General features: G+C 44.5%; 2 protein-coding genes across 2 annotated transcripts; both read left to right on the top strand.

The window, feature by feature from the left end:
• Positions 1–19,801: 19,801 nt before the first annotated feature.
• Positions 19,802–69,416, top strand: LOC119166188 (neprilysin-1). The gene is made up of 22 exons (XM_075884336.1): positions 19,802–19,920; positions 20,929–21,056; positions 22,243–22,388; positions 23,369–23,416; positions 26,589–26,765; positions 29,727–29,819; positions 33,697–33,893; positions 35,016–35,195; positions 35,822–35,908; positions 39,231–39,361; positions 48,458–48,689; positions 49,527–49,637; positions 51,146–51,223; positions 51,293–51,402; positions 51,913–51,971; positions 57,592–57,643; positions 58,338–58,405; positions 61,189–61,319; positions 62,703–62,768; positions 66,039–66,146; positions 66,470–66,546; positions 69,231–69,416. Exons 1-22 carry the CDS (start codon positions 19,903–19,905, stop codon positions 69,352–69,354), a joined length of 2,421 nt encoding a protein of 806 aa, XP_075740451.1. The 5' UTR covers positions 19,802–19,902; the 3' UTR covers positions 69,355–69,416.
• Positions 69,417–88,820: 19,404 nt separating this feature from the next.
• Positions 88,821–102,479, top strand: LOC142786719 (uncharacterized). The gene is made up of 3 exons (XM_075884358.1): positions 88,821–88,869; positions 97,886–98,010; positions 98,704–102,479. The coding sequence occupies exons 2-3, from the start codon at positions 97,935–97,937 to the stop codon at positions 102,168–102,170; spliced, it is 3,543 nt and encodes a 1,180-aa protein (XP_075740473.1). The 5' UTR covers positions 88,821–88,869; positions 97,886–97,934; the 3' UTR covers positions 102,171–102,479.
• Positions 102,480–116,817: the final 14,338 nt, after the last annotated feature.

Here is a 116,817-nt window from a genome sequence, read left to right as displayed (position 1 = left end):
CCTCCTTGTCTCTTTGTTATCCTTCTGTTTTCGCGCTTTAACTATCATCATGTCATACTAACTAGCCCAAACTGTCACACCTCTCTCCCGAGCCTGCCAAGCATATGTTTTCCTTTACACCAACCGCTCATTTTCTCTCCTTTCAGCCGCGGCGTTATTCCTTTGGTTTTTTGTTGTTTTTCTGTGAGTTTTCCTTCTTTGCGAATCCTATCACGTTGCTTGTCAGCTGCCCCGTCGAGCCATGTGGCTGTGTTTCTGCGAAAAGCGCGGCCAGAGCAGTAGGCTGCATGTATGCGGTTGTTTGTGCAGCTGAAACAAAATTGTAGAAAAAAAAGTGGCTTGTGGAACACTAAAAGAAAATATTTGAAACGAATATATGGCTGTCAACATTTCTCATAAACATACCTTTCGCAACCATTCAACAGAAGGCAAAAGATGAACTGCCAACTGGCATAATAAGCTTCATCGTTAAACAATATTTTATCACAAACTCCTGTATCAGCTAATATGACGAAGCTTGAGAGTACGTTTTTCAGCAAATTGTTTATAAGGTATGTAAGCCTGCATTACTTCATGTTTAAAATGAACATCTCCAAACTAGCATTTTCTGCAGGAGAGTTCAAAAGTGTTAAATGAATGCAACAGAAAACGAAATATCATTTAAATGTAGAAGTTATGTGTTACACGCTTGTATACACATTTCAGCTATTTATTTCTCGCGTTCAGCGTGGCACAGTAATTTTTTTTTCACAAATCAAACAAGAGTTATGGGGGAACAGAAATTCAGTGAGTGCCAGTTACAAAGCTTAAGTCGCAGGGGAAGACGCACTGACCTTAACTTTAAAAGGAGACATTATGATTGCGTTACGAGTGGAAAAGCCGGTTGAAACAATTCATTATGCGATAACAGTTAAAAACGTGGTATACGTTATTTACGTGATTTTTTCTCAAATTTCTTCTTGAACAATTAATTATAAACTACTGATGCGTCAGAACTATAAAAGTAACCCTGCTTTTTAACTTCAGCCTTTAAAAATTGCTTTTGCTTGCTTCCATGCTTGCGTTCACCACGCGAGCAAGAACACTTTCCTGTTTTGCATTGAACGAATAGCAGTGTTCTTAAATATTATTTTGATAAGTAATCCCTTGTTCGGCACACACGCAATGCTTTGCTATATGTGTACTGTTCCTTGCGAGCAATGATTGCTTCTTTCTTGGTGATTGGTGTAAAACACTGCCATACCTCATGTCCTTCTCCTCTCCCCCCCACAATGTGATGACCGCTTTACCTTTGTGATTTCATGGAAGAAAATATTGGGTAAAGCCTTGCAATTTGTACTGCGACATTTTTTCACCTTCAGCGCGTTAATTTCAGTGAATATTTCAACAGGAATGCATCATTATATAAAAAAAGTGAACTTTCCAATCGTTTTACAAAGCACCAACATCTTAGTCCTCAAAAAAAGCACTGTCCACAAAAATCTAGAGAAATCTAGGGATTTTTTTTTTATTCCAGAGAGAGAAAAAGTGGCTCTGAAGGTTGGCAGCACTGCACAAAGAAGATCGTTACCGGGGATAAACAGACAAATGTACAGACAGACAGACATACAAACAGACAGACAGACAGACTAAACTTTCGGTGTCGAAGGTCCCCGAGAAAGACTATTGTCGTTAGAAAGGGAGCGAGAATGGAGAAACGGGCTCTGTTTCGCCTTTGGCACAACGACTTTCGCCTTTTCGTGTGCCTTACCAGTCGCGGTCTCTCGCGGCAAGGACCAAAATAGCAACGTTTCTCCTTCAGTGTTGAAATTTTTCCGCAACCATGGGGGTCTTGCACGCGCGCATGCGCACACCGAGGCTAGGCGACCGCGGGCAGTCGCGTGCTGTTACTTTTACCTACGATTGATGCAAGCAGTGCAGGAGTGACGTTTACATTTTTGTTTTGTTGGTATAGAATGAGAGCCTCCTTTTTTATCGCCAGGAACGCGCACGATGCTCCCCACACTTCTGTGGGTGTCTCGTGTTGTTTCGTACTACCAACACGAATACAAGGAGCTCTGCTACCCTAAACAGTCTTGCTTTATAGATTACCTTAGACTGTACATCAGTAATGATTTTTTATGTCAACATACTTGGTAAGCATACACGTTTTTAGTTTCGCACGGCACCAATAGCACTCATCAATTCAACGAAGCACGTAAAAAAGCATCACAGTTTCTTTCAACATTCTAGGAAACGTGATGCTACAGCATAGTTCATGCGTGAAAGCATGATCATGTACAATTGCTGAAGTGACACGTGCAGCTACCACCATATGATTATCAGGCGTGCCATCATGGGTTTCTGTGGATAAATTTCGACCCACTGAAGTTTTCTGCCCTGAATTCAAACATAAGCACAGGGGTGTTCTTTGCAGTTTTCCGCATAGAAATACGGCTGCCATGGTTGAGAGTCGAACCTGCGTCCTCCAGCATAGTCACACGGCACCGAATGAGGCTATGCTATTATTGCAGGTGAAAGCACATAGGGAAAAGGGCTGCGAAGTTTCACCGAGCGTTTATTTGCCAGACTGGGTTGCAATCATCAGAAACGTTTTAAACATCATCACACCTACACTTTTCTGAAAAGTAACCAATGGCTTCTGTCAATTAAACCAAATTCTCAATCGCATGTGTTTTGAATTGTTCATGCGAACACTGAGAGTTAGGACAAAATTATGCACGCGAGCAGTATGTCTCTCTCGTCCATATGATTCTCCTTTGTGCTGCGAAACTCAACACAAGATGCACTTCTAGTAACAGCTGTGCACAGCAGGTAAGTACTCACACTCTCACTCGCCTTTCTAAAAAGAGTATTTCAAATCCAGAGCAATATTAACCACCACAGCCACTCGCTAACAACACAATTGTGGCACGCACATTGACCGGAAGTTGACACGCAAGGCGAATTGCGAGATGCATCTGAAGCAGAGAAGTATGTAGGCACAGCATGCTATAATGTTATAGTATATTCGTGCACTGTAGCGGTCGTTCCTCCAATCAAGTAATCGAGCTGCCGTAACGCCAACAGCCACTTCCATCGCACACAAAAACACCGTCGGGTGCAAAGTCATCCCTTATTTTGCTCGCATGACCTGCATTGTAACGTACTGTAATGCATAAACAATGCTCACAGTATACACGAATGAGACGATCGTTACCGCATTCAAAACATTGTGATTGAAAAGCTACCGGTGTACTGCATCCATGGTTAATGGTCAGACTTGTGGTAAGCACGTAAATGGAATATAAGCAAACGTTAACACGAAACAACCAAACAAAGTGATTGAAGTCGAAGCGACGAAGGAGACCAAGTCTGGCTAAAGTCCCTGATTGAAAGAAGTTTCCAAGGTAGCGTCACTCATTGTTCTCGAGCCGTCCTCCTCACTCTCTCAATTTCTCCCCTTTATTGGGCGAAGCTTTTTATAGGGACACCCGTTGTCCCTTGTAGCCATTGTAGTGTGTAACAAGTATAAAATTTTGACCACCAAGGTGGTGCTGGCGAGAGACTTCTTCTGTGCGTTGTTGAACAATAGAAGATAGTGCTCAATGTACATGCCAATAGCTGCTAAGGGGGAATGAGAGACAGCAGCATTCGGCTTTTAGTTAACGTGCACGCTGCAATCCCCATTAGTAGCCATTCGCATTACATTGAGCACTATCTGACAAAAAAGGGTTGCTACGTTATACTCGCTGGGTGTAACCTCCTTAGTTTTACAAAAGCTTAGCGCGCGTTCAGCCGCAGTGCCATGAATACAATGAACTAGTATATACCATGAAATTGAGGTTGTTAAAAGTGGGAAGTAGATACGAAGCGCAAGCCGTAAGAAAGTAAAAGCCAAATTCTCCTGCCTCTCATTTCCCATAAGCAGCCATTGGCATGTACATTGAGCACTGTCTGACAAGAAAAGGTTGCTACGTTATACTCGCTGGGCGTAATCTCCTTAGTTTTATAAAGGTTTAGTGAGCGTTGAGCCGCAGTGCCATGAATACAATGAACTAGTATATACCATGAACTCGAGGTGGTTAAAGGTGGGAAGTAGACCCGAAGCGCAAGCCGTAAGAAGCGGTGCGTGTGCCACTTTTCATTTAGTTCTGAAATGTCCACTGGGTGGCGGTGCTTCTATATGGGGAACATATTATGAAAAGATGCGAGATGGTGGTACTTGGAGTGTTGAACAGATGGACGAACGGACACACAGACAGATGCATGGATGGACGCATGAACGGACACAGGGGTGGATGCGTGGGCGAACGCAGGGACGAACGGAAGCAAGAACGAATGGACGGACGAATGCTTCGCCCCACTCTCCATCATTCACTCCGTGGATATGCTACCATTTTTTCCCTATGCCATTCACGTCAGTAATTGGTGCATACTTTGCACGTGGTCTTGCAAATAGCTGATGGTGTTATATATTTTGCGAAAGGTTCAAATGAGTACGCATGCACAAATGACTCCAGCCGCATTCTTACGATGACCAAAGACGAAATCGTAGCTAGGACATAAACTGGAGAGGAGGAGTGTTTCAGTGTGTTCCAAGTCGACCGAAATTGTTTCTTCGTGCTCGTTAAATGCAATATCTGCGTTTATCAACAATGCTGCGCTGCCGTAAAACAACAGAAAGTGGTTTCGCTCTCTTCAACTTACCTTGTGTTATCCCAAGTGAAGCACGCCATAAAGTATAGCTATAAGACATTTCACGTGACGCTTTTGTGCAACTCCGTGAACGTACGTCTACGCGGATCTGCGAAGCGAGTTTTTTTTTTTTGTCGGTTCTTATTGAACGTCCAGCGCGTGTCTAATGCGTGTCTAATACACGCTTTTGATACAAATACTTGGGCGTATGTACGTCAAGGAGGATTAAAAAATTGCTGAAGTGGAAATGATTGCCCAGGAGTGAAGCCGTTCCTCTGACAAGATGAGGACTGTGGTGGCCATCTTACTAGGGGCATGATAAATTATCACCGTTTAGCGATTAAAACGAAGCGTTTCCCTACAATGCCCAACAAGCTTAATATGGGAGCTTTTTTGGGTCACATAGTGCTCCAAGTGCGTCTTAATGTTACCAGTTTTCCTTAGTGAGCCTCTAATTGGAGGCGCACTTCATTGAAGATTCAGTCTTCCATACTCGTTTCAGTGTGTTATTTCGTCAGGACCAACTATCTTTTAATATAAAACTAACGTAGCATTTACATAACATATCAAAGCCACTTGATTTTTAAGTTTGCACCACCAGCAGAGAGCATGTTTCCGCTATCTTGGCAGTGGAAAAAGGGGGCTTCACTTCTGCTGGCAAGGTATTGCGGGAGCTTCCACTCCAGCAGTTTTTCTTTAATCCTCCTTGATGCACGTATATACAGAGCAGCTGGAGGTTTTAATCAACACACCTTCAGAAACATTTCACGCTTGACCAGTTCACGCATGAGCCGAAACGCGCTGCTCCAAGACACCCCACCAGTAGAACTCTCACTTTTCAGGAAGTTCTGAGCATCGCATCAGAATTACCTGGCATCACGAGTGTCCATATTGGCACAATAAAGAAAACGTCATCGCAGGGCTGCTAGTCAAGCGTTCGTACCAGCGTGGCCGTAGTTTTTATTTTGCGTGTGCACAAGCCGGCTGTAGTCACTCATCGCAACATCACGTCCTGTAGTTGCTGACAGTTCCAGCAAACAGCGCGTGTACTCTGTCACAGCGCGGACAAAACACGTTCGGAGAACTGGATGACCTACGATGAACGATGCGAGGCGCCATGGCTAGTGATTTAAAATGTAGAACTGCAGAACGTTGTCACCTAAGTAACACACATCCCACTTGCTCCAGTGTTCTATCGTTTATGTTCATAAAGTTAACCATTTATTCTACGACTAGTTTTGTTCTATTTCGCTTAATTTACATCTATCGACCATAGCAACTGAACCCAAACGTTCGCTTTTTGATGAAAGTTTTGAAGCTTCTAGGGGCGCTCCAGAAACATAGGTGATGAGGAAAGGGAAAGTTGTCGCTACCTTGGAAACTTGTTTCATCTGGGGACTTTAATGGCGACTTCCACTCGTCGAGCAGGAGCAAGTTTTTTTGCTCCAAAGCTTAAAATCCGCGTTTTGCTGGTAGATTCGGAGCAAGTTCGCATTTTCCACTGGTAGATTCGGAGCAATCCACTCCGCGACGGAGCGTTCTGCGTGCTCCGTCTTGAAGATACGGATTTTGCTGGAACTCCGAGAATGCGTTGCCATCATTTCCGGTATAGTCGGGCAGCTGGGTTGCCCTAAGCGTTTTTAGAGGCGGTCTAGTAACCCTGTGTTTTTGTTTACATTCCTAAAACTGTAAAACGGTAGTCCTCCTTTCCGCGAGCGTGCGTGGTCGAAATGCGTGCTTTGCAGTGGCGACACAGTTGTTATTGAAACGTCGAGGGCAGAAAAGAAAATTATTTCCGGTACAGGTTCAGTGACGTATGCGTAAAAAACTTTCGGAGAGACCTCACGCAAGGAATTAACGTGTTCCACTCGCAGACCTCGTTTGGGACACTTCAAGTGCTCGCTCCAAGAATCCAGCAGTCACTCCGGATCTACCAGTGGAATTCGCCATAAGTCTGGCTTGCACGCTACGCCCTCTCCATGTAACAAGTAGAAGAACAAAAAAAAAAAAGACGCGACTTTTGAAGGGGGTATCGTGCGGCGAGCGTTTGCCATCAAGAAAAAAAAAAACAGTGTTGCTAATGGGAGCATATGTACATGAATAATCAGAAAAGTGGGTACATATATAACACTCCATGCATAAAAATACAAGAAATTAGCATAACTAAGTGCACACATATATTATGTAATCTAAAAAGTACATATTCGCCTTGGTTTCGAAAGAAAAAAAATCGAAAAAACACGTATTATAAGGATTAGAGTTTGGGGATTACTGTTTAGTAGATTAGGCATTTGCCATTTTAAAAGTTGTGACCATAGGTTGTTCTAGTTCATCGTTTTAAAAAAGTGGCACGTCTAAAGTTGTAGTTTTGTGCATTGTTGTTGTTTGTATTGAGAAATCGCTCAGAGCCATTTCTTTACTCTAAAAATATAAGCTCCGAGATACGCTGGTTATAGGTATCATGAATGCAGAGAATGTGTTCTGATGAAAAATACGAAGATACGTGTTTGTGGTATTATAAGTTACGAATGAACCGAAGAGCTCTTTCTTGCGTAATATACAAACCGTTCAGATTAGACCACGACGTGACTCCCCAAATAGGCACAAAATCGTGCAAGCGGGAATGAATTAAAGAAAAGTATATTTGGAGTTTTAAGAATTTATGGTAAGTCATAGTAAGCCACACCTTGAAGCGTGGTCATTCAAGTGCGCATTGTAATACAGCCGGCTGGCACATGGTGCAATTTTTATCGCAATCGAGCCCAATCAGGACCATATATTTTAGCACAATTCATACTTTTGTAGAAGCTGGAAACTGAGTCAATCATTGAACATTTACATTCCTATGTGGCTGCATGGCAATCGAAAGTTCATGGTGCGACAACTTTAAATAATTTACGCAATAAGGAGCAACATTTCAGTATATGGTTTTGCGCAGAAAAACTTGCGCTCGTTTGCAATGTTATCTAGCTGTACAACTATGAAAAGGGCGCGCGCGTGCGTGAGTGTTCCTTGCATTAGACTCCCATTATATCGGAAAAGTTGCGGCTACATAAAGTTCTAAGCATGCTGGGTTACTTTCCGCAAAGCGGAAATGTGCTAGCATCGTGCTCCAGAAAGATGTGCATGCCAAACAGGAATCTAAATCTGGGCATGGTTATCGTGTCATTCACTGCAAATTTGAGATATTCATTGAACCTACAATGAATAAAACTACACTGTTGGATGCAACTCTTGCAGTAAAAGTATGTTTCTATGCCGAAAGTACGCGCTAAATTCTATTAGATTGTTAAATTGTACGCGGAAGTGGATCGCTACTTTTTGCCAAAGCAGTGCGTTCGACCCCTATGTCTCCACACGAGCAGCCATATAGCTAGCGACGCTGGTAGTCGGATGGATGGTTGTGTGATGCAATGAAAGGAGCTTAAAGTTTATCTGGAGCAGCTATTGAACTTTCTGTACAGTCAGTGACGAAGCCTCAGCAGTATTTTATTCATTTATATGCGTGAAGTAAAGCACGTATAATAAAAAAACGAGACGCGAAAGGGACGGCTGGCTGTGCAGTAGAAGGTTGCCTGAGCGATCATACCTTTCCCGTCACTGGGAGGCCTTCATATGTCGGTGCCACAGTATGTCCTTAAGCCCAACAATCGAGCAATGCATCGGCTAGAGATTTTTTGAAGAAAGAGGTTGAATAATGAGGTTGAGCCATGGAGTAACTGTCTCTCACGTGAAGACACACCAAACGTGACATTTAGGGGGCAGGGGAAAGAAGATAAGTGAGGAATTAGATTGGAGTAGGTGGCTTGGGAGCATAAACACAGAACTGGAAGCACAAAATGATGAGTTATTAACCTACAGTTTCAGGCATAGTCGGCGTGGTTTAGAGGCGGCCAGCCAGTAGTAAAACTTCGATGAAGTTGAGGACTGTGCGCAGGGAAGTGCGCGCAATATTGGCCGACCCTACCGCGTGCAGAATGTCATCCAGTCAGGCACTCTCCCAGCTGCTTCGCTCCGCGGAGATCGGAGAGGGCTGTGATGAAGTGGAAGAGGTGCACGAATAATTGAGTTTTAAAAAAAATAGATGTAAATCTGGCAACACTGTCAATGCTGGCTTCTCTAGGAGCACTGGAAATGACGGTATACGTGTCTGCAAAGGTTATGTTGGCTGGTGGAGAGCGAGGCTTCGGCTCAGAAGCGGATACAAAAAATAAAGCTTCTCTAAAACAAAACTTTTATAAGCGGTTCTCTTTCACCTGTATTATATTCTTAAATAAAGGCCACTCACCTTCACGGCATATCTGGATGGCGAGAGCAAGAAACAGACGACGAACAATGGCAGAGAGAACGCCAACTTCGTCGTCCGCCTGTCAAGTTTAGTGGATGTTTGTTACGTTTTACACTCCATAAAATTGAGAATCAGTGAGGAAAACTTCAAAGTTATATAAAACTCGTTGTTGTTCAATGATAAAACTAAAAAATAGCTCACTACGCGCTGCTACACAAAGAAATAAACGAGTTTGACGAAAGCAGCGCGTTGAAGCCAGACGTGTCTTCGCGGTGCCCGGGCTCTACGTGAAAGGTGCAATTCCGAGTCAAGTTTGAAGCTCACGTAACCCGGCATTTTCATTTGTCCAAAAGCTCGCCGTACCACTTTTACCTCTACGCAAGTGTAGAAAACTCTAAATCACCCAGGTTTGTCTTTCACCACAGTGGCTGCAGGAGAGCGAGGGCGCACAGTGGAGGTGGTCGAGAACGCACCATGGATCATCAGGCCAGACAGAACCGGTCCGGATTGCGAGGAAAAAGATCTGAGTCCGCGCTGTCCACGAACCTTGACAATGCAACCATGGGGTCGTCTGTTGGCTTTTCAAGGACATCGGCAGCTTCATTCCCCGTAATAACAATGGGCGTGGTCTTTCTTGGCGAGCTTATAAAGGGCAGACCTCGAGTCCATGATACAAATTTTGCATATCCTACGCACCTTGGAAATCAGCTTTATCAGAAACATGTGGACATGAGCCTTGTGGAGATTTACCTATAAGGTCAGCAGCGAGATGGATGCCTTACCAGCTCTGTCGTGGTGGATGAGGTGGGAAGTGAGCTGCCATTGGAATTTCAATGCCAGCTAGGGTGCCGCGCAAAGAGTAACCACAGACTGGTCCTGTAGCACTGACCGGAGTCAGTGAAGAACTGTTAACCAGGGCGGAGCCCTGGTTAAGTTCTCCGCTTTTCTTCTCATTCTTTCTCTCTCTATGGCTCTACTTGTTCATCGATATTTTGTCATGCCATTCATAAACCCGAAGTTACATGACTCCATACGCTGCAGTGTGTGAATGACGGCATGTATATCAACGTAGAAAATTAAAGTGTATTAAACTTTTTCAATACTTTACCCTAAACCAAATAGAAAACTAAACACTGCTTGTCAGACTATTAAAAAGTAAAGTTCCGCCTGTATTACGAGTAAGTCCTTTTAGATCCTTCTGAACGAGTTCTTCTACAACATTTCAATTTTGTAATTACCAGGCAATGTGCCATGAATAACACTAGCACTACTATTTCAGGTTTCCTAACGAGCCTGGACTATCTCGACCACAAAATAATTGAACGCTACGCCCTTGCTATCCCAAGATTTATGCCCCAATGCATAATGCAACGCTTGTGTACGTGCATTGATCAATGGCATCACGAACATTTTCCCTAATCCATACGACTTCGAAGATAAGGCTGCGGAGTTTTCAATTATTGTTTTGTGATTGGTATATTATCATGAGGGAACAAGACTAATTGTAGCACGTACCCACTTAACTCAGTCTTGACGGCGAGTCAGACATTCATAGTACAGGCATATGAAAAACAGGCAAAAAATTATGAAGACGATGATGCGCCACCGTACATCACATATGCTGGTTTATTTGGACGAATATCAATAACACGTTTTGATCAAGAAATTCGTCAAGGGTGCTTTAGAATATCTTCGCGTGCAGATATCAGTTTGTGGTTGTAGCTTGCACGTAATACAAAGTTTATTATTCGTCCTGCTACCTGAATCTCAGTCTCTGCAGGTTAACCTTTTTTCTTACAGCCAGCAATGATAACATAGCTCGGCGAAAGATTGGGACCTCCAAGACTACAGCTATCGGACAATAAGGGCCCTATATGGAAGTGCAGAACGGGCAGTCGACTAGCCTACAATTCTGAACTGGGTATAACCTTGTAACAAGAGAAACATGTGTCTTTCACTACATCTTTCTCTTTGAATGCCAAGTGTGCTTCACCTCGGAAACGCATAAAAAAATAGCAGGTGCAGTTCTTGCCCTGCATCCTCCCTTCAAGACAGGAAACACATGTTGAACTGGGTGTTGAAATACTGAAACCCCATTCTGTTTCTTCACTAATGCCCCTGAAGCATTAGAATAAAATATAGGTAGTGTTGTAGAGCTATAAATTTATGCTGGTAAAAGCAACTTTCATTTTCACGCTTCAGTGCCGTGATGTCAAACGCGCCAAGTTAGTTACTCCTTTAGTCGGGGTGCTTATCTGATACAAAGTCACCATTTAACCGAAGTTGCAAAGGAGGACTTAGGTGGGCTAGTTGGTTCATCACCATTGTGGCAGAGGAGCGCGAAGAACGAAATAGTGAACACACATCACACACCACTATGTCCTTCGTGTTCCCTCTCGTGTTCTCTGCGCTTTTCTAACACTATAAATATTCACAGCATATGCACAGAGAGAATGATGATATCTGTCCGTCCGTTCCTTTGCCTGCCTGCCTGCCTGCCTGCCTGCCTGCCTGCCTGCCTGCCTACCTGTCCAGTCGTCCGTTTATCAACTATGATGAAAAACCCTTAACGCCATCTAGTGATAATATTTCCGAGGACTTACACACACTACGCCATCTTGTGAGCAATTCTTAAAGCTAACAATAAGTGGCTATATACTACTACTACTACTACTACTACTACTACTACTACTACTACTACTTCTATAGAAGAGAGAGCGACCCACACCCTAAATAGCTTCGTCCCTGAAAACTGGTAATCATGTTCATGTAGTGCCGGACTTTACGCGTGAAGCTTTCGGTTGTGGGTGAATTCTTTTAATCAAGGCGTGTCAGCGTGCTTCTCGGCTTTTTGTCGAGTTAGCGCGATCCGCGATGCACTGAATGGCTAAGAGGGCCCAGCTATGCAGCGAAATACTTGCAGCTAGGCACCTGCATAATAACTATCATGGCAATTTCCGATTCCTTAAAACGAACGTTGGTTCACTCAAGCCTTTATAAAATGCGCTACATCCGCCCAGTGTGTCATGGAAACCTAGTCACGCTAAATTAGTCCTGCTGTGCAGCGTGAGAAAGTTTTCGGCCAGCACTGGCTGCATGGTTATTTATAGTATTGGGCGCTTTTCCCTAAATGTGGCACTCGATGCAATAAAGTTTGTAATACAGCCCACTACATACACCTGGTCCAGTAAACGCTTTTGTAGCAATAGTAAGCGCCTATTCTGCAATATTGAGAAAACAGAGTTTCCCCACGTATTCTGTGAAGACATTGTGTTTTAACAAGGGGTTGAGCTGGTAGGTCGTTCTTCGGTCTGTCAGTTGGTTGTTGGTTGCTTGGTTCTGGCACACCAAATACTGGAGATTGGTCGTGGAACAGATGTTACCATATTTTGGTGATTACATTGTTATGCGAGCCGACTACGTACGTTTAGAAATGAATGGTTTAAAAATGAACATTGCAGCAAAATAACAAATAGAAATATAATAAATAAAAGAAAGGGAAAAAAAGGAAAGTACAAACAGCTAGTAGCGTATAAAATAAAGTTAATTTGTGCCTAAGCGCATCACTCTATTTGTTTTGCAGTGAAAGCTGTAAAATCACCACAAAACAAGAGTCACGTGCGCGTATTTCTTCGCCGCTGCCGGTGTTCGCAACAACTACCGTTCGAAATAACAAAAAAATCAAGAATATTAAAAACATCAAGCAGCACAATGTCATTCGAACATGGGTCCGGTGTGTGTCAGCCCAGTGATCTCCCACAGAGCCACACCAGTGTTTTAAGTGATGCGGCAAACTGGCCTTAGGCAGTATTGATGTAAGGTAAGGATTCGCCTAAACCATCTGATGCCTGCTGTTGCTCTGGGGCAACAACCCACCCAAATTTTTTTTCTGCAAATACACCCTGCTGTGCGACCCTTCTGGTGCTATATGCGGTAAGAGACAAACACAACCGAACATCTTCAGCTTTCAAAATACGTAAATATAAATATATAGCCTTCTTGTAGTGTCTGGTTTCCGATTCTGACAGGTGTTTCAGGAAGCTCCACACACACAGAAGAAAGTTTATTCAACTACAGCGGAACAGCAAACTATTGCCACGGCTGTTGTAATTACAACAGCTCACAAGGCGCTGTAGAACATCTATGGGCATGCTTATTAGTGTGGTCACACGTTACATCACAGATCTATTGATATCAAATCGGTTGTTGCTCACGAGCAACATTGGCCATATACGGTAGTACCAGCAGATATAGAAAGATGCGATTGTAGTGAATTTCAGTGTGCGGAGCTGTTATAATGAAATGGAATGAAAAAAAAAAACTTTATTTCACTCCTGCAGGACGCGCTTAGCGCGTAGCAGGCTTCTCCCGATGCTTTTATTGTGGCAGAGAAAAGAAACTATCATTTCAAGAACCGGTTCGCACTTTGTTTGTTTGTTTGTTTGTTTGTTTGTTTGTTTGTTTGTTTGTTTGTTTGTTTGTTTGTTTGTGTGTAGCCTAGTATCCATGGCTCATACCCACTCGGGGTGACTGGCCAAGAAGACATATAGTCTCATACGGACAATAACTGCACAATTGCTTACAATAAAAAGAAAAGTAGAAAAAAAAGTAGAAGGGAGACAGTATACTAAAAAAAACAAAATTGAGAGAGTGAGAATTAAAAATCGGCACTAATATAATAACTATACCTTTATTTTGGAAGCCGACCAGATAACAGAGTTTGCCAAACCTGGTGATTTCATATGTACGCCTCAAATATATTCACATTTCGAAAATTACTTCCCGACCCGCTTCTTTTTTTTTTGAGTATTTCTTAAAGTGGGCCTTATGTTGAAAAACTTTTAGAGTTTTGATTGAAGGTACACACCGCATCGAATACATCTCTGTGGCAATTTCCCAAAAAGGAGGCATCAAAATTCAGAACAGTTTCTGTGGTTGAATTTAAGCCTAGCTTCGCAAACGGAATAGTTAAAGTCTTCCTAATTGCTGCATAGTTACAACATGACACAAAATATTGCTCAATAGTTTCTGATTCTTCGCAGAACGGATAAAGAGGGGATGGTGTCAGGCGAGCTCTAGCCACTCACCATAGAATAGAACGTTGAACGTTTCCTCCTCATTCCACAAATCTGAACAAAGCAGAACCAATCACTTACATACAACTGCAGGCTCGTGCATACATCACAACAACTACACTAAGCAAGATCAATCCTGACTTCGCAACTGTATGTCCGCACTGTGGCAACGAATATAACGATTCCGACCACATGCTCTGGCTGTGCCCTGCCAACGTGGGCACAGACTTTTCTGACCAGTCCTCCTGGGACTCCGTTCTTCGAAGCACAGAGCTCACCGCTCAGCTCAAGGCTGTCCAGAAGGTCCGGGTCGCCACCGAAAGACTCTGTCTACTGGTCCCGACCTGGTTGGAGCTGCCGGATTGGTTGGTGGGGCTTTCAGCACCAGTTTCTTTCTTCTCTGGAGCTCAATAAAGTTCATACTCTTTCACTCACTCTGTGCAAATAAAAGTTTAAAGGGGGAACATGGCATCGGAATCTGGAGATAATAACTTCAAGTTTCTTTGACAGGCTCCACAGAGATTTCCATGAAAATTTAAGGTGCCGATAATCTGTGCATTTTGTGATATTTTCCCAACTATCTGTAAAAATAGCAAATTCTCTATATCTAACCCCTGCTAAGTATTCAAACTCGGGAAGTACCGAATTTATTGGTCTATTGAGTGATGCTCGCGCCAAGGCATCTGCCAATTAATTTAATTGTAATACGCAGTGACATGGGACGCACACTAATTTATGCAGTTTTAAATGCAGCGGTGCTAATGTGCGGAACGCTGCTAGGACACGAGATTGTTCTGAGGTTGTCAGAGCTGCACATAACGAAAGTGAATCAGTTAGGATGATTGCACTGGTTTCAGTCGTAGGAAGTTCTCCAAGTGCTAAAATAATAGCTACTAGCTCGGCTTCAACTATAGGAGTGAAACCTGGAAGCCTCACTGAGAAAGACCAGTCGAGGAAATCAGAGGAAATATCTACTCCTGCTTTTACATTGTTCTTTGAAGCATCTGTTCCTTTTACATTATTTGTTTCTGCATGTATCAAGCAATCTTTTAATGTATTGGTCAACAATCTCAGAGATTGTAACTGCGCCGCCGCGGTGGTCTAGTGGCTAAGGTACTCGGCTGCTGACCCGGAGGTCACGGAATCGAATCCCGGCTGCGGCGGTTGCATTTCCGATGGAGGCGGAAATGTTGTAGGCCCTAGTGCTCAGATTTGGGTGCACGTTAAAGAACCCCAGGTGGTCGAAATTTCCGGAGCCCTCCACTACGGCGCCTTCATAATCATATGATGGCTTTGGGACGTTAAACCCCACATATCAATCAAATCAATGAGATTGTAACTGGGCTTGTGGGAGGAAGATTTCATCATACTCTATCCTAGTTTTGAGGGTTGAAGAATTAGTTTCAATTACCGGGCTAATGTCTACGTTTATGTAATCTAGTTTCTTTTTAACAAAAATTATCTGAGGTGTATGAAATTGTGACCAATATGCAAGAAAGGAGTCAGGGTCGCTGATAAATGCGTACTCTGATCTTCGCGTCGGTAAACTGTAGAACTTTAAAAAGGTTTGAACCCTTAGGATGCGCGATCAACAGAGGAGTGTTGGCAATCTCGTTTCGTGGTACAATACAATATTCGCCACGAACCTGGGAAGTCCTAGGCATATTTGCAGGGCTTCTCGCTCTAACACAACTAAAGGTTTAATTTTATGAGCAGCGGCCCCCAAAAATAATACACATTCAAATTCCAATATTGGGCGCATGAACATTTTGTATATCATTACCATCGTGTCTCCACGCAGCCCGTATTTTCTGTGGCTTAGCCTGCGTAATAAACCTAACGCTCGTTGCGCTTTTGCTGTTATATATTCTTTGTGTCGGCTCAAATTAGGCTTTTCATTATAAATCATTCTTAAGTACTTGACTGAACCTACTCGTGGAATAGGTTACTGAATATATATTACACAAATTGAAATTTAATCTGCTGAGGGAGACACCAAGAGTACACTTTTACTGATGTTCAATGATAACGAAATGGATTGCAACCAAATTTCTAGAGTAATAATATGTCTTTGTAATTTTTGTGCAATGAGTAAATGTCGCTGTCTGTGGTGAAGAATGCATCATCTGCATAACTGTAGACATTGAAATCCTGATCAATTGGAATAGAGCTCATCAGTATATTATATTAGGTAATACTAGAAATAGGACGGCCCCTAGGAGAACTAAACCTTTCTGTTTGAATTTATGTGAACAACATCTATTTTCTACGCAATAAACTCTCTTGATATTGAGTATTCAGCTATACACTCAAAAATATAATGGGGAAAATTTAGGCTCTGCAGGGTGTTGAGTAGAAGAGAGTGCTCGACACAGTCACTCCCTAAACAAATGCGCCAATCTGCCTTGCATAGAAAAAGGAAAAAACTTTCTTTTTACAAAAATTGCCTGTATAGTTGGATGTCCTTATTATTTTCACATAAATAAATTCAAAAAAACATTGCGTTTATAAACCAGAAGATATGAGAAGTAGTACCATAGGTGCCCAATGTTGCTGAGAAATAGCAACTCATTACGTGTCTATAAGTATTCACAATTTTTTTTCTGAGAACATTATTGGCATATCTTATAATTTACTTATGTATACCACAGTTTTCTTGGTGTTGTTCATTGAAACAAAACCTTGGGTATCAAAGGGTGAATATGAGTAATAAATATATTTAAAAGAGCAAAAGAAGGACCAGAGGTCGCACAATGTGAATTGCGTCACTAATGCTTCTGGTATAACTTTTCAACGTCGTCAGCAACAGCCTCAAAAAATTGCAATAAATATATTGCAGGTGTGTAGTGGATACTACGCTTCTCCGAAAAATAAAGAAGGCTAGTATGGTCAATAGGTGTCAGCTAATAATGATAGTTTATGACGTAGTGGGTAACGTGCTTCAAGGGAAGAATATATAACAGCTGCGTACCACAGGTGAAATCTATTAAATATCTTGGGGTAATTTATAATGCATCTCTAAACTGGCGCCAACACATTGAATACATATCTGAAAAGGGTGCACGAGCCGTCGGCATGTTACGTAGGATAAGCAACCACAGAAGAGGCATTAGAAGATATACACTAGAAATAATATATCGAATGTATGTTAAGCCTATTCTGGAATTCGGGTGCGTGCTTCTCTCTGGTGCTCCAGCCTACAAAATCCGGCCTCTCATTCTTTTAGAAAGAGAGTCGTTACGCTTATGCCTTGGTATCCCTAAAACAGTTTCTAACTGGTTTTTATACCTAGAATCGAGAGTTCCTTCTTCTTCGGGTAGGTTTCGTACTTTGAGCGTTCAGACATTTTTAAGACTTTATGACTCACCACTCCAGCAGTCGCAGACAGTATTTATAGCCTCTCTGGAATTATTTTTTGGTGTTAGGTGGCCATGGTTTCAGAACCCACAAACTATATTTGTACAACGTTTACTGGACTCACTGAATACACGTATCCGTGAGATAAGGCCGACGAGTGATAACTCAGCCCACGTGCATGGATATTAAATTTCGCGCCATTTTTCCTAATAAAGCAAAGTTACTCCACCATTACACTCTAGATAATTTATTGCAAGAACACTTGAAGAGCATCAAAGCAAGTGGTATTATTGCTACAGATGTATCCCAGAATGATGAAAAGTCAGTAGTTGGCATACTCAGCCCGAACTTGGATTCGTCCTTTTCGCTCCGACCGCCTGATTTCATACCCGTTTTTGTGGCTGAGTTTCTGGCAGTAGTACTCGCCTTATAAAAGTTAAATGCGGAATTTCATCGGCTGTTATAATTACAGATTTTCTGTGTCTTTGCGCTGCACTTTCTGTTGGTGCTGAATCGCACATATTAAAGGCATTTCGTGCATTATTACGCCCCCCCCCCTTCATTTGAGAAAAGTTAGATTAGTTTGGGTGCTAGGCCATGTAGGGTTGCTCTTAAACGAAATGGCCAATTCTTTAGTGAAGTCAGCGATAAGTGGGCTAGTTTTACGGTGTTTTCTACCATCCGCTTATGTAATGGCTGCGCGATTTCACAGGTGTACCATTTTGGAAAAATCTTCAGGTAAATCACTCACAGATTCGACTGAATATCGGCTTTATATCCCCGGCACCGATCCTCTTTCACGCACGTAAACTAGAAGTAGCAATTACGTGGCTGCGCTGTAGGGTGCCCAAACTAAATTTCTATCAACACAAGTCTCGTCAGGCTCTTACTTCAATGTGCGCTTTCTGTGGCGAACCAGAAACAATGGATTTTTTTACATGTAGACGATTGAGTACAGCTCGTACATCCAAGTTAGAAAATCCTTTACGTGCTATTAGAATGAATTTATTCTTGCCCGTGATTCTGTCCTTCGGACCCTCTATTTCTGGGTTTACGAGTGCGAAAGTTTGCGCGGCAGTGCAGAATTATCTGAATGAAACGAAAAGACTAAGAAACTAATATTATTCTTCTGTGTCGACATACGCATAAATTCTCTCTTTTTTAAGTTAGGTTTTAATCTATGTTATTACCTATTACTAATAAAAAACTCTATAATACGTACAGATCATTGATCATCAAAATTTCATTGCAAAATTGGTAACGTTTTCAATTTGTAAGTTTCTTCACTTTAAAATCGAATAATATTTTATAAGACCACTAAATTATTGGCTGATCCCCCACAGTGGGTATTAGCCACAAGTGAAGGGCAACAAGAACAAGAAAAATATCTTCGCGGTGCTCACCTACGCATAAGAAACCTGGATATTTACAGAGGGGGTTGAGCTTAAACTGAGCACGATGCAGTGATCTATGGAAGAAAATGTTAGGAGTAACCCCAAAAGACAAAAAGAGAGCAGAATTGGTCAGGGAACGAACCCGGGTTAAGGATATCAGTTGTTATTAAGAAGAAATGAACCGGAACCGGGCACGTAGCACATAGGCAAGATAACCGCTGGTCATTAGGGTCCCTGACCGGATTCTGATAAAAGGCAAATGCACGAAGGGAAAACAAAGTTAGGTGGGCTGATGAGATTGAAAACGCCAGGCCTAAGTGGAAGGCGCAGCACAGTCACAGCGAAAGGTAGAAGAGCCGCCTATCAAATCATTTTCTAAACACTCTCTTGACAATGCGAATTTTTTTGACATTGCGAATTGAAGCCTGACCATCGTGCACGGTATCCTGATGTGACTACGAAACAAGCACATGTCGTGTGAGGCAAAATAAAACGCCTTGATTTCCAACATTCAGGCCAGAATGCTAGAACGCTTGATGCGTTTGAATAACGGTCATAAAGCTCCATCAGGTCGCCTTTGCTATCTCTCTTCTTTTTTCCTTTCTTGATTGATTGATTGATATGTGGGGTTTACGTCCCAAAACCACCATATGATTATGAGAGACGCCGTAGTGGAGGGCTCCGGAAATTTTGACCACCTGGGGTTCTTTAACGTGCACCCAAATCTGAGCACACGGTCCTCGACATTTCCGCCTCCATCGTTCCTTTCTTGAGCTTCCTTCACCTATTGCGTTACTGGCATTATATCTTTTAACTTGAACGTCACGGCTATACTTTACATGTGAAGCCACAACATTACTTTTTACGAAGCAGCGTAAGGGTTCCACTGAAGTACTGAGACAAACATAAGCTAATAACGATTGATCAGTCAGGTGAAGTGTACTTTTTAGCTTAAGTGTCATCATCACCCCTCCACGTGCTTGTCTTGAACGGGGATGGAAGAAAGTGACAACGAAGTGGGCGTGACGCACGCGGTCCGGGGCATGCGCGCGTGGTATCCAGAACCCGCCGAGTTGGAGTAGCTGGTCGGAAAAAAATACAATAAACAGCCATGAATCCCTACTCCGGGGTGAGTACCTTAGCCAAGAGCAGCTGCTTATACGCTGTCCCTCCTATCACGCTTGTCAGGCCCTCCTGAAGGTTTCTTTGGGAATGAACGCCAGTTTCGTGCTCGATTTCGCTACGGCACCGCAGCACTAGTCTTCCGACAACATGTTGGCGCCATGCTTCTTTATATGCGCGTTTGTGTGTAACGTATAGCGTTAGCTTCGCACCATGGTCGGACATATTTTTCGCGTTGATGTGCTATTATGATACGTTTTAGAGGCAGGGTGCACTGATCGCCTAAGCACGCATTCATGGGCCACATGTTTCTCTTATTATTGCTCCGTTCACTCAGCTTCAAATCGAAGCTAATAGTGCGAATGAATGTAAACTGACGTTGCGCACAGGAGGTTGCTTTAGGACGCCCAGATCACTGGTTCTAGTAAATGTCGTAGTTACATGCCCAAGATGTAAAGCACGCAGCTCTTCAGGCCATCATATGCTCCTTGGGCTTTTTAAATTGTTATAAATTGCCATACAGCACCTTTATTCGACGACACTTTCTCAGATTAGCACTGTTTCAAACATTACACCTTGCAGCTGTTTGTTAGATTAGTCTATTTAAAGCTTCAATCTGCATTTCTCTTTACCGAGTATGTAGCTTATAACGCTTAATTTTTTTCATGCAAAAGGCATTGACATTATTCTGAATAATAATACGTAATTATATTGATTCACTGATTGTGAGGCATAAATATGAACATTCTGTTCAACAACTTCTTTCATCACGTCTTTTCCCTTAACGTAGCGTCCAGTATAGTAGCGTGTATACGCTACCGGCCACCATGAGTAGTGATACAACAATGCGCAGTATACTGCTTGATGCGGCACACCAGCGTAGTCGTCCTTGTTAGTACCACCCTTTCCACACTGCTCACAGTAGCGGTGAGGCTTTCATTTATGTAGCCAACCTTGTACAAAAATAATAAATTCTTTTTGATCAAATGCCGCTTAAATCTTTTACCAAACACAGGACACCACGTCCCATGATACTACGCTGGACATGCGAGATACCACAGGGTCCACGACCTACTCCAAGGTAGTGTCCTCGTCCAAATACACCACCACCGCAAAGACTACGGGCCTGACCAGCTCGACTGCGTGAGTCTGGTTTCTTTTTGCTAGATGAATAGATTTGGTGTGCCTTCTTCTATTCTAAACAATCTTGAAGCACAGTTTCTCTTTGAAGAAGGCACAGTATAACTAAGCAGTTATTTCCTAAGTTGCCATTGCCACTGACAGTAGGCACCGCTGATATGTCCAAATTATGACTGGGTGAAAGTTTTCTACAAATAAATTTACCAAGAGAAAAATTCGTAAATCTCTTGCGAGTTTTTTTTTTCATTACATTACGCGCATGCACCCTTTATTTTGTTTCAAGAAATTTGAATAACACTGATTTTCGACATAGTCGGGACAACACGCTAAACAATTTACCAAGAACGAGTATTTTTTAGACGAGAAAAGAGAAATGATATTGACAGTCTTTAGCAATAACCTATTACGTTAGAATATTCCAGAGGTATGATTTCACTAGCACCAATTCATTGGAGATGTCAACAGTGTATAGATAAATCATGGTTATTATTACACTGTCCGTGCTTTCAAAAGCTTCCAGTGTAACCATATTGGTAATAAACATGCAGTATTGATGAATTGAATGCTTTTGTGAGGGTGATAATTGTGACCAACCTTTTTTTTTTTTTTTGAACTATCCAGCTCTATCCAAGAATAGTAAAAATAAGATAACGTAGAAAGACATACTCTTTATTCCTCGAATCTAACACATACAGCTGTGCCGCAGCATGAGATCTTGTAGTTGCAAAGTGATCCTCACTTATCTACACGTAGATCACATGCCAACAAGCCTTCATGTGCTTGTTTTGATTTTAAGTGATTACGCCCTGGTAAAGAGTATTTACAATCACAGCTTTATCTATATAAAACAGGGCAAAGAAAACGGCATCGGCAAAGCCGACTGCCCCCTCAGAATAACGAAATAAACTTAAAAACACAGCAAGGTAAATAATGTAAGACAAACCAACAAAGAAGCGTAAACTGCATCCATGCACCTCGTGCTCTGGCGATGCGTTTCAACGTGTACACAAATCCGCTCGCTCTGTCGAAGCATACTTTCTTCAAAAAAATATTTTCCGTTTCTTTGAATACGCATAGGATTTCACAGAAACATTTGGAGCTACATAAAGTGAAATCGAGGGCATAGATGTCTGATAGCACCTTTTACTTTGCCAATTTCGCTCTCAAACAATGCCCTTCTGCGTAGCAGGCGAGACAGCGGCAGCGGGGTCACGACCGACACTAAGGGCCACTCGAGCGGCACGTCGTACTGGTGGTTCGTGGTTGGCGCTGTGCCCGTGGCCACCTTCTTGCTCGTCACCATACCCATCGCTGCTTTCCTCAAAAGCTTCGTGGGTGAGTGCCAGAAGACGGCGTCTTATCATCGAGCGTTTCCTAATGGCACTCCCGTAGTGCCTTTATCATAACGATTTTTAAAAGTTCTTTATGTAGTAGTCAGATTTACAAGCAAACTTTCAGGCATGTGAATAGCTCTATGTCTATACTGTAAACATATAATATAGACACCATAAAGCTGTCTTCATCACGCTCCTCTTCGGCGTCGCAAAACAACACGTATAGGCCTTCTCTTGCCGTGAAAAGAAATAAAGAAATAAATACCTCTTCTAAGGCGCTGAGGAGTGCGTTCTGCACAAGACCCCCAAAATTTTCACATTGTAGAAGTGATGACGAGCTTTGGGCCATAAACAAATGTTAAATAATTGATTTTTGTATATAACTACATACTAAAATCATGTCATTGAGCAGCAGAGCGCGACAATATGGCCGGAAACTCTATATGTGGTTTTCAATGGGACATCCAAACACGTCTGTCTACGCCCATGACTAACACCTTTTCAGTTATGAACGTAGCCAGTGGAGGGGGGGGGGGGGCGGGTTCAATTATTTTTTCTCGAAAGTTTTGTTGCTTGTGCATACATACACACGTGCACGAACATACACATAAAGTATGGTTGAAACTCCTGCCGAAAAAAATTCTGCATATGCCACTGCTGTGTGCTTTTTATTGGTCATTGCATATAGCGACTGTTTTGCTGGATTATGATGACAACATCTCAGCAAGCTGCCTGTTTCAGCTATTTTTGAATTTGCTGTTAAAGTGTCTTTTGTCGCTTAATTGGTTGTGCTTGCTCTATCACTTCATGTTATCCTTCAGGCTGCCTCCTGTAGAATCTCGTAGCGTCTTACTATTGTTTAAGTGGGAAGAAAATTACCAATGGTGCACGGCCAACCGTAAACGATGGCTCTGTGCTTCTCACCATGATTGCTTGATTTTTCCATTAAATCGGTGATGCCTGTTATTTGCCTTGATTCAGGGTTCGACAGAGTACGAATATGTGAGAGCCGGGCTTGCAGGGAAGCCGGTGAGTAGTGGTTTTTGTTCAGTCACATGTTGAGCACTACTGTAGTGAGGGTCAAGAGCAGTCTATCACTTTGTGCATAGTAGTCTGAATACAGTCGACATTGTTGAAAGAGTGTCGTTCATGTGGCACTTTTACAACAATATAGCATACACAATATGATAAATACCTTATTTCGAAAAACCTTCCGAATCGTTGCAATCGCAATCATTGATTCCCCTTGATGTGATACAAATCATATTTATGTTCAATACTGCTAGTTGATGTGTATCCAATGCAGCCTTGTGCTAAAACTTTATTAGAATATGTTTTTAGCTAATAACAAAAACGTACACCGAGATGGCGTTGCATATTTCAAAAATTTAGCGCAAGCAACAGAGATAGAGGCAAGAAATGTATAGAACCAGCAAATAAACGCAGCTCCAGTTATCTTTATGTGAACGTAACATATTGATAAGAAGTATCACTGCCAGAAAAAACAAGGGAAGCGCGGGTAGGGAATAAAGACGACGTTGCCTCCACTGCGATCCCTCTGAGTGGGTACGAGCCATGGCGGTGGAAATCATCATCATTATACGGTGATCGCGGACTCAGGGCTCATTAAAAACCCCCATTAAGTTACCTTGCCTTGTTTAACAATATATACGATTTCAAAATCAGGTATGCTGAAAAATATCTCATGGTGTAACAGAATGGTCTAGAAGTGCCACAGATACGAAATATAGTCCTTCAAATAGCTGGTAAATTGATGAGCAGGATGGGTGGGTGAGTGAACGTGCTAATATTTAGTGAATGTTTGCAGATATTTTGATTTGAAAGAAAGTTTTTTTCTGTACACATCTCGTGCAGGGGCCATTTTTAGGGATATTCGGCATCTTGATTGCAGCAAAATCTTCCTAATGAGTAAATTCTGGACGCTAATCTTGAAGTGTACCGTTTTTAGTCCACAGTTACGTTTTAGTCCAAAGTGACTTTTTGGAGTGTCTCGCAACAAAAACGCCTATGACGAGTCTTGTTTGTGAAGCTCACCTTAACAAAACTTTATCAGTCACAATGAAGGGGACAATATTGCGAGCACCATATAACAATGCAACCGAGCAATTACACAGTAATTGAAAAAATGAGACAAAATATCTCATGAGCCATCCGCGATAAGGTGCCGAAAGCTCCGTGGGCCACGTGTTTAAGACCCCTGAACTATAACATCGCATAAGCAGGGCTGGAGTTTGGCGAAGAGTCCCGTTTTGTCGAACGTTACTAATGATTCCTTGCATTGGAGAACTGTGGAGGGCAACAACTATACTTATTGCGAAACAAATAACATATAAGTGAACGATACTGATGTAGCAGAACTGTGTATGTTCCACACATGTTTCAAATGCCTGGAAAAAGGGAAAGCACTGTATAGATTGCGGACATCAAGAAAAGACCTAAGTCAATGAGTGTATCGGCATGTCTTCCCATTGGTAGGCCATGATTGCTCGCTATATATTTATGGAAGCAGTTTATTCTGGGTCTTTCTGGGCAACTTTCTATTGTTTTCAAACAATGCGCGGGGCTGCTCTATTGTCCCTTATCTTTTACGATGGACATAACTAAGAGACATAACATGCCTCTGGGATGTCGTGTATTGTGCTTTTTTTCATTGCTGTCATCATTATGCCCATGATAATAACTTAGTGGTTATTTTATTCCTAACATTGGGACATGAAAGACAAGTTTACAACCATTAATGAATAAGCCGCATTTATCAAACCCCGCGATTGAATTGTTTTTTGTCAATCGTGCCCCATGATGCTTTTCTAGGGAAAATGTGAATGTTAGATTTTCGAAGGTGATTTTTAATAATTTATTTCACCACAGGTGTATACTAAAGAACATTATGCTAAATCATTCGATTATTTTGACTGTGGGCGTTTTCAGATACATCAAATTTAGGGTAAAATTTACCTAATGAAACATTCGAGAACCCTTCTGTAGCAGCCAATAAAACCGAGGTATATAAATGGCACGTGAAATTACACTTCACTGATTGCCACTAGCGACTGAGATCACCTGCCCGCATGCAGCCGACTTATTTCATTTAGAACTCAGCCTTTCGTTTTAAAGTACTAGCTTTAGTAACAAAAATAAAACTATAAATTTTAGGAACTACGAATTTTTTCCTGCGCACGCAATGAAAATTCCCTCGAGAATCTTCGTCTCTAATCTATAAGTGGACTTTTCTGAGAGTTTTGTCCAATTTGGAATTAGAAACCCGCCACGGTGGTTTAGTGGCTAAGGCACTTGGGTGCTGACGTGGGATGGCCGTGTGATGTGGGATGGTCGTAGGACGGTCGAGGTGGTTGCGTTTTCAATGAAGGCAAAAATGCTTGGGGCCATGTCCTTGGCTTTAGGTGCACGTTAAAGAAATCGAAGTGGTCGAAATTCCCAGAGCGTGCACTGCGGCGTCTTCCGTAAACATACGGTGATTATGACACATAAAACCCAACAAATTTTCATTATTAGAAGTTGGACTGCAGCTGCAGCGTTTACAGTGCTCGTCGAAACGTCTGCATTTGGTTTTCTCTCCAGTTGCAGTTTTGCACCTTGTCATTTAAACTTGGTTTGCGCTAGTTTGTTTCAAGTGTTCCTTTTTAAACCTCAATATTTTGCACAACACCATATCTTCCAGTTTGAAACATATCTCCTGTACAATCTCAGTCACAAAGTTGACCAAGCACTCTAGGTGGTAATATTTGATAATGAAATTTCTTGATGTTGCCTGCACTTTGGCTCTTATTTCTAGACAGTTTGACTTGCCCAGAGCATGGGTTTGCTTATGTCATGTCATGTCATCACCGACTGGTGGACGTGGCTGTCTTAAAGCATTATTTTCAAGCACATAGAAGTGATCAAACTATCTCAACTTCTTCGCAAGTATATACCTCCAGCAAACCTCTACCTTTGTAAAGTGTCATGCCTATTGCGTAGCCAGTGCCAAGTATGAGGAAAGTTTTCCTGAAACTTTGTTTTACAACATTACGCGCGAGCGCATCAGCTTGTGAAAGACGGTGCGCCGAGCTATCCGAGCCTCGATATTGCCGCACTCCTTTGTCAAGTTTCGATATCACCCGACAGTATATTGGCGGATCTCTATACCATCTCTCAATAAATACTGTTTTTTTAATTGCAGCCCAGTTCTATGAGGCGATCATTGAGCGCGGACGCACGGACCCGTGCGAAGACTTCTACTCGCATGTGTGCCGGAAGTGGTCGCACAACGCGCGCATTCCCCCGTACGCGAGAAAGTTCTCGTTCGACGACTGGATCGTCTCGGACATTGAGAAGACGCTCTTCGCGGAGATCGAAGGTAAGGGGCTCCTATTGTACAGACGGGTTCACTGGTAAAGGGAACACTTTCGTGTGCCTCATGCTCAGATTTCGCTCCCTTGTAAGAAACATAGTTGCTTAGATTTGCATTATACTCCTGCTGGTTGTTTTGCTTTTATCAATCATTTTATTAAACTAGTACCGTGCTCAAAATAATTTTGTCTGTCTACATGCAGTTATGAGGCCCACAATGTGACAGATGCTGATTGATGTGTCCTCTTTAACAGTGGATGGTACTTGTACATTCATAGTTAGGAAAACAATTCATGGTATAGGCGTGTACCAGGAGAGGAGAAAGGGTACATTTTAGAACAAAAAATATTTTTGTGTGCATCTTTCATGATGATCGTGCACCCTGCACCATTAGTTTTAATTTTTGAACTTAACGTCAAGCTCGGTGATCAATATTTCGAATTACGTGCAACATTTGCGATTTCTTAAAAGTATTTGCTTGCATAAATTGACACGCAATACGTCAATGTAGTATAGGAGTTACCCTCAAGTTCCGAGTCAACAAGGTAATAAAAAATTTTCGGTAATTTACTCGCAACACTGTCATGCTTACAGCGGCAAAGTATTTCTAAGTCGACATAGAGTGCGTGCTCGAAAACTAAAAAAAGCCTTGCTCTCACGGGATTACCGGAAAAAAAATACCCGGTATATGTCGTCACGTCTGCAGCAGCATTCGGAACTCACCTCTTTGTATTCCTCGAGTGTCGAGTGGACGTGCAACGGTCTTTTTCAGAAGTGCAGCACCAATGCTGAAGAATAAACCACAGAAAAAGTTCAACGCCAATTTTTGCAGTAAAGTTGTTGTCTATTCCTAAAAATAGGGGAAAAATAATTCACAATTTCCACGTGTCGATATACCTAATTAATTTGGGTATATTTGTTACTACTTTATGTAAAATAAGTCAGTTGCACTCCTTTTATAGCTTAAATGAGGCGCTGTTGATTGTAACTGCACCAAGTTTGTAACCATACATTCAGTGTGGGGCGTAGAAGCCTCACCTGCAAGTAATGCAATTAGGGAGCCTCAGCATAAAACTTTCTATGTTTTGGAGTTGTCCCTTATGACCTATATACAAGGTTGTTGGGGATTTGGGGATGTATTAACATGGTCATAATCGTGGCATAGTCAGCACACGCATTAGGAATATCCAAATTTCACAAATTTACCTAAACAATAACCATCGTCACCATTCCTGTGATTGCTGAATAATTCTGAAAAATATTTAGCAGATGCTCAGCTTACTTTATGGCGGTTTTCGAAGGTTAGAAATGTGTGTAGTCAAGAATAAATAAATGAAAATTTAGACACCTGATTTTTGTGTTATCTGTCAGACCTGCATATCGTTTAACAGTATTTTGGTGCGTGGCACTCCTTCGAACACGGGTCTGGGCACAGCGTCTTATGGAAGTCTGCACATATAAAACGCGTCACGCGCTGTGTTGGCGCACACGCAAGACATCTTTTCAGCATGCGGCTGCCTTGCGTTGAGTAAACTTAGTAATTAGGGATAATGAGAAGACCCCGTGAGTTTCGGTGACAAGCTAGGACCAGTGCGAATAAGGATGAAAATAATTTCCAGCACCCCTGCTAAGAAACGTCCATAACAGTAATAGGCATAGCTTCTCTCTCTCTCTCTCTCTCTCTTGTTCATAGGAATCTTCATAACACGAAAATGAAACACAGCTTCGCAGAAATAGCTGAACATTCTTTGTACCTTTTTTCGCCAAAAGGGCGAAAGAATGAGTACCTCAAACACTTTACACAACAAATACTGTTGTGAGGCACAGAACGGCAAGCAGCTACAAACATGCAATGTCCTGCTCAATCATCAGGGGCATGCGGGATAAACATACACAGCAGGAGCGTGAATGAACAGACCTCGCAGCTCGACACCTCAAGCGCGCTGCCCTACCGCAAACTATCCGCCTGAAACGAAGGCGCGGCTATAGAAAGGATGAGCATGGACTAGAAACTGTCACAGCCGTTACTTCTATGTCTGAGCGGCACGCTCTTTTCGTAAAAGCGTCCGCTAAAGCGAGCGAAGTGACTGCCGTACACTCTCGAACTTGCTGTGTGAGCACAAGACGTACAAACTGCTCTCATCGTGAGATAAGCGTGCGCCCAAGGCAACACACGGGGCAGTGTTCCTTAAAGCGCACCCTTCAAGCCCGTCCCGTCATCTCGCTAGTGATGAAAAAAAAACACGCTGAAGCCAACAAGCTTTGAGAACCGCCGACAGCAAATGGTGAAGTATAATGGCTTGCGGTTAGTATGCACACAAATGCTTACTTTGTGGTAGAGTCGTTTCACACCACGGGTTCTGAAGTGAGAGGTGATAGGTTCGACTGCTGGCGGCGAATTTTTTTAAGTATTTTCTCTGCCATTTGCTAGTGCATATGTTACAACGTCTTATACGTGACGAAAATACACCAGTAGAGCTGTGGTGGACTCCGGCATCATTGAAGATAAAGTATCGCGCACCACCGTTTTTATTACGCGGCGAAACTGAAACCACAAAATGGCGTTGACCATTGGCGTCACCGTCATTCACGCGATGAGCTGAAACTATAAATAAGTTCTGATTATCTCCACATAATGTTATTGTAATCATTTGTAACGCTTTTTGTTATTCCTGGGAAGAGGTATTGCGTCCCAATGACCATGCATCATTACGGCGGGATACTTCAAACGGAGGTTCGAAGATGTACCCGTGCAACAAAGGCACTGCTGAACGGAAAACTGCCGCCGTACATACACGACAAGAACACTCGAAGGGTTAACTACAAGCATTCGCACTGCGACATTTGATACTTGCAAGGTACATGTTTTCTGTTACGATATGTTATAACGCTTTCAAATGAAGATTGCGCCCACGATCAAATAGAAAGCAATTAGCATCACTTTTTGCATTTTTGTCATGTATTTCAGCTTCTATTACGGAGCAGGGCCAAATCATGAACCAAATGACTCACATTCCTGTCCGGAAGTTCGAAGCGATCTTCGCAGCATGCCAGAACGCAGGTAAGAAAAACACTGAAAAGCGATTTTTTCAAGTGTTGCTGTATTTTATTTAATATTATGAAACCTTACGGCCACAAAGTAAGTGGAGATCACAATTTTATCAAAATGAAGTGACCGTTTGGTGTGCACACGTACCTAATAACGTATATAGCAATGAAAAGTTGACACAAGGCAAGCGACAAATTGCGCCACTACTATCAGATTACATCTTTGTCATGTTCCACCAATGTGTACAAGAAAGCCGACAAAAGTACAGTAAAAGCTAAAGTAAGTAAAAGTAAAAGTAAGTAAAAGAAAACAAATGTGACGGACCGAGCTATTCACGCTTCTCATAAGTGCGTACATAGTACATTCTTCTTTGAATGTTTTATATTTGCGCACATGCTCCAAGGCTTTTTTTCTTGAACATCGGTATGGGACGTACCATAACGCTGTTAGCTATGAGCAGCACCCGATAGCATACTTTGAATCTCACAGTTCATGCCACATGGACGTGACTGAAGACAGAGAGAAGGAGCAAGGACAGAGCAGGAAAAAAAAAAGATTTTTTTTCAATACTGCGCTGAGAACCCTCCGTTCTCTGTGGTGTTTAATTAGAAAAAAAAATGGCAGGTCCCACGTACAGTGAGAATTGATGATATGCGAAGCACGGATTACAAATGTTGATATGTCATTTTAAAATCAGCACAACGTTACAAGGCGGAGGTAAATGATGCCGTACATGACTTCCATGTCATGATTATCATGTTTGAATATGTCGTTCACCTTCGTCATTTATTCACGTCACGTGATATCAATTTAGGGTATTGGGAGCTAGCTAAACGACTGCGAGCATGCTAGGAGCGTGGTATGTTGTCATGTTCTTAGATGACACGCATGTCAGGGTTATCATTTTTGCACCATACATATACTTGTCACTTAACACGAATTCCGTATATGTGGAGCTAGCAAAACAGCCGCGAGCGCATCATGATGGGACCAATACGCCCAATGTAGCATTGACGCGTGCGAACGCTGGGCATAGCCAAGCAACGTTAGCAAAACGTGAGCACTCTATTGTCTGACGCTAGGCGTGACCAGCGTCCGTCGGTGCGGCCCGACGGCAACCAGTGCGAAATACGACATGCTGCAGTTCGCACATGCGCGCTAGCGAGACAACACTGCGTCTGCCTCTTTTTGTGACGGAGGAACGCCGTACGCGCCGAAACGCGCATGCATCAAATCAACGCAGCGCGGCGAGCGCCTGTGAATATATGGCAGGGCCGGCGCCTGGCGTTGCAACGCCGGTGTGACGCGACAAAATGAACGCCGGTGAGCACGCGCACCGCGTCACGTCGAATTGTATTGGTGCCTTGACTGCGGCATGTAGTCATGTTTTCACATGACACGCATCTGAAGGTTATTATGTTTGCAATAGTGAAACATGACTACATGCCGCAGTCAAGGCGCAGTCAAGTCGCACGCAGTCAGGTCGTGGCTGCGCGCGCGCGCAGCAACGACTTGCTCGAGATCGGCAAGTCGTCATAGGTATGGATCCATCTTAGGCATCAACCTCGACTGCGATACCTTCAACAACGAGTTCAATGCAATCGAAGGCGAACGTTGCACGCATCGTTGAAGATGTCGCGCCGGTTGAAGACAAGGCAGTGCGGCGAAGGGCCCGTGATGCCGAGCGCAAGCTGGCGAAGCGGGCCAAGGACATAAACATCATTATAGTGCGAACTTACTCTCACATATACGCGTTAACTCGTCAAGATTTCCCGAGAGGGTCTAATGGTTCCTGGGAATCGCAATGTTATCACACGGGGAGTTTACGTTAACTCACTGGCGAATGCCAACGAATTTTAACTTCACTCCCCTCACAGCATCACCCCGTGCATTCGCACTTAACCATGTTCACCCTCGGGGAAATGCTTGGGAGTTTTTACTTGAAGGCTTATCTGCGTTTTGTAGCTGTGATTTGCATGGCGATTTTGTCGCATTTTCAGTAGGAAACACTATTTATGGCTCCATAATACTGAAGAAAGAGTTCTTGTTGTACGTGTGATAACATGCAAATGACAAAGAAATGACGCTGTCCTGGGGCTCTTATGTGTTATGTTATGAAGGAATGGCATGACACTGCCTAAACTTTTATGAGTAGTCCGCACAGTCCGAGCATCCACAACACCGTGGAGGACCCAGTCTTAGGTTGTGATTAGTCCACGGTAACAGATTTGATCATTCCTGTCAAAATAGTGGTGCCTGGTCTACCTGTGGAATATCGTTCCCGGGTCCGCTTTTACGACAAGAGAGAGAAGCACTTGGTTCTAAATGTGTTCGGGACAGTACGTAAGGAGGGCAGCAGAAATGCAAGCAAGAGCTTTCTCATTATGAGAACGGCTGTGTTCACCAACGTAAGCGAGCGTGTGCTGTACAAGTGAGTAGTGGAGCACGATAAGCATGGCGAGGCACGATAGGCACGGCGAGGCAGCGGGAATAGAGCCATAATTTCGTATCGAATGTGAGCGGCACTTAATGTTAGGGTCTGTCACTTTTGTTCGTGATGCAATCATGCCATACCATACCAGTTTTGCAACGTGCCATGTCAACGAACTCATCGCAAGAGCTGCAGGACCGTGAAATGTAATTCATGACATTCATGATATACATATCTTGATTTTCATGTTATGACTAGTCAAATGTGCTGCTCATACAGTCATGTTATGCCATACAAAGTTTCGTATCGATATCATGAACGAAACGGCCAGGAGAGCTAAATGTCGTAGGCAGATAGATAGATAGATAGATAGATAGATAGATAGATAGATAGATAGATAGATAGATAGATAGATAGATAGATAGATAGATAGATAGATAGATAGATAGATAGATAGATAGATAGATAGATAGATAGATAGATAGATAGATAGATAGATAGATAGATAGATAGATAGATAGATAGATAGATAGATAGATAGATAGATAGATAGATAGATAGATAGATAGATAGATAGATAGATAGATAGATAGATAGATAGATAGATAGATAGATAGATAGATAGATAGATAGATAGATACGCTCAAAGTCGCCGAAGTTCGCTAAGATGCTTCGCGTTTAAAAAAAACAAATCGTCAGTACCATTCATAGCATATGCCACGGGTCGGAGAGCATTCGTACTACAGTAGATATGCTAGTCATATAGGAGCCAAATAGTGAAGTCTTCCTTTATCTCCGGATCAAAAGCGTCTATCACTGTGATAATCTAGTTGGCCCACCAGCAAAAAGCACGCGAGGTTCTTTAGTTTGGAAAGAAATTAACTAAATAATTTACGCCCCCTTGCCGTGTCAGTTATATGGGGCGAGGAAAGCTTTGTGGGCTCGTGTCTGACAGTATTCGTTGTTGTTTTTCTATCTTTCATTTTTCTTACTTCTATTGTTTCTCCTGAACCACCATATGCTAGTTGGTCCACCAACTAGCATATGAATAGGTGTGCAGTTTCCCCACTCATTGATTCATAAGAGGATAGGGGAGCGGGGACTGCGAGGAGCCTACACATTCCCTGAAGGGGAACTCTGCGTTGGTCAAATTTGAGTCGATTGCCGAGGCAGTGTAGCACTACGTAAAGGTCATGAAGCCTCCTCGGGGCGGGACTGGGATTTGTTATGTTTTGAAACAAGTCTTGTCTATTGTAGTACAACCTAAGCCAGAGCAAAGTGTGTAGCAGGCTTTTACCTTCAAGTCATTCAGGTGTTACCAGTGGCAGAACCCCTTTTTAGTTCTACTCCGTTTGGCCACAGTGCAAACTGTACTTTTTTAGCCCACATGGTAAGCGACTTTTCATTGCACACTGTCACTTATGATGAAGTCTTGGTCACTCACAATCTACACCGCAGAACGTAACAGCAGCATGGACGACATCAAGAAGATGCCACGCATTCTCGGGCTGGAGCACTTCCCGTCACTAGACCCTGAGGGCGACCCAAAGATCTCCGTGATCGCTGCCAAGCTGGCCAAGAACTTCGGCCTTTTTCCTCTTGTCAAAGTCCAGATGAGAGTAGACCCTGACGATTACTCTAAAGTCATCATCTACGTGAGTACATAAAACGTGCGCTGCGAGGATTTGTCAGAAATATCAGTGAAGTACCACTTTCATTTTACGCACTGTATCATAACACGTAATTTATAGTTGCAGGAATAATATGACTCTAGGGGAAACCGAATTGTAGGAATTGTAGTTGTGACATCTTGATTATTGCGGAGCCGAACGTTCGGAGAGAAGTGATGTTTTAGAATTGTTTTCTGGTTGTGTTTGGAACATTATTTTGCGCTTCTTGCGACTAATATTCTGGAACAGCGGCACATTTCTTTTCGTTATTATTCAGTAAACTTTGTATGAATGTTAGCCACACTTTTTATTCACAGACTTTTAGCATGGTACTTACGAATGCTTATTTCGCTGCCAGCTGGCTTCAAGAATAATTCCCGAAAAGGCATCAGATATCATTAGGGGTAGTTGAATGACATGCATAGAAAGAGGCGAAATTGCTGATTCACCTGAGTGAATTTTAACTGATGATTCATTCAAGAAAATTACCCTTTCTTGGCAATCTTGGCAGACCTTTCATGGCAATCTTTGACGAGAAATGATTACCAGTTATGTGCCTGTACTGAATAAACCTCAGAAGTTAATACTTTGAACTGTAGCGAGTTACAGAAGACAATTAAAGATTACTTTGCCATCTGCGTTGAATAGCAGGTCAATAGCACCTTTCAGTGAACGTTTCTGTTAAAAATCAGAGTCATAAGGAAGTGTGCTGTTGTGTAGCATTGATGGAGCTCTGGCTTCAAGCTCACGTCTATTACTCTAAGGTTGAGGCATTGATATTTATGAAGTATGTTCTGGATTTCAGCAATCTTATTGCACTTGATACATGCTTTGGTATTTTTCCTTTATATAGACCAACGCACGTGTACATCTTTTTTCAGTTCCATCTCACTTGATATTTAGTGGACATTTAGGGTCTACCAGCATAGAAACGATGGGCACGCGGTCATTGTGGTGTTTTCCAAACACTGAAAAATCGCTCATTGTTTACTTCAGGAACCTCTGTAGGCTGTGTCCTTACATTACTAAACAGACCTATCTTTTTCTTCGTGCTAAGAGTAGACGCAGACTTGAACGAGTCACTGTTCATCGTTCGTTTGCTTTCAGTTAGACGAGCCTGAGACGACCGCGCTGCCCAAGTTCATTCTCTCAACCACGGAGTCATCAAATTGGCTTCGACAAAGTGTTTGCGACGCCATGCTGTCCGTGTATGGCATCGTACCGACGAATGACCAGTGGGACACACTGTGCGACAACATTCAAGCCTTCGACATTGAACTCATAAAAGTGCGTGCGCATTGCCGAAAAGTGTTGCTTGCCGACTCGCCCGTATTGTAGTTTATGCACATTTATTACGCAGTTATCGCATGCTATCTGCCGTAATGCAAGTTTAATTCCAAATATTTTGCCACAGTTGCTTGCCCTCATAAGTTGAGATGGTCATGGCATTGCAGCTGTTCAATTTAAGCTCTTCATTTAAAATTAGTAATGTGCATGCGACTGCAATTCAGTATTTATTAGTCAAAGTGGTGAAGTCCCCTATGGGGTTACAGATATTATGGGGCTCGGCTGCTGACCCAAAGGTCGCAGGTTTGACGCCCGTGCACAGCGTGATGCCAGTTCACATTACAAAATGCCTGATGGTAGAAACTGATGAAGCCCTCCAAAATAAGCCTAATTTTGATATCACTGTCTTTAGCTCATATATCCCCAGATAATTTTGTCAGGTTACAAACATGTTACAACGCTGCTCTACTCCAAGTCCATGCAACAAATGCTTAACATTACGGAAAGAATATGTCTTTTATTTCAACAGCGTGTACGCTTCTGAGAACTTGAAATAGCCCAGCCACCTGTGCACCGCTTGTCCGCATTCGTAGCTCATATGTATACATTGTTTTGCGTTTCTGCAGAGGCTGAGGTACGCTGAAGGTCATCGCACAGGCGTGTACTATGACAAAAAAGTGCTGAAGCTGAAGGACCTTGACAACTCGTTCTACGTGAGTGTATTTGCTGTCACCGCATTGCGTATTGTTCTCATTCTGATGCAATTCTTTTTACTATAGTCCATCGCAGTTCGCGTGGACAACGCACGTGCTTGTTATGTGTCATATGTGTTCATGCTATTGGATTAATAAATAATCATATGGGATAAACCGTGTTTATGTAAAATATTAGGCAAACAGGGTGCATGTGTTTCACAATGAAGTTACGCTCTGAACACATGAAATTTCATAGCTTCCGTGGATTACCAGCACACCGGTATGTACCGTTAACCACACTATGCGCCTGCAGTTGGCAACACCCTATGGGTGTACTGACACGTTCCCGGTTTCTACAGCTTAGGCACCCCTCCGCTGTGGTCTAGTGACTAAGGTACTCGGCTGCTGATCAGCAGATAGCGGGATCAAATTCTGGCTGCGGGGGCTGCATTTCCGATGAAGGCGGAAATGCTGTAGGCCTCTGTACTCGAAATTGGGTGCACGTTGAAGAGGCCCAGGTGGTAGAAATATTTGCGGAGCCCTCCTCTACGGCTTCTCTCATTATGATATGGTGGTTTTGGGACGTTAAACTTCGTATAACACTTATACAGCTTTCGCAGGCTGTCTGTGCGCGAACAAATCACGACTACGCAAGCAACGAGGAATTTTTGTGTTAAATAATATAGTTCTAGGTCCTTAACGTAGCCGTGTTACAAGCACACATGCACAAACGCGCACGCTCAAGTTTATAGTTATACACGAGTGTGAATGAGATAGCTAACAGCTGAATGAGTCAGCGTCGCTGGTACACGGCCGGAAATCGCGTCACGCTACTGCCAACACTCTCACGGTTGTCGTTAGCTTGGCAAGAAGCGCAAGTGATTTGCACCGAAGACGAAGAATGTTTAAGTGTTGTGAAATTGGCATAATCAGTCATGTACGTCTTTACCAGCAAGGCAAAGCTTTACTTTTGGCAATGATGAGCAAATGCCGATGCTGAAAACATACTTCAAATACCTCCTCCGCACGCACCACTCCATGTCTCGGGCGTCATATATAGCGTCTAGGTTTTGATGGAAGCTGGCGTCACTTTCTTTCACGCGAAGTTACTTACTTGAACTAGGTCATGGACACTCGATGACGGATGCCTGTGCTCAATGCAGACGACACCGCTCTTAATTTAGTTGGTGCTAGGCGAGGGCTCACGCTCAAAACTTCAAACCTCCGAAGCGTGTTTACACTCGTTCTTGCAAAGACTATCAGTTATCACAGATCAAAGCAAAGGAGGTAGCCATTGCTCCCAGTATTCCGGACAATGTTTTCACTCAGCAGACAATCGCACTCAAACCCGCTGCAAGGGCAGCCGGCAGGCATTCGCTGGATTGGTCGCTCGAGCTCGGCATGCCACTGCATACCACAGATCACACTGGATGACGCCGTGGGCTTCAAAACATTTCCACCGTTGTTTTTTTTATTTCGATAGCAATAATATGGACACAGTCAGCTGGATTTTGCCGATGGCGTCGACGTCGACGTGGGCGTCAGCGTTGATGTCTTGCACCGCTAATGTATGCGTATCTATATAAATGGAAACGCAAGGAAGAACAAAATCCAGAAAAAAACACTCTAGAGCGCGGAATTGAACGAGGGACCTATGCATCGTGAAACCAAGATATTACCAATGAGCCACCCCGAAGCCATTCCTTCACCATTCAAACGGCAAGCTACTTATATCTATCACTTACCGCTGCTCACCAGCATCTTGCAGGGGAATTGTGTTTTCCGCATTGCCAACAAGGTGGCTCCATGAGCGCGCGGCGCCACATTGCGTGGCGGAGCCCGCTCTAATCTCTTACGCGTACTTTGCCCGACTTAAAAATGGAGATCGACGCTCCCTCACGCGCCCTTATCGCGCGGTGGCGAGGAGGGGAAGGTCGTACGCCTTGGCTGGCCTCGGTCTTTACCAGGATCGATTCTGCTGTAGTTACCGGGAGCACAAAGGTCACTGCAATCATTGCAGTCTCCGTTTGCGAAAAGCGCACACTTTTCAGACACAGCAAAGTAACAAATGAGACGCGTATTTGCGTGTGTCTGTACCTGTGAGTACATTTTGTGCGTCATTTGTGCGTGAGGAATGCGGGGCATGTTTCGATCTGCTTTCCATTCTGCGCGTGAGCTTTAAATTTGTTGCTATCGCGTTCGTTGCTTCGACTTTCTGGCAAAGCTGTGACTTTTTTTTGCGCTTGCTTTCATTACTCGGTGGTACCTTGGAAGCCTTCGAACTGACCAGCGTAAGGTATCGAGATTTCGCACCCTTTGATTGGTTGGTGCTGCCCTATGTTTGGTGACGTAAACAAAAATTTGAGAAGTGCCTTGACTCCTCAGACGTCGAGGCACTTCGTCGCATACCCCTCAGCGACTGAGCCTGAGAAATGCATTCGAAGCTGAGGCGCACGCAAACGCGTGCGAGTGGTTGGGCCTTCATAGTCGCAGTTGATGCTCGAGCGACACATTAACCTCTCGCATTTTTTTTTCAAGTTCCTAGAAGACCATGCGGGGATTCTACTATCTGCTTGCGTAGCAATGTACAACACAGCTGGGGCGCGGGATAATGATATCCCTTGCGCCCTCTGTGCAGCAGGCAAGGGTCGGCTCCTTTCGTCACTGCTTCCGGCGAGTTCGTCGCCCCCTCTCACGCGTGGTTTACCTCCCCGAAGAACAAGCAATACGTAACTAAAGGTTCACAATTCGAACCTCATGCACAACTTGACCGTGACGGCAAAAACCTGGCGAGAGTGGCAACATAATTGGTATCGCGATGAAACGCATGAAATGTTAAACGTGCTGCAGTTTATGCCTTTTATGCACATTCTATGGTAAATATTGTTGAATACTAATAGAAGAAAGAAGGCAACGAAGTGCATGCGCGAGCGGAGTGCTTGTGGCTGGTGTACAACGAAAGAACATTTGCCTGACACTGGGCGCGCTTGTAATATCTCCGAGCCTTTGTTTTAGCTCAATCCACTGGCAAAGACACCTTTCCTCTACGCCCTCTATCTGAACATAAGTGGCTCACTATTTCATCCTTTTGTAACTGTGGCTTCTACATGAAAATTTTTGGTTGTTAAACATGCAATAAAAGAGCAAACATTCGGAAACACGTACCGCAGGTAAGTGTTTCTAAATGTTTTCAAATGGCCAAAAGTTACTTCTGTAGGCAGCTATTGGCCAATGATACGTCACTGCTGTAAATCTAATGTTCTGAGACATTGTTCTTCAAGGCTGGGCTGCTAATTTTCCTGCACTTTACTTCACACTTTTCTGTTCATTTTTCATGCAGTGGAATTGGATGACATTTTTGAAGACTATATTCGAGGGATCATCCACAAGCATTGGTCCACAGACGAAAATTCTCGTAGGCAACGTGAAATACGTTTCTGGCTTGGCGCGGTTCCTTCAGAAGCAGTCCAAGTAAGCCTAACAGATTTTTTTGTAGATTTGACGTGTGAAAACTCGGATATCTTTATAAGGTAAAGCTACCCATTTTTTTAGTCGAACATGTGAGCGTCAACCAACCTGTTGATAATGGGGTGTATAATGCAGCATAGCGGTGAAATGAACGAGAATACGTGCATTCGCATGATGAACAGTCTCGTGCAGCTGTCTTCTGCTGAGCTATTCTGGCAACCGCACATCAGCACACCCAGGAAAGGCGCTTACAGACTCGGTGGGTGATACTCGCATGTTCAGCAAAAAAAACGGTGGCTGTGCAACGTAGTACACAAATGTGATCAGATCGAACAATAAGTTCGGCTTGTTTGTTTTTCAGCAAAGAAAACTAGCACTACTGCACGTTTACAATTTATACACGTAAAGGAATGCGTAAATAATACACCTGACACGTCGGCAAAGCATGGGGTGACAACAATGTGCAATATTTTTAAAGATTGTTTTTTGGGGTACTCACCATCTACAAGCAAGCGTAAGCATCTTATTGATATCATTTGCTGACATAAATGTATTTCTCTCAGGTCTTCTATCGTAGTAACGCTGGTCTTGTGTTTTAAAAAGTTTGCGTCGCTCCGCTGCGATGGTCTAGTGACTGAGATACTCGGCTGCTGATCTGCAGGTCGTGAAATCGAACCCTAGCTGCGGCGGCTGCATTTTCGATGGAGGCGTAAATGCAGTAGTCCTGTGTGCTCAGACTTGGGTGCACGTTAGAGAACCCCAAGTAGTCGAATCTCGCGGAGCCCTTCGCTATGGCGTCACTCATGAACATATGTTGGTTCGGGATTTTAAACCACACATATCAATCAAATCAAAGTTAGCGTATGTCCTCATTTGTGTCCGCATTTGGTCCTTTGTGCTAAATAACATCTGTTTTGAGTCTTGAGTAGTTCTGAGCTCTCGAGGTTTTTTACGGTAATGTAACCCCACAGCGCAATGGTAGACTTTCTCATTATCAATAACCGCACAACGCTACGCACAAGAACTAACACATAATAGGCAATAGTAGACCTGCGTACTTCATTTGCATACGCTAAGTTTTCCTTTCATCAAAATGCATCTACTGTAGTTGGGAATCGCGCTTATGTCGTATGGCTTGTCGACGCAATACCTGCAACACAAAACTGCCCCAATGAATACAAGCAAGCAGTAACTTCAAAATGTTTGCTATATGTAATATTTAACAGAAGGATTGTCAATTACTTAGTGTGCAACTTTAAGCATAGCCTTTATGTTACTGGGTGAAATAATTTGCATGCGTTCTTACAATAAGCGGGGAACTGAAAAGTGGAATATCGCGAACACGATGTGGTTCGTCCTCGTACAAGACGCTTGTTTTCAAGAAATATCGTAATATGTTGGCAAATGAACAAATACTTTATACAAATGCTTTATAAACGTCCTTGCTTGCCATATATGTTAAACAATTAGGGTATTGTTTTTCCATGGTGGATTAAAGTACATAGTGAGTGACTCTGAAATAAATATTAGACACCTGAATAAAGGTTTTGTAACCAAAAATACTGCCCAGCTAATTGATGAGATATACAGCCAAGGTATCGAAATCCGCTAGTTTCCTGCTCATATGGGGTCTGTCGACACATCCCGGATGAACTTAAACAAGTGGGCTAACGCAGCCACACGGGGGCTTCCTACCCGTGAAGTACAAGACCAGGATCCGAATAACAATAATAGCAGGAAAGATACCGATTGTTTGCATAAAATGAATTCGCAAAGGATTACTACATGAGCAGAAAACAATTTCAGTGCCACACGCTCAGCTTAGCAGATACTAAGCGTTGCTTTAGGATTGCTACAAACAAGAACTTTCCGAAATTGAAGTTTCATTAACAAAATATATCTGAACAGAGAGGTTCAAATAAATTATTAGAAGTGTAATGGGATTTGTCACTCTGGACCACAAGCTTTGGCAGTATGTAACAGTATATGAGGCCTGCGGCCTCCACATACTGTTACAAGGAAAGCGACTGGTGGTAAAGAGGTCTTGCCAGCGAAGATCTTTCAGAGCAAGCACAAGTCACCCAGAAGTCATAGTAAGGTTGAACGTTGTTGCCTCCCTTGGGAGCCGCATGCGTCAACCTAAGCGTGGATCATCAGGACTTTAACAAAGTTTACCATACCATACCACAGTAGTGTTCGTGGGATTTCAAGTTGCTTGAACAGACCTCATAATTAACAAAATTTTTATATATTCCGGAGGACTGCTGCGCGAAAGCAAGCATCTGATATATATATATATATATATATATATATATATATATATATATATATATATATATATATATATATATATATATATATATATATATATAGAGAGAGAGAGAGAGAGAGAGAGAGAGAGAGAGAGAGAGAGAGAGAGAGGCAGGCAGGCATGGTGGTTGAGTGGCCGTAGCGTTACAAGTAGCCAAGCAGATCATTCGTGAGTGGTCACAACGCGGTTTATTTCGACGTTTCGGCCTAGAGTCTGGCCTTCATCAGGATTGAGGGTACAGTTTGTTGGTGCTCAGCTTTATACAATCCTAAATCAAAGGAATTAGAGAAAGAGGAAAAAAAGAAAAGAAAAAAGAAAAAAAGGGTAGAATATAACGTGGACTTCCCCGGGCGCCCCCTTCCACTCTTCCTGCCCATTCCCCCTCCATCTCCCTCTCTTTTCTCCTTTTCCTCTTTAGGATGTCTGCGGTCTGTGTATCCTTCCTTTCACTAACGCATTGTTCTCGACAGGACGGCACCTCCTGGCTTTGGCGGCCTGGTCTGGGGGAAAAGAGCTCAGTACACAGACCATAGACAATCTAACTACCATATTTCTCTGCCATCGCAACTTTGACGAGGATGGTCCTCGAATTATATTCATTCGAATTTAACCAAAAGTACAGTCGAAAAATCAGCGGAACCACTATGGGCACCAAAATGGCACCCTTTATGCCAACATATTTATGGGAAAGCTAGAATCACTGTTTCTTGCACAGGGTTTCTTGAAAACACTGTTATCCAGAAGATGCATAGACTACACCTTTCTTATTTGGACCCACAGCGAGGATGAATTTATCAGCTTTAACGACACTTACAATACTGTACATATGAACATACACTTCACACACACCTACTCGCAAGCAACCTCAAATTTTCTTGATGTTACCATAACGATAGAAGAAGGCAAGCTTTCTACAAACCTATATCGCAAACCAACGGATCGACAACAGTACCTCCATTACCAAAGCGATCACCCGCGCCACAGTAAAAACAGTATTCCATACAGCCAGGCTCACCAGTTTAAGCGAATCTGTTCAAGAGACGCTGATTTTGACACGAGCTCACAGAGGCTAAAACAAATGCTCGATAAACAAAAATACCTTCACGTGTAATTGATGACGCCATTTGAAAAGCGAGAAAAGTGAAGCGTGATGACTCACTTATGAAGCGACCACCGCAAGAAGACCCACAACGAACAAACTTTCGCTTAACTTACAGCACAAGTTTACCCAACGTAAACAAAATCCTTAAACGACTTTACAACTTTCTGGAACAAAGTGAACGTCTGAAACGCGCCTTCCCATCTGCTCTTGGCGTCGTTTAACGACGACCACGCAACCTCAAAGACACACTTGTCCACTGTCAAATCAATACCTCACCCCCTAATAATTCATGCTGACCTTGTTTAAAGTCACGATATCTTCTATGTGAAACGATGCCAGAAACACACAGAGCAACCAGCACACAATCCAAATTTTTTATTAACATAAGAGGAAACCTAACATGCGATTCCTCTAATGAGGTATACTTGCTCGAATGCAACGTGTGCAGTATACAGTACATCGTACAAACAGAAACACCATTTAAGGTTCACTTCAGTTATCACAGAGCCCATGTGAAATTAGCCCCAAATCTACCCCTATCAAAACATCTCATTCTTCCTGACCATGCATTCGACAAATTATCAGTAACGCTATTAGAGACGGGATTTAAATCAAACCGAGAGCGTGAACAACGAGATTCATACCTTATCCACCAATTTAACACCCTCAATAGAGAAATAAATGAGAATACGGGTACATTCGCAGCAATTAAAGCATTCGAAAACAATTACGGCAATAATTAAAAAAATAACTGAGTGCACGGCACTGCAGCTGCGAAGGGCACTGGACAAATCAAAATAGTTCCAAGTGTAACTACTCTTCGTAAGTACAGCTGTCGTCTGTTTCTGTTTTTACTTTACTATCCAATCAATTGTGCCAAGCTTGACATGCCCAACAGCAACCCTGTGCACTATGGGGAGACCCCTAATGCACGCGTAATCCAGAAGCGGCTAAGAATTGGCATTGCACCCGCTTGACACCCTCTGCGGCAATACGCGGTGCCCCACTTTCTACGACGAGATGTCGACGAGGCGCTGAGTAATTAAAGGCTTACACTTCTTAAAAAAGGCTATTTTCCCCCCACACTGAACCGTCAGAGCCAGGAGGCGCTGTCTGGTCGGGAGCGATGCGTTAGTGAAAGGAAGGATACACAGACCGCAGGCATCCTAAAGGGGGAAAAGGAGAAAAGGGAGAGTTATGGAGGGTGAAGGGGAAGGAAGATTGAAAGGGGGCGCCCGAGAGAGTTCACCTTATATTCTTTTTTCTTTTTTTCTCCTTTTAATTTCTCTTCTCTTTATTCTTTTCTTCTTTTTTTTCCTCTTTCTCTCTCTCCCCCTCTGATTTAAGATTATAAAAAGCTGAGCACCCATAAACTGTACCCTCGATCCTGATGAAGACCAGACTTTAGGCCGAAACGTCGAAATAAACCACGTTGTCACTGTTATGTACACACACACACACACACACACACACAGACACACATATATATATATATATATATATATATATGAGGGAAAGAAGTATATACCTAAGGGCTCGTTTTTCCGTGTTTTAACACAATAATAATGAGATTTAACAGAGAGTAATGCCAAGGAATGTACAAGGAAAGTTATTAGAACCCATGGAATGTAAATAAGAAGAAAGAAAAGTGGATGAAAAAATAACCAGCCGTGAGCAGCCCTGCTCACGGCTGGTTATTTTTTCATCCACTTTTCTTTCTTCTTATTTACATTACATTGGTTCTAAAAACTTCCCCTGTACATTAAATCTCATTATATATATATATATATATATATATATATATATATATATATATATATATATATATATATATATATATATATATATATATATGTCATAGGTTTATTGTAGGTTTGAATCCTACTCATAGGAAGTTATTTTTTCACCCACTTTTCTTTCTTGTTATTTACATTCCATTGGTTCTAATAACGTTCGCTATACATTCCTTGGCATTATTGTCCGTTTGATCTCAATATTATTACGTCAAAACACGAAAAAACGAGTCCTTAGATATACACCTTTTTCGCTTGTATATATATATATATATATATATATATATATATATATATATATATATATATATATATATATATATTGTAACGGAGAGAGAAGAGACAACACCCGATCCTGGGCCAGCTGTTCTTATTCTGACTTCGTTCTTCTCTTCTTTGCTCTAGCTACCCGCGCGCCGAAGCACCAGCGTCTTTCTTGGTCATGACACTCGGCCACGACTGCGCGCGCGCGGAGCTGGCGGCAAAGTTTTCGGTGGGCGGGCTTGGCTGCATCGTGGTGGTCAGCCCGGACCACAATGCAACATTTAGCGATGGTCTGGGGGAAGCATCTCTAGTGGACGGCACTGGCTGCCTCGAGATGGAACCCTTCTTGAACTCCATCCTCGGTACTGGTCAGGTTGGACTGGTTGGTGGAAGGGAGATCAGAGAGTGTCCGGCCGAAGGCAGCTATGAGCTTTGAGCTCCACTCCACCCAGGACTGCTGCTTGAAGCCTTCATACCGGTGCCATGCCGCTGCACCTTCCCGAAGACGGTCTACAGCCACGGTCTATTTTTTGATTTTCAGTCCAGGCCTCGCGCATTGCTATCGCGTTGACGGTTGCCACCCAGCTGTCGGCGTCGTTCAGGACCCCGTGGAATTCCGGTAGTTCACAGACGGCTGGTGATTGTGAGGTGGAAGGTGGCAACGCAGAGATCACCGACGCGAAGCAGTCGAGCTGGTGTGAGGGCTCGATCAGAGAAGACCGAAGCTCCCTGCGTTGCTCCGGTGTGCTTGCCTCAAGGTCGTATGAGGCAGCTACATCCAACACTGCGTTAATGTCCCACAATACTGGCGACATTGTAGGAGCTCGCTCGGCGATCAACGCTGTCAGTTCGCTAGTCTCGACGTGGAGTAGTGCGATGGTACGCCGCAGGTTGACGGTGCTGTCGGGCGTTAAGCCTGAAGAGTCAGTGGTCGTGCTCGTTGAGTAAGTAGCAATTGCGGCACTCACCCCGGTGAGGTCGACGAGCAGGGAAGCCTGGACGGCGTTCCGTGGCAGCTCGTTTGTTGAAAGAGTACCGCAACGGGAATGTAGGCCATGGGAAACGTGAGCGGCATTCCCAAGGGACAGGGGCCGATGCGGATCCTTACCGTGAAACGGTGGCAGGGTTTCAATCAGGTCATGGCCTAGAACCACAGGGAATGCCTGGGCACCGTCCACAAGGGTGGCTGAAGGGTGGCTGATGTGGCGGGTGGGACCCCGTCGCTAAGGAAGCGTGAACGGCGTTCCTTGATGGAGAAGCCCGCACTGCCGGTGAACCACGAAGACACGTACCGGTGGCTTCCCGCAGCGGGTTCACTTGTCGGCTTGCGCTGACGGCAGAATCCATAGCCAAGGACGCGTGGACGGCGTCCCTTGTGAAATGGTACCGGTAACGTGTACTGCAGCCGCTGAGGAGGCCTTGACGCCGTCCCCGAACGGTGGTGGCAGTGGCGGTAGGTGAACAGCTGATGAGGAGGCCTTGACGCCGTCCTCAAGCGGCGCTTATCGCGGCTGTCCTGGATGACGAAGCCGGGACGTAAGACTTCTTCTTCGTCGACTGCGCCATTGTGACGGAGATAAAAGAGATAACACCCGATCCTGGGTCAGCTGATCTTATTCTGACTTCGTTCTTCTCTTCTTTGCTGTAGCTAACCGTGCGCCGATGCGTCAGCGTCTTTCTTGGTCATGACAATATGTATATATATATATATATATATATATATATATATATATATATATATATATATATATGAGATGTAACAGACAATAATGCCAAGGAATGTACAGGGGAAGGTTATAGAACCAATGTAGTGTAAATAGGAAGAAATAAAAATGGGTGAAAAAATAACCTGCCGTGAGCAGATTATTTCACCACAGCAGGTTATTACGACAATAATATTACCCGCTAACAAAGCTTTTGGCCTATGCATCTGACAAAATAGAAATGATTTGCCTCATCAAGCACAGCCGGAACGCAAAGATAAGTGGTCCCAGATGTCGTACGGTCCCCCCCCCCCTTTTTTTTCTTTTTTCTTTTTTTCTTTCTCTTCTTTAAGTTTCAACGCACATTCTGTTCCTTCACTGACAAGGAGCTGACAGCTAGGTGGTTTCGTTAACTTTTTCATACATGCGCGCATGTCTTCCCTGTGAGCCGCAACTGTGTGGTGACTGTCTCGGATGTCGTACAGTCTCCCCCCTCCCCCCCTGTTCTTTTTTTTTCCTTCTTTAATTTTTAACGCACATTCTGTTCCTTCACTGACAAGGAGCCAATGCATATAATGAATATCGATGGTGGTGCCTCATTCACCGGCTTTTTCGCTCCTCCCGACGCCACCAGCACGCACTCCAAGCGCTTAAGCCCTCCCCATTAACTTGTCATACACTTCAAAGAGGAACGAGCCGCCAGCGGACTACACGGAAAGGTGAAATACAAGAACAGCGGCTCCCTGCCCACTTGGGGAAGAGTGGGTGCGGGGGAGGTATTGTTGACAATGATGACATTGCTTATCTACCTCTGCTTTACTCTGTTGAAATGCTGCCCCTTTCTAATTACGCCGTGTCGGTCTTGCTTCTTCTCCTAAATTTTCTATATTTTATTTAATGTTTGTCCTCCCGTTTCGCTGTTTTTTTTTCTTTTTTTTCTCTCTCTCTCTTTTGACCCCTCCCCTCCTGTCTCGACAGGATATAAGAAGACACGGAACATGTGTAAATAGTATTATGCCTTGAAAAAGACGGGGTTCCTGTCGAAACGTCGGCACAATAAGCAGTTATGTGAAAGCGCATCTACTTTTATATTTATAACCTTGCGGCAACCGAAGTTATTCTTCTGCATATATATATATATATATATATATATATATATATATATATAATATGAAGGTCAGACTCTAGGCTGAAACGTCAAAATAAACCACGTTGTGACCACTCACGGAGGATATACTGGACTATATATATACATATATAGTCCAGTATATATATATATATATATTTATATATATATATATGTATATATATATATATATATAGTTTACACAGCTCTTTTTCTTCTATTTCCCATTTGTCAGAAAGACCGAAGCCGCTGTCCATTCTATCGCAATTGCCAGATGTATAACATTTCTTAATTTTTCATACGGTATTTGGTTACCCACGCTAAATGACACATCAGTGTGTATAATGCTCGAAGGCAAATCAGCCAGGTTCCATATATGTTTTGCTACAAGACGATATTGAGCCAAAACAAAAAAAAGACTAACATTCAGTATTCAGCATCGCAGCTAGCGTCGTTCACTGATGCTCTCAGTTTAGCCATAACTAACTACGCAAAAAAAGGGCATGGGATGGCCGCCATAACAGCATAATTGTATGTTCACCTTAGTGCAAGGCGAAGATATTGAGTTTGCGTCCCCCCGGTGACAGGTTTCTGTTTTCCGCTTTCATTGTCTTTAATCTCTCAACTACCATACTTTCATCGACAGCTTCAAATAACGGTTCTTACGTTTTCGTTGAATCACAGAGTTGTCGAGTTCGCGTGACGGTAGCGTTTGACCGAAGGAACTCCCTGAAATGTTGCCCTTCATAGCTTAAAGTTTTTGGTAGAATTCCTTCCATTTAAAAGGAACGACGTTTTAGGGACGTAATCTACAACTACCTGGGCTATCGTGTGCTGCTGCGCCTTGGTCTGCTCTACCGGACGCACGAGAAGCACGTGAAGACGCTGTTCTACCGCTACCACCTTGGTTACAAGACTGAGCCCGAGCGGTGGCGCCTCTGCTTGCGCTATGCCGAGAAGAGCATGCCTACAGCCGCATCGTGGATCTACCACATGTGGATCAAGAAAAAGTTTGGCCTGAAGGGCGACAAGGTGCGTGTCTCATAAATGTTATAAAAAAACCCTTGTAGACAATTACGTGGTTTTCTCTACCATGTTGGGACGGACCATTCGATTAGAATTGAGGCTTGCTACAATGATTAATTCCTGTCTTCATTTGACCAGCTCGCGCAATGTCAGCACCATTTCCTTCTGCAACCTTAATGTAAGTTAGAAAACGCGCATAAAACCGCTTAAGTCTGAAATGACTATAAACAGCACAATGATAGCCACTTCGTTATCCATTTAACTCCCAGATGCGCGTCTTTCAAATGAATTTATTAAAAGCAGCGTCGGTTTACTGAAAAATCAAAGCACAAATTATATACGTGAGCACGCAATGTTTCTCCCGTTGTTTTGTGCGTGTGTTGTTTTTGGAAACTTATAGGGCTCTTTCGACATTTAAAAAATACATACATCAGCACACTCCACGGTGTTGCAAGTGTAGATGCAGTAGAAAAATTGCATTTTTTTCGCATAGCTGTTATTAAGCGTCGTTTATTTTGGCTAAGCAAAACAATTTTGTTTGGATGCGAAAAGGAAGATATTGCCCCCGAGGTAAGAAGAAACACAACGTTTTGTCCATAAAATGGGAATGGAAACTTGGTACAGCAATGTTTATTTAATTCCTTGGTCACTCGTGTAAAATAGGCTTAATATCACAAAGCCCGATGTGTTATATTTAATTATCATATCAGCACTTGTTCCCTTCTCCTGACATCATTACAAGTTTGCTACTTTAAACAAAGCCATTTATATAGTGTGTGATATATATTTGAGATTGTACCGTGATAAGATGTGATGATCTGAGTGCGTATTTTCACGTCGCAGCTTTGGATCAAATTCTTCAACGTGTACCGGAAGATCTACGAAAGCGTGGACTACTCTTACGCATACAGCTACTTGACGACGGCAGACGCTAGAGTTGAAGCATACCGCAAGGTTGGTAAAGCAACGTACTTCGTTACAACATATCATGCGTGCTGAATGTTTACATGCAGCAAACACAAAAGAGTCAACGTGCTCATTTTCTTTAATGAAACTAAACACACAGCATGAAGATATTTGGATGGGTGCTTGTCCATTATATTTTATGGTGTAAGTTTCCTTTTTAGCGTTTAGGTATTCATAAACAAAGATGAAATTCTAGCCTGCTTTAAGACGCCGACGAGTTAATTATGAACTTTTAGGGTTACGAGAGGCTGGTGGTTCTGCGTAGCACATGGTTAGACTGCCCATGTGCAGCGTTTAATGTCGGTCCTTTCTATTTAATAGCTACAATAAAATAGAATTTCAGCTGTGAGTGGCATTGCACTCCAAGGCCGAATATTATGTTAGTACTCAAATATGGAGGGAGAGTGAACGAGGCTTAATGCCACAGTAGGCTCTAAGTATGACATATAATTTTAAGTACGACTTGTACTTACATCTATAGCAAGGTATATTTTCAATTACTAGAATTAACCTTCACCTTTTTATATTTGATATCTTTTTTACGTAACCAGGCTTTCCGCACACCTGGAAGCTCCACCACAACATGTCAGTATACCTCAGGTGTAGTGTGCGCGTATATTATGCACGCACTATCATAGAGGCAACATTTATGATTAGAAGTGCTCACAAGCATGCACAAACCAAGAACCGTCAGTGAATACTTAATTGAGCACGGACTTGTGACAGAGAAAAATGAAAAAGGAGTCTAATTTTCAGAGTAGTTTTCACGCTCAATCTTGCTGTAAAAAGAAAATCCAGCCAATCTTAGCTCTTGGCATATTATTTGCGAAGACAGTCGTTGAATGGTGAGGAGCACATGTAAAACATCATCTCATTGAAGACACTCACAGGTCATCGAGACGAACATTGGAACTCACTTGAACTTGACTTTTTAATGGTTAAGATTGTACGCAAGTCAAATATATGTGTGTTTATAAGAAATTATTACCATTATCTGACTCAAACGAGGTGCATAACCCCTTGTTCACGCCTTCGGCTGGAACGAATGTCCACCGCAAGCTTTAAGGATGTCAAAAAAGTGCTGTTCAGAAAATTAGCTACACAATTCCTAGAAAGAACCTATAATCTTATACTTTTTAAGAACACCGCAGAGTACCCTTCCAGACGACCGGAGCGCTGAAGCCGCTGACGTCCGCGACTCAAAAAGTACTCCTACTTATGCCTTCAGAAATGTTTCCTAAGGTTCGCTAGCCGTCCGGCACATGACGTCAATAAAGAGTACGCACCTATTGGCCCACGCTTGTGTGCAATCGCTTTTAAAGAGGAAATGCCACAAATTTTAATGAATCCGACTATACAAACATATAGGTTTCAAAAGAGCATGTTTTTTATCTACACGATAGATTTGCTAAACACGTCAATGTGTTCCTAAATTAAATAGCTGAGCTCGAGACGCGAGGAGACTTAGAAACTAATATCTTTCTTTCATGTTCCAGCTGAAGGATGTGCGGCTACAGCTCTTTTTTATTAACGCCACCATGACAGACCCACTCCTGAAGCTCTACGGAGGTCAGGTAGGCAACCAACCGCGTTTGAAGAGTGTTTTGCCTTTGCCGAACACGATGCTTTCAAAAATTTTACAGGAGACCAAAATAAATGTCAACGCTCCGGTTCCAGGAATCTACCAGATGACAAAACATTACTGGAACAACTACTTCTCCATTGGTAAAAACAGTCGCGAACTCGACATTGCGTAAGTAATGTTTGCGTATGGTCTATGTTTACAAACCAGTGCCTTACAATTGCAGCCATTGTTTGTTCTTGACAGCATATAATTGGAGACTTTACTGAGTGATTAGATAGGAAGCTTCTTTCATTATAACTGCTAATCAACCATGGAAACTTCTCTACGTCACACATACGGAAGTCGGTTCACAATCATAAACAGCAAACATATAAAGCACGGTTCTGGCACGAAAATTTAAATTGAGCTTGTCAATCTCAATAAAAAGCTAAACAAATTGTATGGCAGTTCTGCGACTGTTTCCGTTTATAATGCTTTTTAATTTTTTGGGCTAACGTTTGTGCAGAGTCCCGGACTAATTTTTGGTGCTGTAGCATTAACATAATACTCAAACCAACAATACCTGTATATAACAAACTTGGTTGTGACTGGCTTTAACAATTTTGCGTGCGATTGTGTTTGTTTTTCTTCACACCTCATTTCACTTTCCTTAATATTATTGTCCGCTTACGTTTTCAGGTACACAGGGTCTATCTTCGACATCTACAGCACGTACCACTACGACCTAAATTCTTTGTGTAAGTAATACAAGTAACCATGTGGAGATAAATAGAATGTATATTTTCTAACTATACGCGGAGTATAGAAAACTTTCAGAAGACTGTTCAAAACGACAAATAGTAAATACCTCACAAATAAGTAGAATTGCCGTGAACATGTCTCAATTCAGCACTTAGGCGATGTGTACGAAATGCTTAGCAGAAAGGTTCATTGTTCAGTTTGGATGGCCCAGTCAAAATTGAACAACCAATGGTTAACATACCACGTGGTTACCTGTATTTCGTGCGAATATTTATGCAGCGAAAATGTGGTGAGTTGACAAATATTTAATAATGTTGTGGTTTCGCATCAGTGATGCAGCTCGTTCACTTCATTAAGGCGGGAGGGTTAAAGCATTCACTGAGACAAAAAAAGTGAACGTTGAAGATCCACCTTTTAGAGTTCAACGTGATAGCGATATTCTGTTCCTATACTGCGTACTTGAAGCGCTTAATGCATGAAATCTTCCTGTGCACACTCTACATGGCCTTAGGGCGGAGAAGCGTGCGTGCCTTTTTTGAGTGGGAGAATAGCTTTAACTATGCAAATATTAAGTTATTATGATAATCCCATGTTCGGACCCCTAATGGCATTACACGCTTGTGCCATTCATTATTACGGCAATATTTCATGTTGTATTGTGGAATACAAGATGTGCGCGTTCGTAAAGAATGGAAGTTGCTTTCACTGCATTTACAAGCAGAGGAAGCTATTTTGACCGAATTCGCAGGCATAGCGATCACCATAGTTATAGCTCGAGAACAAATAGACGACACAGAGACAAGGACATGAAGGACATGAGTGCTCGTGTCCTTCATGTCCTTCTTGCCGTCTTTTTTTTTTTCTCGCGCTATGACTATCGTCATGCCATACCAACTAGCCCAAGCTGCCACACGCAAGCATAGGCGTGGCTGTAGGGTAAAACACTCGCCGAGCAAAGGACCGGGGTTATTCTCCTATCATACGCACATTTTTATTGTGTATTTTAGTAGCACCTGTCTTAAATTTTTGGTCATGAATCTGTTTTTGCTCACAACAAACGATACCCATGCCAACGCTGGAGTTTCTGCGAAATGAGCTATTGAACGATATAGCGTTAAATGACTGCCATCTTATATCGTCATACGCGAATGTATAAGAGATACCGTAAGCCTTTTTTTTCTTACAATTATAACCTGGTAACTCAGACAAGCCCGTGCGTTCGGTATTTGATGCAGGTTTGTAATACTTTCGCCTATTTTCATACTTAAAGAGAACTAATGGTATATGGTTTAATATGTTCACGTTTGTTCTTTGAGGTCCACGCAATAAATTTTGAATGGAGCCAGTAGAGAAATAGACTGATTTCACCACTCCAGCATGTGTAAGTCCGCAACAAGAGAACACACAATCCGTTTAATCAGCCAACATGACATAGGAAATTCTCTTAAGTGAATAAAATGATGCTGCACGTTTCATTTACAATATCTACATTCGTCACTAAAGCAAGAAGCATAATATCATCACTCCCTGAATTTCCCGTTTTCATCACTGAGACTAGTTGCAAGCATTTAGACTGATATTTCAAAGCATGGGTTGAAGAGAAACTTTTTCAACAAAGAACGGTGCATTGCAATACCCATTTTAAAATATCTTAAAAAGCTCGTGCGTAAAGTTTTAACTTAGCTCTTGTGATCCGCTCAAACTCAGTGTTTCATTACCAATACAGCGTTCAATCTTCAATCATTCAATTTTTATGACAATTCACGAAAGGCTGCTCATGCACATGAGGCTGTAGGCTTATGTCCGCGGAGAACCTTTATTGAAGACAACACCCACTTTGTATTTCAGATATGTTCCACTGCACGATAACAATGAGTGTATTAGTACGAGGGTCTTTTGAAAAGTTGAGGCCGGTTGAGGCCCGACAATTAGGTATTCGCTCATCCAGCCAATAATATTCTTTCGCTAATAAAGGCCGGCCTGGTTTAGTACAACCATAGTTCACATTTCAACATACCCAGCATGCACTTTTAAGCATTTCTTTGTAACACTGCACCAGTTTTTTAAGTCCCTCTGAATAACAGTACGCTACCTGTGAATCTTTTGCTGTTTGAGTTGGTCGGTGAGCGCTTGTTGGTGCCCTGCTTGTACACGCTGTGAATTTCAAGCTTTTCAAGTACAATAGTATAAGCAGTATAACGTTAAAAAAAGTAAGTCTATCCAACACACTACAAACTGTCAAGCATCAGTGTAGCAGCGATTTCAAATATATTTGTGCTGATTGTGAAGCAATTTGAGAAGTACAGATATCATTTTTGACGTTTGATTTTCTTATCACGTATAAGTCCATTAACTAGGCACAATGTTCCATGCATCTCTGAAGGTGATGAGTCGAATCGTAGCTCGTACTTTCCAAGTGGTGGAAGGAACTATTCTCGCTGCAGGCACTCTCATCTTCGCTGCTTATTTATTTATTTATTCATTCAATACTGTGGGCCTTTTCAGGCCTATACAGGAGAGGGAGTACAGAGCAAATAACACTTCATATTGCGAAGATGACAAGAAAAGAAAAATAACGATATAACAGTATAAAGCAATCAGGAACAATGCACAGGTGTTTCACTAAAAAAAATTACTTTGCATGATAACATCAACGGTAACATTGGTATACGGATGCAGGCGGTTAAGCACATGTAGCAATGTGCGAGCACATGCGCGATACACTGTTTCAACTTTTATTTCGGCGAAGAGAGCACAGGATTTATTGCAATTCCTCTAAATGAATTTCCAACAGCGACGAAAATGATTCAGGTGATTGTGCACTGACAACGACTTTCGGCAAGTCATTCCACATCTCTATAGCTGCGGGAAAAAAAGAATACTTCAACGTGTTACAACGTGACAGGAATGGGCGTCTGCATTTGTCATTGTTTGTTCTACTGGAGTGACGGTGCGGAGCTTTAAGGTAATCATTCCTATTTAAATTTACCAGGTTGTTTGAAAGACGAAAAAGAAATTTCAGCCTGGCTAATTGTCGTCGGCTAGCAAGAGTTGCGACACGTGCTTGCAAACTCAGCGCAGAAAGACTCTCCCGCCTGGCATACTTTGAAAAAATAAACCTAAGAGCCCGGTTTTGAATCTTTTCCAATGCATCAATCATATTCTTTTGGTGCGGGTTCCAAGCTATTGCTGCATATTACAGGACGGGTCTAATGAGCGTCTTGTACGCTGTTAGTTTAACTTGAGGGGAAGTTCCGGTTAGTTTACACCTTACAACTAGGTTGTTTATATGCACGTGCAGAATTATGATTAATGTGAACATCCCACTTTAACGATGACGTTATTGTGACCCCCAGGTACTTTACGGTATTAATGTGCTTGATGTCTGCCCCAGAGAAGTTGTACTGAAAGAGAAGTGGTGTCTTTCTATGGGAAATTGTAATGCACATGGTTTTGTCTGTATTATTTGCATACCATGTTTTTCACACCATTACCCAATATTTTCTAAAGATTTGTCAAGTTTGGCCTGGTCTTCTGTTGTGCTAGTGGGAGAGTATATGACGCAGTCATCTGCAAAAAGCCTCATTGTAATACCTGGTTTCATAGCAGTGTAGATGTCATTGATGTATATGAGAAAGAGTGTTGGTCCTTGTACGGACCCTTGGGGAACACCAGAGAGCACGTCGGCACGATCAGACTGAACATTATTAAAAGAAACATACTGGGTGCAGGACGAGTGCAGGACGTGTGCAGGACGGACGTCGAGTGCAGGACGTGGTCAAATGACTGAGAAAAATCAATAAATATTGCATCTATTTGCAGTCTAGAAATAATAGCTAAAGTAAAGTCATGAGTAATCTCTAAAAGCTGTGTAGTGGTTAAAAGCTTCCTTCTAAAACCATGTTGGTTCGGATAAAGCAGATTATTTTCCTCTAGATAGTTCATAAGTGCTTTGTTAATATATACTCAATTACCTTCCAGCATGTACTTGTCAGTGATATTGGCCTGTATGTGTTTATCAGTTGTTTGTTCCCACTTTTAAGGATAGCAATTACTTTTGCACACAACCAATCATCAGGAAGCACCACTGTTTCTAACATGGAAAATATCTTTTGCAGAAAATGGGCTAGTTGAGCGGCATAGCGCTTAAAAAAAGCATTAGAAATTTCATCCAGGCCTTGAGATTTTTTAACATCGAGTTGAAGAAGCAGGTTAAATATGCCAGACTGTTATTGTTAACTGCGGCATGTGATTTTTACTGTTAGACGACGGTAAAAATGAAGGCTGCGTACGCGTGAAAACTGATTGGAAGGAAATGTTGAAAGCATCTGCAACTGCAATAATCCGTGCATCTTCAACACGACTACCCGATATTTCGATTTTAGTTACTGTGCTATTTTGATTCGATGAGTACTTCCAAAATTTACGTGGTTGATTTGTCATAAACTCAGTCAGAGTGCTTGAGAAAAAGTGGTCTCTTGCCATCTTTATATCCGTTTTTAAGTGGCATGAAAGCTCATTGAGCGCAGCGGATTTCTTCTTAGGTTTGCGGAGTCGTTGTACTTTTCTCTTTTGGTGGATTCTGTTTCTCGTAATCCACGGCGTTTTACGCTTAGGTTTCTTTAGCTTAGTAGGTATGAAGGTTGATTCACAATGCGTGATTTCAGATTTTATTTTGTTCCACAGATCCAGGACACCCAATGACGTATTAAAGAAATCGTCTTGTGATGCTTCAAGAAAATCTATAACTTTTTCGTCATTCGCTCTGTAGTAATCTTTAACTGATATGCGTGTCGTAGTCAAGCGGATGTCAACTAAGCCAGAACAATAGTCTGATCACCTTGCTCAAGAATGAATAGGTGGACTGCATAAAGGCATCGTTACGCTGACGCGCAAATATTAGTCACCGGCTCTCACTTTTTAAAAATCCCTTTTAGTGGGGACGCCAATGCGCCTGTAATATACAACATTGCGCATAGCGTTCACAGTTTTTGCCTAATAAATGCAGTTCAGCGTATGAATGTTTGTCAGCAATCAAATAAGTTTTTGAATAGCCATTTTCAATGTCTTATGCCATATTTTGTTTGCTATCTGGCTGCGGAAACGCACAGACTCACAAACGCAGACGGGCGAAACTCAATAAGTCCAGTTATCTGTGTTTTCCATATTTTTCAAGAAGACCTGAAAATTAATTTTCGGTGCTCACATGATAATTGCAATCTTGCCCGCTCAAGCACATTTCTGTAATTTGTTGGCAGTTTTTAGGTTATTCCTAAGCGTTATTAGCTGAACATCCGTGATAGCCAATTTGCCCTGCGAAGTGTATAACATCAGTGGCATAGCCAGGGAGTAGAGCACCCTGCCCTTGATCCTTAGTTCTCATTTTTTTACCACAGCATACATAGCAAAAATGACAACTCGACCATACCTGCCTTCCCAAAACCCACTTGAAAGCAAAGTAGTGCCTCCCCCCTCCTCTCTAATTTTTTTTCCACGCATGGTTCATATGTGTGTCTCTTGGTGTTTATTTCTTGTGTGCATGTCCTCTGCTTTGGCATGTGCTTGCGTGTTGTTTCTATTCAAACAAGGCCGCTTCGCCTTATTTCTTTGTTTCAGACATTTCTCATGGCGCGTTTCATGGACCTATGTATGCAAGGGACCACCGTCTGTTAGTAACTCTGTCTTGTTCATAAAACCTTCCGGAAGATTGTTTAGCATCCACAATTGAGGAATGTCAATGGGGGCAGTGATCTCACTTCTTTTGTAAAATCTTCATTTGAGCGCGGCTCAGTGTTCATATGCTATATATTACGTCATATTTCAAATAATCTATTCTCTAAATGCTAAATATTTACGCAGTTGCGGTTCATTATTGTTACATTTGATCTAGGCGTACCATGTTACTGGTATTTTGCAACGCCTGTATCAGCATACCACTCTTCGAGATGCGTAAATAATGTCCCGGTGGGTTTAAACGTGTATGGTGCGAAGCAGAAAAAGTTACATACATTTTGCTAGCTATTATTCTCTTGAGTACTCTGATGGTGCCACCCTTTAATATCTTAAACAGTGACACTAGAAAAAACTGTACAAACTGCGCCCCTGCCGGCAACAACTGGTGTACAAGGACAAATTAGCGTACTTTTGTTTTTGTGTCCTCGCGTAGTACCTTGTTCATTAGATAGGATTAATAAACAGTGCATAACAAACGTTTACAATTGGTGCATTTTGCTCACTACATCAACCAACGTTTGTTTTGATTACTCGCCAGAACGCCTAATATAAATGTCTTTCTAAGTCGACAGATTCCTTTCGGAGAACACGTCGAGTTACGCGGCAGTCTTTCGTTCTTTTTTTTTCAGACTTCTCGACTTGGTAAAGAGTGGCTACAGAATTGGTAGAAACCTGCTTAAAGCAATCGATGAAAGAGGTGAGCAAGTCATGCGCAAGTTGTCTTAGACAACTTGACGCTACATTTACTGCAGTATTTCCTGAGAAGCGAATATCGTACCGTTCTGTTTTGTCTTCCTCATCTGGAGGTACGTAGTGGTTGGAAAAATTCAATACATCTCTTTGGCCAACTGTTAGAAGTTCAGGTGATACAGGCGTACGGGAAGCCCGAGTGCTCTTAAATGAATCATGTGCATGGAGGAAATAAAATAATGAGTCGCCAAACACACACGTGTACTTCTGCCTTGTGTCATACGAAAACAAAAGCGCACATTTCACGTTTATAATGTTGACTTGAAGATTTTCTACTCTCTTCCACTCCGCTCAAAAAAAGTTCTGCCTCCTGTCAAAACGACGAATACATATCTTGTTTATTTATTCGCAGCTGCAGTTATTACTTTTTGATCCCCGCATCGAGGGAAACTGACTGAGCGTACGCATATATATATATATATATAGTTGTACCAAGCAGCATACCTAGCAGTCTCTTACATACCATAGAATAGTGGGCCGTTCATCTTCTATTGTCAGATTACGTCTAGAAAGTATCCGGTTGCCCGAGTGTGACTGTGTAAATTGTTTTTTTTTTCGTATACGACACTGTAACCAAAACGCTCAGGAACGCATTTTCGCTGTAATTCAAAATAAATCATATACTATATTGAAAGTAAAGAAGTGGGGTGTAGGCTTTTGGGAGGCGAGAGACGTAAAAAACGCAAAGAACGAAGTAGGGAAGGTAGAGCAAGTCGTAATCGACTAAATATTGTGTTTATCAACAACCGCCATGGGCGTGGTCTGTCCTGTACTACAATGATATCTGCCGAGCGTCTTCGGTAGGTGCGTGGGATGGTCAGAGTCAGCGTCTCATGAAATATTACGCTCCTGACAGAACTACTGCAGGACTCCGACATCGAAGAGTGTGCAGCCGACAGGCAAGTCACCATTTTGATGACTAGAAAAGCTGAGCTCCACCACTTGGACAAGCAGACCCTCGATGTGACTGCAGATGAGGCAGTTTACCAGCAATTCCAGTATGCTGCAAACTACCGTGAGAAGATCGTGCAGGCAATCACTAAGAGGCAATGCTTCCAGACTAAATGCGAACAGTCTCTTCAGCCACGCGACATGAGCTATTCTGCGATTTATAACATCAGAGACGATAGTGCAAACTACAACAGAGCTGGCTTGTGCACAACAGTAAACAACTGTGACAGCATATCCGAAGACATGAAAACAGACATCACAATTTGTGAAGGTCCGTATTCTAAGCAAGAAAGCGGAGTGTATATGCGAGTGCAAATTGAGATGAAATTGATTTGATCAAAGTGGAAGGCAGTAACACCGAATCGGTGTGATGACGTGCAGAAACAAGGAGCCATCGAAAGAGGATCCAAAGAGCGAAGCCTCTTTTAGCGATAGTAGAGCGGTGAGGAAGTGCGAGACCGGGGAGCTTCACCAGCAATAATATGAATAGGAAACTCATGGACAGCTTTTACACTATTGGTTAAGCAACAGTGACCCCCTGGAGCAGTTCGGTGGCGCTTCGTATTGAGAAGAATAACCAAGAGAACAGTATCAAGCAATGACCGATCCCAAAAGTGCAGGTGGAAGCCGAAGTAACCGCGGAATCTGTGACATGAATAACAGATTGAAGTTGCGTCAAGAACTAACTGACGATGAGTGACAAAGAACCTAACGACAGCTTAGCCACCAACAATGACCTATTCAATCGCCTGGTTGGTAGAGCGAGCAGTACTACATTGTTTTCTGACATGTCCTCATCGCTGGATGCACCAGGCGGACGTAAGAACTTCGTCCCGCTCAGCTTCGAGGAACTCGACGAAGCCGCGACGAAAAAAGGAGACGGTTACCTTGTAAGGAAACTGGAAATGCTGCTTTTGCCTCTGCAAGTGAGGCTTAGGGCCCTGAAAAAGGGCCGACGCAGAACCGCCTCCATGCGAAGCAACAGTGCAAGCATCACAGTAAGAATATTCCGATGGAGGAGGAGCGTGCAAGGCTCATATTTCAGGCCGAAGCGAGAAACGTCGCTGTAACTGTCCAGGCATTTCATAAAAAACAATGCATTAAACCATCTACAGGAGAACCTGAGTGCGCAGTACACCCACAATGCCACACCGAGATGGAAACGGCGAATGTGTAAGCGGGTGCATCATTTACGTGTCGGATCAGTAAGATGACGTAGCTGCATCACGGACGAGGCTATGTGGTCATGGCCAGCTCCATGCGTTCGGCAACTAACCACTTGTTGAACCAGCCGGGAGAAACTCTGTACATGTTGTAAGAAGCAGCGTGAAACGTATCACATTCGCTTCATCTCCCTAGGAGGATGTTGATAATAAAGAAGTGAGGAATGGGCTTCTCGGGAGATGCGAGGGAGAAAAAGAAGAAGCTGAAATGTGGAGCCAGCCCTTTTGAAGTAAAGACTTCTTGCAGTGCTGTGACCACAGGTCTTTCTTCTTGACATATACTGTGCATCCCAGGATGTAGGGGGAAACTTGGGTTATTGCCATCACGTGAACATTATCTGAGGAACATTATCACGTGAACATTATCACACCACGCAAATCAGGTGTTCTGTTATTACGGTTATTGTAAACGGTGCCTGCATCTTACGGACAGAATCACTTCAGAGCACAGTGACACATTTCACTATAAAATTTCGTAAGACACAGCACAGAGTAGTTAACATATACTATCATCTTGGATTCGATATTCATCTGTCTGACTGTTATTCATATGCAGGCGGCTACATTGACTCCGAGCACGCGCGAGAAGACTGGATGGGCTACTACACCCGGCAGAGGCTCTTGGCAAACAAGCAGTGCGTCTTCAAGCAATACACCAGCAAGAGGGTCGCTGAGAGCCGTCTTAAGGTAAAATATTTTTTTCAGGTCAATTTACATACCGGATGTTTCGAGGAATGCTTCATTAAATCCTAAAAAAAATTAATTCAGTGACCAGGCATGGCAAGCTGCTTTCATAATAAGTTTTTGGTTAGTGACAACGTGTTTCAGTGAAACATTTTTTTCTTGTGCAAAACACTGATCTCTTTTTCACGGCTTATTGCCTATGCGTGTAGACGCCTCGTTGTCCTCTGTTTATTCGGAATATGAAATTAGGCAAATTAGACAAAATGCTTGCGCACCAATGATCATTTTTTTTCCCGAAAGTAAGCTTAACGAAGTGATAGCCAAGGTTCGGAAGGAGGGCTAAATCGTCGTTAATATTCGTTCAGCGAACAGGGAGCGCATGAAAACACACCAAAGACAGAGAAGGAACCACACTGCACGAGCGCTCACTAACAACTGATTTATTTTCTCGTTCGAATGATTTATATGTAATTACAAAATTGTGCATGTCAACAAGAGTATGATTAGAGTCGAAACTACCACTTGACAACGTTGGTTAACTGCTAAATTTGTATAAATTCATTCCGTTATAATATACACACCAGCAGTCTTTTCAGCAAGCCAATTTGAATGTTCAGGATTGTGCTGTCCACCCGCGCTGGATCAGAGGTTATGTTTCTCGGCCTCTGACCCGAAAGTTCCGGGTTCGATCACAGCCACAGCGGTCACATTTCGATGGAAGCGAAATGCTAGAGGCCCGAGTACTGTGCGATGTCATTGCACATTTAACACCAGATAGTAAAATAATGGAAGCGCTTCACTACGGTGACACCTCACTTATAGTTGTTTAGGAACGTGAAACCCCAGATATTACATTTTAGACATTCTGCTACCTACCGTAGGCAGTTTCTATAAATTAAATAAAAATACTTCATTTCCTATTTCGTCTGTTCTCGCAATTTGTTCGTACTATTCTTCATTCATACTTTTTTTGTTTTTAGGCATGATTTTTCACCCAATGCACACCAGCTCATAAGTATCAGCAGCGGTTAATAGACAGTCAGAATGCTTTTGTCAGCATTCAGTTATTTGATTTTTGTAAGCTCACAATACAAGCTCTTTTGTAGGCCAAAGATTTTCCTTATATCTAGCTATTTGTTTTGATTGTATTAATATACCACTCGCGACTGAAGAATGCTCCTGGTGGTCAGGGCCCCGTTACTTGCATCTGTCAAAGGGAAAATCAAGATAATTTCATTACTATAATAAATATTCCGAACTCGATCATGCACTCGGACTGTACAAAGTTGGGACTGCTCAAGCAGCGAAACATAACTCATTTTGTTATGATTTGTATTATTGCTTTAAGTTTACCGACCTTCTCACTGTGCATTCCATTCCTCGCAGCTGAACGCCAACGCAACAATTGATGAGGACATGATTGACGTCGCCATCGTGACGCCGCTTTTGAGGGTAAGCTTGATCTCCCTTACGTGGTCATCTGCACGACTGCATTGTGAAGCGAAGTAAGTGCAGTTCTTCGCGTGACAATCTTCCTCGTGAAGTCATACTTTGTAAAAGATGAGATACCTTTATGAGTAGCCGCGTAGACAGGAGGCACACCGGACCCGTAGTTCCCCGAAAACTTTTCGCCATGACATACACACAAAAATATGACCGTTTTAAGGGGGTACCTCTCCTATCCCAAAGTCATACAAGCAAGCTCCCCCCCCCCCGCCCCCTCCGAAAAAAGTTATATCTCTGTCCCGAATTGTAACACAAAAAGTGCTAAGGGGATTTTCAAAAATACTTTGAATGGCAACAAAAATCAATTCACCACAACTCTGAAGCTTTTATCATAAGAACCGCGTTTGTGCCAAGCTTGTAGCTTCTATGTTACGCTGTCGAGATCAAGGACAATTCGACCGTCGGTAAACTTGACAATGAGAATGATAATGGGTAGTGTAATGGGCCTTTTATCACACTGTGTATTTCCGTGGGCTTTAATCACGAGAATACTTTGTACCAGCGACGGGATCTGAATTATGTGTAAGCATGAAGTAGTTAGACATTCTGCTTATACCTATATATTTTGCAGAAGTTTCCTGTTGCCCTGACAACTCCGCCACCTTCGCTCAACTTCTTTACGCTTTTTTTAACTAACCGTCTTCTTATTTATTCTGTGAGCTGGCCAGTTAACGCTTCCAGCATGCAGAAGTACCGGTGGTACGCCCAGTTGTAACCTCACCTACTCTCAAAGGCGGAGATTCCCTCCCATCGTAATTCCATCCCTATCGAAAAAAAAACGAATGGTGGGCATGGTGTAAACCACCACCGACCATTATAGTGGATTAATGTAGTGGGTGAATGGTGGGAGACGCCCACCAGGGCGCGTGGTGGGATATGGTGGGTGCTGCTGTGCCGGCAACGCTTGAGCGCGAAATGACGTCAGAATCACCGTGACGAGCTGCCACAAAAAATAAAAAAGAATTCTATAAAAACAATATAAAAAACACCCGTCCCGTAAAAAAAAACAAGGCGCCACGGAGGATCGAGCGTGCAACCGGCGGATTCCCCTTCGAAGACGCTAACCACTGCGCCACCCCAACATGACGTTGATTGTGTGTTAAATACTTAGTTGGCATACAAACTTACGGTTTAACTTAAATTATGTTTGTCGTGTACACAACATAGACAAGATCTACACCTGCTACTAAAAATTGCAGATTCATTAAACACAAGCAACTGCGGCCTGTAACGATTACCACTATGTTAAAGGCACTAGTGCTATTGTTTTTTACAATTCACAATTTCAAGAAAAAAAAACAAGTGGACTGGGGAGCAGCAACAGTCTACCGGCGGGGTCTGCCAAGTTTGATATCCGTTTCGCGCTCGTTCTAAAGGGCGACATCTGCTCACGCTTTATGACGCTTCTAGGCTCATTCCAAAGATACGCCCGCCTAATTTATTTGATCGAGTATTGGGATGCTTTTCGCGCAATGTAGAGGGCGGTCGCGCCAGCGCAATGCTGTAGCTCTTTCGCTAAAGCAACAACTACATAACGGCTTGGCCAAAACGAATGCAGTGTGCCGGAAACATTACGCTATCATATTGGTTCACCAAGCATACGAATTGCCACGTCTGAGTTCTCGTACAAAAGCTAGAGTAGTGCCGGCGAGTGCGACCGGCGGCTATCGGTGAGAAGACACTTACGTTCTCTGGGAGTGCTTTTCTCGCGTCGCATCGATGTTTGTTGCTTCTTGAGCAGACACCATACACAAAAAATGCTTCATTTAGGGTAATTGATGCCATGGCTGCGCTGTATTGTCATACTTAATCATCCAAATCGTGTATTCTGAAACCCGGAAGCACGGATAACACAACTGTACGGGCTCGGTCGGTAGGCCTAACCTTCGGTGGAAATCAGGGTGGTAGAACATGTAGTGTAGAGATCCCAGCTTAGCACACTATATAAATTGCCTGCCATTATAAGCCCACCCATCATCTGCTAACTGCTTCCCAGCATTATCGCAATGGTGGGAAGAGTTTCTCAGCTTGGTAAACCATGTATCCCACCATAATAAGCACCACCCACTATATGCTTAGGACTTCCCAGCATTATCGCAATGGTGAGCAGAGTGTCCCAATATTGCCCACTATCTAGCCTCTACTTTCCACCATCATTTCCACTTTACCAATCATCTGTACACGATACCGCCCAGTATGTCCCGGCATAACCACCATATTTTCCACTACGTCCCACCATAGCCATCATAATTTCCACCATGCCAACTATTATTTCCACCATGCCCACTATTATTTCCACTACGCCCACCATGTTTTCCAGTATCCACCATGGCAATTTTTCCGATAGGGATATGTCATTAGCTTTTCCCGCATTGTGCCAGTCAGGAAACCTAATTTGCCTTCATTGACCTCGGCACCATGTGGAGATCGCAGAAGCCGGCGAGGTGGACAAATACCCATCTTACCGACGGCTGCTCAACGGAATTCCACGTGATCTTTACGTTTTGAACTTTATCTACCCAAGACTTCAGTGGGAGGAAAGTGTGTTAGGTGTACTGGCCACTTCTATCAGAGTGACTTGATATAACGCCAGCTTTCAGACAAACAGTTTTGAATAAGATTGCTTTGGCTCACACAGTTTTGCAAGTGCCTATATCAGGCAAGCAAAAGATCCATGCCTCATGTGGATCAAGAACTTTGAGGAACAGTAGAATGACAAAGTGAAATAAGCGGATAAATTAATTCATAATTTATTCACACAATAACGAAATTCTCAGACACTACAAATACAATTCAATGTCTTTATGCGAAGTTCTTGACACAATTACGCACTGAGTACATGCATGAAGGAAAGCTTAACAGTAAAATTTTATTCAACAGGTGGCTTTCTTAATCAATAACTAGTTCGTTCCTCCAGTGATTTTGTAAATGTTTGCACTTCATGTTGATTTTTTTCCTGCTGAATTGTTTGCTCGAGTTCTTTTCACTAACAAAAACTATGTTGTAGTGGTTAGAAATATATGAGGTCTATAGTTTTCGTCTTGTGTACTGCACCTCCATCTTGCCCCACTGTCATAAAGCGTGCTGATTTAAAACGACATCTTGCCATTAAACTTCTCCGTCATTCTTCGAGTAAACGGAAACTTTGAAGTGTCTCCTAAATAAAAACAACAAATACAAAAGTGAATTCACTGCTTTTTTATGTCTGACTTGAAGTTCTTCAGGAAGCTAATCTACGAAAAAGCCTACCCTTTCCCGGACTACAGGCTACAAGGTCTTCATCACGTGTCCTCGGACCAGCTTTTTTTCTACTCCTTGGCAGAGGTGAGTTTCAGCCTTTCTTTCTGAATAGTGCTTGACCATCTCTAATAAATTGTGTTGCTGGTGCATCTTACTAGGCTTTCAGAGAGCTTGTAAAATAGTTAAATAAAACTGCCTGTGTTACGAGCTACTCACATCATCACCTATTACGCAGCACAAAATGGAGAATTCTTATAGTCGAGCTTTGAAGTGGTTACGCAAAATTACTTCACATTGATGTGAGTCGAATACATCGAGTGCGTGAGCGCATGCGAATGCTATTCCATAAAAAGCCGTACCGACTATCAAATACATCCAAGTAATCTGGAGACGGTTTTAACTTCCAGTCTTTCTGCGAGAAGACGACACGCGAGGCCGTGGACGAGCTGATCAACAACGGTACCTTCAGCCCCAACAAGTATCGGTAAGAAGCTGTTGCTCATCTTCTTTTTTCCGCGCTGATCTTGGAATTCTTAAAATAAACCTATTTCTTTTATGACCAGAGTAAAATAGGAGGCTGTGAGCTGTCCTTCAAGGTACAGCATATAACTGCAGGAAGTGAAAAACAGTAACAATGAAATTACTGGAAAGACCACTGGGTTTCTTCTCTATGTAAGTGAGCATGAGGATCGTTTCATTTCTGAAATAGAAAGCGATGGTACACTAGCGTGGACGGCACAAACGAGCCACCACTGACCTACATTAGCCAAATTTGACATTTTATTGCACAACATTAGTCATTTGGCCATGATATGGTACCACTCAACAGTAAACAATAGTAGCACGCCAACAGTACACAATATTACCACCGTGCAGCCAAGATTATTGATCCCTTCCCGACGTAGCCAGTGATGACTAATGCTGAGTGTATTCTAATAAGTACGGTAGGCCAAGACGCTAGTCGACCTTTCGCGTTCACCCTTCTTGACTAAAGTGGGCACAGTGAAGGAAGTGTTGAAAGCTTCTGCGTGTGGTAAAAGATATAGTACCACTAGCACCAATTGTCAACAGCATACAGTTGACATCCCGATCACTGCGTATGTGTATATAACTAGTGAGCTTTCACATTCTCATTCCTAGTCATCACACGACTCTTCTATGTACGATGTTTTCGTGTCGTCATGCATACTACGGTGCCATTGTGCACGTCACCACACCAACCTTTGTAAGACAGCGGAGGTGTGCATACCTTATGACATAAATGTCTACAAACACGCTTGACTGATTGTATGGGCAAAACTCTCATCCTGCGTAGAAGCCCGATGATCAGTATTATGCGCTAACTTTTTATCAGAGTTTTACTTCGGGGTCTAACATGCATTCAGTGACGCATTTCTGGAACCACAATAACGTCGAGAAAATCCACACAACTGAAATTGCTATGACAAAATTGCGCTACTAGGAGCCCAACTCACAAGCTCTCGGTCCACGATAGTAGCAGCGTCGCACGCTATTCACAGCACCACGGTAACACCCTGGGGAGGCCGTAGGAATGCGCTTTTCTACATTATATCTCAGACAGCCCTGGGCCGGGATGCTTAGAAAATTATACCGGAATACATATATTGCGAGACATCTCGGACTCGTCGAACTAACGTTTTCTGGCAGGCTCAGTCTGCATGATGAACCGGGGTATCTTATAACGCCACCAACCTGGTAGGCAATGTGTTGCAAGCAACACTGTCGGAAAAGGCGTATGCAGTGCGCAGTTAGTTCTCTCATACGCTTTTACCCTTTTTACCGCGAGATATTCTTGAAGACCAACGGCTTGAGCAACGAAGGTACAGTGTACCACACACAGCTTTTACCGGGTAGAACTCTTATGACTGGCGCCATATACAAACACATATCCAAACCTTTCCTTCAAGCATGTCATTCACCCTGCGATGTATAGCGATAGTTGTCCGTGGTGCGTAGGCAGGCCCACTCTCGCCCACATAACGTGAAATTGTCAGAACAGGCCAACCAAAATTAACTCGCCGTAAACATCCGCCGAAATTTCCGCAAGGAAGCAGTGGGAGAGTTAGCTCGCCAGCAAGGATCTGGGCGTGCAACTATAGCGATCCTCAACCAGGCGCAGCGGGCCGCTAAAACCAGTGGAGCCCTGGAGTAGGGGCCCCACCCACATGCACCCCGTATCTTTTTTTTTACTTTTTTCTTTTTCAAATAAACGTTTAGATATATATCTCCCACACGCTTTGCGTCTCACAAGTTTTTTCATTCCGATTGTGGGCGTCCCTGCAAACTCAGCTTGCCAGAATAAGATGAGGCAATAATTACTCCAGTTCACATCTAACATCCAAAATTTAACTTACAGAAGTTTCAATTTAACATCCAAATTTCGTTTGCAAAATTTAGTTTACCTATACAGAATTTTCAACGCACTTTTTGTTGGAAGTGTTATATTTACCTCGAATTATTATTTTTTGCTCATCTTTACTTGCTCGAGCTATATTGACTACAGTTAGGCGAATTCAGCAAAGCCCCTAAATTTGGTAATATTTATTGAATTATGTCGCACGAAGTAACATCTTTGAATGGAGATTGTCGAGTGCCATCTCCAGCAAACGCATTCGCCACGCGCGTAGCAGGATTGTGGCCTAGATTGCGGCCTATGTTGATATTTACTCATAGTAGCTCGTAGTAGGAAGTTGATTGACTTGTGGGGTTTAACGTCCCAAAACCACCATTTGATTTGAGACGCCGTAGTGGAGGGCTCCGAAACTTTTGACCACCTGGGGTTCTTTAACGTGCACCCAAATCTGAGTACACGGGCCTACAACATTTCCGCCTCCATCGAAAATGCAGCCGCCGCAGCCGGGAATCGAACCCGCGACCTGCGGGTCAGCAGCCGAGTACCTTAGCCACTAGACCACCGCGGCGGGGCCGTAGTAGGAAGTTAGTCGAGCAGACAAGTATTATGCTCTACAGATGGATCATACCTGTACGAACTATAGCGGAAATATTTCAAGTGCAAGTGGTAATGGTAGCAAAATACGCCCGCCAAAAAGAACGGGATTCTCAAAAAACTTTTAACTACATCAATCGTATCCTTGTTGGAAGGCGTGCTAACTCTGTGGTTTTCTGTTGTTGATTTCGCATTTACAGTATCAACAACCCACTGCGCAACTCTCAGCATTTCACAAAGGCCTTCTCGTGTCCCGACACAAGCCAGATGAATGCCGGCCGGGAGAGCTGCGACTTCTGGTCCACGTTTCGAAAGGACTTTTGACGCGACGCCCGCCCCGTCACAAACCATCGCTGTACAAAATACAGCTGTGCATGACACATGAACACGGGCTTCGTTCTTCTTTTACGGCGTAATTGCATAACACACCATGTTTCCAACCTTCGCAAGAGAAATGCAGAGTTTTTTTTTTGTCGCTGTGCGGAATTAGGGGCGTTTTCCTTTATTATGCCTTGGATAATTTTCTGGGTCGAATTTAGCTAATTTATTGAAAGTTTAATGTTGGAAAATAACTGTGATCGGCTTTCAAGTGTACACGTGCAGGTTTAACGTGAAAGTGTTTTAGACCGGGGTCCAACAAGATTTCAGTTACGCTTTTCTGTAACCGAAATAACGCCGAAGAAATCTACACGATTAAAATTGCAAAGACAAAAGTTCGTTACTAGGAGTCCATGAGATGAGCCCTCGGTCCGCATCCCGGCACGCTATCGGCAGCGCCATGGTAACACCCTGTGGAGGCTGTACAAATGCGCTTTTTACAATATATATCAGACAGACCTGGGCAGAGATACTTAGAAAAGTATACCGGAATACATATATTGGAAGACCTCGTTGAGCCTGGGGTAAATTTTAAGGGATCATTTATTGTTTGATAGACACATAATTTTTCAGAACTAACGAATACCAAAAAATGTATAGGAACTGTTGTTAGAAGTAATTGTAGTGTAAATCGTAAGTAAGAAAGGAGATTGAAAAAAAAACCTTTTTGAAGCTAGGATGCAGACCTGTGGCTTTCGAATAATCCGTACAATGCACTACTACGGAGCTACAGTGGCGGTCATGTCTCCGTCCACTTAAGAGTCTATATATGTACGCGTAAATATGGATGGATGGATAGATGGATGTGGCTGTCCCTTTAGATCAGGCGGCGGCTAACGCCATCTAGCCGTAAAACTTAGGGAACAAACCAATAGATTTATCTTTTTTTTTCTTTTAAATGGTGAGGTTGAGGATTCTTCTTTGCAGTGAAGGGTTTAATTTTCACTTGACTTTAGCCACCAATCAGATAACCCCCCTTCTAGTTAAGTCTACCCGCTTAAGGTCTATTTTGCCCTCCCTGTCTCTAAACCCGAGTGCCCTGAAAAACTCTGCGCCATCATCCTGAACTTTAGGGTGAAGCCCTTTACAGAACATTATCAAGTGCTCGGCAGTTTTTTCTTCCTCTCCACACGCACTGCATACTATGTCTACCCCTTCGTATTTGGACAGATATGCCTTGGTTTCATGACCCCTTTCTAAAATCGTCTCACAACATCATACCTATTGTAATTCCACAGAGCCCTATATCTCATCACTGCTGCATTCTTGTTACCTTTATTACGTTATTTGTGTTACCGTTACGTTATTTGTTATTTATTACTTTATTTGTTACGTCGTCACGTGTATTTCGTATTACCTTAGGTACTCGGTCCCATTGCTTATCCATACGCCCAGATATTTGTATTTATCTGTTATCTCCAGCGTGACCTCCTGTATTCTAAGCTCACTACCTTCATTATCACTAAAAATCATGATTGCTGATTTTTTCTTATTGACTCTAAAATCTAACGTATCTCCCTCACTACTGCAGATGTCCAGCAATCTCTGCAAATCTTCCTTGTTGTCGGCCATTAACACTATATCATCTGCGTACATTAATGTTGGTAGTGCCTGATGAATGAGTTTTCCTTGTTTGACTAAAGAGAGGTTGAAGCAAAGTCCACTTCCCTCTAATTTGGCCTCTAATTCTTCTAGGTATATCATGAATATCAAGGGTGACAGTGGACACCCCTGCCTAAGTCCACGTTTCACCTCTGTGGGCTTGGATACCTGTTTTTCCCACTTTATAACTACCTTGTTACTTTTATAGATTTCCTTTAAAAGATTAGTGACTCAATCTTCCAAATCCAGTATGTCTAGTATCCCCCACAATTCCTCTTGAACCACGCTACCATTCGCTCCCTTGATATCCAAAAATGCTAGCCAAAGGGCCTGAGTTTGTTTTCTGCTACTTCGATGCACTGCGTCAGTAAGAACAGATTGTCTTGAAAGCTCCTGTGTTTCCGAAACCCATTCTGCAGTTCCCCCAAAGGCTTGATATAGGAGCGCCAGTCAGCGCCACCTGTTGGCATTACGGCGAGTGGGGGATATTAATTTTTTTGCCGGAGATGGCAGCTGATCAGTAATTCTTCGTACACCACCTCAAGGCAATATGTCTACCAGAGCAAGACCCTCGCTATGAATGGAGGAAAGTGTGTGTAAGTTTTGACACCCCCACCCTTTTGTTTCTAGAACCAATATAATTGAGAACTAACATACAATAATGCCAAGAAACACAGCCATAAATGCGGTTGAGGCGCTCCGTAAGACCGTTCGTTTGTGGATGGTACGAAGTGACAAATTTGTGCTTGGCAGAGCAAGAGCGCAGGATTTCATCAATGACAGCTGATAGAAAGGTCCCGCCTCGGTCAGTGAGAAGTTAGCGTGGAGCTCCCTCTACTAAAATAATATCATTTACCATAAAGTCCGCCACAGTGGTTGCGCAACTCGTGTAATAGCGTACCATGTCGCATACTCAGTGGCGACAGCAATCCAGTTGCTGCCTAAGCTGGAGATTGGGAATGGGCCAAGCAGGTCGAGGCCAACTCAAAAAAAAGGTTCAGTGGGAATGTCGATCGGCTGAAGGAATCCCGCTGGTAGGGATGATGGCTTTTTGCGGCGCTGGCAGGGCTCACAAGCGGCGACGTTGCGTTGAACAAAACGGGCAAGACCTGGCCAAAAGAAACGACGACGTACATGGTCGTATGTGCGAGAGATGCCCAAGTGGCCCGCCGAAGGAGCGTCATGAAGTTGGTTGAGGACAGTCGTACGAAGATGTGCTGGCATGACGGGGAGTAAGTTATGACCATATTGCTGTGTTGGGGGCTGGCTGGTCCCGACGAAGCAGAAGAAGAAGACGGCCGACGGTGACGTACACGGCCGGCGGGGACGCCGACCAGCCCGAACACGTGGGTTGGTGCGAAGCGCCGAAGAGAAGAACAACAACCGCATTTCACGGTTACCCAACGCACACTCCTTTTATTTTACAGTCGCCTTGAAATCCTGGATGCCAGAGCGGCGCCCCCTGGCATCCTCACAAGTCATTCCGAAACCAAAACCGAAAACCCAGAACAGAACAATCATCCCCTCCTCGAAAGAAGTTCACCTATACACTGTTTATAATTATACATGATCGATACCGACGTGTTATACAAGGTATGTACAATAGAACACATGAAAATTCATAGCACGGTACACCACACTCGCACACTATGAGTCCTGAAAATGCACTGAAAAAATGTACAATGGAAGTCCTGAAAATGCACCGAAAAAAATGTACACAACTCAGTACAATATTGATTTGAATGCATTAGACCTTTTCACAGAACAATAATGTTCACAGCAGTAATGAACAAGAGTTCTTCATCACGTAGTCTTCGAACCGACGCGGCTCCTTTCGCTTCCGCTTAGGGCGGGCCCTTTTGGGTGTAGAATCAGGTGTCTCTGCACCTTGGTCAATTTTGCTCTGATGTGACACATCAAGAGCAGTAGAAGGTTGTGAAAGCTCTGAACGAGCGTTAAAAGTCGCGGTCTCATCAGAGCTCGCAGCCTGAGCTTCGGAAGAATTTTGTGGACCGGAGTCCGGTTCAACGGTCTCAGCCGTATTTGAAAGTTCGAAGTGAACCGTAAGACTTGGTGTACTTGAACCAGCGACACCAACTGGTTACTCCTCCCCCCTTGAAGAAGAATTTCCGGTACATGGAGACCACATGTAACAGTCTTATGCATAGTTGAAAGGCGTGGACGGAACGTGATGGGGAAGACTTTTAGGTGTTGAAGGCGAATCCGTAGAAAAATAACAAGGCGCGTAGCATTCCAGATGTTACCATCACTTAAGCGAAAAGAAGTGGGGCTAACCTGGCCCAAGACTTTGTAAGGACCCCGATACTTGGGGCGCTTGCCTGGCACACGAACCTTGACTAGATCGCCAGTGCGAACTTTGGACTGCTTTGCACCTCGACGGGTGTCGACATACTTTTTCATTGCTTGTTGATGAGAAAAAACCCTGGTACGTATTTGATCAGGAGAAGACACTGCTATGTTACGAGGCAAAGAGACTATGTCGAGAGCAACTCGCGGTTGCCTACCGTGGAGAAGTTGAGCAGAAGACACTACAGTGGTGCCTTGTGGTGTGAACCTGTACGAAGCTAAACATTCACTCAAGACTTGCTTGATGAGACGGTGCTCTAATTGGGCGATCTGGATATGTTCCTTCAGAACGCGATTAAAGCGCTCGATTTGCCCATTTGATTGGGGATAGAAAACTGATGACCTCAAGTGCTGAATTCCTCGTTGTGAAAAAAAAAAGCCTCGAAATGTTGGGACTGAAACTGTGGACCATTGTCCGTAACTATGGCATCAGGAAAACCTTCCCGGCTGAATATTGAAAACAGAAACTAAATGATGACCTCAGAAGTAACCATATGTGTGAAACAAAGCTCTGGCCATTTGGAATGGTAGTCGATGAAAGAAACAATGAACCAGGCATTTTGCGGAACATTATGCAAAGAACCGATGATGTCCATGCCGAGTTTCTGCCAAGGCCGATCAGGCCACTGGACTGGCTGCAACGGAGAAAATGGAGATTTGGAAGACTTGTCAGCTGCCTGACATATGTGGCAGTTGCAAACTGCATGCTCGACCTGCTTGTCTAAGACTGACCACCAGTACCTGTCTCGGAGATTCTGTTTGGTGCGGACAATGCCTGGATGGGCCTCATGGGCAAGCTGTATTAGCTTGTTACGGAAAGAAGCAGGGGGAATCACGCGTTAATTGCGGAAAAGCAAGTCTTCGACACAAGACAGTTCCTGTCGGACTGCGAAGTAAGGCAAGAATTAAGAAGCAAGAGCACATTTGGAAGACCATCCTTCACGTAAATATTTGAGAACTTGAGACAAAGTGGAATCTGCAGCTGTAGCTGCCTGAAGCTCAGCTTTAGTAATGCAGGAAGTAACTAATGAAGCAACTTCCTCTTCCCGCTCTTCAGTAACCGGTATCTGAAGAGGAAGGCGCGACAGTGCATCAGCAACCACGTTATTAGAACCTTTACAATATTGAACACTGAAATTATAATACATGAGTTTCGCACACCAACGGGAAATGCGAATGGGGCGGCGGCCTTCGGATCCTGCAGAAAGAAGAGCAACTAGTGCTGGGTGATCTGTTCGTAATGTGAAGTGCCGTCCCCACAGGTAAACATGCCATTTCTCACAGGCAAAAAGACGCGCGAGAGCTTCACGCTCTCCTACTAAATATCTGCGTTCAGCAGGGGTCATTGTACGAGATGCAAAAGCGATAGTGATCAGCTCATCACCTCTGAGTTGTTGAAACACTGCTCCCAGTCCAACAACGGACCCATCCGTCGTGATGACGATGGGAAGCTTCTCGTTGAAAATACGAACAGCTGGCTTTGAGGCCAGTATTGACTTACCTTGAATGAAGCTCTGCTCAGCTTCAGCTGACCAGTTAAAAGGCTGTGCTTGTCGAAGTAGAGTACGCAGTGGTTCTCTAACATCAGCATAGTGAGGAACAAACTTTGCACAATAACCAACAAGACCTAAAAATGATTGCAAGGTTTTGGCATCAGTAGGCCGTGGGGCATTGACAATGGCTTGAACTTTTGATTCAACAGGTGTCAAGCCACGGGAACTGATATTATGTCCTAGAAATTGTAACTCATTCACAGAAAAAATGCACGTGTTATTAAGTTTCATACCACATTCACTGATGCGGTTGAGAACAGTATGCAAGTTAGCATCGTGCTCTTCGCGAGTACGTCCCCACACCAAAATGTCATCCAAGTAACATAGTGCGCTATTACAACCCTTAAGAATAATTGACATCATTTTCTTAAACACTGCAGGGGCAGATGCAAGCCCGAAACACACGCGGCGAAACCGAAACAAGCCTTCGTGTGATACAAACGTGGTTAAGTCTCTACTGCACTCAGGGAGTTCAACTTGGTGATAAGCGGACGCGAGGTTCAGCTTGGAAAAACATACCGCTCCGGAGAGCTGATAAAGCAGTTCTTCTATGTGATGAAGTGGAAACCCGTCTACGACGATCGCCTTGTTCGGTTCTCGTAAGTCGACGCATAGTCGAAGGGATCCATCTTCTTTCTTGACGATGACCAGTGGAGAAACCCAGCTGGAAGCAGAGACAGGCTCGACGATTCCGCTGGCTTGAAGGCGGGACAGTTCCGCAGGGACTTGTTCACGGAGAAGAAGAGGAATGCGGCACAGCTTGGCACGCACAGGGCACACACCTGGTCGAAGCATCACTTTATGCACAAAACCGTGCACACAACCCAGTTCACGGGTGAACAGGTGGTGGAATTCAGAAGGCGCGTTGGCCGGAAGATCATCTTGGACGTCGACTTGAGCACACGTCATAGACGCACCGACGATGTTGATGGACAAAGCCCTGACGGCATGACGTCCCAAACTCGAGCTGCCATTGGCAATTACATAAAAAGTAATGGAAGCAGTGCGACTGCGATAGGAGACCTGAGCTGTAAAATGACCTAAATTATCAATAGTTTCCTTGGAATGAGTTTGTAGAACGACGTGTGAAGGCAAAAGCCGAATGTTGGAAAATTACTATGAAAGCCAGTGGCACTGATTAAAAAGACTGGGGCACCAGTGTCCACGAGAAATGACGAGGGCACGTGGCCCACTGAAGCTACGATGCTGAGCTCGGACGTAGTGTGGAGGCCACTATGGTCACTTTAAACAGTGACCGTATTGGTCTGTACAGTGCTCCAAGGAGCGGACGAAGAAACTGGTTCAGAAAGATTTGCTGGACGGGAACTGCATACGGACTGAAAATGTCCGATTTTTCCGCACGCAAGTCAAGGGTGGTTTCTCGCGGGACACTGCGCAAAGTCGGCTAAATGCCGAGCCGATCCGCAACCAAAGAAATGCGCGGCTGTGCTTGTATAAGAAAATTGCGAACGCGAGTTAGGAGCTCGGTGCTGTTTCTGAAAACCAGAAATTGGCGGAATGGGCTCGCCATATTGCCGGCTTCCTCGCCACCGCGACGCAGAAAGGCCGCCATGTTGGCCGCCACGGAAGGACTGTGCAGGCAGGCGTCCATGTTGGCCGCCGCGCCGAGATGAAGATGAAGGGCCACCATGTTGAAGCGTCCAGTGAAACAAAGAGCCGCCGCCTTGGCCCCCCGCAGAAGAAAGTTGCTGCACTGAATGCGGAGCGAATTGCTCCAACTGGGAGCGAATAAGCTCGTCCTCTCACGCAATCGAGAGGGCTTGGGATAATGAAATCGAGGAGCCCTTTTGAAGCATGCGGCAGCAGACGTTTTGCGAGGCTACCCCGGTGAAAAGCTGATGGCGGATCATATCGTCCTCGAGCGCGCCGAAGCCGCACGACGCGGCGAGCGTTCGAAGAGAAGTAATGTACTCTGCGACTGGCTCGCCAGGAAATTGTCGCCTTTCTTAGAATCTTACGCGTGCGAGATAATCGCACGAGACATCTTTAAAATGCTCATCGAAAAGAGCAATATCATTCTTGAAGGCATCGCCCGAAGCTGGCGTCGGCGACGCGTTGGTGGCGTCCAAAGTATAGAAGAGCTTTAACCCGGCAGGCCCCAACGCGTTCAGCAGCAGGTCCTTGCAACGCTCGGGCCTGCTGGCGTCCTCCCCGGCCACGTCTGCGTAGGCCTGAAACACCAATTTCCATTCCGCCCACGGAAGTGGCAGGTCTCCGGGCGAATGCAAAAATGGGGGAGGTGGAATAGGAGACGCCATTTCAAGCAAGAAGAATGGAGAGGTGCAGACGAGAAGAAATCGACGCCAGTACACTGTTTGAAGAAGACGACAGAGGCGGCGTAGCTTAATGAAGAAGGAATGAAGCGACGCAGCACGCAGGAGCCACCTTGCTGGGAACGAAGAGCGTCTAGGGTTAGCAGGGTAGGTCCGTTAGAAGCAAGAAAAAGACGAACACGGTGAATGAAATGGGTTCTTACACGTCCTCGTCGCCATTGCTGTGTTGGGGGCTGGCTGGTCACGACGAAGCAGAAGGAGAAGACGGCCGACGGAGACGAACGCGGCCGGCGGGGACGCCGACCAGCCCGAACACGCGGGTTGGCGCGAAGCGCCGAAGAGAAGAACAACAACCGCACTCCACGGTTACCCAACGCACACTCCTTTTATTTTACAGTCGCCTTGAAATCCTGGATGCCAGAGCGGCGCCCCCTGGCATCCTCACATGTCATTCCGAAACCGAAAACCCAGAACACAACAAGAATAATACTAACAAAAAATGTTTCCTGAGCAAGCGGTCAAACCATCTCTTGTTTTTGATAGACATAGCTACGAATTATAAACTATAGATCTGAAAAGGTTAGGGTTCACTAGCACGGTATTCTTTTACTTGCAATGATGATGTTGAATTGTTGATGTAATCAAACACAGTGGAGCATATATCCCTGTGGCAGTAACCAAATGAAGTTCCGCCAAGTGATAAAATTACTGGTAGATTTACTTGTATTCCTAGATTTTGTAATGGGGCTACTAAAGAACTTTTTCTCTGATAAAAATGACGATGACAGAATAAAAAGAAATGTTCAATTGTTTCAATTTCGTTGCACCAAATGCATAGCGGTGACGTCTTGAGTCGAGCTTTGTTAAGGTAATAATTTAGTTGTGGAACTGCACAGCGCAATCTGGTATAAGTGACCTGTAACTGGCGAGATACACACACAATGTTTATTCCAGCAATACCTCAAATGCTCGAAACCTTTGAATTTATCCAAATTACCTTTCCCTCATTGCAGACAAGCATTTCGGAACCTTAGTGCTGTCACGTAAGCCGTATCTGGCAAAACTAGGATGGTGGACCCACTAAGGGAAACTGCTGTTCAAAAGTCCGCCATTTCGGTAAATATAATCCGCGGTGGCCTGGTACCCATAGCAAATGCAGTATTTTTACGTTTTTCGGTACTAAATGCCGAATCGTATTCATCAGCTCTGTATTTACTGCGCAGAAAGTGCAGTACATACTGGTAACGAATCTGTCTTGATAACTGCTAGTGATTCGCTTGAGGGCAATTTTTGTAGGGCAAGAGCAATGGCCAATAATTGTGCAATCAATACAGGGGTATAATCTGGGAATCGAATTGAAAAGGACCAGTCTAAAGAAGGAGAGAAGATGCCAACCCCAGCCTTTTCTTTTGACACATATGCATCAGTCGCAATGATATTGCTTATCTCTAGGAGAGCTAGATAATCTGCTAACTGGCCATTTGAGTACCTACATGCCAATTTTTTCGCGTTATGAGGAAATATATAATCAAATTGTATGCTAAGCATTGAGTTTAGGTTGTGTATTGAACCAATATGTTTAAGTTTTACATTCAGTTGTTGTAGTAGTGCTTGTGCAAATACTATTTGCGGGGTGTGTAGTTGCGACCAATGTGTTTCGAAAAATGAAGTTGGTTCTTGAATGAAAGCGTAAAATGAGTGTCTTTGGTGTGAACTGTATATCTTTAAGAATGCTTGCACAGTAAGGATTTTAAACCTATTTAGCAGAGAAGGTAGGCGAGCTTCCATATACAACACGTTATTTGCAACAAATTTTGGTAGACCCAGACACAAACACAACGCTTCTCTTTCCAGTAGTATTAGGGGTCTTATTTTATAAGCTGCGCTGCCAGAAAATAAGACACGTCAGAATTCCATAATGGGCCGCACATAAAGTTTATATATCATTATTAGCACATCTTTTCTTAAACTCGCTTTGCGGCTTGCAACCTTCCGTAGCCACCCCACGCCCATGTTGCCTTGGAGTACACATCATCAATGCGACTTCTGCAATTTAATGTGTCATTATTTATGATGCTCATATATTTAAGGGAATTCGCCTGTGGAATGAGCTCATTACTGTACATTAACGAGATGTTGATAGGCTGCAGAAAAGAGAATGCAAGGAGCACACTTTTCTTTACGTTCAGGGTCATATGAATATTTTAAGCCATCTTTCTACCATATTGAGATAATTTTGTAGACTCTGGTATAATGATTGAAGGTCGGTATTACTTGCAAAGAAAGCAATATCGTCCACGTACACATATAACTGAATGTTCTTAGTTAATGGAATAGAGCTTAAGAAAATGTTAAATAAAACTGGCGACAAGATAGCCCCCTGTGGTACGCCACGTGTCTGCTTATATCTATTCGACGAGTACCCATCTTTAAAGCAGTGATATTCTCTTCCTCTTAAAAACTCCGACGCCCAAGCAGTTATGTAGTTGGGAACGTGGTGATATTCAATATGCTTTAATAAAATTGAATACTAAACCCTATCGCACGCTTTAGCGAAATCTAGAGTAACTAATGCACAGTATTGGCGCCGACGCCGAGCCAGTTGATTTATGCTCTCTAAATCAACATGCACACACCATATTGAGAAACCGGATCTAAAACCAATTTGACTGGGGTTCAATATTGCGTTATTAATAATATATTTTATTACCCGGCCATTCGGAACCCTTTTAATTAGCTTAATCAGATTTGACGTGAGTGGTATCGACCTTACATCGTCCAAGGCGAATCCTTTTTCCTGCTTTTTAAGAAGGGGTTATGATACACAACAGCCGGCACATCCTTGCTGCATGAAAGAGAAAGACGACGTCGGTTGCTGGTTGTAGATGAACTATCACTAACTTGTTCGCCGAGCATGGTCCATCGTATATAATTTAATAAATAAGTAACTCGTAACATTATGAGCAAGACCCAGAATATGGGCCCTCCTTCAACATGGTGGGAAGGAATATGCACGAGTAAAACAGTGATGCCTCTGGCTCGAAACATTTTACAGATTTCGCCATCATCAGCTGCTTGTGCGTGGAACTGGTCCGAAAAACAGTATAACTCTCATTGCAAGATGTGTGTCCCTCCTTATTGTACATAGATATATGCTACTGCACGGCGTAACGTTAGCAAACTATGGAACAGAGTGCTTCGTATGATTTGAACGGGGCTATTGGCTTAGGCAAACTAATGGGCATTAGCATGATATGTCTAGTTTGACAGGAAGCAGAAGCCGCTGGCAGCTTCGTAACGAGTGCACACAGAACAACGTATGAAGCGAGAGCACCGAAGAAAAAGGCAACAAAGCACTTTGCTCGCAAGCTGTCCTTGCCTCCCTTGAAGGCCACATTTTACGAAGACGCTCACAGCAATGTCTTCTACGCAAAGGATCTTTCCCAACAAACCTCAGAACTCAATCATGGCCCCCTTAACAAAGCGCTAAATAATGAGCCGTTTGGCAAGCGTGCTCGTTTCTGGACAAGCACGTATATTTTCAAATGAATAATTATTGTTGGAGGTTGACCGCCCCATACTAAAATATTATTTTGAGAGGTGCCATATTGAAGGATTCCGGAAATTTTGACCCCTTGCGGTTCTTTCGCGTGCCAATTAACCTACCTACACGGGTCTCAAGTGAATTCACCACCATCGAGAATGTGGCTGCCGCGGTCACGCAGCTGGAATTTGATCCTACCACCTGCGCATGAGCCGTTGTGCATCATTAGCACTATACCACAGTAGCGAGTCATCTTGAACTCATTAGTCTAGCCGAAAATATGCACAAAATATCTTGAAGTAGCAGCGAATCACATCGATGTCTTTACACGGGTGCACTCTCCATGACGCGCTCGTATTTTAGCTATTACTGCAGGCGGTACTTTTTAATCTTGCTCTTACAAAAGAGACGTTACAACCGCAAAGCTAGTCTGCTTTTATCCCTCTGTGGCGCTTTCCTCATGACAAAAGAAGAAGACGAGGAAGCGTTTTTCGCCTGCAGGCGCCCGGGCGCCGCTTGCGTTCCCGATGGCGTCGTGAAAAGAAGTCGACGCCGAAGGCGAGGCCCGGACGTGCCGCGCGGGAGGTCCGAGACGCCGGGGGACGCCTCATGGGGCCGGTGATGCAGTGAGACCCGCCTGCGCGACGCTGTTCCAATACCGCGATGTTGGCTACAAACGACGTCGGAAGGAGGATGTCCGAAATGTCCGGCCGTTCCTCGCAGGACACAGGTAGGTGGTGTAGGATAAAATCAAACTCTTCCAGGAACGGATGTAAAGCCGAATCAATCGCAGTAACCAAATGTATACAAGCTTCCTTTCAAGGTCTTGAGAGTTTCAAAACTAGTCGGTGAAATGTGCGAGGAGTAACAGTTGTACTGAGATGTATAATTAGCGTTAAGTAAGTACACGAAGCATGAGCATGTGATGTTATTTGGTGTCGTGCACGTATCACGAAGAGTATTAATGTGCAGGCTGATATAATAATCAGGGCCAAAAGTATCTGTTGCTGTTGGCGTGCTTCCTTCGTACTAACGCGCATAATACTGCACAGTATGGGCACTCACCGTGAACAATTACGCATTTATTTCCCCATTAGACTTGTTTTTGCCATTCTTCTTGCCGAATATATAGAAGAAAAAATTTGCAAGTTTACGCTTAATTCGCCTTAATCTTGCGTGGTTTGTGAATAGCATCGCATTACCCTTTAGTTCATGTGCCTTGATCGGTGTCTATTACAAGTGCTTGTTATTAACACTTTTCTAAAAAAAGAAAGCCGTAGGGGCAGCGTGCCCTCTTAAAATTCTGCAAGAAACAGGGAGTGTTTATATTTGCGAATACAAAGACAGGGTTTGTTGCAGGCACACTTCAGTGTCGTCACTTAATTGAGGCCCGCAAGAAGGTAGCGTACGACGCATGCGCAAAGAGATAAATGCAATGGAAAGCTCTGCGTGCCCTTTTCTAAAACTTCATGGAAGCCTTTAGCAACGATAATTACGCTGTCAGTTCGCATGGGCTTCTGCCACCCTATACACCGTTTCATATATCAAGTGCAACGCTGTCAAGCCCATGCAAGGAGTTCAATAAGCAATATGTGTGACTACACGGCTCTCGCACTCAGCTTTCATCGTTGTAAATGCTCGTGCGGGACGAGCACGAACGCGCACGAACAGCGTGCAAAAGGCTACAAATAAAACATCAAGAAGTGAGAACAAGAACGCCTAAGTCATCCAAAACAACTTACAGACAGCCGTATAACGGGGCGTCTCTATTTCTGTCGCACAGAGCATCTTCATTTATTTCTAAGCCCAAAGAGGGAAATAAATGATGTTTCGGATGAAAAAATTGTCGTGTTATTTCTTATTGCGAACTCAATCATTGCAAGAATTCTCGCTATCATTCCCAGCGTTGCACCTGATATATGAAACGGATTGATTGATTGATTGATTGATTCATATGTGAGATTTAACGTCGCAAAACCTACATATTGCTACGTGCATGCTACGTGCCAGTGCATGGAGCTGAAGAAGATGAAGCAGATAGACTGGCACGAGCTAATCTGTGTGGCTGGCGCTGCTCGCCTAACCGTCTGTAAATACATCGGTGACTACCCCTCTGAGTCAGTCTCCTTCACGTAACATATTTGGTGGAGTTGTGCGATCCCCGTCCTCGCCACGGAACTCCGAAGCGGACGCTCACTCGCGGCTTACAACATGACCACCCAAGACTCGGCTACATCCTCTCCGGTCGCTCCCCCTTCTGCCCGACCTGTCAACCCAGCGCCCGCAACAACATTCGTGACGCTTCCCGCGCTCAAAGACCCCGGCGTGTTCTCGGGCAGCGAGGGTTCCGACGTCGACCAGTGGCTACGCCTCTACGAACGCGTCAGCGCCACTTACAGGTGGGATCCCACTCTTATGCTGGCAAACGTCATCTTTTATCTCGACGGAACACCTCGTGTTTGGTTTGATAACCACGAGCATGACATAACAAGCTGGGACAGCTTCAAGGCAAAGATCCGTGAGCTTTTTGGCAACATCTCTGGTCGTCGTGAAGCTGCGAAAAATGAGTTGTCGACTCGCGCACAATCTCCCACGGAGCCCTACATCGGTTATATTCAGGCTGTCCTTTCACTATGCCGCCAAGCTGACGAAAATATGTCTGAACCTGAAAAAGTTGCCCATATCCTAAAGGGTATCGCCGACGATGCGTTCAACTTGTTGGTATTCAACAATGTGTCGTCTGTTGATGCCATCATTCAAGAATGCCGCCGGTTCCAACAAGCTAAAAGCAGACGCATCTCCCATCAGTTCCAGCGCCTCCCGAACACCACTGCGACGTCCTCATGTCTCGACACATATCATCCACCAGACAACTGTGACAACTTGACGCGAATCGTCAGGCGGGAGCTTGAAGCTGCTGCTCCAGCTAAGGTGGGAACAACTTCCCCTGACCCCTCTCCGCCAATTACGTTGCCTCTCATTCAAGCAGTCGTCCAGCAGGAAATCGCCAGCTTGGGAATTCACTCTATCTCACCGCCTACCCGCACCGACTACCAGCCCCGATACACGCCTGCACGTCCCTTCCCGACCAGCTCTCCCTCAACGTTCCGTAATCCGTCCGCATGGCGAACACACGATGACAAGCCGATATGCTTCTCGTGTCACAGAATCGGGCACATTTCTCGCCATTGCAGAAGTCGCTGGGGTCCTCCTGCACAACCGTCCTCTCGTCCCTTATATGCACGTCCTGCCTATCGCCATGAGACCAACCGCGACCATTTTGCCCAGGAACCTGCTTCTGAACGCCGCTACTCCCGCTCTCCATCCCCCCAACGTCGCCAGTCTCGTTCTCCACAGCCCCGCCGACCATCTTCCCCCGCCTTCCCACGAGGTTCTCCGACGGAAAACTAAGCGTTGCAGCCCCCGGAGGTGGCGCTGCATCGCTCGGACTGACCGAAAATCCTCTTTTGACGATACCGACAAAACGGAACCTCATAGACGTACAAGTAGACGGCCTACATGTCACTGCTCTTGTCGACACCGGCGCCCAACTTTCCGTGATGACGAGTGATTTTCGCCGCAAGCTCAAGAAGGTTCTCACACCTGCGACCACCCAATTCGTCCGTGTTGCGGATGGTGGCATAGCATCGATCGTTGGAATGTGCTCCGCTCGTGTGAGCATTGCGGATCGACACACAGTTGTTCTCTTCACCGTCCTTGATAAATGCCCCCACGACGTAATCTTAGGCCTCGACTTCCTATCCGCGCATTCTGCCCTCATAGACTGTTCGACCAGTACGCTCCGTCTACACTTGCCCGCAACAGAACCTCTTACACAACGGCCGAGTCGCCTCTGCACAACGGGACACGCGCGCCTCCCTCCACGGACACTGACCTACATAGAGCTCGTCTCAATACCACCAGTTCCCGACGGTGACTATGTTCTGACCCCTATCACCGATGTTCTCATAAGCCGTGGCATTACATTACCGCACACCATTCTGTCCGTCGCAGGAAATTCTACGTGCCTCCCAGTTGTCAACTTTAGCTTGACACCTCAAGTTTTGCCGCAAGGGATGTCTTTAGCGTTGCTCTGCACCTTAGAAGACAATGCGGTAGATGTTTTCGCGATGGCCGCCCCTTCTGAACCCCACGCTCCACATCAGTCTGCCACTTGCTCCGACAGCGCTATTACTTCGATGATCGCTTCCAACTTAACACCGCAGCAGACTGATGAGCTCCACCGGGTTCTGCTGTCCTACATCGACGTATTTGACATCAGCGGCCGTCCGTTGGGGAAAGCTACCGGTATGAGCCACCGCATAAACACTGGTAATGAGCATCCTATTCATAGGCGCCCATATCGGGTGTCGGCGGCCGAGCGTCACATCATCCAAAGTGAGGTCGACAAAATGCTCGCCAAGGACATCATTGAGCCATCTTGCAGTCCTTGGGCTTCTCCTGTAGTGCTAGTCCGCAAGAAAGACGGTGCATGGCGTTTCTGTGTGGATTATCGACACCTAAACAAAATTACCAAAAAAGACGTCTACCCTCTGCCACGAATAGATGATGCGCTTGATTGCCTCTATGGGTCCCACTATTTTTCCTCCATAGACCTTCGTTCCGGCTACTGGCAGATAGAGGTAGATGAAATGGACCGTGAAAAGACGGCATCCCCGATGGCCTATATCAGTTCAAGGTCATGCCCTTCGGCCTTTGTAACGCTCCAGCCACCTTCGAACGAATGATGGACTCCCTGCTCAGAGGATTCAAATGGTCCACATGTTTGTGCTACTTGGACGACGTCATCGTCTTTTCACCAACGTTTGAAACTCACATAGAGCGCCTCTCAGCCATCCTGGGAATCTTCCGTCGCGCGGGCCTGCAGCTCAACTCGTCCAAATGTCACTTTAGACGCCATCAAATCACAGTGCTTGGCCATTTAGTAGACGCCAACGGTGTACAACCAGACCCGGCAAAAATCAGCGCCGTCAAAAACTTTCCTGTACCACGATCTGCGAAGGATGTACGCAGCTTTATCGGACTATGCTCCTACTTCCGACGCTTCGTGAAAAATTTTGCGCACATATCGAGGGCGCTTACGCAGCTCCTCAAGAAAGAAGTCCCGTTTTCATGGGGCTCCGAAGAGGCTTCTGCGTTCTCGACTCTCGTCGCTCTTCTCACTACCCCTCCGATTCTGGCACACTTCAACCCTGCTGCCCCTACGGAAATCCGTACAGATGCAAGTGGGCATGGCATTGGTGCAGTGCTGGCTCAGAAACAACATGGCCATGATTGCGTTATTGCATATGCCAGCCGCCTCCTATCCGCCCCTGAACGTAACTATTCGATAACAGAGCGTGAGTGCTTGGCTCTTGTATGGGCGGTAGCGAAATTTCGACCTTATCTATACGGACGCCCATTTTCGGTAGTTACCGACCACCACGCACTCTGCTGGCTGAACTCTCTGAAAGATCCATCAGGCCGCCTTGGTCGCTGGGCTTTGCGCCTGCAAGAGTTTTCCTATTCGGTGGTCTACAAATCTGGCCACCTACACCGTGATGCCGATTGCCTCTCCCGGTACCCTGTCGACGATCCTGAGGACACTGACGAGCCCACGGAGAACTCTATCTTGTCAGTGTCCGACTTCCTTAATATTGGGGAAGAACAGAAGCGTGATCCAGAGCTGCTTGACATCATCAGCCGTATGGAATCCTCCACAAATGATGCTTTCGTCCGCTACTTTGTCATTCAAAAGGGTGTGCTATACCGTCGCAATTTCCGACTAGACGGGCCCGACCTTCTCATTGTTGTGCCTAAGCATTTGCGCCGCTGTGTTCTCACCGAACTTCACGACGCTCCCACGGCTGGACACCTTGGCGTATCCCGCACGTACGAGCGCGTCCGGCGCCGTTTTTTCTGGCCAGGCCTTGCTCGTTCGGTACGCCGATACGTCGCCACATGTGACCTATGCCAACGTCGTAAGACTCCATCGCTGCTACCCGCTGGCCATCTTCAACCAATTGACATACCCGCGGAACCATTTTACCGTGTTGGGTTAGACCTGCTTGGTCCTTTTCCCACATCAACATTGGGAAACAAATGGATAGCCGTTATCACAGACTACGCTACACGCTACGCTATTACGCGAGCTCTACCGACCAGCTGTGCAACCGACGTCGCTGACTTCTTGTTACGGGACGTTATATTGATTCACGGTGCACCGAGACAGCTTCTCACAGACCGTGGCCGTACATTTTTATCCCAAGTCATCGCCGACATTCTGCGTTCTTGTTCGACGCAACACACACTGACAACCGCTTACCACCCTCAAACAAACGGCCTTACGGAACGATTTAACCGCACTTTAACAAATATGCTCGCTATGTACGTGTCGCCCGACCACCGAGACTGGGACCTTGCTTTACCCTACGCAACTTTCGCGTATAATTCATCCCGTCACGACACAGCGGGCTTTTCGCCGTTCTACTTATTGTACGGAAGAGAGCCGACTTTACCACTGGACACAGTCATCTCAGCTCACACCTCGTCCACCAGCGAGTATGCCCGCGACGCGATTGCGCGAGCCGATCATGCCCGTCAGCTCGCTCGCGCTCGGCTGATGGCGTCGCAAACCAACCAATGCCGTCGGTACGATGCGGAACATAGAGACGTAAATTTCGCTCCCGGTACCCTCGTTTTACTCTGGTCCCCTCATCGTCGGCTGGGCCTATCCGAAAAACTTCTGTCTCATTACACGGGACCCTATCGTATATTGCGTCAAGTAACACCTGTCACCTACGAGATCAGCCCCATCTGCCCATCATCATCTACTATGCGGCCCAGTGATATCGTACACGTCTCGCGGATCAAGCCCTACAATAATGCGTCAGATAACGACCTTTAAAGCACCGGGACGGTGCCTCCGCCGCCGGGGGTCATGCTACGTGCCAGTGCATGGAGCTGAAGAAGACGAAGCAGATAGACTGGCACGAGCTAATCTGTGTGGCTGGCGCTGCTCGCCTAACCGTCTGTAAATACATCGGTGACTACCCCTCTGAGTAAGTCTCCTTCACGTAACAATATTGTTATGATAGACGCCGTAGTCAAAGGCTCCGGAAATTTCGACCACCTGGTGTTCTTTAACGTGCACCCAAACCTGAGCGCACGTGCCTACAACATTTCCGCCTCCATCGGAAATGCAACCACCGCAGCCAGAATTCAATCCCGCGACCTGCGGGTCAGCTACCGAGTACCTTAGCCACTAGACCACCACGGCGGGGCTCTATGAAACGGAGTATATGCAAGCATGAGAACGACGAAACTGCACGTGCAATGCTTGCATGCTAATTGCAGAGTCTGACGACTGCAGCCTTGACTGTACCTGTTAGCGGTTGAGTTTATGTGAGACGCGCAGAAATATAGTTTCTATTCTTTTCGACATTCAGCACAGACTCAACCACTTCGTCAAGTTACCACATGCGCGCTTTTCCCTCTTTTTTGTATAACGGGGGTCCTCACTGAAATGTGGCACCGGCACCTTGCAACTTAGTGTGAGCAATTTGGCGAGACAGCCGCAGCAGTCAAGGTCAGCACGCACTGGGGCATTTCTTTGAAATGAAATTGAATTTCTTCGTGTCGGCTTGTGTTAGCTCAAATGATATTAACATCACATATATGATGAAGAATGAACACATATTTGTCCTGTACAGTGGCTGGGCTAGTGTACTCTGCTTCTGACCCGAAAGTCGTGGGTTCAATAACAGCCATAGAGTTCGCATTCCGAGGTAGATGAAATACTAGAGGCTCGTGCACTGTCGGATGCCAGTGTACGTTAATGAACACCAGAAGGTCAAACTTTTAGGATCTCTCCACTGCTGTGTCTGCCGTAATGATATTGTGGTTTTGGAGCGTAAAACGCCGGATATAAGTTCTCACATATATTTAAACCTTCTTTTTCTTTTGTTACATTCTGTATTGTTCCTCGGTGAATTTGAACTGCCTGGCATGAAGGTGACAAACGTACTTTTATTTGTCCTCTTTATGCAGTAGACAGCCAAGGAGAAAACACACTAGGCTCTGCGGAAGAAAACCAGATTATGTGAGCAATTTTTTGTTGTTTCTTATCTGCTACTCCTAGCTCTTGTTATTTGAAATCGTTACCTTGGTTATTTGACTGTTAGTTCCAGCAGGACTAGACCCTTTCTACAAGCGTACCTTGATATGAGAAGCAGTTTTGGAAGAAGAACAAAGTTTATAAAGGTTATTTATTAGCAAATATGGCGACTCTTCAAGAGAAAGTTTGTCTATGGGGTTGCCGCCGTGGTTACAACAACGTCCCATGTTCAGTGACATAGTGTCGCACTGAAGAATTAATGAATGTGATCACAACAAACTCGTATGTTATATAAAGCATGGGCTATCAGATCTCTCCTTAAGGGTAGAATCTTCCTTAAACTCTACGGAACGCTGGCGTAAGAGAATACGGCGGCTCCAGAGACTTAAGAAGTTTTCGAGCTGTTTGCCGTTCTAATGAGGAGTAAGCGGTGAGGGCACCGCACGTATACCAGCCATCTACTGAGGTCTGTGGAAATTGTGCTCACGACGGCACCCTTCTAAAATCGAAGTTCGCAAGCGCTTCCCCGCTAACGCTGCTCCCCTCCTTCCTGCAGTTGCCCCTGTCGACCCTTATTGCTGCGTCACCCAACTAAAGACGGCCACGCCATTTTCCATGGTGGGCCTCGCCAGTGGTTTAGGCTGATTTTTTTTGTTTGGAAGCTGGAGGGGAATTTATTTGTTTAGTCATTTTTTTATCTGTATACACTGGCGAGAAAAAAAATGTGGGGAAAGAGATCCGCGACCCCTTGGCTACGCCACTGGGCCTCGGATGTGGGGCGATCCTATCACTTGCACCTTGCGTGCGACGGGGCTGGCTATTGTGTGCATTTGCCAAGCCCGTCGGCAGCGGTCATAAGTTTTTACTCCTACGTATAAAGTACAAGGTAATGCGTTATCTTACCGATTTGAAGTCGGCACGAAAAATAACAGCGGTGGCAAGAACCCTTCAAGGGTGTCCACATTATGGCGATCGCCAAAGCAGCATGTGAACGCGTCGTCTTTTCGTGCGCTTCCGAAGCAGGGTTTAATTAGTGTGAAGAGGCTAATGTTAGCACATAAAGTGTGTACCTCCTCCCGTGGTCACTCTGTCGAGCAGTCAGTGACCTGTAATGTTTGTAACCCACCAGGTCCTTAATGCATCCGCCTAATGATTCGATCGCGGAAGACATGAGGTGTAGCCATTTAGCCGAGTAGTTTTCTAACTATTCATTATTTTTTTGTTTAATACTTGCTTCTAGATTACAAAGTAACTTAAGGTAATTTAAACTTACCCATATATACTCCTATTCAAGAGTTTCTGTTGAGTTGTAAAATTACATATATAATTTGCAGTTACTTTCAGTTCAGTCCTTATAGCTGTAATAAATACGATGTACCTTCTAGTTACACCTAAATACACTGTCCTACTTTACCTAATGTTCCGTTTCTTCTATGAAGTCGTAGAATTTGTTAACTTCCCGTCTTTTCAAAGCCGATGGTCACTTTTCCTGTTATATGCGGCCTATGAGATACTGGCTCTAAACGCGGTGCGAGAATTCACCATACTGCTACATAATTTTGCGGGGGCTGCAAGCACCGGTTGATCTCATCGCTTCGAGCGATTGCCCTCGTAGCATCTCCTCTAGAAATGAACATATTGTTACTTTAGTAATAACTAAATAATTATTTATTTACAGCTTGGTTCAATCGTTCAGAACTGCAGCTCACTCTGCCTCGTAAAACGAATAGCAATTCATTGTGATTCGTTACTTTTTCTATAGCGCTGTTCCTCACGCTAGTACTACGAACGACTGATATACATAGGCATTGAGTGAGATGTTTTCATGCATACCTTGGTACACAGGTGAAGCTATTGTTCTTGTTAGCTTAACTCCGTGAATGTTCATGCAAAAGCAGATAACACTACAGACCTCTTTTTGTGAGGCTGGCCACCCACATGAACGACTCACGCAAACAACAAGCCTTATGGTAGGCTGCCTAGGGAGCAATTGACCCTGAGTTATTATCAGTCATCGTGTATACAGGGTGTCTCATGCAGGTGACGCGTGGAGCTCTCGCTAGCAATCCGCTGACCCAAGAGGGCTATCCTCATCTGTTTTTTTTTTTCATTTTCTTGATATTTGCATTCATTTACTGCCCAATCATGACTGGGCTGAAACATTCTTTTTTGTTCTCGTGGGCCATCCTATCGGCCACCATATGTTGATACATGGCCGTGAAAATATTTACTTAGCTTCCAAAGTTTGGTCACTTAGAAGACCCGCAATAATATGTTGCTATTGGGATCCTCACATGACGCCTCTTAAGAAATGACCTATTTCTACGAAAAACGACTTCTTTATTTGGCAACGTTAGCTCACATTAGCAGGTTATCCCTCTCCTCCACTTCGCTCTGGCCGTCAGGTGAGTGAGGGCTTTGTGGGAGTCACTTTTCGTGACCCGTTTTTAAACTGAGTTGGAGACCTCTGTTGTATATATGAAGAGAAGCAGCGGCGTAAACAAATAGTACGTCCACACACCGAAAACTTTGTGGGCAACGGATGGCTTGGGAATCAATCATATTTCTATTGTGGGCATTTAGTATGCCAATCCTCTTCATCTGTACATTATCATCATTATCATGTGTTGCTCATGCATCATCATCGTTGTCACGTAGCATCATCATCTTGGTTCGTTTATCTCAGCTGTCGGCTGGCGGTTCCTCGGGCCTAATAAAGGTCTTCCAAACCAAGACTCCATACGTGGTGGAGCGTGCTGTTGGATCCCCCGCCATCCTCTCGACCACTCTACCCCCTGGAGCTACGTTCAGGTCGCCGCTTGGGCCAGGTGTCCGGAAATATGTCGCACCAAGAAGAGGTCGGTGCTGCAGCCGTTCCCACTCCGCCACCGCGTGCCGCGCCTTTTCACGTCATTAACAGCCTCCAGCGTGAGCCCCATCCCTTCGCTGGTATGCGCGGGGAAGATGTGGAGGAATGGCTGGACGATTTCGAACGGGTCGGCACTGCTAACCGGTGGGATAACACCTACAAACTCGCTTACGTGTCATTCTACCTCACGGGTGTCGCGAAGACGTGGTTCCTCAACCACTTCATGGACATCCCCGACTGTTCAGCCTTCAAAGATCAGCTTCGCCATGTCTTTGGCACACCGGCTGTCCGTTCAGCTCTCGCAAAGAAAGCTCTTGCGACTCGGAAACAGCACATCGGGAAGTCGTATACATCCTACATCGAGGATGTCCTTTCACTTTGCCGACGGGTTGACACCCCAATGACAGAGTCAGACAAGGTACGCCAGCTTCTTAAGGGCATTGGACCCGTCGCATTCAATGCCCTTGCAATCCAGAATCCGGCTACCGTTGCTGACGTTGCGACAACCTGTCAGCGCCTCGAAGAACTTGAGTCGATGCGCCTACAACCGGACAGTGACGCGGCCCGTATTACGACTGATCCAAACCTACGAGAAACGATAAGGGTGATAATACGCGAATAATTAGAATCAATGGGATTCACACTACCTTCAGTATGTACCATTCAGCCTTCTTCAACGTCATTGCGGGATGTCATTAGGGAGGAGCTTACGTCCATGACCCATATGGCCCACCTGCAGCCCACATTCGATCGTACTCTCCCATCGTTCTCGCATGCCGTCGCCGCACCATCAGGCACCGTCAGCTCGACGTCGCCACCACAAACGTACGCGTCGGTTGCTGCCGCACCTCCCAGAAGCTTTCCCACGAGCTTTGCATCACCACCGCCTGAGCCATCATCTGTCCCTCTCACTGCTCTCTCTCCCGGTGCATCTAACACAAGCTACCACCCTCCTTATCGATCGACTCGCCCTACGTGCTATTATTGCGGCTATCGTGGTCACATTTCACGCTTTTGCCGCAAGCGCCAGCAAGATGAGCGCCGAGGGTACGACATACGCCAACGAGACTATATCGCAGGAGCCTTGTACCAGGGCCGGCGTTATTCGTCACCGCCGCGTCGGTCTCCATCTCCGCCAGCATCCGGTGAACTGCGCAGTAGTCTTCGATCAACCAGACGCCGTTCACCATCGCCCTACCGTCGCTCCTCTTCTCCTCTTCAGCCTGCTTCCCTCGCTTCTGATCGGCGTCCGGAAAACTGAGCAATGCAGTTTTTGGAGGACAAACTGCATTCCTACACAGTACTCCAATTCCTCCAGCGCGCCCTTACAATATGATTGCAGTCTCAGTTGAGGGAGTAGACGTTGATGCTTTGGTGGACACTGGGGCTGGGTTTGCTATTATTCGTGCTGATTTGTGTACCCGTCTTCGAAAAGTCACGACGCCTTATGATGGACCAACACTGGTTACAGCCCAGGGAACGATGATTCGCCCTTCCGCTCTCTGTACTGCCCGTGTGCTAATCGACGACATTCTTCATCACATACAATTCGCTGTGCTATCCCCGTGCTCCCACGAACTCATTTTAGGCTGGGACTTTCTTTCGTCTGCTTCCGCGGCTATTTGTTGTGCACAACGTGTCGTCCATCTTACTGACACAGACCACTTGCTTAGTGACGAAACCTACAGGCCACTTCGACTCATCGCTGCTGTAGACATCGAGTTACCCCCGAACGAACATCAATTAGTCACAGTTTTGTCCAACGACGTCGACTCTGGTGACATTTTGGTTACTCCATCGCCCCGTTGCCTTAATAAAGGCATAGCTCTCGCATCAGGTGTGGCTCGCTTCAACGATGGATCAGCTGTCCTCGCTGCTACGAACACCACACCAGATAAAATTTTACTGCCGCGGGGCACTACTGTCGCCTGCGTTGCCGATCTGGAGCCTGTGTGCGTCGTGCCTCTTACCCCAGCCTCCTCTAAAGGCCATCCTGGAGATCATGCTGCTTCCTCGGCCTTTACAGCAGCCATCAACAAGGACTTGACAGACTCACAGAAGCAGCAGCTGCTTGATTTGTTGCAAAAGCATGCAAACTCTTTTGACGTTCATTCATCCAGCCTGGGTCAGACAACTGCTACAGCACATCGTATTCAGACCGACGGAACATCCATTGTGCATCGTCGTCCGTACCGCGTCTCCCTAGCCGAACTAAAAATCATTGAGGAAAACGTAGACGATATGCTGCAACGGGAGATAATCCGACCCTCAACCAGTCCTTGGTCGTCTTCAGTGGTTCTGGTGCGTAAAAAAGACGGTTCCGTACGATTTTGCGTCGATTACCGAGCACTCAATAAGATCACTAGGAAGGACGTATACCCCATGCCACGTATCGACGACGCCCTCGATTCTTTACAAGGTGCTGAATTCTTTTCAAGCCTCGACTTGCGTTCCGGCTATTGGCAAATCCCCATGCACGAAGAGGACAAAGGAAAAACTGCGTTTGCAACCCCGGACGGCCTATACGAATTCAATGTTATGCCGTTTGGTCTATGCAATGCGCCCGCAACTTTTGAGCGCTTGATTGACACCGTACTGCGTGGCCTGAAATGAAAGACTTGCCTATGTTACCTCGATGACATTGTTGTATTTTCATCGAGGTTTCCTCAACATCTGCAACGCTTGGACGAGGTCCTGACTTGCCTTGCGGGCGCTGGTCTTCAAATTAACACCAAGAAGTGCCATTTCGCCAGCATATCTATCAAGGTCCTCGGTCATGTTGTGAGCAAGGACGGAATTCGTCCAGACCCTGAGAAAACTGCTGCGGTGCTTCGATTCCCTCGCCCTGACAAGCCGAAAGATTTGCGAAGTTTCCTTGGTCTCGCCTCTTACTTTCGGCGATTCATACAAAACTTTGCCTCCATAGCCGCACCACTACATAAGCTACTTGCTTCTGGTACGCCCTTTCAGTGGTCTCAGGAATGTGAATCGGCTTTCGACAAATTGAAGAGTGCCCTCACGACCAATCCTGTACTTTCTCACATTCACGATGGTGCACCGACCTTCCTCCATACAGACGCTAGCGGCCACGGTTTAGGAGCCGTGCTCCTCCAGCGCGACAACTCTTCGCGAGAGCGAGTCGTTGCGTACGCCAGCCGCGTCATCTCCGCAGCCGAGAGGAACTACACGATCACCGAGAAGGAGTGCCTCGCCATCGTTTGGTCAGTACAGAAATTTCGTCCCTATCTTCATGGCCGCCATTTCACCATCGTGACCGACCACCATGCTTTATGTTGGCTTTCGACACTCAAGAACTTGTCGGGACGCCTCGGCCGCTGGATTCTACGCCTACAAGAATATGATTTTGACATCGTATACAAGTGTGGCAGAAAGCATAGCGACGCCGATGCTCTCTCTCGCTGCCCACTACCAGCGGCTCCCCTCAGCGTTTCCGCAATCACTTTGCACAACACGCCCTCGGAGACCACGTCTACGGCGGTTTCCTCTCTCGCCTCTATGGACCAGCTGCCTTCGGACGACCCGCACGATTTTTCTTCTCGACAGCTGGCTGACCCATACTGTCGACGTATTATAGGCTACCTCACTGGCAGTTCCCGTCCACCTAATGCGAGGCTCCGTCGCCAACTCTCGCAGTTTAAGCTGGACAACTCGGTGCTGTACCACAAAATTTACCATCCTGACGGTCAGCGCTGGGTCCCCGTTCTACCCCGATCGCTTCGGTCCGAAGTCCTCAGAGCACTTCATGACCATCCGACAGCAGGTCACCTTGGTTATCACAAAACCTACGATCGCCTTCGAAGTCGGTTTTATTGGCCAGGTATTACCACTAGTGTAGCTCGGTACGTTGGGTCCTGCACTACCTGTCAATCTAGAAAACTACCCACATCTGCTCCAGCCGGTACACTACAGCCTCTTCCGTGCCCAGCCACACCCTTCGAAGTTGTAGGCATCGATCTTTATGGCCCCCTTCCAGTCAGTGCTGCTGGAAACCGATGGATAGTAACAGCCGTTGACCATTTGACGCGCTACGCCGAGACGGCATCCGTCACTACCGGTTCAGCTTCGGAAATTGCCGATTTCATCCTCCGAGCCATTATACTGCGTCATGGTGCTCCACGTGTATTGCTCAGTGACCGTGGAAGGGCCTTCCTTTCACAACTAGTGAACGAACTTCTTCGCGCTTCTGGCACAACTCACAAGACTGCCTCTAGTTATCATCCTCAAACTAACGGCCTCACTGAACGATTTCACCGCACTCTTTCTGGCATGATCGCCGCCTACATTCAACCAGACCACAAGAACTGGGATGTAGTCCTACCATTCGTCACTTTCGCCTACAATACGGCTATTCAGCGGACAACCGGCTACTCACCATTTTACCTAGTTTATGGACGCTCCCCTACTTCTCTCCTGGACGTCTCTTTCTTTACCTGCCATGTGAATTCATCTCCATCCTCTTCAGAGGAATACATTTTACGGCTCGCAGAGAGCCGCCAGCGTGCTCGTATAAACACTGAAGCCCGACAGCAAGACAGAAAGCTGGTTCATGATGAATCCCATCGTGCTGTATCCTTTCAACCTGGAGACGAAGTGCTTCTTTTGACGCCTATTCGCACACCTGGTTTGTGCGACAAATTCCAGCCACGGTTTATCGGGCCGTACACAGTTCTTGAAAAAACTTCACCAGTGAATTATCGCGTGACGCCACTTGTAGCCCCAGCTGATCGCCGTTATCGAACTACTGAGGTCGTCCATGTCTCCCGTATGAAGCCCTTCATGCGACGTACTTTGTCCCCTTGACTTGCCGCGGCCAGGCTGGCCGCTTTCACGTGGGGGGCATTAGTGTGGGCATTTAGTATGCCAATCCCCTTCATCTGTACATTATCATCATTATCATGTGTTGCTCATGCATCATCATCGTTGTCACGTAGCATCATCATCTTGGTTCGTTTATCTCAGCTGTCGGCTGGCGGTTCCTCGGGCCTAATAAAGGTCTTCGAAACCAAGACTCCAAAAAACCAAGATGACTGATTCGTGCGCGTTTCGCACGAATCAGTCATCCTTTGTTTATTTCAGCTTGTCCAAATGGCTTGAAGTCGGCTCTTCGAGTTATAAATTCACTGTGTCATGTCAGGTGCACATCATAAACGGAATAAGTAATGCAAGCGTCTCCAAATAAAATCACGAGAGACACCCACTAACGAGTTATCCAGTGACATTGCTTGGATCGCAAGTACGCCGCGAACCTGCGTGTCCGCGGCATTCTCTGTGCGTAATATATTGTGAAAATGTTCAGTGTGCTATATTATACGTTACCCACTCCTGCTTATGGCTTCACTCTGAAGCCAGCAGAAATCCTGTAAATAAATAAATAAATAAATAAATAAATAAATAAATAAATAAATAATGCCGACGACTTCATTCGTAACTCATGGATACCTTCAGATTTTACGCCGAAGCTTTCTTGATTTCTAAGTCATTACGTCAAATTACGGAGTTGCAGAAACACCGTAGGCATTTGTGCTACCCCGCCGCGGTGCCGTTGCGGTTACGAAGCTCGGCTGCAGTCCCGTAGGTCACGGGTTCAATCCCCCCAGCAGTGGTCGCATTTTGAAGGAGGCAATATGCTAGAGGCCCATGTACTGTTCGATTTCAGCGTACCTCACTCAACACCAGATTCCTCAAATTTATGGAGCCTTCCACTACGTCAATCCTCATAATGATATCCTGGTTTTAATGCACTGAAGCCTAAATATTGCAACACTTCAATTTGTGCAACTACGTACACGCATAGGCGTGTGCGGCAGTAACGCTTATTCACTTGTTTAGGAAGGAGGCGAAATATAACAGCTAACAACCTAGGACGGTAGTACCCAAACACGTCTAGAACTTTTCATAGAAATCGCTACCCACGAAAGATCACGGTGATTCATCTGTCAAACATTCCCTCGCTCCTCGACCGTTTTAGGAGGCTTCATATCTTGTGAAACCACCTATCTTCTCCTTATCTTTGGAATGTGTCTTATACGATGTGTAGGTACCTCTTTTTTGACGACAAGCGGTATTTATGCCATTACAAAGCATATCCGATCGATTGCTTTATCTGAATAGCCCACCGCCACCAGCACCACGAAGGCGACGCGTCCGATGCCTGCTACCGATGCTCTTGGCTATGTTTGTGGTGCTCGTGGGTGTCGTCTCCACGCCTGTGGTCGTCTTCGTTCTCGACGGAAAAGGTAGGGAGTCCGTAAAATCGTCAAGGACGCAAATTAGTTTTTTTTGTGGGGTCCTACAGCGCTCACAGAGTGTTTATGCTTGAAAGAAAGCACTTCGATTTGCGATGGTATCCTGGTATTCGCAACTTAAGTTGTCGCTGAAACACTGAAGTGCTTCTTTTTGAAGTTCACAGCTTTTTAGCTTGCAACTAAAACACACCTATTGAAAGCCACGAAGTGATATTCTTTGAAACTGATTTATTATGGGGCACTCAAGAAACGGGGCCGTTCAATAAGCATTCAACGAAACACCAATCATGTCAGGCAGTCCAGAAAGGCTGGAAAGCTAGTCTAGTAGGTGTCCATGTTTGAAATTCATGTGTATAATATTATAAGAACAATAGCCTACCCCTGACGTGTGCTTTACCTTGGTGTTAGCGAATGTTCAGAGAAATAAAAAAAACCACTAACAGGTGAAAAATATGGACTGTAAACCAAGGAGGTTGCCACCTAGGTCACTTTATCTGAAAACATCTCATTAAAAGATTAAGATTGTTAGCATTGTGGGTGCAAGGCGCGGTAGTTCCCGTTCATCTTCAAGTTTGTCGAATCGATGACATGTGTCATTATCACGAATTTATCAGGACCCTTATGTTACGCAATGTATATTTGCAGTTGTGTTGATGCCTAATATTTCTCATTATTTCGGGCCAGGCGAACTACCATTCTTCGGCAAGAAGAACGAGACCACGGTGGCTGAGCTTAGCTTGGCCGCCATCACGCAAAGCGCTACGCCGAAAGCATCCGGTGCGGCAGGCTCTCCTATGGACGGACCCCAAGACGGAATCGTCGCATTGACAACGCTTTGGCGTCCGAAGTCCTCGCACACATCTCCCGCCGGCTCGGCAGCTGGGTCTAGATACCACGCTGCACCGCGCCACAAGCCCGACTCCAATCGTGAACGCGTCTACGCGCCCACTGCAGAAGGCGCAGCAAGCAAGACGACAATGGAACCCACGGCAGAGGTGCAGGCTCTTAGCGAGCAAGTCATTGTCGTTCCCAAGGGCGGAGTCATGAGCAAGCTGCGAGCCGCCGGGTCTGCAGACGCTGCTGCCGCGAACGCACTTCGTAAAGGACGCCGCTCAAAGTCTTCCAAATCCGCAATGAACAAGTCAGAGCACAGAAATGAGCGCAGCATTTCGTCTACAAAAGCCGCAGAGAACCACGCATCTAAGCCCGTGGGTGCCAAACACAGCGACACCGTGAGCGTCAACGACCAGCAAGTCATTGCGAGCACTCCAGCAAATGACAGCGTTACTACCCAACATGGGTTGAATAATCTAGCGTCATTAGCCACTCAGGATAGCCGTAGGGAACCCGCCCACTCCATAAACGACCGCCATAACCGTGCAGTGCGCAATAAAGCTTATCGCCGCAAGCGCGGCAAAAAGACAGCTACGAAGGGTGTCCCTTCCAGGAAGCACTCGACCACGCATGACTCTTCGCTTCATTCATACACCAGTCACAAACGGCCTCACAGAAGCACTAGCTCAAGAGAACCACGTGGTCGCAACGTTCAATTATCTGACACACTTATATCTCTTGAACTTCGACGCAAGCGCTCAACGAAAACGCCAGGCAGCGAAGACGAAGAGGTAGATTCTACCCCACCCACTCATAGCCGCACCTGGCCATCCACATTCTCCAGCCAAAATGAAGTCACCTCGTCGTTGCCTAATACGGCAACGGAGGGTACATATGAAAAATTTTCAAGCGTTGGTAGCTCTGGCAGACATGACAGTAGCCTAGAATTGGTGAACTTGAGTACCATTACTGTAGGCATGGTAGTTTCGGCAGAAGGCCATGGGTTTACTTATGTACCAAGCTACGATTACAGCATATCGTCAATTTCCGCAGCGAACTCTACATACGAATCTGCTCGCAGAGCCATACATACTTTTTCGGACAATATGCAGGACATGTCACCGCAGAGTACGGATGAATCAAAACGCGAGAACACGCAGGTTGGCGGTGGTTATGAACATTCTACTGTCCGTGGCGGTAGCGATGCGGAAAATTCCACGCAAAATGGGAGTGCTGCAAGCGGAATAAAAGAAATAGAGCGAGGCGCCAGTGGGGTTGTAGGGCTGAACACCAAAACAAGTAGAGTTTCCACAGTCGCAGTTGAGACATTCGAAGCGCAGAACCGGAAATTGCTCGAAGGTCTGCAGACAGAGATGACGGCTGAGCGGATCTCCGCAGACGACTGGTGGCCCTCCCTGCTGGGTTATGATGCGCTAATCAATAAGGAGTCTGCGGCCTCTGCTAACGACACAGTCTCTGTCGAGGAGAAAAAATATATTGACTTCACGAATGAACGTCATGAAGACGATGACATTGATCCTACTGATGGCAAATCAGACTTCAGGACAGCTAACTCCGACCATGAGTTGGATCACAGATTGAGGGAAGTGAGCAAAACGTCTTCGCTTTCGTCGGAAACTCCAAACTTTGTATCAAGCGTAACATCTGAGCTGCGCTCCTCGAGTATGACAGAAGGCTATACTACTGAATCACAAGCGCAATCGTACACCGAATCCTTGCCGAAAGAGAAAAATTTAGTTTATCATCAAAGCACAGTTGAGAGCAGCGTGGTTGCAATTGGTAAGACTAACAAAAATGAAATCATGACAGTTTCACCTCCTCAACTCGAAGTGCGCAAAATTATTACAAGCACTGACGCACCTGAGGCAGAACTCACAGCTTCCACCGCTACTTTTATTTATGCTTCGGAAAATGGTAATTTAGTTGACGCTATGTCAAAAACCCCACAAAAGCCGGTTGAAAACACTTTAGAGGATGGTGACGCCAGCCTCGTCCAATTGGAAGTCAACTTCGCGTCACGCAGGAAGGAAACAAACAAGACTAAAGCAGCTACGGCTGATGTGGTGCCTCCATTCCAAACAATTTTTGAGAAATCTAGTAGAAAGCCTTCGACGGAATCAACTCAACAGAACCAGGGATACGCAAGCCATTCATCTCCTTCGATAATATGGTCGAGTAGACGCAAAATGCGGCCTGTCTCAGAGGATAAAGAGGCCGCACATCCGATACTAGTTCACGTCATTACGTCTACGTCAAGTGCGACAAACGATACCCTGGACATTAGTCTTGCGGGGGGTAATACCGCTGGCCTAGCTCAGACGACAGCACTTAATGCCGAAAACGATGACGAAGATGACGACGAAGAGAGTGATGACGAGACAAGAGCGTCTACAACGTCGCAAACAAAAACAAGTTTGAATGCGTTGACGCCTCGTACAGGGTTAAATCGTACAGTGACTACCACTGAGACGAGAAAAAGCAGCACACGAAAACCCGCCGCTCCCGTAATGGGGAAGCGGACATCTATATTTAATGTATTTCAAACCACCCACCTTAATTTGACATTCCGCACCTCTGACGCGACTAAGCGCATTAAAGTCAATGCTATTTCGCGCCTCAGTGTGACGAACAAGGCTGGAGGCATATTCCCTATAGGTAGCGTGATGACTCTGATGCCTAATCAGTCATTTGACGCATCGAAAAATCCTGACACCATGAATAACTCTACCCGAGTGGCCGGCACAGATTTGAAGAGCGATAAAAAGCTCAATAACGCAACGCTTACTGCCCCGACTCAACGTCCTTCGAGTATCAGATTACCTGCCGTACCTTCTCAAAGCATTGCGATGCGCGAAAGTACAACAACGACGGCCACTCCCCGCAGCCGTAAAGGTGACGAAAATAATTCGTCTGTTAAAGTTAACGATAACGGTTCTATGTGGCGCCGAATTTTTCCACCGCAGAACGCTTCGTCGTTAGTGACGAAGATGACCGCACCGCCAGACTCGGGCGCCGGTGTGGAGAACTACTATGACGACAGCAGGAATGAGACGTCGTCTTCTGGAAGCGGCGAGGTGGACGACAGCCACGGTGAGCCCAAGACACGGAACCGCCGAATTTTCGGCGAGATACGCATCACTAGCAAGTCGAGCAAAAAGCCGGATGTGTTTCAGACCGAGTACTACTACGACGATACGCCGTCACGCAAGAGGGAGGAGCCGACGACGGATGACATTACGGAACCGGGTTACGAGAGCATTCCCGCGCAGGAGGCCATTGATGACCTCTTCTCCTGAAAGACGCGGTATGCAAAAATCAAAACATAATTACGAAGCTGCTGCTTGTTTACGAACGGTTGCTGTATACAGTATTATTTGGGACCCTGAAACAGACAAACACACAAAAAAGAGTGGTGCGCGTGTTCGCTACGAAGATAAAGTGATGCATACTATGCTACTGCTTTAACACCGAATACGCGCAACTATAACACGGACATTCACCAGAACTTAGAAGGTGCTGTGCTTCAGCAAATAACTATATTCGTGGTTATGTTGATGCTATGTATCAGCAAACAAGCATATGTGAAAATACATTGCGGGAAATAATCTGTACTTCTTTATTCCTGCTGGCTTCAGCATTCGTGCCGAGTCAAACAGGTAGTGTTTGTTATATTACTATGCGCCCACTCAGTATATATTGTAGAAATATGAGTTTTGAATAGCTCCAGTATATGTTATGTAGCTTATAGATCGCACTGAATAGAAGCCGCCATTATCAAGAATTTTTTAATATACGAGGCATTTTACAGTGAACTTCGGCGACTTGGAGCGTATCTATCTATCTATCTGTCTGTTTATCTATCTATCTATCTATCTATCTGTCTATCTATCTATCTATCTATCTATCCATCTATGCATCTATCTATCTATCTATCTATCTATATATGTATCTATCTATCTATCTATTTATCTATCTATTCTATCTCTCTATCTGTCTGCGTCTTTTAGATTTCCGGGCTGTTTCGAAATTGGTATCAATAATAAAGTTGGTGAGGCATAACATGACTGTATGACGAGCGTAAATGACTAGTCATAACATGACTATCATGACATGTACATCACTAATGTCATGATATACATTTTGTGGTCTTGCTATTCTTGCGGTGGTTTCGTTCACATGACCGATTGCAAAACTGGTATGGTATGACATGACTGCATGGCGAACAAATGTAACTGACCCTAACGTAGAAATTATGACACGCCTGTCATGCAAGTCATGACTACACGCCACGCTCATGGTGCGCTCACGGTAATTTTTCTAACTTCAGATATACCAAATTTGGTTTAACGTGACTTTGAGTAGAAGACGAAAGTAAATAACATGCTCAAACATGATAATCATTATATGCGTGTCATGTAAAACATGACTGCATCTATGCTCATAGCGCGATCGCGGCAGTTTTGCTAGCTCCACATATATCAAATTTGGTATTAAGAGAGGAGAATGAAAGATGAAGGCAAATGACACGCCCAAACATCATAACCAATATCTTCGTGTAATGTGCAACATGACTACATGCTACGCTCAATGCGTGTTCGTGGCCGTTTCGCTAGCTCCACAAATAACAAATTTGGTAGCACGTGACATGAATAGATGAAGATAAATGGTGTGCCCAAACATGATAATCACGACATGCGTGTCATGTAAAACATCACTTCATGCCACGATCATAGAGTGCTCGTGGCTGATTCGCTAGCTCCAAGTATACCAAATTAGGTATCTCGTGACGTGAATAGACGACCAAGGTAAATGACATGCCCAAACGCGATAGCCATGACATGGAAGTCATGTACGGCATATTTTACGTCTGCCTCGTAATTGTGTGCTGACCTTAAAGTTACACATCACCCTTCTTCATTCGTGCTTCGCATATCATCGATTCTCATTGTACGTGGGATATACCAATTTTTGTGATAGCGTTTCAGTTGCACTTCCACAGTGGATCTCAAAAGCTACGTAGAAAGATTAGCGTGTCGAAATTTACTTCTCCGCGAACCGCAGCGGTTTCAGCTGTTCGCAAGAACATTGGCTCTTTCAGTGAACCTATTTTTTTCTTTCACTAAACTGAGGCTAAGTGGCCATTATTTTAGGTAAAACTATGCTGTGACATCAAACAAATCTAATGTAACTTTTAACTTGAACCAGCATTTTAGGCTTTGTGCCAGTTTCTAGGTGGCAACTTTTCCGGAATTCTCTCAATCATTAAGCTTCACTTCTTGGTACTTCTAAAGAAACGCCTCTGCGCACAACTCTGGCTCTTGCAAATTATCAATGGAGCTTTCTTTACAATACAAGTCGTGACGGGCTAAAAGCGCGACACTTCTTTTTTTGTGAATTGATGAGGTACCCACTACTCGCCCATAAAGCAACACGCGCAACCACGAAGCTGTGCACTTGGTTTATGCTTTCTTTAGTAACGGCAATTACATCTCTGAGCGCTTTTTGGTTGCGCCGTGATGTGGTAATGCCACAGTGATGGTATGATGTCACATAACAAGACCTCCAAACATGACGACATGATATCACAGCACTACTTGATCAAAGGTGAGGTGCAGACAGCTTGCGAAGCCTCCGATCCTCGAGGCATTGCAAGATGACGTTAGCTTATTTGTTTATTTGGTTTACCCTCAGGACCAAATGACATTGCAGAGGGGGTTGGGTTACTACAAAAGACAAAAACTACTGGCCCCGTATTTGCATATTACACTGCAACAGTCGTCGAAAGACGATAGTATTGCGTCTAGAGTGAGTGAACAAAACGCTTATTGGATGTTCTGCACAAGAAAATCGGTGAATGGTATTCTGGAGGCGCTGCGTTAGAGTGCCTCGAGCGTGCAGGACAGGCGAACGAGCGCATCAAGTCACGTCACACGTGAGACACGAGCGCTATCCGGCAGTTATTTTGCAAAGCAAGCAAGCGCGCCCTGCGCGCCCTTCTCGGAGGTGATAAGGTGTAGAACGCAAGGCGATGTGTAGGTTGCACCACCATGTCCTCTTAGCAAAGCGTTCGAAACACTAATCTTTTCGTGCAAGTGCTGCATAGTCAGCGTAGCGTGATTTACGCTACGGTCCTTAGGATTACTTATGTATGCCTTTTCTAGTAAAAAAATAGACATACATAATATTGACGTGTTGGTATGGCGCCTTGAATATGCGCAATAATTGCTTTTTATTTGACAATCACACAAGTATGAACGCTGAACCGTGAGCAATATTTGGTGGGCGCTGGGAATGACATCGGCAGTGTGGAGTATCGTTTGGCCACTTTGGTGCCGTGCGGACAAACAGACAATGCACAAACAGATTAAAAATAGATCTATTATACATACAATGTTTCCTAATACATTTAAATAGTATTTCATGTTAGCTAATACAAAACCTCCTAATTATACAATGTCAGCTAATGCAACAAAACAACTTATTACGCAGTGTTAGCTAATGCATTACGGAACAAGTTGTTATCACTAATAGCAATAAAGTGATCGAGAAGTCTGATCTACTTTTTTATATAAGAGACAAAAATCAATTGAAGAAGTTTTTTTTTGTATGAAGAGATGTCTACTTTGTGATGGTCATAAATGCGGCGGGATATGTGCTGTGGGTGAAGGCGTAGTTGGTCATGCAGGAAGGGATGATGGTATATTGTTAATTGGGAGACTTTTCTGCGAGATCATAAAGAAGGGTGTGCACGGAAGTTTTTATGTTTGAAATGGTCGCAGTTTTGTTATAATTAGAGAATATAAAATGATCGGAGTTATTCTGCACAAGTTCAAGGAAAGTTACCGTATTATTGCAGGTAGGGTTCCCCGCGACTGCACCAATTTAATGATCAGAGCTCATTAGTGTTTTGTGAAGCTGCATTTTTAAACCTTTTGGAGCATTAAAAACGTAACGTCGTAAATTAATATCCAAGCCTGCGGTTAGCGATAATAATGTATTCAATATTAGCTGACCAGTTAAGATTAGTTGTTATGTGAACTACAAGATACTTAAACGGGGTAACAGAATCCAGAGGAATGTTGTTGCCCCGCCGCAGTGGTTTAACCCCGTATTCACAAACGCTCCTCGACTAGACTTCCACCCTTCACTTGACAGGTTCGAGCAATGCGCCACCGCTCGGCTGAAAATGACACTGCGCTATTCAAGAATCGTAGCAGATTATCGCTGATATGCAGTTACTTGCCGTGCCTAGAGACGGCGCTCCCATCGACTTTCTGATGTGAAGGTGAAGTGTTAAGTGCAGGGACATTCTAGAATACGGGGGTTAGTGGCTAAGGTACTCGGCTGCTGATCCGCAGGTTGCGGGATCGAATCCCAGCTGCGGCGGCTGCATTTTCGATGGATGCGAAAATGCTGTAGGCTCATGTGCTCAGATTTGGGTGCACGTTCAAAAACCCCAGATGGCCAAATTTCCGGTGCCCTCCATTAGGGCGTCTCTAATAACCTTAAGGTAGTTTTGGGTTGCTAAACGCCACATATGAAACCAGAAAAATGTTTTTATTATAGTAAAGAGGTAAAGTACTGAAAGTTTTCGATACGCGCATGTTTTTACACTTTTGAATGTTCCTGTCCATTAGCCATTCGTCACACCAGCTGGACATAGCATTAAGGTCAGACTCCGATATGTAATGTCAATATATCAGTAATTTCTCGTAAAATAACATAGTCGTGAGCAAAGAGATGAATGTTTGATGATACGATTGATGAGAGCTCCTTAACATAAAGGGGAAATAACAGGGGGCCAAAGACAGGCTCTTGGGGAACGCCGGAATGCACATCTCGAAAGGATTAATAGTGACAGTTTGCAGTAACGAATTGTGATCTCTTATTAAGAAAGCATTCAATCCAAATTAGTAGGTTGCCTTCGAGATCTGCTTGGTGTAATTCATAAATTAGCAGTCTATGGCAAACCCTAACAAAACCTTTTGAAAAATCTAGAAAAATGATGTCGGCATGTGATGATTTATCGAGCATCTCATGTAAGTGATGAGTGAATAATAATAACGGTCTTTCACATGAATAAATATTACTGAAACCACGTTGTGCTGTCTTAAAGAATGAAACAGATTCTGGAAAATTGACTTTGTAAACGTTATATGCTCGAGCGTATTACAACAGACACTAGTTAATAAAATGGAAAGAAAATTGCTTGAACAGTGTTTATTATCAAATTTATAGAGTAGAACGACTTTTTCAATTTTCAATTGACTAGCAATAGTTGAAGTATCCAGTGACTGTTGCAAAATCGTATAGTATATTGGAACTGTAAGCGGAAGTACCTGTTAAAATTTTGTGTTGTACCATAATAACATGGAGGCGAATAATTTTAAAGTGTTTCAATAAGGCCCATGACTGCTTGAGCTTCAATATACACTTATAAGGTGGGTGAATATTTGTGTAAAATCGCTCCCCGTAAATGAACACGGTTATCTACGCAAATGTTTTAGTAAAAGATTTGTTGTGAACAGCAGCGCAAGTTGCCTTCACTAATTTTGTTACCGGATAAGTTAATTATGAAAATATAGTTGTCGGAGAGGAGGTTAGTGACTCGCCAGAACTTTTCGCCTTAGTTTTTGATATAGGCGGCCAAACAATACAAATAAAGTTATGTTCAGTGGACTTCAGTCCACATATGTAGATGGATGATGCAGATTCTTAGGCAGCCTAACGAGGGTGGTTAGTCGGTAAGCAACTTGTGGCACGGTAAAAAAAGTTTCTGCCTGTTAGATAAACGTCTAATGTGAGCACTGTAATATTGCGTGCGCGCGTTAAATATGACGGTACTGTAGGAAACATAGTTATTCATTAGTCAATCAACCACAGCTGCCGACATATTTGGCTTAAACTGCAATGAACTGCCAATAAATCTGCTTAAACTGAATTGAGGGAATTCGACACTTCAGTGGCAATGTCAATGTTTGCTTTCCTATTGTTCTGTATTGCTTCCTTTTTTATCTGCTTTGATACAAGCTACAATACACAAAATGAGAGTAATGAATGATCACTGATGCCTGATGTATAGGTTATAGCGGTATGAAAATCTGTTCGATTTGTTAGATTCAGATCGAAAAAGCTAGTACCACTAGCAGTTGCCATAGTTGGTGAAGTTATCATAGGAATGGCTGACACTGCTGCATGCGACTACTGCGGCAGTGACGAAACAACTTGGCACATTCTGTGTGAATGCCCACAACGCTGCTCGTGGAGACAGTCACTCTGCAATGCACTAGATGAACTGGACAACGAGACTCTTTCGAAAGAAAGAATTCTGCGCTACCTACAGGACTTTATGTCGCAGAAGAAGGCTGTGAAGGCGCTCCTGCGCTTCTTGTGTTCAAGCGGCCTGTTCAAGCGACTGTGATCGGAACTCCCTTAATGTGTGCGCATGTGAAGTTTTTCCTGATTTATATTATATCTCATTATCTCTATCCTCTTTCGCACCTTTTTCCCCACCCCCGTACAGGGTAGCAAACCAGTTCTTCTAGGTTAACCTCCCTGTCTCTTCCTTTTATTTATTCCTTTCTCTGTGTCGGAGAAAAACACTAAACATAGGTTATATAGCTCAGTCGGCTGTAGCGAAGACTGTAACGAGTGAGGTGCGTTTGCATTCCTTATTATAATAGGAAAGTTTCAATCTCTGAGCAGAAACGGACAATGTGATTGAAATCTTGTGCAAACTATATTGATTGCGACAAATGTTGAAGGTTAAGAGGGGGAGTAATAGCACAGTCCTAATATTATATTTTGGTAGCTGATGGTTACCATAGCCCAAGCTAGCTCTAGTTCAGTGGTAATACGAATACAAGAAGAAGGGAGGTCTGTTGAAACAAAAAATACCGCCTCCTCTGTGCATTGTCTGATCACAGTCATATAGCATATTCTCCAGCAGCCTATTGCTTCCTCGGTAACAAGACAGCTTTTTACTCTCCCGCACTAAGTAGTCTAAATTGTTAACAACTTTTTCTCAACACACTTGTGATAACGGTTTGCGCCATCAAAGATTCCTTGCGCCATCAAAGATCACAGACATGCGCGTCAAGCCACGTTTCAGTCAAATCAAGTATCTTTTCACTTGATGTATCATAAAGAGCTATATTGGTTGAGTTAGAAAAAACAACAGACACCTGAGAGTATGATTTGCGGTCACCTTCTCTCACGAAACCCTATATAGTTGTGTTCACTGAAGCCTGTGCATTACCGATATGATCGACGCGTTTTAATTGTGAATGAATTTCTTAGTCGCGGCATGTCGGGCTTCTGTCGGTGTCCGCGCGTCGGCAGGCGTTATCTCTCCGCTGTCACTTCCCCTCCCTCAACAACAGCTGTGGGCGTGCGCGCTTATCCTCGCCCCTAGCAACCAAAGGAGGTGGTGCGGGCGGAGAAGCGGTGGGTACCGAGGAGGAGCATGCTCTGGCCATGGCCGGTCTGGAGGCGCGCGCTCCCTTTTCTTACGGCCTGAGCAGCCACGGGGAGTACAATGGAACTTATTCTATACAGTCACGACGGCACGCTCCGCGAGAGGGCGTCGCCAGCCAACCCTCAAAGCCCATTGCGCCGCATGCGCTTCATATTGTAAACTAGCTGTGCCCGGCCTATTTCTCGGGCTAATTACTTCTTCCGATTGTAGGAAGCGGTGAAGGAAACACATGTGCGTGTGGGGACAGTGTGGCTTTCTCCCCACACGGAAAAAAAAGACGCACACGCAGCGCTACTAGCCACAACAATCTTTATTTTTTAAGACCTGACCACCTTATTTTCGAAGTAGGTGACAATGCTTGAGGCCCGTGTTTTTAGATTTAGGTGCACTTTAGAGAAGCCAAGGTGATCTAAACTTCCGGAGAGCTCCACTACGGCGTTCGTCATAAACATATCGTGGTTTTGGGATGACCATGCTGATGCAGATATCAGCGAGTGCGTCCTTGTGCTCGCTCCTACAATGAGACGGGTAATCTCATCCTTATGACGAGCCACTGAGATAGGGTTACCTTTGTAAGCATTATCGGTGCGACTAGAAGCATGACATGGCCGTAAAATATACGACCCCACAAATGATGTGTTACTGTGATACAGGGTAAGGAAAAAAATAATCTGGAGAAATTCCTGCGCACAGCAAGCGGTGGCATGCTCAGAGTTTTATGCGGGCGTACGAATGAAGACGTCACTGCCAGAGCGCTGTATTTTCGGGCGGCTACGCATATTACCCCCCCCCCCCCCCCGGATCAGCCACTGACCAGGTCACACCATTCGGAAAGTAGCTTGCTGCCATACGCATGCACTTGGATACACGTGTCGCAGTGAGTTTCTCCGACGTATTTCTCGTGTTCGTGCCTGCCTGCTTTTGCGAAGAGACCTTCGTGTGTGCTTGGTGTTCTGGTGGAGCGTTCGCACAGTGCGCGCATGGTGTACTGCGGTGTGCCATTTTGCAAGTCGCGGTCTGGAAAGACTGCCGGCGTGTCATTTCACCAATTTTCTGCTAAAGAGGAACTTTGCGCGAAACGGCAGAGAAACATTTCCCGCGAAAATCTCGTGATTAATGACAAGTCTCCCTTCACTGTCATTTGCAGCAAGCATTTCCTTTTGAGTGACTTTGCCAGTGGATGCAAAATTTAAAAAACTTGCTCCTGGCGCAGTGCCAATCGTACTTGAAGGATACCCTTCGTACCTGGTGCCCACTGCAAAGAAACCACGCAAAGAATCGAAAGCTCGAGACTCTGCTCTTTCAAGCAAACTGACGAAACAAAAGGCAGAGCCAGAATATCACGAGCATGCTGTTTTGGAGTCGTCGGAAGAAGCCGAACAGAAATTCAGTAAATGCACCAAAACAAATAACGATGCACAGCGAGTCATTCGGCACGTTTTAATGATAGCGAGGCTTCAGTCACAAGTAGCGTACCATCGCTCCACTTGCCGGGAAACCAAGCGGCAGCTAGAAGACACGATAAAACTGGCCAACTTTTACCGTAGTAACAAGCACTACTTGTCACTGACGAAGATTTCCGCGGATGCCGAAAAAGGAGAGAAAAAAGCTGTCTTTCTGCTTCACCAAATAGAGAGCTACCGGAAGGTTCAATCTTACCCGATGAAATCGACAGAGAGTGCGTAATATGGCGCTTTATTTCACCCAAAGGCTATGATCATGCACGAGCTGAGCTTCTGACACTACCACATAAATGCACACTGCAGCGATACGTCGGTCCCAGCTCATAATCCTCAGGTATGAGCAGTGCAATGAAGGAAAGACTTATTCACGAGGCTTGTATCCTCTGCCACAAGCAGCACATGGCTTCATTACTAATTGAGGAGGCTTCAATAAAGCCAAAGTGCATATACGAGCGCAAGTCTGGTGCAGTATTCGGTATCAGAGACAGGCCAGGAAACATTGCTTCGCGCAGCACGAACGAAAGTCTTGCTAACAGAGTGTTTTGCTTTGAGCTTCATGGAATAACAAATTCATACAAGATTCCATGTTCCTATTATTCTACGAAGCAGCTCAGTGGGGGAGACTTGTTTGCCTGGACGAAAGATATCATTGCAGCAGTTGAGGACTATGGGTTTGTGATTATCCACATTGTTACAGATATCTACTCTGCGAACACAACTCATGGAAAACGGCTCCCTGTCAACTGTAGTCAAACACACCCACGATGATGAACGAGTAATTTTTAGGTTTCAAACCTTTCCATGTTCTCAAAAATGTGCGCAGCCAATTTTTGGAGCCTGAATTCTCAGATGGCACAGGCCTTATTTCTGGCACATTCGTGCAAAAGCTATATGAGCACCAAAAGGAATGTCTGTGAAACTGGCAAGAAATCTCACTAGAAAGCATGTATACCCATCTAACCTGGAAAAGATGAATGTAATGCGTGCAGTGCAAGTATTCTCGCTCCAAGTCATTGGCGCACTGGAACATCTGCGAAACTTGCGGGGCAACTCCTCTTTTGTCCTATTCAAGGATGCAGCATCAACAATCAACTTCATGAAAGCCGTAAAGAGATGGTTCGACATTCACAACACACTACGTACAGTGGAAATGACTGTAAACTTCCCATCTCGAAGCAGTATGAGAGCTGATTGCTGTGGCTGAAAAGTGAATTTTCAGGCTAAATTAGGCGCATCCAGGATTCTTCTGTCACCACTGGTGTTGGAAACTTTACAGACGAGACGTACACTGCCCTGCTTTTCACCAGAAAGTCCACAGTGGAGACAGTACAATTTCTTCTGAGAAAAAGAGTAAACTATGTGCTCACAAAAAACTTTAACAGTGATCTTATAGAGGTATTATTTGGAAAACTGAGGGCAATGTGTGGGTGCAATGACGCGCTAGACGCAAGAGCCGTACCAGCGGCTTTGACCCATATTGTCAAGAAAAAGGCGCCACCTTCAAACGACACGGGCATTCGCGACGAAAACATTGAAGGAGCGGCGGTGTCTATTCCGGAAGATGTTATCGAGGAACTTGAAGCTTTGCGAGAACCTCCTCGCAGACCACCGACATCAGTCGCCTATTCAGGCTTGGTGTATGTAGGTGGTTACATTGCCAAGCTCATCAGCGATGTCGGTTGCGAACGTTGTGCCATGCTAGTGGCGACAAATAAAACTAACACTCCTTTATACCAACTTCTCCGCCAGCAAAAAACCTAGGATCTTCACTACCCGAAACCGGAGATACTATCGATGCTGAACACAATTGTGACGTCCTTAGAAAAAGCAGTCAAATATCTTCCTCGAACGAAGATCCTCGAGACTCTGCAATTGATTGTTGAGCCATACCTTAAAGACTCCCCACTTTTGGACTGTCCGGAAGGTGTGGACAAGAGTCACGCCAGAGTGCTGGCTCATATTATTTCTGGAAAGTTTCTCCGGATTCTTCTAGTAAACTACACAAAAAGGTTAACAGATCAGAATGACAGGCCTTCTGGTTTCATTCACAGGCCCTCGCAGAAGCATTTCAGGCTGTGACAGATGTGACTACATTAAACTGTAATTGACACTACAGTGTTTACCAGCAGTGCTTTTTTTCAGTTCTCCATGCGCACATTGTTGCAGTACCAAGGAGAACATTCTGCTTCTCATTAAAAGGATTCTCTGAATGTTTTTTCATGTTTACTCTTCGTCTCTGGTGTGGCCGTCCCCATTATGCAGTGACTTTCACGTTTACGAAGTATTTATTTCAATAATAAAACACGATTTCAAATGCGTTCAACAAAGAATGGGCAATTTTGCTATCTTCAAGTACAGCGACGGCCAGCATGTGCATTTGAAATAAACATTTCCGAAACCATAACTAAACCATTTGCTCAACCAAGTGCAATATTGATCCTCTTCCTTATTCTCGAAGTTAGAGGAAACTGAAGAAAATGCTTTGTTATAACCGCGTCGATGCTCTGCCGAGCAACAGAAGCTATCGTATGAGCGCCCTGCGCCACCACTTATGAAGAGCGGAATTGACCAGAGTCATCATATATACTTGCTATCATGTTTATATCGCATTGGTATCATGAATACCATGAAGAGTAACTTCAGAAAGCACCACGATGTGTCGGAAGCCAAGTGCTCCCAGCGTGCGCTAGCCTCCGCAACGGCCGGGAGCGGGTTGGCCTGGAGCGCCCCCACGAAATTGCGGACATAGGTAGCAACAGCCCCCCAGTGCGCAGGCCGTACAGAAAGGGAGCGAGCGCGCGCCTCCAGACCGGCCGTGCTCTGGCATGTGAGGGCGCTCACGTCGCGGGAGCTCAGCAGAGCTGCCGCGTTAGTCGAAGAAGTGTAGGGGAGGGTGGGTGCAGTGCTTTGCCACTCCCTCTCTCACCGTTGGTTCTCTCTCCTCCTTGCGCCCGTTCTCCCGTCCGCTCACTCATACGTATATATATATATGGACGGAGCCACGCACCTCACCCTGACTGTTCGCTGGCTGATGACTAAGTAAATATTTCATTGCGGAAGAAACATTTGTCTTGTTCATACTTTACGCCATTAAAGTTACTACGCCGTGTACTCGCGGTGCAAGAAATGCATTTGTACTTCCTATAGATTGCGTCAGGGTTCGGGGAGGTAGCGCCAATCAATTTTTACCTCTTAAACTTTGCCGCACTCTGAGAAATACTTGTAATACTTGTCATTTAATAATAGTTTGTCACGCAGCTTGAGTGGCGAAGCATCAGTCTGAGCTTTTTCAAAGTCACTAAGTTTTGCGCAAAGCTTTTGGAAGGGACAAGAGGGGTCAGGTTGGGTACATCGACTTGAAGAAAGAAATAATGGCTTCCGTGTTCAAGCCGACCGAGATGGATGTATATGACACAATAACAGCGGATTACCCTAATCGGAGCTGCCTACACACCATCTTTCCCAAGGTGTACTAAATGACGTTTGCCCTGCATGAGGAGAAATATTCATGCTTCTACGTTTGTTCTGAGAGTGCAAAAAGACGTAGACCAACCCTGATGCCACTCTTGCCAGAAGACAGGTGGCCCTTCAAGGCTCCCTTCCCTGTGCCACCAACTTCGGCCCGTCCGTCAAGCCCGCCCAGCGGCCGACAGGGTTGGCTCTAGTGTTCCGACGTGGGCGTCATGCCCAGCGCACTAACGTGCATCTTGTCCGACACAAATATTGTTTTGCACCCACCCCACCACTAGAAATGATTGAGAGGCTAATGCCAGTGGGGCATCGACTAAGCCTCCCTCCTTAATAATCACCAATTCATAAACAAAGCTAATCTCTTTCTGGTGCTACTAAAGAAAGCAAAGATAAGAGTCCCTGGAGTTCTTTTTCGAGAGATTATCAGTCACTTGCGGGCGTGGCTCAATGGTGGAACAACTGCTGCTGGCCCCATGGATGTCTTGGGTTCGATTTGCACTCACAACGAAGCTTTTTATTTCAATTTATCTCAAATTTTCACTCGTCAAAAACACCTCTTTCTCAGTCACAATAAGCAACGCTGACAAAAACTTTAAAATTCCAACGACGGAAGCTTTTTAACGCTATTCCTATGGTAATAAGCAGTTTTATAGCATTCCTGGATGCCATGAACCGACTTGGGCCAGTTGTGATCTCTCCATCACGAATTCTTCAATAATGAAACGGGGAAACCAAACAAACCGGGCAAGAACCAGAGCTCATCGAATTGCTTCACGGTAATTTTCTCGTGTTGCTTCAATCATTTCTAGTAACGCTTGCAGTTGACACATCAGCGATTGTCCTGCAATACTGGTGACTTTTTTTTCGTAGATTTCGGTGCAAGTTTAGAAATTTGGCAAGCACAGCAAATTTCCTGCGAGGCCAAGCTCGCCTCCGTTCATGCTTGAATTGCACCACCAGTGTGTGTTGAGGCCACTATATTTGCCTGCGAATTGTATTGTAGCGGAACGCGCGGTGCCAAGCAGTGGTGCCCAGACGGAAATGTTTATTTGTGGCATTGAGAGTCAGGGCGCGACGTTCCTAATAACGCTGTTGAGGCGGCGGATATACGCCAAGCGTCTAGCTGCTGTGTTGACCTGTTGGAGCACAATATGCTTCGTCTCAGCCACGAAGTGCTCAGCCACAGTTACGGGGCGTCTGGGAGAGGCCTCACCACGAAAATGAAGACCTCATTGTGGGTTCATGCCCGCCGTTTCCGACCGCGATTCTGAGCAGTCTGCACGTGATGGGTTCGACAGTCAGACAGAATGAGGAATAAATGGCTTGCCACGCATCAATAGAGTACGCAATTCTAACGAATATCATGCTTCCAATAAAAAATTATGTTCATTAGTAATACCTTTAGTTGTACGTCACTAGGACACGCTGCTTTATGTAATATTACTCTAATTTCTTTATTTTTATTTTCTACCATTGCAAGTCCGGTGAATACTGCAATTTTTTTATATAACAATACGAATCACGCGTTTACATGTCGTTGATTTCCGTTCCTCTGTCCTCTCAATAGAGTTAGGCAGATCGTTTTCCAGAAATTCCAGCATTGTGATCAGCGTCATTCATTGTCTGCAAAAACTCGTCATTTTCGTCCTCACCGGACAATCCACAAAAATTCAAAATTATTTTATTCTATTTATTTATTTTATTTATAATCTATCGTTTACCAATCGTGTTATTTTTTTAAACATTCTTATCTCAGTAACCCGGCTGGTAAAAGGATTCAATTTCACAAATGAGATACCGTCCGTTTTATGGCCAATCCCCCGTGGTGGATTGCGCCAGGACCCTGAGTAAGAACTAACCAACCAACCAACCAACAACCAAATAAAAACCAAAATGCAACTTTTCTGGTTTAGAGTATAAGGGTCAAATCCTGGGCATCTGTGCGGAGGCAGGTGTTCTACCATATGGCCACAAGTTCCTAGAGTATTTGTTGAAACTGCGTTAGATAAAAACACTATATGGATGCCGTGTCGTGGAAGGAGTCTCCTGAACGCATCACATAATGCGTGCCAGAAGCGTCGAATCACCCCTGGCGTCAAAAGTTATGAAACGAGCAACGAGGCGGCGTTTCAAAGGCCCGCTCATTTGAAAATTGCCCCACGGATGTGTAGTGGGCCCCTCGCTATATCGCAAAGAGAACAATTACAGCGTAGTGGGCCCTTAAAAACTGTGCTTGCAGTATGTATCCAACTATACCTTGAAACGGTGAATGACACGCGCAAAGTTGTTGATTTCCTAACGGCACCACGGAGACATGCACGGATAACCAATTACGTTATTGCGGCCCATTTTCGAAGGCGAAGCTCAAGCGTTCTTCGATTTTCAATGTTGTTCCCACCACTGTATATAATGACACCAGCTGGTTCGTTGCTCACACCCATAATGCAGCCCTGCACAGTAATCATCACTTGTACTGTGCTAGAAATAACATCAAAGCAAAACTCAGGATGTCTCAGTAGCAAAAAAAAATGT

Source organism: Rhipicephalus microplus, unplaced genomic scaffold (genome assembly GCF_043290135.1).
Source record: "Rhipicephalus microplus isolate Deutch F79 unplaced genomic scaffold, USDA_Rmic scaffold_28, whole genome shotgun sequence".
Lineage (NCBI taxonomy): Eukaryota > Metazoa > Arthropoda > Arachnida > Ixodida > Ixodidae > Rhipicephalus > Rhipicephalus microplus.
This window is presented reverse-complemented; position numbering and strand designations above follow the sequence as displayed.

What these genes read in the sequence shown, in the direction of transcription:
- LOC119166188 (XM_075884336.1), top strand. An exon ending in TTCCTTCAGAAGCAGTCCAA is followed by an intron (nt 39,362 to 48,457) that starts GTAAGCCTAACA and finishes ACGACGTTTTAG; the next exon opens with GGACGTAATCTACAACTACC. An exon ending in TAAAGCAATCGATGAAAGAG is followed by an intron (nt 58,406 to 61,188) that starts GTGAGCAAGTCA and finishes ATTCATATGCAG; the next exon opens with GCGGCTACATTGACTCCGAG.
- LOC142786719 (XM_075884358.1), top strand. Translation starts at nt 97,935, where the DNA reads ATGCTCTTGGCTATGTTTGTGGTGCTCGTGGGTGTCGTCTCCACGCCT. An exon ending in CTTCGTTCTCGACGGAAAAG is followed by an intron (nt 98,011 to 98,703) that starts GTAGGGAGTCCG and finishes ATTTCGGGCCAG; the next exon opens with GCGAACTACCATTCTTCGGC.